At 39.8% G+C, this 103,614-nt stretch overlaps 2 protein-coding genes and 1 long non-coding RNA gene across 7 annotated transcripts; 1 reads left to right on the forward strand and 2 right to left on the reverse strand.

Annotated features, from left to right (window-relative positions):
* Positions 1-29,471: 29,471 nt before the first annotated feature.
* LOC134295549 (uncharacterized) lies at positions 29,472-34,708 on the reverse strand. The gene is made up of 2 exons (XR_010002174.1): positions 34,610-34,708; positions 29,472-30,196 (listed from the first exon to the last, which is right to left on the reverse strand). It is a non-coding gene; the product is annotated as an uncharacterized LOC134295549 (long non-coding RNA).
* Positions 33,906-41,324, forward strand: fam181a (family with sequence similarity 181 member A). 3 transcript variants are annotated; one of them, XM_062968420.1, is made up of 2 exons: positions 33,906-33,929; positions 39,204-41,324. In XM_062968420.1, exon 2 carries the CDS (start codon positions 39,285-39,287, stop codon positions 40,323-40,325), a length of 1,041 nt encoding a protein of 346 aa, XP_062824490.1. In that variant the 5' UTR covers positions 33,906-33,929; positions 39,204-39,284; the 3' UTR covers positions 40,326-41,324. The 3 variants fall into 3 exon arrangements, with proteins under 3 accessions (XP_062824490.1, XP_062824489.1, XP_008108819.1); XM_062968419.1 differs by lacking the exon at positions 33,906-33,929 and adding an exon at positions 35,784-37,008; XM_008110612.3 differs by lacking the exon at positions 33,906-33,929 and adding an exon at positions 35,784-36,972.
* Positions 41,325-44,408: 3,084 nt separating this feature from the next.
* Positions 44,409-94,796, reverse strand: asb2 (ankyrin repeat and SOCS box containing 2). Of its 3 annotated transcripts, none has more exons than XM_008110474.3 (10): positions 94,480-94,796; positions 87,421-87,702; positions 84,163-84,267; positions 80,388-80,554; positions 79,726-79,881; positions 76,165-76,410; positions 72,902-73,073; positions 55,049-55,613; positions 49,103-49,256; positions 44,409-47,693 (listed from the first exon to the last, which is right to left on the reverse strand). In XM_008110474.3, the coding sequence occupies exons 2-10, from the start codon at positions 87,663-87,665 to the stop codon at positions 47,557-47,559; spliced, it is 1,947 nt and encodes a 648-aa protein (XP_008108681.1). In that variant the 5' UTR covers positions 87,666-87,702; positions 94,480-94,796; the 3' UTR covers positions 44,409-47,556. The 3 variants fall into 3 exon arrangements, with proteins under 3 accessions (XP_008108681.1, XP_062824491.1, XP_008108741.1); XM_062968421.1 differs by lacking the exon at positions 94,480-94,796 and adding an exon at positions 90,539-90,662; XM_008110534.3 differs by lacking the exon at positions 84,163-84,267.
* Between the last annotated feature and the right edge of the window lie 8,818 nt (positions 94,797-103,614).

Consider the following 103,614-nt stretch of genomic DNA (forward strand, 5'->3'; position numbering starts at 1 on the left):
AAATGAAAGAACCACCTCAGGTAAGCCCTGCATTGGCAAATAAAAACATTTAGAATCTTCTAGTGACTACTGGAAAGCTTCTTCCCAAATGCATTCAAATAAATATTCAATTTTTTTTTTTGGAATTTCCACATTGATAAACAAAATGGTAGGTTTTTAAAAAAAACATGCTAGGTGGTAGCTAAGGCTTTCTGGAGCAGCTGCTGTTCATCTTATTTGTTCTAGGAACTTTCATACAGCTACATTAGGATAAGCTATAGCAGAACCTTGCAGTTTCTCAGCACAAGATTTATTGCATTGTTTACTATGAAAATATAACTCAGACTCAAAATTCTATTTTTTTTTCAGCTCTTCTTCACCACCTTTCCAAGCGAGTGCTGCTAAAAATATTCAAGCTAAGGAAGAAAAGAAAAGTCTGGGCAGAAATAAAAAGACTTTGTAAAAAGGAGCCTCACTGTCAAAGGCTTTGTTAACTGAGGTATTGGTAAATATCACTGGTTGGCAGGATCCTCCAGTATTGCAGTGAGTTAAACTGTGCCAGCAGGACTGATGACTTGAAGGTTGGGTTGCTGACCTAAAGCTTGCCGGTTCGAATCCAGCTCGGGGAAAATGCGGACAAGCTCCCTCCATCAGCTCCAGCTCCATGCGGGGATATGAGAGAAGCCTCCCACAAGGATGGTAAAAACATCAAAACCTCTGGGCGTCCTCTGGGCAACGTCCTTGCAGATGGCCAATTCTCTCACACCAGAAGTGACTTGCTGTTTCTCACGTTGTTCCTGACACACACAAAAAACCTGGTAAGCAGACAATACCCATGACTGCTACATAGGTAGAAACAAAACAATAACAAGATTCTATTTTCCCATCAAAATCTGCAAAGTTTCAAAACTTTAGAGTATTATTTTGCCTTAACATATTTTTCTTGCATCACTCAGTCTCTTTAGGGCTGTAAAGGCACAGCAGGTTAAGATATAATTGAAAAATGTGCCTGGTGTTAAGAAATGAAATATAACCCCAGGTCTGGAGATTTAATAGAGAAGTTTAACAACATTATATCAGTGTTAATAACAGGACCGCAAAGCCATTAGCAAGAGGCGTTAATTCATTGCTTCTCCTTGATAGCTGCCAGCCTGTCTTCTCCCTTTGGCAAACGAATGCTGTTTGTGCCCATTTTCTGTTCAGCTAATTCCCATTAGTAAGATAAACATATGGATGAAGGCTCTTCTTTTTCTTTCCCTGTAAATGATTGCCGTTAACTGGTTGGCACTGAAAAATAACATTAAGTTTCAGAACTGGAAGCAGTGAAGAAACACATGAAGGGAATCTTGCAGGAATTACCAGGTTGAAACGAGAGGGTTACATAATTGGAGGAATGTGTCACTGTATTAATGATGGGGTGAGGGGGGGGTAGGAGGGGGAGACCAGCTGAAACGTTTAGAACACCAGTTACAAACTGTCATGTAACGTTTGTTCTTACTGAACAAACTGCCAGAATCATGGGATTAAACTGGCTGTCACCCAGGCATGAAAAGCATGAAAATGAGCAGAGGGTGGCTCACTTTCAAGCCTTGGGCTTCCCTATTTTCCCAAGTGGCTAGACCACCCCGCATGCTCCAAAAATGTAATTGATTGGATGCCCGGTTTGTTTCAGGGCACTGGCATAGGTTGGGATGAGCCAACTCTTTTTTCTAGGGCATTTCTGAGAAGGATCATGTGGCAGCAACAGCACTGGTGATTGGTGGCTCCCATGTCAGTGGCATGTGAATCAATTCTAGGTTCTATTCTTGTTCTTAAATGAACTCTCCCTGGTACTGCATCCCAATACCACCTGGGTTCAGCACCATGGATAGTTCTTTTTAATGCCAATCAATTCCTGTTTGTTTCAACCACCAAAGTTAGCTTGCTGCTGCAGGACCAGTGTTGACGACTACTCCAGGGCCGTCAGCTTCTCTAGGTACTGCATAATGGTGGTGACAGTGTTTTCCACAGCCAAAAACATGAGGTTCTTAACTTCCAGTACACCTTTTGCCCATAATCACATCACAACAAGGGGGGGGGGGTGTGAGAGAATCTTTTATTGTATGCAGCAAATAAATAAGGATGACAGGCTCCATAAAAACAGACACAAAGACCAAGGCAAAGCTTCAAACATTTACAGAATGTAGAAATGCATAAGTATCATGTTTTTCCATCACCACTACATTAATATTTCAAAGATAATATATCCTAGACATGCATATTGTGCTAGTTATATTTGCACATAGAATCATAGAATAATAGAGTTGGAAGAGACCACTTGGGCCATTTAGTCCAACCCGCTGCCATGCAGGAAAAGCACAATCAAAATACCCCTGACAGATGGCCATAAAGCTTTTGTTTAAAAGCCTCCAAGGGAGGAGCTTCTACCACACTCTGAGGCAGAGAGTTCCACTGTTGAACAGCTCATATGTTCTGGAAGTTCTTCTTAATGTTCAGGTGGAATCTCCTTTCCTTTTATTAGAACCCATTGTTCCAAGTCCTAGTCATTAGGGCAGAAGAAAACAAACCTGCTCCCTCCTCCTTATGACATCATTTCAAATATTTAAATATGGCGATCATGTCTCCTCTCAACCTTCTCTTCTGCAGGCTAAACATCCCCAGCTCTTTAAGCCACTCCTCATGGGGCATGATCTCCAGACCTTTGATAATTTAAGTCGCCCTCTTGTGGACACATTCCAGCATGTCAACATCCCTCTTGAATTGTGGTGCCCAGAATTGGATACAGTATTCCAGGTGAGGCCTGATCAAAGCAAAATAGAGAGACACCATGACTTCCCTTGATCTTGACCAATGATTCTCAGCCTGGGATCCCCAGATATTTTTGGTCTACAACTCCCAGAAATCCCAGCCAGTTTAGGTGTTAGGATTTCTGGGAGTTGAAGGCCAAAAACATCTGGGGACCCATTTGAGAACCGCTGATCTAGACACTATACTCCTTTTGATGCCACCCAAAATCCCATTGGCTTTTTAGCTGCTGCATCATACTCTTGGCGCATGTTCAACTTGTCCACGAAGAGTCCAAAATCTTTTTCACATACACTGTTGTCAAGCCAAGCGTCATCCATCCTGTATCTGTGCATTTCAGTTTTTTCTGCCTGTGAAGTTTTTTTCTGCCTAAACTTTCCCTTGTTGAAATTCATTTCTGATTTTTTCAGTTTGATCATTGATAATCTTTATCCTAATATTCTCCTGGTCTTGTTTTTGCAAAAAGGATGGAGCTTCTCAATCTTCCATTTCCTATTATTTAGTCTGTTTTCTTTCTTTTTTGGTCATCAGATGAAGCCTATGTATTTAATTTCTATGTTGCTTGAAGAATGCGCTCAGAATGAACACACTGTTGTCCTCACAAAATTCAATCAGTCCTTCTCTTGCTTCATTTATTGGTGCTAGGTCAAATTCTCCAATAATGTTTGGTTCTGCTGTTTTCTACATCTGCAATCCAATCATGTATGATTATCAATTTGTTTTGTTTTCATGTGCAATCCATTTCTTTTTGGACTCCAGTGCAGAATCTTTCAATTTCATTTTTAACTCTATAGTTGGGGCATAAAACTGGATTATTGTCATATTGGTGGGACTCCCCCAAAGTTTAAAAAGTATTACTTGATCAGACTTTGCATAATATCCTCCTGATTTTGCTACATCTTGCTTCACAATGGCCATGTTTCTTCTTAGACTGTTTTTCCCCCAAAGTAAAGTGTTTTGTTATTATCTGATTGACAATATTATATTCCTATCCACTTTAACTCACTAACAAGTATTGCTAAATCTGTTCCATTTCTTGTTTTAAGATTTTTAGCTTTCTATGCTCCTCACATTCCATGTTTTTATTGCATGAGCTCTGTAGCTTTGGGTTTTCCTTTTATATCTGAGCATGTTAGCAGCTGAGCATCCTTTTAGCTTGAATCTAATTGCATCATTACCCACAATGCTACTCATTTTTGTCCTCTGTGCTTTCCCAATATCTGGATGAGTGCCTTCTGATCTGATAGAGTCTCATTAGCATTATCTTGTGCTTCATTTTGGATTGTCTCATCATGATTGGATTTTTGAAATAAAAAGCATTCAGGAATGGTTAGCTATTGCCTTCCTTTGCTCAGTACCAGCTAAAGTGCCACTACTATTGTCTCTAAAAGATCCTCCACCAGTGTCACTCACCACTATTTCTACTGTTTGGCACATTTAGTCTGGCTTTTCAACAAAACCCTGTCTGATAAGGCAGCATTTAGCAGCAACAGTGCTGCCATCAGAACAACCCCTTGCCTCAATTAAGCATGTAATCCCTTACACACAGAAATATCATGCTTAGGTGAGTAATTAGGTTTGTTTCCAATAGATTCAGCTGGTCCTTTGAAACGCTACTGTTCAATAATGAGGTTACCATAGTATTGTAGATTCACCATAATTTCCACCTTCTGAGAGGCTCCAAAGTTGTTTGAATTTCAGTTTAATTAAGTTTCGCCCTCCCTTCTTGCTAGTGTCATGGAACAGCCTAAGTACTTTGGGGATTTCTGCATAGTTTCCTATACCATATACAATATCCTGTATAAATGTATGGGTCCTAGAGCAAATTAGGCCTATAATCAATAGATGCTAACATGACTAATTGAAGCTACAATACTTTGAACCTGCCGGGAGATGACATGTCAACAAAAATGGAAAACAGTAGAAAAAAAAGGAAAGCCACATTGCAAGGGGATTGAGTCAATCCTGGGAACCATAGCTCTGAATTTGCAAGATGTGAGCAGGGCAGTTGATAACAGGGACTGTTGGTGATTCATAGGGTCACCATAAGGTGGAACTTACTTGACAGCAAATAACAACAAACACTAAAGAGAAACAAAAGAGATGTTACTCAGATGGCTGAACACACATCATGCATACATAACGTCTCAGGGTCAATTGTTTAGTTCTCTGGCTAAACGAATCAGGCAGCAGGTGAGAAGAATAAAATGTGTGCTTGACAGCAAGGAGAACTGAATTTGTCAATGTTACTTTTTTGAACACCATCACACCATAAAACTAGTCTGATTTTTCAGGGACACTTCTAATTAATCCTCTGACATCCCACTTTTTCATCTTTTTAAGTTTCCAAGTTTTCTTTTCCTATTCTAGTTTTCTCCTTTGTCTTCATCTTACCCCAGTTGCTGAAAATGAGTTCAGTTCAAAACTAGTTTGCATTCAGTTAACTCAAGCCGCTTCCAGACAACACTTAAAGCAGTAGTCCCAGAACTACAGAGGGGTCTGTCCTCAGAAGGCCCATATTCCATTAGACCCGGATTTTTTTTAGGAATACCCAAGTCTAATGGAGTATCAAATTAATTCAGGACAAAGCAAGGCTTTCCTGCTTCATCTCGAATTAATTCAGTTTTACTGGAGACCTTGTTTGTGTGCGTCCTTTAAATCCGTGAGAGCTCCTGTGTTATGGACCCTGTTTGGATGGACCCCCAGAAGGTTAATTTAATAGGAGAGAAGAAAAGGAACATGAATATTCATTTTCCTATTAGGTTTGGATAAAGGCAAACTGCTGTAACATCTCCTTGTTTGTCTATTCTTCCTCATTGATAACTTTTGCCATCTTGACCACAGTCTGATGCTGCTTGGCCTCAATTGTTCCAGTTTTAATCTGTAAAATGTTGGAGTTTCTTCTACAGCTCCCAGAATACCTCAAGCAGTATATGGACAAATATCAGACAGCTCCCTTTATTCCTATGAAAGGTACAGTGGATAGATTGGAGAATTTGTGAGCTCATCCCTGCTTCACTCTACCAAATGTGCTTAGGATCAAAGAATGACATTTCTTTTTCCATATTCTTTAATTTGAACATTGTAATTCTTAATGAAGCAGACAGTCTTTAGAGGCACGCCAAGCAACATAATCATACTGACTAAAATCATAGGCAGCTACTATATTTGGCTAGTCAGATCCACAACTGGTATAAACAGATTTGACTTAAAAGTCTTCAGTGGAGTTATGTTAATCTAGAGCAATCTTCTCTTCTGCAGGAGACAGACTGTGCCAAAATAAACTGGAAATCAATGAGAGTTTTTAAGAGGATGAAGTTCAGTATATTTGACATGCAAAATACATATGCAATGAGTTGAAGAATTACCAGGTTCTTTTTTCATACTTTCTACATAAACCTAGGAGAGAAAGGGATTGTCTTCACTTGTTCCAATTATAAAACATTTGGAGTTCTGCTCCTCAGTGTTCTGTACAACTTGTGGCCATCCAAATGTCTCTTCTCACAGCCCGTAGCAGCCCTGATAATTAACTTTGCTGGCTGGGGCTGGAGTCCAAACTATGTGGAGACCCCCAATTTGGGGAAGTCTGCTCTGTAAGTCTATTTCTTATCTTTTATAAATAATAACTGGAAGTGTCCCTGGGCTGAAGATATGGATTCTACTCCTGCTATTTAAACTGTTGCATTTTAAGACATATATATTTATCTATGTTTAAAGGCAGGTGAAAATCAGATGCTGAGAAGAAGTAGAATTATTGCCTTCAAATTCAATGTGCATGTTTCATGGAAGACAGACTGGTCATTGATGGGTGTAGAGTTTTAGCAGGACTGGCTCTGGGCCTTTCCTTCTTGAAGCAAAGTATAACAAGTTTTCAGAGTCAGCTCAACAGCCATTTTAGTCAGGAGACATTGAGATATTGCTAAAATACATAATCAAAACACATAATCATTAAAAAAACTGAGTAGAATACACAAATTAAAATGTATTTCCATAAAATACATTTAAAATATACAAAACAAAAGCTAGACATAGGATGGAAGTTTAAAATTTATCATTAAAACTGTCTGGGTAAGCCTGCCAGAAGGAATAGATCTTCACTTGTGTCTTAAATTCCAACATCTGATCTAGCTGTCGGAGCTCTACTGGCAGGTTGTTTCACAGTCATGGAGCTGTCAATGAAAAGGTCCTCTGGGTGATGGTTGCCAGTCAGGTTCTGGCAGGCTGAAGCAGATGCAACTCAGAGGACCTCAGTGGTTGGGGTGGATTATACGGGAGAAGGCAATCCTGTAGGTAACCTGGACCCAAACCATGCAGGGCTTTAAAGGTCAATACCAACAACTTATACTTTGCCCGGAAACTAATTGGAAGCTAGAGGAGTAGTTACATCCTCTATCAAATCTGAGAACTACAAGATAACTTGGGAAATATGATCTCTCTATGAAGCATCCATAATATTATCTTCCCAAAAACCCACAGTTGCTTCTCTACATCTGGGACTTAAAAGTTAGATGCCTAACAATCAAGTTGGCCGTTGATATGTTGAACTAAAGACTTGTGTGTGTTCATCTTTTTTCACTCCAAACTATATATGACTAAAAGCTGCTTGTTCTGCATAACATTTGCATATGTTAATTCATATATAGAGACATAAAATTAGAACTTGTTACTATAACCTAAATATAAGTATGGTACATCTCACCATTATGAGCAAGACTGTGAAAAACTGACTGCCCTTTGCGACTGCTGTATATGCTTTCTACGTGTTAGTTGTTGATGAGTAACTCTTTGGCCTCTTATCTCATGGTTCTTGATTTTTAAACTGGCCTTCAACTTGGCAGTGTTAAAGCTTTTGTCAGTTCCTTAAATAAAAAAGCTAAGAGGAAACAATTAACCAAGAAAGTAATCCCCTGCCACCAATTAATGTAGCTCTCGAGAGCTGCATCATTTCATTGTTCCATTCTGCAGCTGATAATCGAAAACTATCCTATCCATAACAGCAGCATTTGAAATATTGGTTCTTCCACACATTTCTTAATGGTCCAAGAATACATGATGTTTGCAATGTATGTTTTGTTGAGTAAAATCTGTGTGATGCATCTTTTCATGTCGGTAGAAATGTATTTCTTTAAGGCTGTAAACAGAAGTAATAGTGAGAAATTTCACCACAGAACTAGCCTAATATCTATATTGAAAAAATACTGTTGAAATCATGTTTAAATACAACAAAGGTTTAATTTCAATTCCAAAATTAGAGGATCTGCATGTATCTATCTCCAGTATGATCCCCATACCTTCTGAGGCAGTACATGCTGTTTCATCAACAAATTATGTCCTCTCTAGGAATTTTCTAAGTCCTCCAGGATGACTGTATGGTGATTTCTGGTAGATGTAATTTGTTTCAACCGGATTTGTCTGGATTTCCTGTTTCCATGGTAAGTTCAGGAAATCATTCCTTTGGATTCCAGGGTCATACTATAGTATCTGTGTCAATATCTAAATCTATAGATAAGAAATAAACTGGATCACTATCCTGGCACATACTTTGCAGAATCATCCCCACCTTTTAGTAGAGTGAGACATGCACTTCAAGCAGCAAATCTGCAATGTCAGGAAAAATCTGAAAATTGTTAGTTACTTAATTTCATGGCATGTGGGGAGGAGAAGAGGCACTTGTGGGATTTTCTATTCCAGAACAGCCTGGCTGACATCAGCTACTATTTACTTTGGTGTTGATGTGTGTATGCATGCACAGTAACGAGGAATACATTTATATGCCTTAAGTCCGAGACAGAAAAATGGTTTGAGTGGATCCTGACATTTGAACAATATGAGATGCATATCACAAGCTACCATATGATAGGACAGCCAATATCTGGGTTTATAGTGTTGTGTCAACCTTGCCAGAAAATCTAGAAGGCAGAAACAAAACAAAATACAAAGAGTACTCTAGGGATAGTTATATAGGGCATAATGTTCATCAAGCACTGTTTTAACATTTAAACAGCACATCCCTTACAACCAGCAAAGAATTCCAGACTACACTGACCTGGGTCATGGAAACAAATAACTCATCCAGGGGGTTTGCACAGAGAACAAAACAGAATCTCCTCCCTTATGCTTACTTTCAACATTGGAAAGATGGAGGTTTCAAATTTTTCACTAGGTTTGCACAGGACTTTTGTGAATAAGACCACCAAGATGACTCTATCTCAAAAGTCTGAAGGCACTCAGGGGTTGCATTCAATGGTGTTCATCCACCCACAGAAAATTGTATGCTTGCAAAATTTGTAGCTGACTAATATTTTCCGGAATGTTATAGGGTCCTCCAAATCAGTGCAGAGAAGAATACAGAAAGGAAGAAGGCCCACTGTGTAAACCAAGGTCCTTGTGAAGTCAGATGTACTCCAAAGAAAGAGGCTTGATTCAAAACAACCTTTAAAAATATTTGAATTTTATTCTGAAGGAAATAAGCTTACATGGCCAGGAATGATATACAGATGAAACAAAGTTTCTTTGTGTTCCAGCAAGCAATCCCTTCATGTTTCTACAATCCTTTATACAAAGACACTTGTCAGAATATAAATCAAAGCATTTACAGCACACCCCATGCCACAGGGGATTTTTCCCTTTTCTTTTCAAGTTGGAAATAGAGCCTTCCCACTTACTGAGCTTGTATACTTACTAAGTAAACATATGAGTAGGCTTGTGATAGGATGGATTATATGTGATCTCTTTAATGAGTGTGAGAGACAAGCTACATAAATAGGAGATGTCATGGTGTATGGAATCATTTAATTTTGAAGAGAGGGGAGAAAAACAAGAATAGAAAGCAAGTACGATGGGGAGAAGGGATCTTGATTGGTCTCCCTGCTGATTTATATTCCATATTTTAGATGCCATTTCAGAAGTGTTCTTTCTATTCACTTTCTGTCTAACATCAGAATGGCCTCTGAAGGATAGGCCCAGGTAAATGAACCTGACTTCACCAGCTTTTATGAAATTTTATGAAAGTCCCCATAAGCTGAGAGTCTCTAGACCAGTGGTTCTCAATCTGTGGTCCCCAGATATATTGGTCTTCAACTCCCAGAAAGCCTAACAGCTGGTAAACTGGTTGAGTTTTCTGGGAGTTGTAGGTCAAAAACACCTGGGGACTCACAGGTTGAGAACCACTGCTTTAAATAGAATATTTGTGATGACATGCCGAAGCCTTTGGGAAAACTATAGTGTCTGGCTTTACTTGGGGGCTATCTGTATACCTTCTGTTAAGATCAAGACCCTTAACATACTGAGGCACTTTAGGCAAGATGAAAGTTAGTCAAAATGAGTTTACTGAAAACAGGAAGAACAAAGGGCTAACTCCAACCGGGACTATTGTAAAATAGCTTAAAACAATACATTATGAGATGAGATTTTTCTGGTTGTAGTCATCTCTCTGGAATCCTTGAAAGTCTTTTCCCTCTGTAAAGCAATGGATTATAAGCTGATGCTTATAAGATGTCTTGGTCTTCTACTTCATGAAACTTGGGCTGACCACAAGCTTCTGTTGTCTCTGGGACTGATGGTATATAAATACTACTAAATGCAGATTTTAGTGCTAAGGATGCCTGTTTGGATTGCTAGGCCTAGGATTTCCAGACAGTGTCCAGGCCTCTAAACACTGTAGCTCTATTGCAGAAAGAAAAAGGAGTCTAGCAAGAAAGCTCTGAACAGGCAAAAGGACTAAACCAACTAAGGCTGGCCTCTAGGGGTTTTTTTAAGCTCCACCCAAAAACTAATACAAATGGAGGCAGCTAAACTATTGGGAAAACCTAAACAGAAGGAACTGAAACAAAGGAGAGTAAAAAGCAAAGCAAAGACTTCACAATATTTCACAACTTGGGTACCAGCACCAAAAATAATCTTGTCTCAATTCATCATGTGCTTGGCATTGAAGGTGATAGCCAATTCCCATTTTGAAAAACAGGGAGATTTCTTGGGATCAAACACAGCACATTTTCTTTTTGGGCAGAGCCACACCAATTAATAAATATATCACCAGTAAATACACCAATAAATAAATATACTTCCCAATTCTCTACCCCAACGCATGTCAAGATTCACTTGAAAAAGCATGCGGTTTTTGAGTCTGTGTTTAAGGCATTCTGACAGCCTGTGAGTTATTGGTATGCAAGAAACTGACAATCATTTTTAAATATTTCTAGTGCATACAGGCTCAGTTTCATTGCCAAATAAATTTCAGAAAATGTCTTTGGGATACAGAAAAGTTTTTCGTATTGATAGTATTCTACCTTTCTTTGCTGACTTTGCATTATTTATACTGTCCTTCTGTTGCCTGGATGCATTTATTAGGAAACAGTGAAAAGTTGCCTGATACATTAGAGTCAGGTATGACAGCCTTTTGGTTGGAGACAAAAATATCTCTCCTCTGTCACAAATCACCTTTCTCATTTATAGGATGGATGGATGGATGGATGGAGGGCTACAGCTTTGTACATATTCACTGCACCTTTACAACTGCTTCAATAAAGCTGTCCAAGTGGTCAAAATTATCAGAATACAAATTTGACTGCTCTGATTTGGCTCTATGGTTCTCCCACTCAGTGAAGTTTGAACATGGAGCAAGATTGTAGATCACACTCCTTGTTTCCTGGTGAAATAACAAAACAAAAACAAAAAAGCAGCAGCTCTATTCTAGACATACATATATGCAAAGTTCATCCTTCTCTTGAACATTACTCAACAAGATAGAACCCAGAGATATGGTAAAAAATAAATGGTCAGCAAAGTGGCTTACTGTTTTTGTGTGTTTAAAATCAACTTCCTTTTCCAGCTATTTTTCCCCAGAACTTCTTGCAACACCATCAAATTTTAGTGGTCTACACTGCTTTGTTCTTTCATTGTCCTCACAGTACTTTGTAACATCATTTGTTGAGTCATGGTGTTTTAACTAATTAAATCTTTCGGAGTCTTTTGGATAGGTGGGATGAGACTTTTGAGGTTGCTTCTGAATGTAGCTGCAATCTTCTAAATAGTGTGTGTGTTTTCCAGGATCTCAGTTATTTGAAATAATAATAATAATCATCATCATCATCATCATCATCATCATCATCATCTTTATTTATACCCCGCCACCATCTCCCCTAAGGGACTCAGAGTGGCTCACAAAAGCATTCAATAGTGGACATTCATGGGTATTTGGTTAATTACTTAAAATTCATGAGTAAACCAGGTTTTTTTAAACCTGAAAATTTGGAGGGGGGGTTGAACCCCTATCTGCAGGGATTTACAAGATGAAGCAAACTTGTTTTGCTGCAGCTTTAAAGATTACAACACATATCAATAGATTCAAATTACAAGAAAAAAATTCTATCAAAATGTTAGGCAAAGGTTTTTGACTGTAAGAACTATTCAACAGTAGAATAGATTGCCTTGGTGTCAGTGGATTCTTCTTCTTCGGAGGTCTTTTCACAGAGGTTGTACAGGCATATTTCAGGAATACTCTAGTTGCATATTCTTGCATGACAGAAAGTTGTACTAGATGTCCTGTTATAGTCCTTTTGACTGTAATCATACCACTATTGACATTATGTTAAACATATGTGCTACACTTTAATGACCTGTATCATTTTGTTGTTAATATCATGATGCTATGTCTGGTTTGGTTGACTTCATGGTAACCCATCAATGAAGTCATGCCAGTTATTGATGGCTGCTATCAAGGACTGTGAAAGTTACCTCTGGCTGTAGTTTCTGGTTTATTTTTAGAAGGACTTACAGTTATAAAGCAACCATACCATTTCTGGAGGCTTTTGGAAACAGTGGTTGTTTTTATTGTAGCTTTTTCGCAGGAAATTAATCTCCTAAAATGTATTGGGAAAGGGGAAGAACTTTTGGGGAAGATCCCAGGGGCTTTGGAGGCTGCAAAATGTGATTGAGGTTAAATGTGATTCAAAGGCTGTACTTTCTCAATTTGGTACAGTATTTTTCTGATAATTTATTTAGCTGTGCCTAGTGGGTTCTTTTCAAAGAAAATGCTAAACATTGTGCACCCTTAGCAAACACAAAGATCAGAAAACTTATTTTGCTATTGGAGTTCACACAAACTCAGAAGATTGATTGTGAAGTACTTCTGAAAAGCTGTTACAGGAAAAGTGATGCTGTGCAAAAAACCCCTGGTGATTCCCCTCTGAGGTAGTCATCCTTATCAATCTTGCTTTACTAAGATGGAAACAGTCTGGGCTACCCAGGGACAGGCACTAGACCAGAGCTGCATCTTTTCAAATATTCCAAACGGAAGTGCAGGTGGCACTAGAGATACCCATACATGTCTAATAGTGGCTTTAAAATGTTGATGTTTCATTAAAATTATGTCTAGGTTACTATTTCTCTCTACCCCGCAAATCCTGCCTTTAAGTAAAACAGAAGATTTTGTTGGGAAAGCCAGGCTTGCTCACTCATCTGCAGGGATCCGCTTTTGGGGTAAGCACTGTGTGGATTGATTTGTGATGCATGTCCCTTAGCCGAGCTCTGATGCCTAATCCTTCAGGGAACAGAACATTTACATTCAACTGACCTAGTTGAGGTGTGAGAAATATTAATTTTAAATTATGCAAAATGCTTCCAATAGATGAGAGTAGAAAGCAGCGGTGCCTATTTGCATTCCCTGCCTGCTAAAAAGTGAAAACCAACTTTTACATAAGGTATTTGGAAATGGAAACGCACTTAATGGAGAGTTTGTTCATGTAAATCTACTTACAGATGCATCTTATACACATTTTTTAAAAAAGGTTCCATCAGCTTGATTCTTCTGCCTATGGGCACATTTTTACCCTTTTGGATAAGAGGGTATTCCATGACATTTATTGTCAGGCATCATCAAATGATAATGGGCAGGCAAGTGTGAGAGGCATGGAGCTGCATTACCCCACCTTTCCCAAAACCTTACCATGTTTTGGCCCCTTCCCCTGGCCATTGTAGGTTCCTGAAAGACTTAAAAACAAAACAAAAAACAAACAACTGGGATTAAAATGGCCCAATAGTACAAAAACATGGCAAAACACTATCCTGATATCAAAACAACAGTTGGGGTTTTGATCTTTGGGGCCCAGTATTGTCTGCAGACCTCATTTTGGACAGTCTTGGTTTATGAAAGGATTTTGCTTTTCTTAGAATAGATTTTCACTTATGACATTAAACCCCCAGAATCCAACTGGGTATACACACAGCTAAACCTATATCTCATTCTGCCCAGTGAAAGGCTCAATGCTAACCCAATTGCTTCATCTATTCCAGTAATGGTTACTTTGACTAAAGGCCCTTCCACAGAAAGTCAGAAGGTGCATTATAGAGATCCGATTTGCTCTTGGGTGCCCACAAAAGCACCATATTAATTGGCTGCAAGATATAAAAGAGTCCACACAATGTCACTATCATAAGTCTCTATAATGAACATTCTGATAACAGCTCAGACAAATTCAAGGTTTCTCTCTTTTTTTTCTTAACAGGCATAAGGCCTGTTTACATTTGCATTCTGTAGTTGGCATTTGGCTCCTTCCTGTGGTGCAATTATACATAGGACGGATTCAGCAGATTGTACATGTTATGGCTTAAACTGGGATTTCTGGTGAGTTTTTTTTTTTAAATGACTCTGTTTTTGGCTGATTTCGTTTTGGAGCTCACATTGGGGGCTTCAAGCTGGATATTACCCCCTGGGTAGATGGGGCCTATAGTTGGATTTGCATTATATGGGTCAACAGTGACCATATAATACAGATTCAAATTGTGTTATATGGCAATGTATTTCTATGCTAAGGCTGCTTCCACATAACTATTTAGCATGGGCCAGGATGTAGATTTTAGAAATCTGGAAATCAGTTTGCTTCGGAATGCACCCCAAGAAACGGCTGAAAACTCCCATGGAGTTTGTCTGCAGGAGAGCCAGACAAGAGAGAGCAATTTAGCATTCTTATTCTTGCCATGTTTACCTTCTCCCCAAGCTGTTTATCCGGATTCTGTCTGCAACTCCTGAAGTTTTAATCCTGTCCTGACAAGCACTCCGAATGCATCTTCCTAGTGCGGGGCATGGGACAGAGACTGTATTGGTTTCCATCACGGATCATCTCCGATGCCAGCTTGACCAGGGCGGGTCGGTGCTGCTTGTGTTATTGGATCTCACAGCAGCATTTGACACAGTCTATCACAATCTTCTGACACACTGCCTTGCCGTTGCTGGAGTTAGGGGGACAGCTTTAAATTGGCTGGCCTCCTTTCTTCACAACCGTGGACAGCGAGTGGAGAGGGGAGGCCTGGTCTCTGAGAGGTCCCCTCTACATTGTGGGGTTCCTCAGGGGGCCATTCTCTCCCCTCTGTTGTTTAACATCTATATGCGACCACTTGCTCAGCTGGTCCGAGATTTCGGGCTCGAGTGTTATCAATATGCTGACGACACTCAGCTTGTGTTAAAGATGGAAGGCCGACCAGAGTCTGTACCCGACAGTTTTCATCAGTGCCTCGAGGCCATTATTGGATGGTTGCGTTCCAGTAGGTTGAGGGTGAATCCAGCAAAGACGGAGATTCTATGGCTGGGCCGACCGGGCAGTGGGGATATCCAGTTGCCAACCCTGGATGGCAAAGTGCTACGCCCGTCTTTACTGGTAAAGAGTCTGGGAGTCCTCTTGGACCCTTCATTGAAGATGGAGGCCCAGGTCTCCGCCGCTAGCAAAACTGCCCTTTTTCATCTTCGACAGGCTAGACGGCTAGCCCCCTATCTGTCTAGGGACAACCTGGCTATGGTGATCCAGGCTATAGTCATCTCGAGACTGGATTACTGTAACGCCCTTTACATTGGCCTTCCTGTCAGAACCCTGGCAGCTGGGCACCAATAACCTTACACAGAGGCCAGTCTCTATCTAATATCTTTATTAAGGAAATATATAAAAGCAATAAAAACAAGTGAAAAATATAGTTCAGAAGCAGACCTTTCAAATGAGGTCAAATATAGTCCAAAAATGTATTGTCCAATAAATGATATTAGAGTTCAAAGTTTTAATCCACTTGACCGAAACACACACCTTGCCAAGCAATAGTGTGGGGAAATAACAGAGTCTTAGAGTCCAATGAAGCTTGACAACAAGGCTGGAAGTAAACTTGATTCTTGACTAGATCCGTGACTGGAGACAAGGCAAAACATGAAGCATGAAGCAGGGTCCGTGGTAAAAACGCAAGGCAGGGCAAGGCTTGAAGCTTGATCCGGGAAGCAAGGAACTGGGTTTACGAAGTCCACACACGATCTCTCTCCTGAAGGTGATCAATTGACTCCGCAAGGAATCTCTCGCGCCAAACCCCTATATTGGGTCTCGTTTTCCCGCCAACAATCTCTTTCCCTAGAGAACGAGAAGCGAAACCCAACTCTGTCCAGATGCAAGACTCCTTAGAATTTCCCAAGGGAAGCAGACCTAATCAGCCATTTGTTTGTTTGCTCTTGTTGAACCAGCGAAAACCCCATGTTTTCATCTTCATCTGCCACAATAGTACTAGGAACAGGACTACAAGGCCCATGAGGCATCACACTTCCTGTGTCGGTGATCCGGAAGCTCAAATTGGTGCAAAATGCAGCTGCCTGGCTCCTTGCAGGAGTCCCAATAAGATGCCACATAACACCAATCTTACGGCAGCTGCACTGCTTACCAATTGAGCACCGGATCACTTTCAAAATGATGGTGCTTACCTTCAAGGCCTTACATGGTCTAGGGCCGATGTACCTGAGGGACCGCCTCACTCCCTACAAACCCCAGAGATCCCTCTGTTCTGAGGACCAAGACCTGTTGGAAGTCCCCAGTTTTAAGACCTGGCGTCTAACAACAACTAGACGCAGAGCCTTTTCAGTAGTGGCGCCATCTCTGTGGAACACCTTGCCACCTGAAGTTCGTGCCTTGCGGGACTTGTCGGCCTTCCACAGGGCATGTAAGACACATCTGTTTCGACAGGCTTTTGAGTTCTGTTGTTGATGTTTTAAAAGGTGCTTTTAGGATGTTTTTAAGATGTTTTTTTAAAAGATGTTTTAAAGATGTTTTTAAATTGTTGTTTTTAGCCAGTTCTTGTAAGCTGCTCCGAGCCCTAGGGGAGTGGCGGCATATAAGTTTGAAAAATAAATAAATAAATCTTTTGCTTCGTAGCATTGCACTGTTTATACACTGATCAACTACGGTGCATTTTATCATTTGATCTGAAATTCCTAGTGAGATGTGAATTCGAGGTTGCATTGGAGGTGTACTTGTTATGGCTTGAATTGCGATATCTGGTGAGTTTTTTTTAATCATACTGCATCAGGATTCACTTTAGAGCTGGATTCACTTTAGAACTCTCATTGTGGTGTACATTTTCAAGCATTCAAGGGATCTGGCTTCCATCTTGATTATTTTTCCTGTGTAGAGATGGGGACTTAGAATGACTTCCTGAGGCTGCATCTACACTGCCATATGATACTGTGTGGGAGTCACATTAGCCTGGTGCATCCATACAATGCCCACTGGCTTATGCAGTTTAATCCACTGTAAACCGCTTAATGTGGCTGAACTCCAGATTTAAAAAACACTGGGGAATTTCCAATGTTGGGGCAGTGGGGACAGTCATTCTGGATCCCTATGCGGGGGCCAGGGTTGTGTCACTACAACCATTCCACACTCTCCAGGCTCAGCAGCACAGAGAGGTGGGATAGCAGTCCCTTTCTGCCCCCAGCATCCACATTTCCACTCAAAAGCAAGGAAAATTCCTCCTACTGGCACTACTTGCTCTTCCCTTCCTCCTTCTTTGTCATTCAGTGAACCTAACAGCTTCATAGGAGGAAAAGGATCTCACTCCTCCAAAACTTCTTTCCAGATGAGAGCTTGTGTATTCTATCCCTCTTACCTTAAGCCTGTTTAGGTAAAAAACAAACAAACAAACAAACCCCAAGACATACTCTCAAACTGTTTCAGTTTGGCATTGGCAATCCCAATTAAATCTCCATCATCCCACTTTGTCGGCTGCTGTTTCTCTCTTTCTCATATGTTCCCTCTTTCCCCACATCTTACTTCCATTGATGCAAACCGAGCTTTAAAGTACATAAGTTGTTTGTAAATTAACTCATGGGGAAAGGTCACAAAGAGAAGGGGACATATCTTGCCCTTCTCAGGAGGACAAGCAACAGCAAAATGTTGCAGCCCCTCCTAGCTTATGTGTTTTTCTTCCTTAATATCTTTTGTCATCTTGACCAAACCCTGATGTTGCTTGGCAATAACTGTCCTGGTTTTTGTCTGTGAAATGTTGGAGGGGATGCCAAGAATGAACTATGGAGTAGGTGAATCTTCTGAATGAAACATATCTGCCTGACTGCTGTTTATAACTTGTTGGTGCTTTCTTGTTGCTGTTGAACTTGGGTGTGGATACCTGTGTGGCTGCATTATACATAGGAGTTGCCCATCAGTTGGACATATGTAAACTTGTATATTTATTTATTTTTGCATAATCTCTTTTATAAGACATATGGTAAAAGATCCAAACTGAGCAGACCAGACTTGTTATATACATTATAAAGTAAAACATGACAAAATATTCTTAATAACACTCCCGAGAAATTTGTATCACATAGTACCTGCTTTGTTTTTTCCATACCTCTCATATACAGAATCCAAACATAAAGTTGGATTTTCAGGAACACAGTGACTGTCACTTCCTACACCATTTGGGAGAGTGCTGAAAAAGAATGGAGAAAACTCCCCCTACTGGCTCTAGCTATGAAGCATCATTTATTTCATATTACTATTCTGTAGACAAATGCATCCCACCCTTGGTTCAAGATGTTCTCCTGCTTAAGACATGTTTGCTTATTTAAATATATTAATTTTACTTGCTTATTCATAGTAAATGTAAAATAGATGCTGTTTATTTATACAAATGTAAATTATTTATTCATATCCTGTCATTCTGCAGAATACAAAAAAGCATTTAAGGCAACTGACAGTAGTAAAATTAAAGACAAATATAATTAAAACAAAACCAGGTCAATTCCAATTAAAATCACACAGTAAAAAGGAGCATTGTCACCTAACTTCTCAGAACCTTTTGTCTCTTTAGGCCAGGCATGGACAAACTTCAGCCTTCTGGGTATTTTGGATTTCAACTCTCACAATTCCTAACAGCCTACTGGCTGTTAAGAATTGTAGGAGTTTAAGTCCAAAACACCCAGAGGGCCAAAGTTTGCCCATGCCTGCTCTAGGCTTTCAGCTGTAAAGTTCTAAACAACTTGGGGTCTTGATGTCTGAAAATGCATCTCTTTCTACATCTGCCTACCGGACCTTCAGGTCATGGTAAATGTATTCCTTGTAATCTACTGGAAACCTCCCTTCCCATGGATCTACCGGTATCAGTAGATCCAGATCTGCCCATGGTCCCCTCGAAATAGTTGTTCCCAGGGTAAGCAGAATGTGAGCTTTGTGTGCTTAGTTTTACAGATAGTGGAATGGATAGAAATATGAATGGGATTCTCGAGCATATTCCTTCTTCATACTACAGTATTGGAAAAGTTTATGCTTTTAATAAAATTAACGTTACTGATGAATTTGGTTGTTTATGCCTCATCACATTGAGGTCCACATGGCGGGCAATAATGGGAGGATTCACCATGCAACGAAGCAAATCCGGTGGACAGTGAGAAGCAACCATTGTCCCATACCCAGCATTGCCACTTACTCATTCCACAGGGGGAATGCTTGCCTTGTTCTTCTCATTGAGAAAATAGGGAGCCTCAAATAATTGACTTAAATAAAGTATTAAAAAAGGAAAAAAGAAGGGAAAGATGGGAAACATACCAGAATATAGTATGTAAGGTATGGAGCCATGTTAGTTAAGTAGTTCTACACATGAGTCTATTGTATCATCAAAGATATAGGGGGTGAGGGAGTATACATATTCTTTAGTACAGGGAGGAACTGAAGTAAGTGAAATAAGTTCCAACTATGGCATCTTCTCCAACAAGAGTAACAGATTATCAAATTTTGTCTTTAAACTATTACTTTCCTCACTTGATTCTTGGAGGCCCAAATATCTCCACAACTAAGTGATCTACAATTTGTTGCAGTTTGCAAAGTCTCATGAATAAGCATTTAACTTTAATCTTCCTGCCCTGTAGCATGTCTGCAGTGTGTCCATATAAAATATGCTCTTTCATGCAGTTAAGACCAAAATAGACCTCAGTATCTTTGAATTAATCTTAGACCTGGCCCAAAAAAGAACTACAGATTCAACATCTGCTGCACCACTGACAAGACCTGGATACAAACCTAAGGGTAGAATAATAAAACCCAAAAGACAATGCCAGAAGGGAAGGGGAAGGGAGTAGGGGTCTATAGTACAAATTAAAACTTTAAGTGTCACTTCACAGAAACTTCATTTCATTGATTTGACAGTTTTTATATTTGCTCCTAAGTCTTAAAAATCCTGGGGGCAATTGACTGTCCTAGGGAAAGAGACTATATAAAGACTCAGTTGTGAAACATTTATCATTGTGATGTACAATGTGTAGATGAATAGAGAGAAGCCTTGGTGTTTGAATTATCATTACATTTCTCAAATATATATATTTAGAATCTTTATAGTCTGCATTTCCAGCAGCAAGTAGCTTTTGGAAATAAATACAATACACCAAAAGGAATTAAAAGCAACATCTTGGAGGCAACAATGAAAGAAAACCACATTGCCATGTACCACAGGAAACCTTAAAACTGCCCCATGACATTTTGCTACTGGAGGCAAAAGACAGATGCTATCTGCTCCCATTCTAGACAACGAGGTTGATCAAATTGTTATCCGAATCTTACATCAGCACTGTGTCAGCAATGCGGGTTATGGAAAACAAGGATTATCTAGTATAGTGCGGTTTAGCCCATGGCCCATGAGCCGCATGCAGCCCACCAATTCATTCTTGTTGGCCTTTGCCCTCCTTACTGGAAAAATATTTCAATTATGTTATTAAATATTAATTTTTTAAATATGGAATTCAGTATTAATTATGTAATTCAATTTCTTTCTGGAAGGTCTCTGGCCCTCACATTCCTATACTAAAGTTTGATTGGCCCTCGGGTAACTAAAAGTTGGACCACACTGATCTAGTAGATGTACCCTAGTGATTCAACTTCCTTCCACAATGCTTCCCTCACGCCACAGAATCTGCTGTCTATCTAATGGTACAGCTGGCTCAGGGATCCCTACAATGAACAGCGTTAGGACTACCAATGATTTAAATTGAAAGATAGCGTCCGATAAGACGTTTGTCCTACCTTTTAGGGTCTCCATAACTACAGTCCCAGCAATGGCACTATGGTGGTGGGGTTGTGTACTTTTGTGAGGCAATAGGCTATGCTGACAGCTACAGGGCTTCTGGTAGGGTTTTGCATGTCAGGCAGGCTTTTACCGGGGAGACAAAATAAATGTGCCGAAATAGCTACTGGGCACATTTATTTTATAACAGTATTTTCCATTCCTAAGTATGGTTGTAAAAGCTGGCAAATGAAGAAAGCTGATATGAAGACGGTCAACTCACTTGAAATGTGGTGCTGCAGAAGAGTTCTACAGATAGTGTGGGCTGCTAAAAAGATAAATAAATGGGCCCTGGAGCAAATGAAGCCTGGAATCTCCCTAGAATCTCCCAAGATGATTAAATTACACCCACTTTCCCAAGCATAAACACTACTGAATATAGTTGGACCTATTTATGATAAGACATGAATAGGATAGTGTTGTCAAAGTTGCAATTCTGTACATACCTTTGGAGGGGGAATAACATCAGTGATGTCAAAAACAACAAGGAGCAATATTACTTGTATGAGCATAGGTGAGCATTTGTGAATATGTGCATATACTGCTGGGTGGAGAAACATAAATTGCAATACAAGTCATGTACAAGGCCGGCCATAGGTAATTTTCAAGTGTAAGCAAGCAGTATTTTTGGTCCCCCCCCCCCCTCAAACCAATCACTGAAAAATAAAAGGTAGAAGGTAGAGGTGAATAGAATATATATGTGTGTGTGTGTAACACACACACACACACACATGGCACATATGGTTCCTGGTGTGTGTGTGTGTGTGTGTATATCTATATCTTATATATACATACACATACACGCAATGTGGAGAATATGTGGCAAGATAGATAGATAGATAGATAGGTAGGTAGGGATAGATAGATAGATATATAGATAGATAGGGAGCCATGGCGGAGGAACCTTCTCGGGAGCAAGGCCTAATAATAATAATAGTAATAAGGATTCCTCCAGGCAGGAAGCAGCCAAGCTTTGAAGCTGAAAGGTTATTCAATGCTAATCAAGGTGGGCAATTGAAACATTTACACTTGCCTCCAACAGACAAGAGTTCTTTCTTTCTCCCACTCTGGACCTTCCACAGATATATAAACCCCATTTGACTAATTTCCAACCTCTGAGGATGCCTGCTATAGATGCAGGTGAAACGTCAGGAGAGAATGCTTCTGGAGCATAGCCATACAGCCCAGAAAGCTCACAGTAACCCACTTCTCTTTATCATATTACACAAATGTAATGTGCACCTCAATTTGGCACCTGTTTCGGCAGGCTTTTGATTTCTGTTATTGATGTTTTTAAAAGATGTTTTGAAGATGTTTTTAAGTTGTTTTAAGATGTTTTTAAATTGTTAGATTTTAGCCTGTTCTTGTAAGCCACCCCGAGCCCTAGGGGAGTAGCGGCATGTAAGTTTGAATAATAAATAAATAAATAAATAAATAAATAAATTTTGTGATAGTCATTTAGGCAAAAAAAGGTGTGGCTGAGATTAATGTAAATATGGTAGTTTTAGCCTTCTTACTCAGATAGAAGCTTGAATAGGGCTACAGTAACTAGGCTTTGGCATTTTGGAGAATATGCTCAGCATGATAACTATGGTCCCTGCCCTCTGTTGAGCATGAGAATGATGAGAAGACCTTCTTCTCAACCTCTGACAACTCTGATGGCAAGGCTGGGGTGGCTTATTTGAAGTGGGGACAAAGTTAGTAGATGTGGGCGAAACGTCAGTATTTTAAAAACTCTAAAATCTAAAATAAAGAACACCACTCAGAAAACAGAAGAATTCCAGACAGGAAATAATCAGGGCCTCCCAACAAAGGATTAACCCAAGCAGAAAGCAGCCAGGCTTTGAAGATGCAAGGCTATTTAATGCTAAATCAAGGTGGCGAATTGCAACATTCACACCTGCCTCAGACAAGAGTTCTTTTTCCCATCCTGAACATTCCAAATATATATAAACCCCACTTGCCTAGTTTCCAAGAGACCTCACAGCCTCTGAGGATGCCTGCCATAGATTCAAGCGAAACGCCAGGAGGGAATGCTTCTGAAACATAGTCATACAGCCCAGAAAACTGATTCTGGCCATGAAAGCCTTCGGCAACACAATAAATTTATCATCCTCCTCCTCCTAGTTATGAAGAGATGGGTAATAAATGTATTAATATTATAATTAATATTAATATTGATGTCCATCTCCAAAAAGGGATGCACTTGGGCACAATCCCTTCAACTGCCCTGGTTCTATTATTATTATTATTATTATTATTATTATTATTATTATTATTATTATTATTATTAGTATTATTATTATTGATGTCAATCTCCAAAAAAGGATGCACTTGGGCACAATCCCTTCAACTGCCCTGGTTCTATTATTATTATTATTATTATTATTATTATTATTATTGATGTCAATCTCCAAAAAAGGATGCACTTTGAAATAATTTGAAACAACCAATAAATCACCACACTTAAGCTAACTTTGTTCCATGATGGGAGGGTCTTATGTGTCAGACCCCTGGCTGCTGGGCACCAATAACCGTACACGGAGGCCAATATCTATCTAATATCTTTATTAAGGAAATATATAAAAGCAATAAAAACAAGTGAAGAATATGGTTCAGAAGCAGACCTTTCAAATGAGGTCAAATATAGTCCAAAAATGTATTGTCCAATAAATGATATTAGAGTTCAAAGTTTTAATCCACTTGACCGAAACACACACTTTTGCCAAGCAATAGTGTGGGGAAATGTCAGAGTCTTAGAGTCCAATGAAGCTTGACAACAAGGCTGGAAATAAACTTGGTTCTTGGCTAGGTCCGTGACTAGAAACAAGGCAAAACGTGAAGCGTGGAGCAGGGTCCGTGGTTAAACAGCAAGGCAAGGCAAAGGCTTGAAAACTTGATCCGGGAAGCAAGGAACTGGGGTTACGAAGTCCACACACGATCTCTCTCCTGAAGCTGATCAATTGACTCCGCAAAGAATCTCCCGCGCCAAACACCTATATTGGGTCTCGTTTTCCCGCCAACAATCTCTTTCCCTAGAGAACGAGAAGCGAAACCCAACTCTGTCCAGATGCATGACTCCTTAGAATTTCCCAAGGGAAGCAGGCCTAATCAGCCTGTTGTTTGGCAGCGATCCGTAAACTTCTCCGATTTGCTTCTCTAACTCCTCTGTCTCTAGAGTAAGATTCCTTCCTGGGAAACGGAGGGGAGTACTGTCCAAGGCCTGTTTTACTGAATTCTTGAGGGCAAACATCAACATCCGGCAGGTGAAGGGACTCCGGCTCTTGTTGAACCGGCGAAAATCCCATGTTTTCATCTTCATCTGCCACGATAGTACTAGGAACAGGACTACAAGGCCCATGAGGCATCACATTATGTGACTTGTCTTCTCAATTCCAAATTGGATTAATAGTGGTGGATGTGACTCCAAGATAGAATAAAAATAATCTATGCTGGGGGTGTGACAGAAATATGTTACAGAAATATAGTATGGATTCACCCTGGGGACATTTATCCCGTTAATGGTGACAAGTACTGTATTTCTTAGAAGCTGCGGTAATGCAGTGGGTTAAACCGTCAAGCTGTAGAACTTGCTGATCAGAAGGTCAGCGGCTCAAATCTGTGGATGGGGTGAGTTCCCATTGTTAGCTCCAGCTTCTGCCAACCTAGCAGTTTGAAACCTTGCAATTGTGAGTAGATCAATAGGTAACGCTTCGGTGGAAAGGTAATGGCGCTCCATGCAGTCATGCCGGCCACATGACCTAGGAGGTGTCTATGGACAATGTTGGCTCTTTGGCTTAGAAATGGAGTTAAGCACCAACCCCAAGTTGGACATGACTAGACTTAATGTCAAGAGGAAACCTTTACTGTATTTCTTTCAAGATTATGCAAATGATTTCAAAAGTACAGCCATATGGATTTGGATAGGCAATTTTCATATTTTGATCTATTTTTGAGTATGCCTTCTCTCTTTGTTTGCATAATCAATTGCCTAATTAATTGTGGGTGGAACTGCACAGAACTATTGGGAGCTTTTTTTTTTTTTTTGCAGAATCCATCAGGTAAGTGATCCAGTTGCTGAAGACTGCAAAAACACAAAGTAAGAATTGTCTCCAGCCACAAACTAGAATCTTCCCCTCCACTACTTATGCTTTCAAGAAGAAAAAGAGTTGGTTACAGCCATGATGATGGGATTTGGTTGGCTCTCATTATATAATGTAGTGTTGGGCTGCTGTGCATTTCCTGAAATGATTTAACCATAAATTTTCTGTCTATTAGTAAAACCAGTTTCTTGCTCAAAGAAACAGCTGTGTCCTGCCTGCAGCCTGCAAAAGAATGGCATTAGTCACATGCCGTCCAACACGGAGCACAATTGAAAAGTTCGCTGTATGAGACTGACAGCAGCTATTCATATCAAATCATTCCACCATCTGCCTGAATGGCAGGGTTCTGGCAACAGTTCCCCTCCCCCTACATGTTGTCTATATGGGTCTCAAAATTTCACCCATAAATTAAATCCCTGCACAGGGTAGAAAAAAATTGAAAGGCAAAAGGAGACAGAAGACTAAACTCCCTTCCCTACTCCAAAAAATTCACAATGGAGCTGATGACATATGCATTATATTTCTGTTCGTTGGTCAATGTCCACCTATTTATTTAGACACAGGCATATCTGGATGAATTTGATTTACCTATTTGTACTTATTCTCTCTAGCCATTCATCCTTTTGATTTTTCCCTTAATCTTATAATTTTTATAATGTTAAAAATGTTTTCCAATTCCAATAGATATTAAACATGGGTGAAAAAACTTTCGAATTGCCTTGAAATCACACTACATTCAATTATCAGCTTAACAATGTGCAACAAACACCCTTAAAAACTAGCTTCTCTTTTATAGAAAAAAATATTTTAGAAAAGGGAAGGGCTTCAGTATAATTTTCTCCTTTTTTCACATGAAAACAAATAACCTCATATAATTTCTCACTTGTCCTTAAGCAATTTTTCATATAAACACTAACTCTTCTCCTCATGTTAACTGGAAGCAATTACTTTGTTAAATTGTTTTCTCCTGCCATGATGAAAAAATTAACTTAGCTTCTCCCACTCACTCTTCGTTCAGGGCCATAAAAGGACAAAGGATGCGGGAGGTTGCCTGTGACATGAGTACGGATATGAATAACATTTTTGAAAGTATTTGTGAACAATTTGAATGATGCGCAAGGTAGAAATCTAACAAATCTTAAATAGCATCTATAAGGAATTTGTGTAAGCAGTTCATGGTAAAATATCAGTGTTTAAAAACATGTGTTCATATGAGTATCATCGTTACCGTCATCATCACAGGTGATGATCACTCATGGCTGAGGGTAGAGTCTTTTCCAAAGGTAGAGTCTGGGAAATGGGTCTATAAGTGACTGTAAAGACCGTAGAGGAACTATCATTGCATAAGATTCCCAGGGACTGAGCAGGGACTGTGGATGTCACTGATTTGAATGACTGCACCAGCAGAATCAACTCAGCAAATACAGAGGGTATCATAAATGCATACACATTTTAAGAAAGGAAAAAAACTATAAAAATTGTAATACTCAATATATATATACATATATAACAAAAGATGAATACAAGTCAAGTTTGACTTCTGCAATTACAAGAGGTGCTTAAAGTGGTTATTGTCAGTGTCCAGACACTTCTGATTATGGCAAACTATTGATTAAGCAACATTGACCAAAATATCTACTTGTGTCGCTATACATGCCATTTTAATTTCTTCCTGAAGTTATACCAGTGTAGCTAGTTTTTTTTATGGTACACATCATTTAAGAGTCCCCAGGGGAAGAAGTCAAGGGGTTTTAAATCAGGAGAATGTGGGGAAACTCAACCACACCTCTTCATCCTATCCATTATCCTGGCAAATTCCCATCAAGGTAAGCTCTCATCTCTTGGTGGGAGCCCCCAGATGGTGTAGTAGACTAAGTGAATTGAAGGTTGGTTTGCTGACCTGAAAGCTGCCAGGTTCGAATCCCACCCGGGGAGAGTGAGGATCAGCTCCCTCTATCAGCTCCAGCTCCATGCGGGGACATGAGAGAAGCCTCCCACAAGGATGGTAAAAACATCAAAAAAACATCCGGGCGTCCCCTGGGCAACGTCCTTGCAGACGGCCAATTCTCTCACTCCAGAAGCGACTCAAGTTGCTCCTGACACGAAAAAAAAATCTCTTGGTGGAAGTACAATGAGGCACTGTCAATGTCACAACCACCAAATACAGGCAGGATGCGTACAAACAGTCTCAGATCTAACCAAATAATCCAAAAAATATCAATCAGAGGACTGCGTAAGAGGGAAATCCAAATGTCAGTTTCAAGGTCAAGAGCCAAATATCAGGTATATCCAAGATGTACGGTTGAGTCCACAATTCCAAAGCTGATGTTCTAAAGTAGTCCAGGTCCTAGGGAGCACAAGAGATCAGGAGTCCAGGGCTTGGCTCAAGCTCAAGATGTTACAGCCAGCAATCAGATCACAAACTCCAGTCTATTCAGTTCAAATTTCACATGTGTTACCTGTTGCTGGTTCTCTTCTCAGCTAACCTCAATGATCTTTGCAGCTGAGACCTTTCTTTCTTTAACTCCACCAGATCAGGAACAGTTAACTCCTCCTCAGCCTGTTCAGCAGAAGTCTCTTGTATTTGATCAACAGGCTGAGTAGTTGTTCCTTCAGGAAATGGGTGGGGGAGTTGCTGTGCATTACTAGGCTCCAGTTCTACTGCTGAGCCTTCTATCAGCAATCTTTCATCCACGCTCTCTACGCCATCTTGTTGGAAGTAAAATTGATCATTCCCCCAATGTGTACAAATGTCAGGTAAAATAAAAACGTTTCATTTTGTTGTTTTAAGAATGCATAGTATGCTTGTTCTGCTAACTTCTGTCTCACATGCACATTGTTTGATAGACTACTGTTCTGAGTGTGTAAACCATTCCAACACCATAGCAGAAGAAGTAGGACTTGTTGCTGAGCAAGGCTTCCTATATCTTCCCTTGGGCACATCACACACAGTACCATGCATGTACCTCAAACTTACCATGAATGTATGTAATTGTTAGACGTGTTGAAGGTTTTGTTACATATTCACACCTTCACAACACTCTCAAATTTCAAATACCTTCAAAATGGTCTTGCACTCCTTGAATGACAACTGTGGGCTTTTCTACACTGCCATATAATCAAGAATATCAAGGCAGATAATCCACATGGTATGCTTTGAACTGGATTATCTGAGGCCCCTTCTACACTGCCATATAAAATCAAGATTATCTGCTTTGAACTGGATTATATGGGAGTGTAGATTCATATTACCCACTTCAAAGCAGATAATGTGGATTATGTGTTTTGATAATCTGTATTCTACAGCAGTGTGGAAGGGCCCCGAGTCTACACTGCCATATAATCCAGTTCAAAGCAGATAATCTCAATTTTATACAACTGAACTATGTAGAACGGGCCTGTGCTTCCACCATTTTCTTTGCCTGTTCTGCCTGTCACATGGTGATGCTAGCATTCTTTGGATTAATGTCGTCTCTTGAGTGAATGTCATACTACACATTGCTACCATATTTCAATTCAATTTTGAAAAATAATGCATAGATAACATCTCTTAAAATATGTATACATTTTGACACCAGTTGTATTAAGCAATACAACCAAGCAATGTATGCATATTTTGATAACTTTTGCAAATTAATTCATTTTGTTTTTTCATGGTTTCCCCCATATACACCATATAACTTGATAGCCCAATATACCTAATAGAGTCCTCTCAATTGTTAGTCTCTTCCCCATGTCTACATTTCAGATGAGCAGAACCAACAACAATCAAGTAAGGGTGTTGCCAGGTAATCCAGGTTATCAAAGTAGAAAAGCCACATTATCTTATTTGAACTGGATTATCTTAGTCTACACTACCATATAATTCAGTTGAAAGCAGATAATGTGAATTTTATTCAGTTGTGTAGAAGGGGCCTAAATGTCATGTCTTGCAGGTTCATGGGTGAACGAATCTCCAGAGAATGAAAGATATACATTTAATCAAGTGCCACTTTTTCACTCATGGATTAGTATGAGAAAAGCAGTGGGGAGAAAAACTAGGAAGTTCAAGCTGGGTCTTTGACTACCTAAGCATTTGTGGAATGTTTCCTATAGTGCTAGACTTTTAACATCCAGTTTTGATTAGTACCAACCAGATTCAATAGGTTGGTTTGATGCACAAAACTGTTAAAGACTTTTAAAACATATGCATTGTTGAAGGGAAAAAAAAAGATATAAACACTTTTTACATATTCTTCAAACAGAGTTTACCAGAGCCTGACTCTCCTTAGTTACAACAGCAAAATTGCTTTTCACATGCCTACAATAATTAACAGAGACATTTTCTCTTAGCATTTAGTGTTTCTTCTCTTATTAATATTAACTACAAAGTGGGCAGCAGAGCTTAATGTGAGGCTAATAATAAACATGAGATGTATCTCACGGAACATGCTGGGGACACGCGCCACATGAAAAGGGTTGGGAAAGAGCCCAACAATGAGCTAGTTGGAAAGGTAGCACCTGCATGTTGATTTAACAGGAAGGCAGAAGAAACAGATGATATATAAAGCCAAACATTAGGCGCTAGAGAGGTGGGTGACTCAAGCAAATGATTCTGAACGTCATGAAATGAAGCAATTTGTTATTTATTATTCTGGTATTTGCTTTAAGACAGGCCAGTCTTGTATTACCTGAGCTACAAATTATACTTCACCATTAGCTCCCGGTGACATAGTGGGTTAAAGCCTTGTGACTTGAAGGTTGGGTTGCTGACCTGAAGGCTGCCAGGTGCGAATCCAACCCGGGGAGAGCGCAGATGAGCTCCCTCTATCAGGTCCAGCTCCATGCGGGGACATGAGAGAAGCCTCCCACAAGGATGGTAAAACATCAAAACATCCGGGCGTCTCCTGGGCAACATCCTTGCAGACAGCCAATTCTCTCACACCAGAAGTGATTTGGGGTTTCTCAAGTCGCTCCTGACATGAAAAAAAAAATAGCAAATAATATGAAACAATGGGTGCATCTTCAATGTAGAATGAATGCATTTAGCTGCCACGGCTAAATGATATAGAATCATTGAAGTAGTTTTTAGCCTTCACTGTCAAAGAGTGCTAGTTCCTCACCAAACTGCAAATCCCAGGATCCCATAGCATTAAACCATGGCACTTAAAGTGGCTTTAATTCTGCAGTGTAGATGCATCCAATGACTTCTTCTGAAGCCATATCAGATGTTTTCTCTGCATGTTTTAAGTGGGGATGACCAAACTGAAGATGTCACTTAAAATAATTATTGAAAATATTTAAAATGATTTCAATAAAATTTTATTTATATGTGGAACTGGATTTTTTTCCTCTCTTGGGGAAAATTTTTTCCCCCAGAAATGAACCTAACTATGCTGCATTTTTAAATCACTAAATGCATGTCTTCTTGTGAAATATTTCTCTTTTCAGACCTTTGCATACCAAAATGCCCAGGAAGCCGGCTGTCAGAGGAGTGACATGTCAGATATGAAGGGGCTTTACAGCTGGTCCCTGTCTGCATGCTGGGATGGCATGCGGAGACATTTTTCCCCAATTGCTCTACAGCTTTGACAGTCTCACAGTTAAAATGATGTATCATTCTTATGCCTTTCCTTGGTGGACACTTCAAAGTGCATTAGAAACTCCAAGAGGAGTGCCCTATTGTTAATTGTTTCTTTCAGATGTACATTGGGATGAACATGGCTAAAGCAGAGAGGAACAAAAGGGTTCCGGTGGCCTCTATGGAAAACCCCTGTGCAGCTCAACCTGAGTCTGACCTTGAAAGGGTTTCCTTTATTCAGAAAATTGTGCTCTTCACTCCATTGCCCTATTGTCATCCAACTGCAGGGGAACTGGGACTTGAAAGGAGGAGATGTCGGCACAACATCAAGAGCAACTTTCTGCAACAGCATGGAACATTTTGGTTTTTTGCCTGCGTGCAACACATTTAATGCTTTATCTAAGAACCTAACTAAAAATGCTAATAATATTGTGTGATTAAGGATTGGAGTTTAAGTTTAGGACAATTTGAATTTTTTCACATAATTGCCCAACACTCCCTCAAAAAGCTGTTGCATAAAAGTGTGACACTATGATCTATTCTGGACTTATTTTTCTCCTGTTTAGCTACTTTATAAGGAGGGCAGCTCAAACACATAGACCTTCTTACATTTTCTGTGCATTAGAATTCAACCAAACATCCTCTGCTCTTGTTATTTTTTCTAGTACTACAGCAATGGGCTCCAGATTTTGGTAGTTCTTCAGTAATTGTTTCAAAAGCATTTACAGTAGAGTCTCACTTATCCAACACTCACTTATCCAACATTCTGGATTATTCAAAGCTTTTTTGTAGTCAGTGTTTTCAATAAATTGTGATATTTTGGTGCTAAATTCGTAAATACAGTAATTACTGCGTATTGAACTACTTTTTCTGTCAAATTTGTTGTCTAACATGATGTTTTGGTGTATAATTTGTAAAACCATAACCTAATTTGATATGTAATAGGCTTTTCCTTAACCCCTCCTTATTATCCAACATATTCGCTTATCCAACGTTCTGCCGGCCCGTTTATGTTGGATAAGTGAGACTCTACTGTATCTCTAAAGGAAGTATTGCCCATATTCTGAACTGATTTTCTGTTTATGATGCAGGCTGAGACTGATTACTATGTAAAACTATGGCATCATCATGTTTACTGATCATCAATTGATAGTAATCATTCGTTTTACTAATGCCAAAATAAAATATCACAGAAAGAAAATGACTCTCTAGCAGCATCAGGAACAATGAACAGCACTTAAAAAAAAGTGAATATTGTGATTTATCAAGATATCATTCTTCCTCAATCAAATATTATTTTCAACCTGAAAATCACAGTGAGAGAAGGTTGGAATGACTGCACACCTTTCAATGTTTTGCTTACATAAACAAATCATTTTAAATTAATTACCAGATCATTGATATCATATGGCTTCACCAGTTTGCTAGGTACTGTGTCTGTTTTCTGTATGGCTTGTTGGTTCATACTGAATGCTTACCTATTACTGTAGTTTACCTGCATATATAATATTATAATTCTAAGTATAATGATATACTTGAAACTAATAAAAAGATAAATGAGTATTGGAGCAAATCAAGTCTGAACTCTGACTGAATTATAGATTAATAGATTAAATCAAAAAAGCCATAAGCCTGAGACTTGAGCAGGGCTGTTGATGATAGTGTGACTTGAAGGTCTCTCATTCATAGGGTTGCCACTTTCTCTAAGTACACACATAGTTTAGTTTACCTATAAAATAATAATCATATACTGTAGATTGTTATACTTACACATAAACTAAATTTACCTATAATTGTAATCATCTACAGTAGAGAGCCAGTATGGTGCAGTAGTTTGAATGGTGGGGTACGAATTTGGAGTTGAATCCCTGCTCATCTGTGGAAACCCAGTCTGACCTTGGACTATCTCTGCCTCAGAGGAAGGCAAAGCCAAATAATAAACCTGTGATAAGATCACCATAAGTTAGAAATAACTTGAAGGCACACAACAACACATGGAATTAGGACAAAGCAAATTTTAAATCGGAAACATTAGAGATGGAGAGAAAACGAAATTGACAGTTTTGCCCAGAGAGGGTTAGGGAATCTCCTTTAGGAGCAAAACTCTAGAATGTTAAAAGTTTTAGAATATGGAGATGGAAGCAAAAAATAATATGTAAGTATTCAGCTTTTCGATGCAAAAAACATGTTTGTTTAGATTTTAGGATATTAGAAGTCAAAATCTATTTTGATAGAACCATAGGATCTTATGCAAATGCTGTACTTGTCCACTACCATTCTACCAACTCATCTGGCAAAATCTCATGGCAATTGTGTTTCACCATGTGAGTTAGCATTTACGAGATTTCACTAAATTTAGCCTAATGATACTAGAAATACCTGGACTTTCTAGACAATTAGACATCTCAGCAAACTAACCAAACCAGTAGGATCTCAATGGAAAGCAGATACATTGATGTTGGATGTAAAGGCTTAGACTTGTAAAGCACTGGGAACACAACTTATGCAAAATATTAGGAACCACTTCGGCCACAATGAAGCCAGACGGTTGGTGCTTAGCATCATAAAAGTTGCAGAGTAGCCTTTAAAATTTAAATCAGTCTCTGAAGGAAAGCTAGAAGGAGTTGGGGATAGGCAGCTGGGATCCTAGGCTCAAATACAGGCCTAAAAAAGTTTTCCAATATGTCCTGATGATCCCAAAGATTTAGACCCATTCTACATTGCCATGTAATCCAGGTTATCAAAGCAGATAATCCACATTATTTGCTTTGAACTGGATTATATAAGTCAACACTGCCATATAGTCCAGCTCATGTGGCAGTGTTGAAGGAGCCTTAAACACACACACAAACACACTCCTCAGCCACTTTGTCTATAGTCAAGATAGAAGCAAAGGGCTCATTTTTCTCTTAGGTGATGTATGACCATAAAAGAGTCTTAATCAGAATCCTCTTCTTGTATATTTCAGCTGCATGGCACGTTGCAGAAGCCAAGACAGAAGCAAATGGTAATGACAATGAACTGTACGGTTTATTCATATGGGAGAGACAGTGTTAACAAATCTAATGCTTATTTCTCTTCAGTTGTGTAGAATAATTTCCAGACCCTGTTGAGAAGCACGACTAAAGGTAAACCTACAAAAATAGTAATCTATTGTCTGTTCCACATCTTCCAGCTAAGTGTCATTGCTGTTGAAAGAAATGCTAAAAAGATCATGGACAATCTACTTTGGAAAGTGCAGCCATTCCTTATTTAAAATGTCTTTTAAAGCAGGCTGGTCCTCTTCCACCCCATTCAGGTGGAAAAGCCAAATTGCAGGATGGAGAAAAATCACTGTAAGCACAATATTTACAACAGTGCACCCCTGCAGGCAAACTTGTTGATAGTCCAGTTTGATGCTATCTTTAATTTCACTCAAAATTACTGTGAATGTCAATATAATCTACCACACTGGCAGTTGTCATGGTTGCTGAAATGTTATTGTCATTCACATTTGATATAGCTTTTATCTACTATGTCAGGAGCTTTTTTTCGTGTCAGGAGCAACTTGAGAAACTGCAAGTTGCTTCTGGTGTGAGAGAATTGGCTGTCTGCAAGGACATTGCCCAGGGGACGCCTGGATGTTTTACCATCCTGTGGGAGGCTTCTCTCATGTGCCCACATAGGAAGCTGGAGCTGACAGATGGGAGCTCATCCTGCTCCCCGGATTCGAACTGCCAACTTTTTGGTCAGCAATCCTGCTGGCACAAGGGTTAAACCCATTGCGTCCCTTATCAGGAGCTAAAAGAGGAGTATTTGAACAAGTTACCTGTTTCTATCTCATGTGCTCCCAGGACATTCACACAGTTTAGATGGAAAACGCTATCGCCAGATAGATTCTGTGCCTTAGAACTCGTCTTCAGTGTTTGTGGATCCCTATAATAAACAGGAACATGAATGATAAAGTGCAAACTATTAATGAGAATCATTTGCATTTCTATTCAAAGCTTAAATCCAGTGCTAAAGAATTCAGCCTTGTGATGATCCATACTCTAAAACAGGCATGGGCAAACTTCGTCCCTCCAGGTGTTTTGAACTGCAACTCCCACAATTACTAGCAGGCTTCTGGCTTTTAGGAATTATGGGAGTTGCAGTCCAAAACATCTGGAGGGATGAGGTTTGCCCATGCCTACTCTAAAATCATCACATGAAAAAAGTCTCTATTTTTGGAATATTTTCTTCCTGATACATTAAGCTCAGTACATTTAATGGTCAGATATAAATGGTTAGTTGGCCTGAAATCAATGAGAACTAAGTCATTTTTCACTGGGATTTTAACTAGAGCACTACTAACTTAATTCAAAGCCACTGTGTACAAATTTTGTTCAATTATCCTAAATGAAACGCCAGAAAAGAATCAATGATCCAACTATATTTAGACATTTGGATTTTACAAGATCTCCCTCTTACTGGTTCTTTCTTTGGTTTTATTGTAAGCTGCTTTCTTTCATCTGTTTTGCTTTATTCTTGTATTATTGCTCTTTTGTGAAATGAGGATTTTATTTAGTATACCACCCAATAACATATATTATCTTTAATGAATAAAAATAATGAACAAATCAATGAACGGCTTAATACGATGGCTCATAATTCATTCTATCTGTGTAAGTATTATTCACAAAATACAGCACTGTAACACTATACATACATCTTTAGAATTACATCTCACATGGCCATTCCTCTGAATACCTCTATAGTGAGAGTTATTTCTAGATCATTAAGAATATGTCCAGTCTATAAGTTTATGTTAGTTGTTATTTCCAGTACTTTCTTGTGGTGTTTTAAGAATGCAGTGATTTTAAAATATTCCATCGCTTGGGATAAAACACTTGCTGAATTCATCAGCCAGCATTTGACAGAATAAAGGATCCTATATCTTGCATTGTTTGTCCTAAGTTTGGAAACAGTTGGACTCATGTCTGCGCTAGTCTTGGTTGTGAGCGGGCCTACACATTGCTAGTTGGCTTTATTCCTGAATGTCTAGCATTTCTGAAATTCGCTGAGGGCAGCCCCTCCCCCCCCCCATTACTTTCCTATTTTTAAAGATCTCCGTGGGGATAACACACAGTGTGGGACTCCTGGCTTTCGCATGCTATTAAGTTATTGCCACCCCCAAGGACAACCCCGCAAGGAGGATGAGGACTCACATAACTCTGAATCAATAAAGGAAGCAGCTCAATTAGCATTTCACATGCTTTTCTTCCCTCTCTTCTTACCTTCCCTGCAGTGGGCATGCTTTCCCCTTAAAGGATTGTCCTGTTTCTGCTCCTTGCCAGCGTTGGCAGGGTGACAGTAGTCGAGTGTGCAAACGTGTGCTATTGTCCTGGGGCCAAGGGGAGTCATGGAGACCCACTAATATGACACAGGAAAATGTTTGCTGATGGCAATTCTATGGGCTTTGTCTAACTCTTTCTCCATCATGACGACTCGATTTAAGTCTCTAACTGTTTGACTACAGATGCAAGAGTACTATCCAACTCCATCCTTTTGTCCAAGTGGTTTGAATGGGTAATTCAGCTTTTGTGTGGCTCAATTGAGGGGGCAAACATAAAGACAAGATTCTTGAGCGCTCAAGCTCTTTTTCCATGGATATCTGCACATCTCTTTAGAGATTTGTTCCTTTCCTACCTTTTTCTGACATCACCCTCCCTTTAAAGAGGGGCGAAAGCCCCGATCAAGAACAGTTTAAAAAGTAGGCTAGCCAGGTTTTCCAAACTAGCATTGTCCAATGTTACTCAAGCATGCTTACTGCCAGCCTTCAGACAGCTTTGGAGTAGTTTAGAGGAAAAGGGCCTCTGCAAACTTTCTTTACTCATCCTCAGCATATCATGTTTGATTGTGTTTAAGGGGGGGAAAGTGGGGAGGGGAGGGTCTGGAAACAGGCAGAATGGTAGGAATCACAGGGAAATGATCGTATTTATTAGCTGTCTTTCTGTGGCTGTCCCCATGGTGACAATTTGTGATGGCAAAGAATGTGAGAACGGGGAGCCCAATGCCTGATTGGGATGCTTTGTATTTGGCAAAGTGGCTTCTGATTGGCCTGAGAAAGCCTCCTAACTAGAAGGACTTGATATTCATTCAGCTTACTCAAGTGCTGCAAAACACTCACAGGGTCCGGCTGCTTCTCTAAAGGTTGGTAGTGTCTAACCTATGTAACAAGATTAGCTGGTGAGCGTCTTCTTCTCTACCAGGGAATTACAGTAACACTCGATATTTAAGAGACAATCTCGCCGGGAGGGGTGTATGTGTTTAACTTGGGACTGCCATGAAAGTGATGCATAGTTTTTGACTCAAAGGTTAAATGGTACCTGACTAACAAGATTAACTAGTGGGGGTCATAACTAGTAAATGATGTTTGTTAGACAGAGAAGGGGGAGTAATGTATTGAAAGGTGGATTGGGTTATGAATATATGTATGGTGTGATGCACACATTGCCTATCCGTTTGCTGAATCGCTTAAGGGTGTGTGTTGTACAGCAGAATCGCCACAGTGGTTCTGAACTCCATAGGAAAGAAACAAGAGCACGAGAAACAAGTCCTATATCAGGACCATGCTGTTTTGCCTAAAGTTATTGTCATATTTATGCTAGCTTTCCTTTGTGCAGAGTATAGTGTGTGTTCGCGTATGTGTGTGTATAAGAGAGAGAATGATGCAGTTATGAGATAATTATTCAGGTGTCTAAAATTAGAATGTGATACACTGGATTCAATGTATAGAATTTACATTGAAATTGCATTGTGGGTCTTACTTCTAAGTAGATATGTACAAGATTATGCTGTATAAAAGAACTTAATGGGAATTGCATGAAACGTACCAATGGTCTTAAGGAGCTGTGTACATACAAAAATGCACACAGAGAGTAGCACATCATATGGACAAAACAGATTTGTTCATATGATGTGCAACTCTATGTCTATATGTCATGTTTTTGGATAACTGCTCCTATAACATATATTGTCCAATTAGTGTGCACATGTAAGTGATAGTAATATTTGTGTACATTGAATTTTCAGTCTTGGTATAGAATTCTGTGGGAAACAAAGACACATACAATTTTTAAAAGTGCTGTTTCATGCAGCGTGTTATTAGCAGGTTTGCACCTGCAGCATACACCCGAGATGTTGAACTGTAATACTCAAGATGGCTAGACACAGTCTCACATTGTGTACAGTTATTAAATAAATAAATACCACATGGCCCCACACATCACACATTAAGGTAGATAAATGCATATATCCAAACACTCGCATATACCTATATTTCTATCCCTCATAGCAGGTGCTTCCACAGTATGCAATTGTCCTACATCAAACTGAAACTTTTATGGGGATTTCAGATGTTGTCTTCATCCATTTGTAGACCACTTCCACATTTTCCTAATTCTGACTTTTTTGTATCACTACGGTCATGTAGATGATTATTGCACATTAGGTTGCAAAATCTAAACCACTGCAAAAATATTTTTGCTGCTATGGTTTGAGTATTGCTTATCCAAAATGCTTGGGACCAGAAGTGTTTTGGATTCTTTGAATTTTGGAATACCTGTATTTCATATAAGTACATCATGAGATATCTTGGAGATGGGATCCAAGCATAAACTTGAAATTCATTTATGTTTCATAAATACTTTATACACATAGTCTGAAGGTAATTTAATACAATATTTTAAAATAATTTTATGCACAGAACAAAGTTTTCTACACTGAACCATCAGAAAGCAAAGGTGTCACTATCTAGGCCATCCATGTGGACAATTTTGGATGTTGGAGTATTTTGAATTTCTGTGTAAGGGATGCGCTACAGAGTAAAATAAGATCTAAACAATTCCAACACATCTTGCATCTAAGACAGAATTGTAGTAGTTTGAGATCACGTTTACTATCATGCATTTATAGAATTTGTAGTTCTGTGAAATATTAACCCTTGTCTGCCAGGAAACTCAGGTGTCACAATAAACTTCAAATTCCAGGATTCCATTTCATTGGATTGACCACATCAGCTCTAGTTTCTTATACATGGTTATCATGATTGTCTACGGGCGAGCAAGTGAAGGCTGACATGTGGCATATGTTCTGTAGCTCAAAAACTAGAGATGATAAGGGAAACTTACCAGGTCAAATATACCCAGAAACAGAGCTAATATTTAAAATACTAAAATTACAATTTTTCAGTGAGGATGGTCTCTGAGCTCTTTTTGACTAAAATGAATATGCCTCAGTTTAGGAAAACATTACCTGCCATTGATTTTGCATCAAGGGGGAAAGGACCTGCAATTTATGTCAAGGTTCACAATTTGCCATGGTCCTGTTTTAGCCTGCTTTAAACCTCCTCCAATGTTGTGTGCCTGTGTTTGTATCCCCAGGGCTACTACTAAAGATAGAAAAAGGGAAAGAGACCTTCATGGATGAGCCCTTCTTCTTCCTTCTCCCCTGAGCTGTGAGATATGGCCTCCTCATCGGCCGACAGTGAGGTGAAGACCCTCCTCAACTTTGTCAACTTGGCCTCCAGCGACATCAAAGCTGCCTTGGACAAGTCAGCTCCTTGCCGCCGCTCCGTTGATCACAGGAAATACTTGCAAAAGCAGCTCAAGCGCTTCTCCCAGAAATATGCCCGCCTGCCAAGGTGCCATCATCACCATCATCCCCACCATATGCAGCAGCCGTCATCTCTGAGGGAGCGAAAGGCAGAGCTTGAGGGGAAAAGCAGGGGCCTCAACACCTCTGAGTCACCTGAGGCCTCTGAGGGGCGAGTTGCTGTAGTTGCCACCACCTCGGCCTCCATCTTGGCCCAAAGCGACAAAGCTTGCAAGGCTGACCACGAGCGACAGCAGCAACAGGGCACCTCAGAGGCGCTTGCTAGGCCAGACCAAGTGCCCATGAGGAAAAGACAGTTGCCCGCTTCTTTTTGGGAAGAGCCCAGGCCTACTCAGGGCCCGCTCAGCCTCTTCGCTTCATCGCCATTATCTTCCTCAAAGGACTTGTTGCCTCTTTATGAAGGAAAGAAAAGCCTCAAAGGCCCTGATGGATTTGCTTCCTTGAAGAACTTGGTGCCTCTTTATGAGGGAAAGAAAAGCCACAAAGGTCCTGACAGGTTCATTTCGTCGAAGGACTTGCCACCTCTTTATGAGGGAAAGAAACGCCAGAAAGGCTCTGACGGAGGAACCTCCGAGAGGCCGGACGCAGAGGCCCTTCAGGTGCTGAGCACCTGGGGATGCTGGCCATTTCAGTGCCATGGACCACAAACCTCCCCAGGCCTCTACGTGCCACCACTGCCTCTAGCTGCCGCTCTCCCTTCTCCGGCGGCTCCTTTCCCAGCCTTGGGTCTGTGGAGGAAAAATGGGGGTTCCTCGATGGAAGGAGAGGCCTTCGGCAAACTGGGAGGAATGGGGCAAAAAGTGTACCACCGGCCGGTGGTGTGGAAGCCCATCCCCACCAAACCCGCAGCACCTCCAGCCACCCTCTTCAGTGTCTTTGGGTATATTTAGGGCAAGACTGCTTTCCCACCATTTTCCAGGGCTTTGCCTCATTCTGGGAAGGAGGGAGCTAAACAGAGATATATAGTTCAGAGGTACAGCTACTGTGGAATTAATGCAATTTTATGCCACTTTAACTGTCAAGACTCAGTGTATCTGGAGAAGGGCCACCAAATGACCAAATTTACCCCAGTCTAGAATGTGGGAAGTCATAGTCCCAATCTATTCTGCTTTGGTCAGTTTTCACCTGGAATAATACTGTGTTCAGTTCTAGGCACTGCAATTCAAGAAGGATATTGACAAGGTGGAAGGTGTCCAGAGAAGGATGAACCAAATGATCAAAGACTTGGAAGCAAAACTCTATGAGGAACTGCTGAGGGAGCTGGGTATGTTTAGCTTGGAAAAAAGAAGGCTGATAACCATGTTCAAATGTTTGAAAGGATGTCACATTGAGGAGGGGTCAAGCCTGTTTTCTGCTGCTCTGGAGTCTAGGACATGGAACAATAGATTCAAATTGCAGGAAAAGTTATTCTACCTAAACATTAGGAAGAACTTCTGATGGTTTGAGCTATTAGGCAGTATAACATGCTGCTTCAAAGTGTGGTTAGGTCCCCTTCTCTTGAGGGGTTTAAGCAGAATTTGGATGGCCATCTGTCAAGGAGGCTTTGATTGCGTGTTCCTGCATGACAGAGAGTGGGACTGGATGGCCCTTGGGGTCTCTTCCAGCTCTATGATTCTGTGATTCAATGCTATTGGTGTCAAGTGCTATTGGTAATGTTAGTTGTAGTTTGGAGAGGCACCAGAGAAAAGATTAAAGACCTCATTAAACTACAACACCTATGATTTCATAGTATTGAGCAGTTAAAGTGGTGTAATACTGCATTCATTCTACTGTGTAGATGTCCCCCTTTGTTTCTTTTTCCTTCCCTGCAGTGAGTCCAGGAAAAAAAAGGAGGGAAGCTACATTCTAGGGAAGATCTTCCATTTCAACTACAAAGCCACGCAGCTCACTTTGGGTCAATCATCTTCCCCCGGGGAATTATACAATTTGACTCCACTTTAATTGCCATGATTCAATCCTTTGTGTTAATGGAGTTTGTAGTTTGGTGAGGCACCAGTACTCTTTGGCAGAGAAGGCCTAAGACCTGGCAAAACTACAACTCCCAGGATTCCATAATATTGAGCCAGGGCAGTTAAAGTGGACCAAACTGCATTCATTCTACAGTAGATGCATCTCATCAATTTCATATTGCTGTTGTGAGGAGAAATATGCGGAGGAGCGTAATTTGAAGCAAGGTCAGCACAGTTTTGTTCTTCAGTGTATTAATACAGGTTAGGTATCCCTTATCTGTAATGCTTTGGATCAAAAGTGTTTTCGATTTTTATTTCGGGTTTTGGAATGTCTATATTTCCATATGCAGCCAGCCCCACACATTTACTGGGGTTACGAAACAAGATCCTTGTGAAAGTGAAAAAACAAAAAATAAAAATACATTTTTTAAACCTAAGAGAACATCTCTCTGGGAATCTCTAGGTTTTCTAGCATTACTTTTGCATAGCGTCGCAGTGAAGGTATTTATGGATTTAAACCAAATCTGTAAATAACTAAGTCTGTGAACAATTAAAAGTCAAAACTGCAAATGTGTAGGGAGAACAGTATATACCTAGTGAAATATCTTGGAAATGGGACCGAAGTCCAAACACAAAATTCATGTATGGTTCATGTGCACTTTATGTGCACATAGCCTAAAGGTACTTTTATACAATGTTTTAAAATAACAATGTGCACGAAACAAAATTTGTGTACATTGAACCATCAGAAAGCAAAGGTGTCACTTTCTCAGCCTCCTAGGATGACAATTTTGGATCTTGGAGTGTTTTGAATTTTAGAATTCTGGATAAGGGATGCTCAGCCTGTAATAAAAATAAGCAGTCTGCACTGAGAGTGGAACACATCTGCCTGTGTTGGCAAAGGATTCATTCATAACATATCATGATGACCATGAAGTTCTGCCATAAGACGTTTTTCTTCGCTTGCACAATTGTTGAAAGCCTGCAAGACGTACTTCTGTAAACAAGAACTTGGTTCTTTCTGGCATGTAAATAATGTTGAAACAAACAAACAAAAATAAAGTTGTTTTCTTTGAGTCTTTGTTGCATGAATGCTTTCAAGTGGAAAAGTACATTCCTGTCATCAAAGAAAGAGATGGGAACTGTTTGACTACATCTACGAGAGCGGAGTAATTGTTCTTCAATCTGTGAGTAGATTGCCCTATCTCAATGAGTCCTATAACAAGATTGTACTTGGTAATTTTGTATTTTGTGAATTACTTGTCATTTTGAAGCAAAAATATGAAATTTAATGCAGTGCTACTTAGAGAGATGGTCAGTCCCTGCATCTGTATTTATCAATGAAATATTGATTTCTAGGGGAAAAGATTTCTAGTTGTCAACAGGCACAAATATGGTACTGTGCTCATTGGAGGAAATTCATTGCCAGTCCCTCATATCAGAGATCCGAGACGCATTACAATGCATAAGGTGATCATTATAGGAACACAAAACATATCTATTTGTTATACTAGGTGTTTCAAAATGATGGACCCAAAGCAGTATATTTCATGATGGCAATATGTTAGAATCACACAAAAGGTTACAAATGAGTTATCAAGTTATCCAGTTTTACTAACTAATTTGTGTCAGAAAAAAATCTAACCCCGCATTAGGTCTTAGGTTGCAGGGTCATCATTTTAACTAAGCTTAGGGGCTGTTTGTGTGCTGGGAGAGGCATCTAGCAATAATCATGTGAAACTCTATGCCCCACACTTTCAAGGGATAGGAGTTTTTATTCATTGGTGTTTCATGCCTGCAGGTATATAGTAATTTTGAATCAAGTCCATCTTTTTGAAACACCGTGTATATGTGTGGGTGGCAAGCTGAATTATTACACTCTCTCCCCAGACTAGTACATGTTTTTGGAAATTCATGTTTGTCACTGTGAAAAAGGCATATACTAAAGTTATATCACATTCACATTATAGAGATATGACATGTTTTATATAAATAAAATGTTTTGATACCAGTGTGAGAAATATCCCTGCTTGTTGAGACTACTAGGTGCTGCCAAGCAGGGCTGAGAATATTGTGGGAGGTAACCAATAAATCTGCTTTATCAATTATCTTTTTGGAAAAACAAGGATGTAAAAAGAACAATTTGTGTAATGTTCCACAGATAAAGAAACACATGCTGTTATGAAGTGCTGTACGCAGTAGATGAAGAGGACAAAAGTTGGCACTTAATCAAGGAGTGATTTCCAAACTCTAGTTCTCCAGGTGTTTTGGACTTCAACTCTGAGAAGTGTCAGCAGCTTTGGCCAATGATCAGAAATTCTGGGAGCTGAAATCCAAAACATCTGGAATACTAGAGTTTAGGAAACTTATTAAAGTAAGTGTTTGAAAACATTATTAAGGTATTGAAAAATAAATTAGAGATATTCAATAACATTGATAGGTTAAATAATAAGAACCCAGATTTTATCAAAAGTAGACTGTCCTGAAAAGATGAAAAGACACTAGACAGATCGAATCACTGAATCATACAGTTGGAAGAGACCACCTTCTAAACTATGGATATCTTAATTGATATTTTAAAGGTTGCTGTGGAGCCTCCTTGTTCAGGGGCAATATGCATTGAATGTCAGTTACTGAGACAAAACATCCACAGAACTGTTGCCTTCTTGTCTTGTTTGATGGCTTTCCGAGACATTTGTTTCCAGAAACATTTGGCTGGCCACTGTGCGAAACAGGATATTGACCAAATAGTCTGATCTAGCTTTTCTTATATTTTCAATGCTGAAAAAGCACTAGAAGACTCGAAAAGCATTTTGTTCTTCTGCGCCATGCAATCCACTTCTGGGTTGTTTTAAGGTAGAATGAGATAAAGAGAAATGCAATTCTTTCTGCAGTGCTTATTGTGATTTACAATGGCTTAAATATTTCCAGTCTAAACATATTTGAGTTCCTATTGTAGTAAACATTCAGAAGGCTTATTCTAGTTATATTATTGCAATATTTCTTTTTAAAAATACTCATGTGACAATTTTACTCAAATTTAATGCAAACAATAAACCCTAAAATATAATACTTTTATCAATATTGCACACACACACACACATCCTTTCCTGTGATCAAGTACAATCATTAGAAAAAGCTGTAACAAAACCAAAGCTTCAAAAGTGCCTCATTACATTAAATGGATTGTACACACACATATGAAATTAAAAAATCAACCAGAATGCTAAAATAATATGGAAAAAATAGAATATTCCTTGAATAACTGATACAGGATAATAAGAAATTTTCTAGCATCATCATCTGTTAATCTATGCCTGCACGCCATATAATGGGGCTGCTGGACTTGTAATAAACAGTTCCTAACAGTTCCATATTTCAAATTTACAACCAGTTTTATACAGATGCATTGACTATTTATAAAACAACAGTTTATACAGATTTGGTATAACTGGTGAAATAATTTTGTAAAAACTCAAGTTTCCTAGAAAATCACTGGAGCAATAGAAGGCCATATACTCATTACAGTGCTTGTTTTCCCCCAGAGCAGACTGCTTTGTGGAGATATGAGTTTTACATATACAATTGTACATATATAATGCATTGCTCAAGCAGTCTTGTTTTTCCTAATCCAGTAACTTTTTGCAAAGGAGATCCAAATGATCTATGCATGAAAATATTTCTTTACGTATAATTAAATTACTAGGATGAAGAAATGTGTGAGAGGTAGCATGCGCTATGTGCAAATAAATGTAAACCAACTGTATAGGAAGGATGGCAGCTTCAAGTTAAAGCTCTATTGCCCAGGGAACTTTTCAGCGGACCATTTCTTCTTCTCTTTATGTACATAATCTCTTGAGGGTTGTGTTATGTTTTTTCTGCAGAGCAGATTGAGCACCTAATTGATGTTGTTCATAGTTTATGGACATATGAATATGCTGCATGGAAAATGGAAAAAAAAGTTACAAAATCCTTTTCCATGCTGTTTTTCCTTCAAAGTTTTCAAGAAAAGAAAAGTAATTCTGTCCGTTTAGAAAATCCTGTTCCAAGTTCTATATAATGTGAGCCATGAATAGTATAATTCCATTCACAATCAGAACATTTTCCCCACAAAATAAGTTTAGTGTAAACTTGCAACCTTGAAAATTTTCTGTAATATTTTATTTCACCAAACAGCAAAAACTGCTCTGTTACTTATTATATTCCAGCTCTACGTTGCAATGTTTAAAGTGTTGTCAAAGGCTTTCATGGCCGGAATAACAGGGTTGTTGTGAGTTTTCCAGGCTGTATGGCCATGTTCCAGAAGCATTCTCTCCTGATGTTTCACCCACATCTATGGCAGGCATCCTTTGAGGACAGAATGCTTCTGGAACATGACCATATAGCCTGGAAAACTCACAAAACCCCCACAATGTTGAAAGTTTAGAGACCTTTATACAAAAGATATCTTACTATGTGTGCATCTCCACCGGACATTGCTGAGATGTATATGATGAACTGTATTGGTTTGCTTGGTTCTATTTGGGAAGTTGATTTTAGAGTCAGGGTAATTGCTATTGTCACTTTTCTAAAACAAACAAAACCTTGCCAACGCTCAATCTACATAAGGCAACTTTTATGTACATCAAAGATCTATTAGCCAATATATATTATAATGAGAGTAGGAAAGACATAAAACATCAAATGGAAATGTTCAACATGAACAGTATATCAATCAGTTTTAACCACAGGCCTCGCTAAAAATAAATTTGGCATCAGTGACTTTGTGTGGAGTCACTATTAGCTCATTTAAATGCATCCCAATGAAACTATGGTTTCATTTTTGAGTAATTTTACTATTATTTAGCCACTATTTAGCACATATAAACTGTACATTGGTTGAATTATTTAGGCATCATTTCAATTACTTCTAAGGATTTCAAACTCAAAATCAAATTAAGATAAACTACTTGATCAGAAGCTAGACTACTGTTTGCTGACAGTTGTGCAAAAGCACACTACCCAATTTCCAGCAACAACAGCTCTATACATTTTGTGTGACGTCTTCCTGAAGCAATGGAGAACCGGAATCTACTCTTTCCTCCACTACTGATAGAATAGGATTAAACACCATTGGCTTCAGCATTATCAGGATCGCATGGAAATCCGTGCTAGTACAGTTGCATTGAATTACATCTTTGGTAAGCAGTTGTGCAAATGTTTGTGCAACCATTTTACACAAGTTCCTGGACAATTAAAAACCGTACTGGAATTAATCCTTGTGCTAATCTGAAAATGCACCACCTCTAGCTCAATGGACTTTGTTAACATGACAAAATGGGCCAATAATTCTTTACAGCACCAACTCTTTAACATATGAGTTATGTGGGAGCAAGAACAAAAGTTGTTAAAGGCCCAGGATGTTGTTCATTGAGAATATCAACATCATGAGAAAGATCAGCTAAAGTAGAAGAAAAAAAGTAAATGAGACAAAAATAGCTAGAAAGTTGTATCACACTACTGTGAAAACTGTGTTAAATTCATCTTCACCCATTCAACTATTGTGGGCTTTATTGTATTTTAGATCTTTGCTTGAGATCAAGATGATTTTGGATATGCAACCATTCATAAAATATATCTCTCAACTATGTGAGTATTTCTGCTTACCCCAGATGGCAGCCAGTCAAACAGACCAACATAACGTGTGAACTATCAGACTGCAAACAGGACTGGCAGCCAATCTTGTGAATGCTGCAAGTGGAGAGGAAGAGAAATGTCACTGTGAAAATGAAACAGTATAATCATTGGGCTCACATGCTAAATTTATCTGTGTGAGTGCATATTTGGAGATAATTGTGATTGCCTTTGTGAACTTTTCCCATGTGCTCTTTCACTTTCTCCTCCTTGCACAATATAATACTGATGTGGCCACCAACTCCAAGTGAATTTCTCTGAAAAACAGCATACAAACTCTTTGGCCATTTGCTCCTGGAATCCTTTAACCTGACTTTTCTCACCAGTTATCCATACATTTAACACTGTTGGATCAGATCATTCTGTGCAAACATCCTTTCCCCCCCTTACAAGGCAAAGCAAAATCTTGCTTTCAATACATCAATCTGACTCCATCATGTGACTGTGTTTTGCCATACATATACTTCTTCTTGCAACTGATTGTCAGGTGTATCTGAGGTCACTGACGATTATCATATTGTAAATAACGAATTAATCTTCCTGGGAGAGGCAAGGAGTCAATAAGAGAAATACGGTTTTTCCCAATCAAACTTCTAATTTTGATGCGGCAGAGGTGAACAAGTGGCCTCGGTGGTTCTGGAAAACAAAAAAATAGGCTCAGATAAGTAAAATAATTGTTATACATTTGTTTTAAAATCAGTTTTGGCCTGAAGTTTCCAACATTGTTTCTTTAAACATTTCTATACAATCATTAAAATATTATGTTGCTACAAACTGAGTTCATTTTAAAGTTTTTACACCATCAAACAATAAAAAAATCAAGGTAGGTCACAGAGACAACACTAACAATATAACACTAAAACAATAATAATTACCAAGGAATTAAAAAAGTGGTATTAACATCATCATCCAGTTTGGCTCATCAGATTCTTGTTTGAATTATTAACAGGATAAAATATGAATGAGATCCAAATATCTGTTCATAACTATTTCACTTCTCCCTTTGTATAGTAATAATATAATAATAATAATAATAATAATAATAATAATAATAATAATAATAATAATATTTTTCGTGTCAGGAGCAACTTGAGTCGCTTCTGGAGTGAGAGAATTGGCCGTCTGCAAGGACGTTGCCCAGGGAATGCCCAGATGTTTTGATGTTTTTACCATCCTTGTGGGAGGCTTCTCTCATGTCCCCGCATGGAGCTGGAGCTGATAGAGGGAGCTCATCCGCGCTCTCACCAGGTGGGATTCGAACCTGGCAGCTTTCAGGTCAGCAACCCAACCTTCAAGTCATGAGGCTTTAGTCTACTACACCATCGGGGACTCCAATAATAATAATAATAACAATAATTTTATTCTTGTACCCTGCCTCCATCTCCCGAAGGGACTCGGGGAGGCTTACATAAGAAAAACAATCCATACATTTAAAACACAATATAATAACATAGTTATAAAACAACATAACATGACAATTATTAAAACCAAGACAAATTGCTATGTACAGAGGGTGATTAGTGCAAAACTCTGAGTAAAGTCCATAGTGAGCAAGAATCCTAACCAATTGTTAAGCATTGTGTCCCATTACAACTGAGCTATGGTTAATGGCTTCCAAATAAGCTAGGCTATGGAAGCCAACCTTAAACCACAAATACTATAACCCTAATTCCCTACTTGGTTTACTATGGAATGTTAATTTTAAAAATGTGTTAGATACAGGGATTAGGACTAAACACAAAGTGTCTCTTGTCATCATAAATCCCCTTTGGTCAGAAGAGTCCTTATATCAGGTTAGCTTAAAGAACTGTTGATGGAGCAACTAGTCATCAGATCTATTCTGATTACTAGAGTTTGTCAGCATAAGACCTATGAAAGGAGTGGAGTGAGGGTGGAACAATACTACATCAGATCTAAACTTCCTCCATCTCAGCAACAGCCACAATGTGAATAATATAGAGGACTCTACTTGGAGCCAGTGGGACAAGTTTCCAATGAATAGTAATGGTAATGTCAGTTATAATATGATGTAGAACCACACCAACCTGCTTTGATTTTAATGTTAGACCATCCTTCATAACTGTCGATATGCTCCTTCAGCCTGGAACAAAGTTGCACGTTGCCCACGTAATCTAAAAGAACATCAATAATTGGTCCTGCCCAACGACTTATCTCTGGAGCTGAAACCATTTCACAAAACTGGGGAGAAAAAATATATATGATTGAATGAATTAAAATACATAAACTACTCTCATATCAGTGATCTTTGAGAAGTTGAAACAAAATATGGAAATAATAAAAAACAAATACATTAATAAAGCCTGCAGGCCATAAAACTTCAGCAGGCACATAAGAGAAGAAACTGCTTACTTAAATGAAAAGTGCATATAGACGAATTCATAGTGCAAGTGATCATATGATAACTTGCGCATATATGGGGAAGACATAGTAAAAAGAGTACAAATTACAAATTACTACCTTACTATACATACTAGATGCTATTTGCCAATTTCTAAACTTTCAGACACACTCCCGGCCCGGTATTCTGAAAAACATCTGAGAGAATATCACATTTACAATTGTGTAATGAATTATAAAAATTATTAAAATTGCAACATTAGAGATCTCATAGTTTTGTATTTCAGGCTCTCTCTCTCTCTCTCTCTCTCTCTCTCTCTCTCTCTCTCTCTCTCTCTATATATATATATATATATATATATATATATATATATATATAGGCGGGATATCTAAAAGTAAGCATGATTGCTTGATTTTACACTAGTTTGTGCCAGGTTTCAGTTTAAACTTTAATGAGCTACCCAAGTGCTGAAATTAGCCCACAAATAGGTGCAATACTTTGAATAGTTCTTTGGTATTTCAGACTGAAACCAAGAGCCACCAGCTGTCCTTGTTTTTGGGATGGGAAATTATATTTCAAAGTTGAGTTCCAAAGGTTGAAGCACCAATGCTGTTTTCTTGCAATTCCACTTGAGGGAGCTGTACACATTTTTATTTGGGAAGTATTGATTTATGGGGATACATTTGTGACCAGATGGGGAACAGTTTTCTGGGGAAATGAATGGGAATCTCTTTATATTACATATTATTACATATTACACATTACATAATATTACTGTTATGGCAGTGGAAACTACTGTTATTTACTCATGTTCATAGTAAACTAGGAAATGTTGAATAAACTCAGGTAAGGAAATTAAAAAAGGTCATGACTGCAGGGAAGTTTTCTTTCTTCAGAAGGTATATGAACCTGGTATATAAGTCAGACATAGAAGCAATGCCCCAAACACTTCTATATATTTTGCAGAAAAAAGTGACATACAACAGAATTTTTCACAATACCATTTAAGGTTCTGATTATAACCCCATGTAAAACTTGTTAGTGAAGGTAGTTAGAAAGCATATCAGGAACAAAGTTTTGACCCAGATCACTTCCTAATGTTCTGATTTATTACATATATGGAAGAGAGTTTATAAATAAATGATGTCCCTCCTGTCTGAAAGTTGTATAATCTAGAATACTATTTCATTGTGTGCTGAAATCTCAGGCTTTGGCTTTTGGCCTGCACCTTCTGTTTTTCATATAGTCTAGCTGTGCCCGGCCACACGTTGAAGTGGCTTATGGGAATCATTTGTTGGCCAGGTGGAATAGCAGTGAATAGCCTTGCAGCCTCAAAGCCTGGCCATTTTCTTCTTATGGGAATCCTTGTTTGGTGAGCTGGAATACAATGGAATAGGCTTGCTGCTTGGCAGGCTGGGTACTTGCATTCTAGGGGAATGGTTTTTTGGGCTGCTAGAATTGCAATGAATAGTGTCGCTGCTTCAAAGCCTGACTGCTTGCTATCTAGCGGAATCTTTGGTTGGTCAGCTTCAATATGTTTGAAAGACATAGACTGGATGACTATGGCTTTTGTGGCCAAATTTGGTGTGATTTGGTTCAGTGTTTTTGCTGTTTACTCCATAGTAAAACAGCACATTACATTTTATATATATACTAGCTGTGCCCAGCCACGCGTTGCTGTGGCGAAGTCTGGTGGTATGGGAAATAAAGTATTGAGGAATTGGTGGTAGTTAAGGTCAAGGGTAAAGGTTTTCCCCAGACATTAAGTCCAGTCATGTCTGACTCTGGAGGTTGGTGCTCATCTCCATTTCTAAGCCGAAGAGCCAGCGTTGTCCGTAGACTCCTCCAAGGTCATGTGGGATGACTACATGGAGCGGCGTTACCTTCCCGCCGGAGCAGTACCTATTGATGCACTCACATTTGCATGTTTTCGAACTTCTGGGTTGGCAGAAGCTGGAGCTAACAGTGGGGGCTCTCTCCGCTCCCCCAATTCAAACCTGTGGCCTTTCAGTCCAGAAGTTCAGCAGCTCAGCGCTTTAACAGGCTGCGCCATCAGGGGATATTATTTCCTAAAGGTTGTGAATATACAATATTTCTGATTGGTTTTTTTTGTTTGTTGGAGGCAGGTATGAATGCTGCAATTAGGAAAAATGATTAGGATGTAATGGCCTTGCAGCTTTAAAGCCTGGCTGTTTCCTCCCTGAGTGAATTTTTTGTTGGGAGGTATTAGCTGGCCCTGATTGTTTCCTGTCTGGAATTCCCTTGTTTTCAGAGTGGTGTTGTTTGCGATATTTATGTGCTTCTACTGTCTGTGGCCCTGAGAAAACAGAGGATTTTCCAGACTTTGATGATGGGAATACTTTGTTGGGAGGTGTTAGCTGGCCCTGATTGTTTCCTGTCTGGAATACCCTTGTTTTCAGAGTGATGTTGTTTGCGATATTTTATGTGCTTCTACTGTCTGTGGCCCTGAGAAAACAGGATTTGCCAGACTTTGATGATGGGAATACTTTGTTGGGAGGTGTTAGCTGGCCCTGATTGTTTCCTGTGTGGAATTCCCCTGTTTATTTACTGTCCTGGTTTTAGAGATTATATTGTTCTGCATTATTCTATCCCAGTAATTATTTCATATTAAAGAAGAATCTCACTTATCCAACATTCGCTTATACAATGTTCTGGATTATCCAACGCAGTCTGCCTTTTCATAATCAATGCTTTTGTAGTCAGTGTTTTAAATTCATTGTGATATTTTAGTGGTAAATTTGTAAATACAGTACAGTAGAGTCTCACTTATCCAACATAAACGGGCCGGCAGAACGTTGGATAAGCGAATATGTTGGATAATGAGGAATTAAGGATAACCCTATTAAACATCAAATTAAGTTATGATTTTACAAATTAAGCACCAAAACATCATGTTAGACAACAAATTTGTCAGAAAAAGTAGTTCAGTACACAGTAATGCTATATAGTAATTACTGTATTTATGAATTTAGCACCAAAATATCACGATATATTGAAAGCATTGACTACAAAAATGCGTTGGATAATCCAGAACGTTGGATAAGCGAGTGTTGGATAAGTGAGACTCTACTGTAAATACTACATAGCATTACTGCGCATGGAACTACTTTTTCTGTCAAATTTGTTGTATAATATGATGTTTTGGTGCTTAATTTGTATAACGATTACCTAATTTGATGTTTAATTGGCTTTTCCTGAATCCCTTCTTATTATCCAACATATTCACTTATCCTGCCGGCCTGTTTACGTTGGATAAGTGAGACTCTACTGTATATTTCTAATCTTATATTATCTGCTCAGAACTGGATTATCTGAGGCCCCTTCTTCACAGCTGTATAAAATGCACACTAAAGTGGATTATATGGTAGTGTGGAGTCAAGATAATCCAGTGCAAAGCAGATAATATAAGATTATAAATGGGTTATATAGCTGTGTGGAAGGGCCTTGGGTCTACACTGCCATATAATCCAGTGCAAATTAGATAATCTGTGGAAGAAGTCTAAGTGAGGCCTAAGTGTGCCTGTCCCCTAACTGAAACCTGGCTGTCCCTTGGTTGCTAGGCAACCAAGTGGGCAGAGATTAGCCCTCTAAACCGGCAGCAATTGGATAAAAAAAATTATTGCTCTCCCTCTAATTAGGACTTTATTTTTCTTTTCTTTTTGTTGTATCAACCTTGAGGCGTGGATGATGGGTTGTGTTGTCAAATTTTGAGGTTGGGGGGCCTGTACTTTTGTTGTTTTGTGAATTGCCGTGATGCCATCACTCTTTTATATATATAGATAGATGGTCATCTCACAAAAACCTCCAAAAGGCATTGTGTAGATGTTTGTAATTTATTCTTTATTTAGCTGCATATAGACTTCTGCATTGAGCTAACACAAAAACCCGATTTTCCCACATATATGTAAAACAATACAAATGCAAGATTACAGAGAATAAACTTTCACACGGGATCCCTATTACATTTTTCTTTAGCATAGCATATTTGTTGCTGGTTTTTTTGGTGTTGTTGCTGCGTGCCTATAGCAACCCTAAAGTACCCTTTTACAGGGTTTTCTTGAGGAAAATTGTTCAGAAGAGGTTTTACATTGCTTTCCTCTGAGACCAAGAGATTGTGACTTGGCCAAGAACATCCATGACCAAATGGGGATTTAAACTCTGGCCTCCAACATCTCAGTCCAACACACAAATCACTACACATAGTGGCTCCTAACATAGCTCATTTCTTAAATCATTAGCAACACCAAGGAAGCATATTTTTGTAGAATGAAGATTTCTATTTTTATTTTTTAATAAAAACTTCTCCCAAATATACTGCCCTGAAAATAGAACAGGATGATCCTGAAGCCATATGAAGTAAGATGTTAGTAAAGAATAAGAATGGAGAAATAAGCTGCAAATAAAAGTTTCTCTCCTGGTGAAATAGTTCAAGTGCCCTCTAGTGGCATTCAGTTAAAATATCTCTCTAATTATTAGCCTGTTTCACCGTTGCCTTCCTTTTTGAAAGTTATGTGTTGTTGCTTTGACTTTTGTTCTCATATTTCTGTAATGGATCTCTTTTAATCTGGATTTTGGATATTACCACAAGCCTGCTGCTATCTCATGCTGTTCCAGTGACTTGGGATAGCAACAATTTGCTAACATAGGATTTGACAAAATAATAATAATAATTTATTTCTTACCTGCCTCTCGTCATGGCTTGAGGCAGGTCAAAGCACAGTCAAAACACAAAAACATTGCAAAAATTCTATAAACACACATATTAAGATGTAGTTCTTGATGGTCCTAGGTAAGTCCTAGGAGCGTAAAGCAATCAGGAGCTATTGATTTTCACATCAAGAGCCCCTGAGAGGTTCATTGTGAAGAGGTGGCAATGGGACCATCATCTTAGTGATGGTCCAGATGCTGTGCTTGTTTATCAACTCTGTGCAATAAAGTCCTTTGACCTTTGGAGCTTTCAGAGACAACATGTATAAAAATACCACATATGATCTCTTTTAGGCCAGGGCATAGAGAAGCAGATTATTATTCATTAGTCTCTCAGCCATGTTCAATGTACAAAGGTCCCTCTGGTGCTTAGGCCTCATTTATGCTCAAGATACAGTGCCTTAAAGTTATTTGAAGATACTGACTCAGCTAAAAGTACCCAAAAGTTCCAAGGCTAAGCAGAATTTTTTTATCCAATTTAAAATACTGGGTGTTGATTCAAATCATAAATGTAAACACTGCCTTATAACTAGACAAGATGTTACCATGTCCTTTTGAAAAATTACTTCTTAGGAGTGTTGCTCCTAAAACTTCTAGCCACCACAGGAAGTCTCCATGTTTTCTGATGGCTCCTGGGGTGATATATATATATATATATATATATATATATATATATATACACACACACACACACACACACACACACACACACACACACACACACAATATGGTACAGCCAACATTTTAGAATTTCTGACCGAGGAGTTTCCAATTGCTGTTACTTACCCTATTTTAAACCAGAAAACCAAGATACTTCCAAAGAAAAACTGTATTGTTACCTGTAAGTGGCAGTTTTGCCCTATATGTTCATAAAATACCACAGAGATAGTAAAATGCAGCTTACCTGTACATTTCTTTGCTCTTTATTTACTTGGGGTTCATCATTAAACCTGTCCCTCCTAGTTTCAATGGGAGGATGTGGACCGCACCCATACTGACACTTAAAACAGGAGTAGGCATCACATCCCAAATCCATCAGATATTTCAACAGTGCAAGATACTTCATTGAAAACATGATGGTAGCGGGAAACGTAGTAGGGTGGGAGGCGATGTAGGCATCAATGTTGGCTCCATAATCAAGAAGCAGCTTCATTGTCTTTAAGCAGCCATGGCGAATGGATATGAGCAGTGGGTTGATGAGGTCAACATTGGGGTTGGCCCCAGCCTCCAGAAGCAGTTCAGCAGCATAGACATTGTTGTTAATAACTGAAAAGTAGAGGACACTGGTGCGCCGGTCTTCATAAAGTCGAGAACGTTCCTCTGAGAGAATGGCATTCACATCAAAACCAGCCTCAATCAGTTCTTCCAAGACATCATCACGGTTGCTTTCAGCTGCCAAATGCAAAGGACTGATGCCACTACGCTTGATTCGAGTACGGCTAGTTACGGGGAGAAGCATTTTCAGAATGCTGGCAAAAAAAAAAGAATCAATGGTCAAATATGAGTCTTTCATGTTTGCTTTCATAGCCTACTATATAGGAATCTCTGTTTGATAGGTGCTCTGCTAACATATCACAGAAACAAATGATTTCTGCTGTCAATGTGCTTTTTTTTTCATGTCAGGAGCAACTTGAGTCGCTTCTGGAGTGAGAGAATTGGCCGTCTGCAAGGACATTGCCCAGGAGATGCCCAGATTTTTTAAAAATGTTTTTACCATCCTTATGGGAGGCTCTCTCATGTCCCCGCATGGAGCTGGAGCTGATAGAGGGAGCTCATCCGCACTCTCCCCAGGTGGAATTCGAACTTGGCAGCTTTCAGATCAGTAACCCAACCTTCAAGTCACAGTCCACTTCGCCATCTGGGGCCTCCAGATGTGCTTATGATACATAATCACAACCAGCTTTGGTAAATCAACAACAATCTACACCTAGGCTCAGGCGTAGTTTATATTTCTACATAACTTTGAAGGCAGTTTGAGAATGGATGGGAATCTTTCCTCCATATTTCTTTTGGCTTGTAAATACAATGTCACCAATTAGTGAAAAGAAAGGCAAAGGACCAGCAAAGGCTATCATGTTTGTATCAGCATGTGCATTGCAAAATAATAATAATAAAACTGCTCACTGAAAATACTCAAGAAAGGAATAGACAGAGAGGTAGAGTGAATGACAATATCTAAAATTTTCTTGAACAATTCTGGCTTAAGACAGGCTTGTTGTACATATTACCGAGTTAAAGCTGAGAAAAAGTCTAAGCTAAGGAGGGGAAATCATTGCACTCTGGGTTGTTTTGGCCTGTATAATCTTTTACTGTTGCCCATCTGCATGGGGCTGACTGGAATCTATGTCAAAACATCTGGAGGGCCAAAGGTTCCTCATCCCTGGTCTTAACAGACAAAGCATTTTTTCCTAATGAAAAAGGAAGAAAAACTCCCAGCGTGTCTACTTGCCTTTACCCTTGCTCTCAAGACATTATGCCCTCATCGGAAAGAAATAACAAAGCTCCCTGAGGAAATTCATGTACAGATCATATCTCAAAACAGAGAGCCTGACCTCACCCCAGCAGTGATGCTCCCTGGAAGGCAGGGTGCTCTTTAGCTGGCAGGTGTCCAGTGCTAATAAATGTTTTGTAATAGCTATAATAGCTGAAATGTCACACACAGTGCTGAAAGGGGAATAATTCCAGTACAGCATTAGTCATCCTCTTACAATTTATTGGGATGTATTAAAATGTATGGTTTGAGATGGCTTTCTCGCTCATGCAGGCTGAATTAAAAAGACACTACAGTTTTGAATGGCTTCTTGTCATTGTGTGCATCTGCATGATAGAATTAACACAGTTTTACACAACTTTTAACTGCCATAGCCAGATGCTATGGAACTCTGGGAGTTGTAGTTTGGTAATTTAGTTTGGTTTGGTACCATTTAAGAGAAGGTTAAATAACAACTACCACAATGCAGCTATTGTTTCGATGAAGGTACTGGCTAATGCATATGAGCAGTATCCTTTTTTTTATTACCATGCATACGATAGAAACTAATCTGAATCTCTGTCATCCTTATATTGCATCTATCAGAAAGTGGTCTCTAATCTTTCAAACATGAGTTTAACCATTAAATGTATACTTCTAATGAAGCGGTCTTCAGAAAAATTATTCCATACATGGCTGCTGATATAAGCACAGAGTGATGTGAATTGATTGGAAGATGTTTCTGCCTATCACTACTTTCTTCCTTCTTTTTGAGTCTTTATGTGAGTGATGTGATGTACATACTTAATAATAATAATAATAATAATAATAATAATAATAATAATAATAATAATAATTTTATTTTTGTACCCTGCCTCCATCTCCGCGAAGGAACTTGGGGAGGCTTACATGGAGATGAGCCCAATCAATGTAGTTAAAATATAACATGCTAAGTATATAGATAATAGCATAAAATAGAATAAAACAGGAACATTATAACAAAATATAAAACAACCATCAAACCAACCAATAAACCTGAAATAATTGTCAGTTCTTGGGCATGGATGGATGGATTGGTACAAATCAGTTTTGAGGATAGGGCTGATGGATAAAGTGCATAATACTTACTATATTCCAAGCAAAAAAAAAGAGCATCAATGTATACATAGTTTGAATATATATATATATATATATATATATATATATATATATATATATGAATGATAAATATATGTTCATGCTTATAAAATAAACTCAAAGGATTTTATTAAACTGATTTATAAAACATGAACTGCCTTAACTTGAAATGACTATTTTGATCACAGCTTTGGATAAGAATGCACTGAAATATATTTCTAAAAACTGAACTAATCATACCATCAGTTCATACATGAAGTTTAAAAGATTTTATATAAACATTTAAAAGAAGTTATACTCATGTAAATATTATCCTGAAGTCTGTTTGTGTGGAGGTAGGTAGGTATATTGTGGTATAAGACCTTTTATATGATTGTAGAAATCTTTCAAACTCCGTATACAAATTGATGGTCATCTTCTTTTTATCTGAACATCTTTTTTGTCTCTTTGTTAGCCTTTTCCCCTCCCTTCCATAATAATAGGCTCATCCACAAGCCCTGCTTTACTGATTTATTCAGTTTATATACTGCTTTTATTTCCCAACATGGAACCCATTATTTCTTGGTAAAACAGATGGAAATCCCATTGTCAGTATATGTATATCCAGATACCAATACACAAGAAATTAATCACCAACAATTTCTTGATCATAGATGCTAATAACTGTAAGTAATATTTCACTAAATTCAAGAAGTTGAAAACAAAAGGAGACAATTGTGTATAATAAACAAATGATCAGCAAGAACATATATATCTCCCTGGCCTATTTAATGTTATGGGGCTTTTATTTCCTGGCAGTGACTCTGAACACAGGATTCCTACAGAATGACATATTCAATCCACATGATTAAATAGAGAGATTGCCGTGAACAGTGTTGTTATTCAAAATACCAAAGGGATTAATAATAACTGGCCAAAAAGGAGGGAGGCAAGGTTTGTACTTTAGATACTTGGCCTGAGTCACTACTGATGGAAAGCTCTTTCATTTCACAGCTTTTAAACTACTGTTTGATTTTAAAATTTTTTGTATCTTTAAACCAACTTTTGCACAATGTAATGCTGCTTGGGGTCTTGCTTGTTTGCTTGGTTGCTTGGAGTTGGAGTAGAGAGGGGTCCAATAGCATAATCACAACTTTGCTTCAGTAATATTATTTTACCCTGAAAAAAAAATATATATAACGAATTTTGGCTCCTGTTCTATTACTGGAAGCACTCCACTAACATTTTACCCACAAAGATTTCAATTCCTTTGCTGGAGATACTGAAATACAAATATAAGAGTCTTTAACTAAGTATACTCTAACTGCAAGATTCCTGCATCAAGCAAGGCTCTGAACTGGATCAGTGCTATTCAAAGTTTTAGCCTGTGGACTGGACTGGTGCTGGTCCATGAGACGTTGCCTGCTAGTCCACAGCAAATTTTCAGGAAAGAAAGAAACAGATGCACTCCCTGTGTAGAGATATGGTGCCAGTCCCTAACACATTGGGAAGTGAGGGATAGCTTAGGTTGTTCGGGACTAAATAAATAAGGTCAAGGACAGTTCCAACTCGAATCAGTGGCTAATATTTAATAATGTACTTTTGTGGTAGTTGTTGTGTACCCTCAAATTGTTTCCAACTTATTACTTTAAAACAAACCCGTCACAGTGGTTTCTTAGCAAGATTTGTTCAGAAGGGAGTTGCCTTTGCCTTACTCTGAGACGGAGAGAGTGTGACGTGCTGTCAGGACCCAGGCTACAGAGCACCAATAACCATACGCAGAGGCCAGATTCAATCTAATATCTTTATTAAGGAAATATATAAGATTAATAAAAATAAATGTAAAAGTTAGTTCAGAAGCAGACCTTTCAGGAAAGGTCAATATTAGTCCCAAAAAGCAATGTCCAATATGAAATATTATGATCCAAAGTTGTAATCCAATAACCGAAACACTCACTTTGCCAGGCAAAGTGAGGGGAGATGACAAGGTCCTTTAGTCCATAAACTTGAGCAAGGCTAGGAAATAACTTGATACTTGAAGCAAGGCTTAAAACGTGGAACAAGGTAACAAGGAACAAGAACAAGGTCCGTGGAATAACTTGGTAAAATCCGTGATACAAGGCAAGGTATAGTCCCGGGAAACAAGCAAGGTCCGTAGGTAAACAAAGGCTGGAAACTGGGGCGAAGGCTGGAAGGCAGGCAAAGGCTTGAGCAGGAACGAGGCTTGAAACGGAGCGCGCTGTCCAAACACAACTCGCTCCGGAGGCTGACGAATTGACTCCGCGAAGTTACTACGCGGGTAAAACACCTATATAGAGTCTAACTTTCCCGCCGAAGCAGTTCTCTGGGAACCAGAAACGAAAGCTAAACTCTGAGACCAGATGTCTGACTCCTTAAAGGTTCTCACGAAAAGCAGACTTAATTGGGTACATTCTTAGCTGCTATCCTCGCACTCCTGCGCGAAGCTGCTTCCAAACCCCTCTGTTGTTTACAAAACTCATGGCGAGAGAACACGGGAGATGTAGGCTCAGGGTTTGTTTGACATACTTCTGGGACACAACTTTCTTGCAGGTGCAAGGTTCCCAGATCTGCCTGGGAAAGATCTGGCTGAGAAGATTCCAGTTCTGACTGGGAAGGTAAAAAACCCAAGTTTTCTTCTTCATCAGGCATTACAATGTCATGAGCAGGACTACAAGGCCCATGAGTCATCACACTATCCCCCTCCTCAAGGCCCCTCCCAAACTGGGACTCTCTCCCCGAGGCGCGAGGTCGTGGTTTGGCGGGATAGGTCTGATGAAAGCGACGGGTTAGATCAGGAGCATGGACAGTGGAGGCGTCTTCCCAAGAGCGTTCCTCAGGGCCAAAACCCACCCAGTCAATGAGATATTGCAGGCGGCGGCGGTGAAAGCGAGAATCCAAAATGTCTTGAACCTCGAACTCGTCCTCCCCATCCACCAAAATAGGGACAGGGGCCGGCCGGTCTACATCTGGCCGCACACCATCCGCCGGAAGGAGCAGGGAGCGGTGAAACACTGGGTGAATGCGCATTGAACGCGGAAGTTGAAGTTTGAAAGTCACGGGGTTTAATTGCGCCACCACTGGATAGGGGCCAATGAAACGGGCATCTAACTTCCGGCAAGGGCGGTGGGAGGGCAGAAAGCGAGTGGACAGAAAAACCCGATCTCCTACCTTGATTTCGGGGCCCGGCTGGCGATGTTTGTCAGCGTGGCGTTTATAGTCCTCCTTGGCTTGGTCTAGTTGCTGGAGCAAAAGTTGTTGTACCGCTGTGAGTTCCTGCAGCCAATCCTCTGCTGCGGGAACTTCTGAAGTTTCAATGACAGGGGGAAAGAAACGTGGATGGAAGCCGTAGTTTGCAAAGAACGGCGTTTCTTTTGTAGAAGCTTGAACTCCATTGTTATAGGCAAACTCTGACAGTGGTAACAGAGAAGCCCAATTGTCCTGTTGGTAGTTTACATAACAGCGAAGATACTGCTCCAAAGTGGCGTTGGTGCGCTCCGTTTGTCCATCTGTTTGGGGATGATGAGCTGAAGATAAGCGAGAGTCTATGCCCAATAGTTTTTGTAGTGCCTTCCAAAAACGAGAGGTGAATTGAGATCCACGGTCTGTGACTAAACTCTTGGGCAATCCATGTAGTCTGAAAACATGTAGAAGGAATAGATCTGCAGTCTCTTTGGCCGTGGGAAGACCTTCACAGGGAATGAAATGGGCTAACTTGGTGAAAAGGTCCACCACCACTAGGATCGTGGTGAATCCACAGGAAGGTGGTAGGTCAGTGATGAAATCCGCAGAAATTATTTCCCATGGCCGAGATGGGGTAGGAAGGGGATGCAGAAGCCCTGAGGGCTTCTCCCTTCTTATCTTGGAGCGCTGGCATACTGGGCAGGTGTTGACATATTTTTCCACATCTTTGCGGATCTTGGGCCACCAAAAATCCCTTAGGATCAGATGCATGGTTTTAAATAGTCCGAAATGCCCTGCTGGTTTGCAGTCATGACACAGACGAAGCGCTTTTTCCCTGCCCGGTCCGGGTGGGATATAAACATGATTTCTATAGCATAGCAGTCCATCTTTAAGCGAAAAGGGAAAATGCAGACCTTGACGAAGTTGGTCCTGCGCCCAGGCATCTGCTTGCTGACTAGCCCTGATTTCTTGAGCACAGATGGGTCCTGGAGTAGAGGAAGTTGAACCAATGGGAGTGGATTTGGTGTTCCCCACTGTGAGCGTGGCAAAGTTCTCGGGTTGTAGTAATTGGGATTCAAAGGTCTCCTTGCGTCCTGCAGCGTATTCCGGTTTACGTGACAGGGCGTCTGCTTGCTTGGTTTGGGCTGGGGTCACATAATGAATCTGGAAGTTGAAACGTTCAAAGAACAAAGCCCAACGTTGCTGCCTCTGATTTAGTTTGCGGGCAGTTCTTAGATGTTCTAGATTTCGATGATCAGTGTGGACTTCAATGGGAAATTTGGCCCCTTCTAGCCAATGTCTCCAAGTTTCAAAGGCTGCCTTTATGGCCAGTAGTTCCTTTTCCCAAATGGTGTAATTTCTCTCTGGTGTGGTTAGTTGACGGGAGTAAAAGGCACAGGGACGAAGGTGGTCTCCCACCGGTTGTAAGAGTACAGCCCCAATCGCCACATCAGAGGCGTCCGCTTGCACAACAAAAGGGGTTCCAGGATCTGGGTGCTGTAGAATTGGCTGGGACGTGAATAATTTCTTTAGTTGCTGGAACCCTTTCTCTGCTTGATCAGTCCAGCGGAAGGGCTGTTTTCCACGGATGCAGCTAGTGATTGGGTCAGACCAGCGGGCAAAATCTGGAATGAACTTGCGGTAATAGTTCGCGAACCCCAAGAAACGCTGCACCTCTTTCTTGTTAGTTGGCGCCCGCCATTCCAATACTGCTGAAACCTTGGCTGGATCCATGGAGAGCCCTAGAGGCGAGATACGGTATCCAAGGAAATCTACCTCTTGTAGATCAAAAGCGCATTTTTCCAGCTTGGCATAAAGTCCATGATCCCGCAATCGTTGTAACACCATTTTGACGTGGTTCTCATGTTCTGATTGTGATCTAGAAAACACCAAAAAATCGTCCAGGTAGATTATCAAGAACCTATCTAGATAGTCCTGAAAAATGTCATTGACAAAATGCTGGAACGTTGCGGGAGCTCCGCATAATCCATAATTCATAACTCGGGACTCGAATAATCCGAATTTGGTCTGGAAGGCGGTCTTCCACTCGTCCCCTTCTCTGATGCGAACTAAGTTGTAAGCCCCCCGAAGATCCAGCTTGGTGTAAACCTTGGCTCCTCGAAGCCGATCCAGTAGATCCGAGATTAAGGGCAGGGGATAGCTGTTCCGCTTGGTGATATTGTTCAATGCTCTGTAGTCCACCACCAAGCGTAGTTCCCCTGACTTCTTCTTCACAAACATCACTGGGGAGGCGGCTGGGGATTGAGAGGGTCTAATGAATCCCTTACGAAGGTTTGTCTCTATGAATTCCCTGAGAGCTTCTTGCTCTGGTTCAGTCAGGGAGTATAGGTGCCCTCGCGGGATCGGGGCCCCCTCCACCAGGTCAATGGCACAGTCATAAGGTCTATGTGGGGGTAATTTCTCGGCTTCTTTTTCATTGAATACATCCCAATACTCGGAGTACTTCTTGGGCAGGGTGATGATGGGCTCGGTGTCTGTGGCATGGCAGACCTTGGCTACAAGGCAATGGTTTTGGCAGTACTGTGAAGCAAACTGCAGTTCTCTGTTGGACCAGGAGATGCTTGGGTCGTGGAGAGTCAGCCATGGAATTCCCAAAATCACAGGGAAATGGGGAACCTCGGTAACAAAGAAAGAAATCTCTTCCATATGTTCCCTTATCCACATCCTGGTGGGTTCCGACCACTGACTTACGGGGCCCGTCTTGAGGGGGCGGCCGTCTATGGCTTGTACCACACGAGCATTCTTGAAATCATGATATTGTAATCCCAGAGAGTCGGCATACTCTCTATCAATGAAATTGTTGGTGGCTCCGGAGTCTATCATGGCGTGGATCATGACGGGTCCCCTTTTTGCTGACCATAAGGTGACCACGAGAAGGAACAGGACCCCGGTTGGCGGCTCTTGAACGGGTTTTTTGACCGGGTTGGCGAGCCTCTCTACGCCCGGTCGTTGGCTTCCCCCGCCGGCTGTGTGCCAGCCGTCTCAGACGCCTTCGTCTCCGTGGAGGACGCCGCCGCAAGACGGGCGGCGGGCTTCCCTTTGGCTGGGCACTCTCTGGCGAAGTGGCCCCCGTTCCCGCAGTACCAACAGAGGTTTAAGCGTTGACGACGGGCCTTCTCGGCGGCATCTAATCTGGGACGCACGTTGCCCAACTGCATCGGCACCTCCTCGCTTCCTCTGGGGTATGGGGTTGGTGGTGGGGGTCTCCACACTGGACGTGGCTGAACGCTGGCGGGAGCGGGGGGTTTTGCCCCAGCTCTACCGCTCTGGCCTCGAACCCACTGTTTCCTGTTGGCAATCATGACTTCAGCCCGTAAACATTGATCAATGAGTGCTTCGAGGGTCTGGGGAGGATCCACCTTGGAGATTTCCTCCAGCATTTCGATGTTGAGACCCTCCCGGAATTGTCCCCTGAGGGCTACATCATTCCAGCCGGTGTTATGGGCCAGCACTCGGAACTCGGCTATGTACTGAGACATAGGTCTGTCTCCTTGGAAGAGGCGACGGAGTTTGTGACCGGCTGCCTCCAAATTGTCCTCGATTCCCCAAGTCTCCTTAAGGTGGTCCAAGAAGCGTTGCGCGGACCTTAGGTGTGGAGAGGCTTGGTCGAACAGTGCCGTCGCCCAGTTGGCCGCTGGCCCGTCTAGAAGACTGTAAACCCATGCCACCTTGATGTCTTCTTGGGGAAATTCGGCAGCACGGGCCTCTAGATAAGCTTGGCATTGGCGACGGAAAACATGAACCTTAGAAGCTTCTCCAGTAAACTTGGTTGGCAACGCCATGGCCGGTAGACGGATTCCGCGTTCCTTCAACCCTTTTATTTCTCCATCCTGGGCATTAAGCTTATCACGGATTCGATCCACCTCATCTTTGTCGATGGTGTAGGTAATCGGCTGGCCGCTCGGCCCAGGTACGGTTCCGGTAGACATTCTGGCCGAGGTTAATTGGTGCTTAGGGTGGCGGAGTCAAACTGTCAGGACCCAGGCTACAGAGCACCAATAACCATACGCAGAGGCCAGATTCAATCTAATATCTTTATTAAGGAAATATATAAGATTAATAAAAATAAATGTAAAAGTTAGTTCAGAAGCAGACCTTTCAGGAAAGGTCAATATTAGTCCCAAAAAGCAATGTCCAATATGAAATATTATGATCCAAAGTTGTAATCCAATAACCGAAACACTCACTTTGCCAGGCAAAGTGAGGGGAGATGACAAGGTCCTTTAGTCCATAAACTTGAGCAAGGCTAGGAAATAACTTGATACTTGAAGCAAGGCTTAAAACGTGGAACAAGGTAACAAGGAACAAGAACAAGGTCCGTGGAATAACTTGGTAAAATCCGTGATACAAGGCAAGGTATAGTCCCGGGAAACAAGCAAGGTCCGTAGGTAAACAAAGGCTGGAAACTGGGGCGAAGGCTGGAAGGCAGGCAAAGGCTTGAGCAGGAACGAGGCTTGAAACGGAGCGCGCTGTCCAAACACAACTCGCTCCGGAGGCTGACGAATTGACTCCGCGAAGTTACTACGCGGGTAAAACACCTATATAGAGTCTAACTTTCCCGCCGAAGCAGTTCTCTGGGAACCAGAAACGAAAGCTAAACTCTGAGACCAGATGTCTGACTCCTTAAAGGTTCTCACGAAAAGCAGACTTAATTGGGTACATTCTTAGCTGCTATCCTCGCACTCCTGCGCGAAGCTGCTTCCAAACCCCTCTGTTGTTTACAAAACTCATGGCGAGAGAACACGGGAGATGTAGGCTCAGGGTTTGTTTGACATACTTCTGGGACACAACTTTCTTGCAGGTGCAAGGTTCCCAGATCTGCCTGGGAAAGATCTGGCTGAGAAGATTCCAGTTCTGACTGGGAAGGTAAAAAACCCAAGTTTTCTTCTTCATCAGGCATTACAATGTCATGAGCAGGACTACAAGGCCCATGAGTCATCACACTATCCCCCTCCTCAAGGCCCCTCCCAAACTGGGACTCTCTCCCCGAGGCGCGAGGTCGTGGTTTGGCGGGATAGGTCTGATGAAAGCGACGGGTTAGATCAGGAGCATGGACAGTGGAGGCGTCTTCCCAAGAGCGTTCCTCAGGGCCAAAACCCACCCAGTCAATGAGATATTGCAGGCGGCGGCGGTGAAAGCGAGAATCCAAAATGTCTTGAACCTCGAACTCGTCCTCCCCATCCACCAAAATAGGGACAGGGGCCGGCCGGTCTACATCTGGCCGCACACCATCCGCCGGAAGGAGCAGGGAGCGGTGAAACACTGGGTGAATGCGCATTGAACGCGGAAGTTGAAGTTTGAAAGTCACGGGGTTTAATTGCGCCACCACTGGATAGGGGCCAATGAAACGGGCATCTAACTTCCGGCAAGGGCGGTGGGAGGGCAGAAAGCGAGTGGACAGAAAAACCCGATCTCCTACCTTGATTTCGGGGCCCGGCTGGCGATGTTTGTCAGCGTGGCGTTTATAGTCCTCCTTGGCTTGGTCTAGTTGCTGGAGCAAAAGTTGTTGTACCGCTGTGAGTTCCTGCAGCCAATCCTCTGCTGCGGGAACTTCTGAAGTTTCAATGACAGGGGGAAAGAAACGTGGATGGAAGCCGTAGTTTGCAAAGAACGGCGTTTCTTTTGTAGAAGCTTGAACTCCATTGTTATAGGCAAACTCTGACAGTGGTAACAGAGAAGCCCAATTGTCCTGTTGGTAGTTTACATAACAGCGAAGATACTGCTCCAAAGTGGCGTTGGTGCGCTCCGTTTGTCCATCTGTTTGGGGATGATGAGCTGAAGATAAGCGAGAGTCTATGCCCAATAGTTTTTGTAGTGCCTTCCAAAAACGAGAGGTGAATTGAGATCCACGGTCTGTGACTAAACTCTTGGGCAATCCATGTAGTCTGAAAACATGTAGAAGGAATAGATCTGCAGTCTCTTTGGCCGTGGGAAGACCTTCACAGGGAATGAAATGGGCTAACTTGGTGAAAAGGTCCACCACCACTAGGATCGTGGTGAATCCACAGGAAGGTGGTAGGTCAGTGATGAAATCCGCAGAAATTATTTCCCATGGCCGAGATGGGGTAGGAAGGGGATGCAGAAGCCCTGAGGGCTTCTCCCTTCTTATCTTGGAGCGCTGGCATACTGGGCAGGTGTTGACATATTTTTCCACATCTTTGCGGATCTTGGGCCACCAAAAATCCCTTAGGATCAGATGCATGGTTTTAAATAGTCCGAAATGCCCTGCTGGTTTGCAGTCATGACACAGACGAAGCGCTTTTTCCCTGCCCGGTCCGGGTGGGATATAAACATGATTTCTATAGCATAGCAGTCCATCTTTAAGCGAAAAGGGAAAATGCAGACCTTGACGAAGTTGGTCCTGCGCCCAGGCATCTGCTTGCTGACTAGCCCTGATTTCTTGAGCACAGATGGGTCCTGGAGTAGAGGAAGTTGAACCAATGGGAGTGGATTTGGTGTTCCCCACTGTGAGCGTGGCAAAGTTCTCGGGTTGTAGTAATTGGGATTCAAAGGTCTCCTTGCGTCCTGCAGCGTATTCCGGTTTACGTGACAGGGCGTCTGCTTGCTTGGTTTGGGCTGGGGTCACATAATGAATCTGGAAGTTGAAACGTTCAAAGAACAAAGCCCAACGTTGCTGCCTCTGATTTAGTTTGCGGGCAGTTCTTAGATGTTCTAGATTTCGATGATCAGTGTGGACTTCAATGGGAAATTTGGCCCCTTCTAGCCAATGTCTCCAAGTTTCAAAGGCTGCCTTTATGGCCAGTAGTTCCTTTTCCCAAATGGTGTAATTTCTCTCTGGTGTGGTTAGTTGACGGGAGTAAAAGGCACAGGGACGAAGGTGGTCTCCCACCGGTTGTAAGAGTACAGCCCCAATCGCCACATCAGAGGCGTCCGCTTGCACAACAAAAGGGGTTCCAGGATCTGGGTGCTGTAGAATTGGCTGGGACGTGAATAATTTCTTTAGTTGCTGGAACCCTTTCTCTGCTTGATCAGTCCAGCGGAAGGGCTGTTTTCCACGGATGCAGCTAGTGATTGGGTCAGACCAGCGGGCAAAATCTGGAATGAACTTGCGGTAATAGTTCGCGAACCCCAAGAAACGCTGCACCTCTTTCTTGTTAGTTGGCGCCCGCCATTCCAATACTGCTGAAACCTTGGCTGGATCCATGGAGAGCCCTAGAGGCGAGATACGGTATCCAAGGAAATCTACCTCTTGTAGATCAAAAGCGCATTTTTCCAGCTTGGCATAAAGTCCATGATCCCGCAATCGTTGTAACACCATTTTGACGTGGTTCTCATGTTCTGATTGTGATCTAGAAAACACCAAAAAATCGTCCAGGTAGATTATCAAGAACCTATCTAGATAGTCCTGAAAAATGTCATTGACAAAATGCTGGAACGTTGCGGGAGCTCCGCATAATCCATAATTCATAACTCGGGACTCGAATAATCCGAATTTGGTCTGGAAGGCGGTCTTCCACTCGTCCCCTTCTCTGATGCGAACTAAGTTGTAAGCCCCCCGAAGATCCAGCTTGGTGTAAACCTTGGCTCCTCGAAGCCGATCCAGTAGATCCGAGATTAAGGGCAGGGGATAGCTGTTCCGCTTGGTGATATTGTTCAATGCTCTGTAGTCCACCACCAAGCGTAGTTCCCCTGACTTCTTCTTCACAAACATCACTGGGGAGGCGGCTGGGGATTGAGAGGGTCTAATGAATCCCTTACGAAGGTTTGTCTCTATGAATTCCCTGAGAGCTTCTTGCTCTGGTTCAGTCAGGGAGTATAGGTGCCCTCGCGGGATCGGGGCCCCCTCCACCAGGTCAATGGCACAGTCATAAGGTCTATGTGGGGGTAATTTCTCGGCTTCTTTTTCATTGAATACATCCCAATACTCGGAGTACTTCTTGGGCAGGGTGATGATGGGCTCGGTGTCTGTGGCATGGCAGACCTTGGCTACAAGGCAATGGTTTTGGCAGTACTGTGAAGCAAACTGCAGTTCTCTGTTGGACCAGGAGATGCTTGGGTCGTGGAGAGTCAGCCATGGAATTCCCAAAATCACAGGGAAATGGGGAACCTCGGTAACAAAGAAAGAAATCTCTTCCATATGTTCCCTTATCCACATCCTGGTGGGTTCCGACCACTGACTTACGGGGCCCGTCTTGAGGGGGCGGCCGTCTATGGCTTGTACCACACGAGCATTCTTGAAATCATGATATTGTAATCCCAGAGAGTCGGCATACTCTCTATCAATGAAATTGTTGGTGGCTCCGGAGTCTATCATGGCGTGGATCATGACGGGTCCCCTTTTTGCTGACCATAAGGTGACCACGAGAAGGAACAGGACCCCGGTTGGCGGCTCTTGAACGGGTTTTTTGACCGGGTTGGCGAGCCTCTCTACGCCCGGTCGTTGGCTTCCCCCGCCGGCTGTGTGCCAGCCGTCTCAGACGCCTTCGTCTCCGTGGAGGACGCCGCCGCAAGACGGGCGGCGGGCTTCCCTTTGGCTGGGCACTCTCTGGCGAAGTGGCCCCCGTTCCCGCAGTACCAACAGAGGTTTAAGCGTTGACGACGGGCCTTCTCGGCGGCATCTAATCTGGGACGCACGTTGCCCAACTGCATCGGCACCTCCTCGCTTCCTCTGGGGTATGGGGTTGGTGGTGGGGGTCTCCACACTGGACGTGGCTGAACGCTGGCGGGAGCGGGGGGTTTTGCCCCAGCTCTACCGCTCTGGCCTCGAACCCACTGTTTCCTGTTGGCAATCATGACTTCAGCCCGTAAACATTGATCAATGAGTGCTTCGAGGGTCTGGGGAGGATCCACCTTGGAGATTTCCTCCAGCATTTCGATGTTGAGACCCTCCCGGAATTGTCCCCTGAGGGCTACATCATTCCAGCCAGTGTTATGGGCCAGCACTCGGAACTCGGCTATGTACTGAGACATAGGTCTGTCTCCTTGGAAGAGGCGACGGAGTTTGTGACCGGCTGCCTCCAAATTGTCCTCGATTCCCCAAGTCTCCTTAAGGTGGTCCAAGAAGCGTTGCGCGGACCTTAGGTGTGGAGAGGCTTGGTCGAACAGTGCCGTCGCCCAGTTGGCCGCTGGCCCGTCTAGAAGACTGTAAACCCATGCCACCTTGATGTCTTCTTGGGGAAATTCGGCAGCACGGGCCTCTAGATAAGCTTGGCATTGGCGACGGAAAACATGAACCTTAGAAGCTTCTCCAGTAAACTTGGTTGGCAACGCCATGGCCGGTAGACGGATTCCGCGTTCCTTCAACCCTTTTATTTCTCCATCCTGGGCATTAAGCTTATCACGGATTCGATCCACCTCATCTTTGTCGATGGTGTAGGTAATCGGCTGGCCGCTCGGCCCAGGTACGGTTCCGGTAGACATTCTGGCCGAGGTTAATTGGTGCTTAGGGTGGCGGAGTCAAACTGTCAGGACCCAGGCTACAGAGCACCAATAACCATACGCAGAGGCCAGATTCAATCTAATATCTTTATTAAGGAAATATATAAGATTAATAAAAATAAATGTAAAAGTTAGTTCAGAAGCAGACCTTTCAGGAAAGGTCAATATTAGTCCCAAAAAGCAATGTCCAATATGAAATATTATGATCCAAAGTTGTAATCCAATAACCGAAACACTCACTTTGCCAGGCAAAGTGAGGGGAGATGACAAGGTCCTTTAGTCCATAAACTTGAGCAAGGCTAGGAAATAACTTGATACTTGAAGCAAGGCTTAAAACGTGGAACAAGGTAACAAGGAACAAGAACAAGGTCCGTGGAATAACTTGGTAAAATCCGTGATACAAGGCAAGGTATAGTCCCGGGAAACAAGCAAGGTCCGTAGGTAAACAAAGGCTGGAAACTGGGGCGAAGGCTGGAAGGCAGGCAAAGGCTTGAGCAGGAACGAGGCTTGAAACGGAGCGCGCTGTCCAAACACAACTCGCTCCGGAGGCTGACGAATTGACTCCGCGAAGTTACTACGCGGGTAAAACACCTATATAGAGTCTAACTTTCCCGCCGAAGCAGTTCTCTGGGAACCAGAAACGAAAGCTAAACTCTGAGACCAGATGTCTGACTCCTTAAAGGTTCTCACGAAAAGCAGACTTAATTGGGTACATTCTTAGCTGCTATCCTCGCACTCCTGCGCGAAGCTGCTTCCAAACCCCTCTGTTGTTTACAAAACTCATGGCGAGAGAACACGGGAGATGTAGGCTCAGGGTTTGTTTGACATACTTCTGGGACACAACTTTCTTGCAGGTGCAAGGTTCCCAGATCTGCCTGGGAAAGATCTGGCTGAGAAGATTCCAGTTCTGACTGGGAAGGTAAAAAACCCAAGTTTTCTTCTTCATCAGGCATTACAATGTCATGAGCAGGACTACAAGGCCCATGAGTCATCACACGTGCCAAAGGTCATCCAGTGGAGTTTCCATGGCTGATCAAAGCCTTGGAACCTTATCACATTCAAACCAAGAAATGCTTTTTCTGTCAGCAACCCATGGCTTTTGAGGACTGGATACATACTGGATACATACAAACTAAATCACACTTGCAATACATCCAATGTTTTCCTATGTCACAGCTTCTGGGTTGGGACTCTGAAAGGGGTAGCCATAACTGTTTCTTGCATCTCTCCTGTGTGAGCAACTGTCTCCTTGCTTTTCCTCCACTCCCCCATGCCTTGACTCCTGGACATGTACCTGTCTCTGTGCCTTCCTTTAAACATCTGATATAAAAAAATAGGTTGCTAGTCAAATCACCTCAAAAAAACCCTGCACAACATCACTGTCTAACTTAAAAACATTTTGGGCCAGATCTTGCACAACTGTGCAAGTTTGTAACCTCCGCCCCAATGGGGAAACAGATAAGCATATTTTTCTGTTCATATGGAGTTGCGCAGTTCAAACAATTAAATAAAAAAGGAAACAATAATGTGAAAGTAGAAAATATGAATGGCTTTACTCAGTGTTTTTTTCTGACTGCCCGCAGAAGTGTACTGCTGGCTAATTCAACAAAGGAAAATCAATTGGTAGGAACCCTCTCCCCACCAAAAAAACAAAACAAAACACCCTGAGGGACACATCAATGGCACAGCTGATGAGATGTATATACGAGTACAATCACAACAGGAAAGCCATACCTCTGCCGTACTGAGAAAAAGGCTATGGGTGGAGATGATTTGGATTCCATTTTACAAAAGCTACTGACTGCATAGGGAGCCTCCGGTGGCTCAGTGTGTTAAAGCGCTGAGCTGCTGAACTTGCAGACCGAAAGGTCCCAGGTTCAAACTCGGGGAGCGGAGTGAGCGCCCGTTGTTAGCTCCAGATTCTGCCAACCTAGCAGTTCGAAAACATGCAAATGTGAGTAGATCAATAGGTACCGCTCAGGCAGGAAGGTAACGGCGTTCCATGCAGTCATGCTGGCCACATGACCTTGGAGGTGTCTACGGACAATGCTGGCTCTTCGGCGTGGAAATGGAGATGAGCACCAACCCCGAGAGTTGGACACAACTGGACTTAACGTCAGGGGAAACCTTTACCTTTACCTTTTTACTGACTGTATGCACTTTGCATACAAGTTCCTATGGGTTGCAGACAAAATGGGAAATGTGCCATGTGATCATACTCATAGGGACTCATATGCAAAGAATGTTAGAGGAGTTATTTCTCTTTGTGACCAGGTTCTTGAACTCTGGTCTCTAGAGTTGTACTCTCACACTCAAACCATTATACCACTCTGACTGGTGTGTACCGAGATACGGTCTTTATTTTCCTCCTTTCTTGCTATAGGTCTCCACAGTGCCAAAAATCCTGCTCCAAAGGATTTTGTAACCCTCCAGGGCAGGTTTTGGGGAAGAAGAGTCTAAATTTAGCAAAAGCATTGAGATCTAACAAAATATATATTTAAACAGAGGCCAAGAATTCTGACAATCCTGAAAATAAATGAAGTAACTTACTTATAATAGCCTTTTTTAGAGGCCATGTGAATAGGTAATAACCCATTCTTATTGGCTTTGTTAGCATCAGCACCCTGGGACAAGAGAAACTCCACAATGTTCTCATGACCATTTTTAGCAGCTTCGTAGAGTGCAGAGGCTTTGTCACTGGCTTGGGTATTAATATCAGCACCTAAGAATGAAAGGGATATAAGATACCAGTTAGTTTCAGCAGATTAAAGTCAATTAATGAACCATGATGACTTTTCTGTTACAAAGAGGAAATCTAGACTTCGCCTGGCATTATGTTAAAGTAGTAGCAAAAACCATACACAAACTGATTGGAACCACAACAGAGAATACCTACAAACAGATAATACCTTGCTCACTAAATAAGAGGGAGCACATTTTTGGGGGGTATTTTTTCTTCTTCCTCAGGTTGTTATAGCAATATACAGAGCATGGAAATAATTAATTAAGCCAAATAAGAAATTAAGCCCTATTTTGTAAAAGCATTTGTAAGGCAGTTGCCATCCAACTCCAGGCGATCTTGGATGACATACACTTCCTTGACCCATTTCAAACTGGTTTCAGAGTAGGATACGAAGTTGAGACTGTGTTGTCGAAGGCTTTCATGGCGGGATCACAGGGTTGTTGTATGTTTTCCGGGCTGTATGGAACATTCTGGAACATGGCCATACAGCCCGGAAAACATACAACAACCCAATGAAGTTGAGACTGCTATGGTCACCTTAGTGGATGATCTCTGTCTCAACACTGACAGAAGAAGTGTGTCCCTGTTGATGCTTCTAGACCTCTCAGTGGCCTTTGATACCATCGACCATGGTGTCCTTCTGGGAATCGGAGGCACTGTGCTGCAGTGGTTCCGGTTGTACCACTCAGGCAAGTTCAAGATGGTGGTGCTTGGGAATAGCTGCTCCTCAAAAAAGGAGCTGTTATGTGGCATCCCACAAGGTGCCTTTCTATCTCCAATGCTTTTTAATATTTACATGAAGCTGCTGGGAGAGATCATCCATAGGTAGGCATGGGGGTGGGATGTTATCAGTATGCTGATGACACCCAAATATATTTCTCCATGCCTTCAAAATCAACTTCAGCTAAGGATAGTGTGTCTACACTGAAGGAATGCCTGGAGGAGGTAATAAGCTGAATGAGGAAAAACAAATTGAAACTGAATCCAGACAAAACAGAGGTGCTTGCCATCAAGGGTCTTAATCTGGGGATGGAGGTGTGTCAGCCAGTTTTGGATGGGGCTACACTCCCCTTGAAAGGCTGTGTTTGAAGCTTGGTAGTGTTCCTAGATCTGTCTGTCCAAATGTCAGCCCAGGTAGATGCGACGGTCAGGAGTACTTACTATCAACTTTGGCTGATCGGTTAGCTGCGCCTCTTCCTAGATTTGGAGGACCTTAAGATGGTAGTGCATGCACTGGTAACCTCAAGGTTGGACTTCTGCAATGTGTGTTACATTGGGCTACCTTTGTACCAAGTTTGGAAACTATAGGTGGTTCAAAATACAATAGCCAGATTGGTTACAGGAACATCTAAGAGTGAGCATATTACACCTATCCTAAAATCACTCCACTGGTTACCAATTAGTTTCCGGAAAAAGTATAAAGTGTTGGTATTGATATTTAAAGCCCTACATGGTTTGGGTCCAGGTTACCTACAGGATCACCTTCTCCTGTACAATCCACCCCACAAACTTAAGTCCTCTGGGGGGCAACTTCTGAACCTGATTGGCAACAACCACCCAGAGGACCTTTTCATCAAGACTGTGCCCCAAGACTGTGGAATGACCTGCTGGTAGAGCTCCGATAGCTAGATCAGCTGTCACAATTTAAGACACAGATTAAGATCTATCACTTCTGGCAGGCCTACCCAGACAGTTTTACTGACAAGTTTTAAACTTCCACTTTATGCTTAATTTTTGTTTGTATATTTTAATGTGTATTCTGTGGAAATATGTTTTAATATTAATATGTGTATCATACAAAGTATTTTAAATGATTGTGTGTTTTAGTAATGTTTTAAACTTGGGTCGGAGCTGACTTCTCCACTGTGTGGAACTACTTTCTGTGATCTGCTTCTGATGGCCTAGCTGGCCATCTGGACACCGAAATGTCCCTGGGGACATTCCAGTGTTGCATCAAAGCAGCTCCAGAACAGTTTACTCCAGATTATTTGGATAAGTGTAGATGTAGTATTTGTTTTCTCAAAGTGATTACTTGCAGAGAGCTTTTGAAAATAAGCTGAGGGAGTTATGGAATCAGACTGAGGACTGCAAAGACCCAAAATCTACAGGTACTTGCTCCATCATAATATAATGTGAAATTCTAATATGCCAGTCAGTCAGTTATCTCTTGCTTGGTCACATATGTACACTAAATTTGAGAAAAAGCCTCCTTGCACAGTGTGGGACTTAACTTTAAAATAAACATGTGTAAGCTTCAGCTGCAGAAGTCTCTGCCAAAGAGAATCTGCTTTTCTTGCAACAACAGAAAGTCCTCTGTTATGTTTGGCAGTTTTAAGATAACTTTAGCTAGGAACACAATTATAAAGTCCTAAACCGGGCTACTTCTTAATGAGAAAGAAATGCAATCTTTATTTCATGGCAAACACTCTGCATTGTATAAGTAATAAAGTTATTATTGGAGGAACTTTTACAGTTTGGAATAGTTGTACAGTTTTATTAGATTTTTCTCTTGTGAATCTTATACTAATGCTATTCGCAGAATTGTAAAGATAGAAAGATCTCAAAATTCATCTAGTCTAACTCCCTTCTAATGCAGAAAATCCACAGCTAAACCATCCCTGGCAGATGGCCACCCAACCTTTTTTAAAAAAGCTTTCCACAAAGGGGTCGTGCTACATTTTATAGTCGTTTATTGCACCATTGAGCCATTCTTACCTTTTGGAACTGAAACTAGGACTAGGAACTAGAAGTGAGACTTCTCTCTCTTTAGGATCCCAACCTTAACTGATGAACTAAGGGCATGTGAATTATCCAGTAAATACTGCTGTACTAATGTGTCTAATGGCTCTAATGGTTCAAGTAAGACAAACATATTATGAGGTTTCCAATGTAGTCACAACAAATGCTCTTAAAAAATCAGACTTTTGTACAATTCAATGGCCTTCATGTTGGGCCAGGCCTGCTCCAAATCCTATATTACCTTTTGAAAATCTCAATATTCAGAAATGGCGAATCACTTTCCAAATGTAAGTACACAGTACACAAAATGTAGATTTTCTGTTCCACTTACCACACTTGGCAAGGTATCTCAAAGCTTCTAAGTGACCGCTCTCAGCTGCCACAAATAAAGAGGTGATTCCATAACAATTTGCAGCATCAATCTTGACGCCAGCTTTGACCAAATGTTCTATTATGTCCAAATCATTTCTAGCAACAGCTTCATGGAGAGCAGTCCATCCCCGATTGCAACGGTGATTTGCATCAGCATTATACTGCAATAGCACCTGGACGGCTTCAGCATTTTTGCGTTCACAAGCTGTCAATAAAAAAAGAAGATTGGTTCTGTACATCTGTAATTTTAACATATTTAATTTGGGATGATTAAATAGCTATGATACAAGCGGTTACATTTGTCCTCCTAGCCAAATAATTCAAGTACTACGGAACTGGATAGTCATCCTTTCAATTTTGCACAAGACCACCATCCTAGTGTCGTTCTATGACTGTGGCTGTGTTCACACTGCAAATATGTAGCAGTTTTATGCCACATTAACTACCTCAATTCTATGGAATTCTGGAATTTGTAGTTTTGTGAGATATGTGCTCTTCTCTGTAAAAAAAGTTCTGGTGCCACAACAAATTACAAATCTGAGGATTCCATAGGATAAAGCCATGTCATTTAAAGTGATGTCAAACATTCTGGAAATACTTAAAAATACTTTAAATACTTTAAAAAGAACTGAAATAAAATCTCCCATTGCCATTAATTTACAATTTTAAAATTCTGAATGATATGCACATTTCTGCATTCAATCTCTCCATTTGTTTTTCCATTTTTAAGTTATTTTCAATCTCACAGCCATCAAAATACTGTTTAAGTCCTTGTTTGTTTTCTCATTATCTCCACAGTTAGACAATATTGAGTTCTGGGCATACAAAAAAATACATTGCTAGTTCACCATAATTTTCTAAATAGCTGACTAAAAAACTAACCATCTTGGAACACTCCAAGCTGGCGTGATTACAACATTATTTTCTGTTTATCTTTGATGGATACTAGTGCCATCTACATGTGGTTTTGAATGCACTTTCCTTGAATCAGGAAGAAGCTGACTTAAGTGGGAAGCATGACTACATCTATCATAGGCCCCATCTACACTGCCATATCTGCTTTGAACTGTAGTGTACATTCATATAATCCAGTTCAAAGAAGATGATGTGGATTATCTGCTTTGATAATTTGGATTATATGGCAGTGCAGAAGGGACCCTAGTTGAGATAGTTTAGAATTGTTTGAAGATCAGACTTCTGAACTAGCATCAAGTGTATTGTTTGATTATACTTATGAGAGATTTGTATTTTACAGCTCTTAGAAACAAGACTCTTATTGTTATTTGTTGGCACAATGCAAAGATTTTCAGAAGTAATTAGGTTTCTAGATGGACCTTATGTTTGTATGATATACTTAATAAAAGGTATTATTAGAAATATCTGAAACTCTAAAATTTTCAGATAACAAGATGCCACTTTTCAAAGAAAAAATTCTAATGAAAATTTTTAATGTAGTTCTAATACATAATATAAACCAAAGTGCTTTCATTTTTCATTTGGGTTTTGTTGAAAAGACATCTGGGGGGTGGGGAATTGGACATAGTGGGAAAGGGGATGGCACAAGCTTTTCTTTCCACTTATTCCAGATTTTAAATATGACTGCTAAAAACAAACCTGAAACTTTTGTGAAGTGAATTTAAGATAATATCTACACTAACCAGGCCCGGGCTGTGGCGCAAGCTGGTGAGCAGCCAGCTGCAGCCAGCTGTGACCAATCACTCTGACCAAGAGGTCATGAGTTCGAGGCCAGCTCGGAGCCTGCATTTCTCTTCTGTCTTTGTTCTATGTCAAGGCATTGAATGTTTGCCTTATATGTGTAATGTGATCCGCCCTGAGTCCCCTTCAGGGTGAGAAGGGCGGAATATAAATACTGTAAATAAATAAATAAATAAATAAATAAAATCTAAAGCCTGTTTAGAGCAGAAACTGGAACCCTCAGCAACTGCTGTTTGGACTTCATCTAGTCCATCCAGGCCATGTCTGCCCCACTGGACTGTCACCTCACCTTCCATGTTGCTGTCACTGCTTCCAACTAGCTGTGGAGCTCCATGTGAGCTCCTGGCCATTGCAGGCACCCCATGCTGCCATCAGAAGGTGTGTACACACAACTAGGAAGAAGAAGTGCTAACAGTGGAAACAAAGCCCAATCCATCCCATTTCCCCTGCACTGATGAGTGTAGGGGCGAAAGGTGATGGCAGTAACGTCCCGTGTGGACCTGATCCAGCTGTTCAACAAAGTCGCAAGATACTCTGGAGTTTGAAGCATCCCTTGACTTTTCCTGAAGCATGGCAGAGCCTGATTAACCTACCATAATCCATTGCACTCATCATATGTGGAGGGATATCATGGGAATAAACCATGTTGTTCAGTTGGAGATAAATTAAAATACATCCAATCAAATTTACTTTAGTAAATTTTGAACCTGTTCAATTTGTGAAAGGATAATAGCATTTTTTAAGGGTTGACAATAACTGAAATTTGGTCAGTTACATTATTTACTACCAGCAAAAGAGACCGATGTTTTATCTTTTTATAGAATCTAGGGCAGACTAGTTCAGCCAGAGGTATAATTGTGAACACACACAGCAAGGGCAAGAAAGGGCATCCTTGTGTTTTTCCCCATCCATCCTGACCATGACTCACTCCTTGCCATTTACTCTAATCGCTATCCACAGATCAATCTATATCCATTGTATGAGTGACACAAACAAGTGAAGAAAATCACGTTTTTCCAACAGACTGAATACTAGAATCCTTTTGATTCTATCAAACAGCTTGATGGAATGAAGCGATAGTAAAGCCATTTCTATTTTTAGAGTTTGAAAGAATGTAAAACGTTCATAGTTCTGTATCACTCACAAATTTTAAACTTGTGCTTTATGTTTGATCTTTGTTCTGTGTATTATAATATGTATTTTGTAGAATGTGTGTGTTTTATAGAATATTTTTAGATGATTATGTGTTTTTAGCAATGTTGTAACCTGCCTTGAACCATGAGGAAAGGCAGATAAGAAATTCATCATCATCATCATCATCATCATCATCATCATCATCATCATCATCATCACACAGTCTGCTAATCACCCCTAGGTCTATATTTATGTGATTTGGTACAAACTGATTCATTTTTTTAAGCTACTGTTAAATAACAGCGGGTAAGAACATCCCCAAAGATGGGGAGAAAAGGAGAGTTTATCGGTTTTAGTTGATAATAAAGACAGGTTGATTTTATTTTTGGATTGGAGAACTGCACTAGGGCATTTTGGCAGAATGTGAATGATCGATGGCTGTATTTGTGAAGTGTACAAAGTGTGAAAAGAAGAAACTGTAAAAAAATGCCTTCACCTCTTATTAGAGATATTTAAAATTGAAAACATTTTCAAATATAAAGACAGCTCCTAAGGCCGGCTCTGTACACCTTTTGTGTAAACACATGCATGATAGTTTTTCACCCCGATTTCATGTCAACATGCTGTTTATTTGGGGGGATTCAAGACCAATGAGAAGAAGGTCACTCACCTTTATAAAGTGGTGTCTCCCTAGATTTGTTTGCAATATCAGGTTCTGCTCCTGCCTGCAACAATACACGCATGCAATCAATATATCCTCTGTTTGTTGCTATGTAGAGTGCTGTTTCCTCCTGGAGTGTCCGCTGATCAATTGTCCCAGGGTAAGCTATTGAGAAGACAGAGGGCTATATGAAGCAACACACATAGCACACATTGTCTACCATCACTAACTATTATGATGATTTCTATACAAAGCCTACATTTTATATGTTCCCTTATGACAGCATGGTACAAAATTTCATGTGTACTTCTGTCAAAGTATTTATTTATTTATTTATTTATGTCATACAAATACATCCAACCAAAATACAAAATCAGTTAAAACATCATATCCCAATATAAAAACCCAATTAACATTGGTGAATTAATCAGTAAAATTCAGTAGCACAGTGGTGAATAAGGTCTTATTTTTATTTTATATCACCATTTTCACTTGAACTAGGGCTGTAGTCTCTGCACACTATACTGAACTTCCAAACAAGCCTCGTGGGAAATTTTAATGTATTCATAGTGTTTTAATTAGCATTGCTTTATATTTATAGTTGGCCTCCTTGAGTCCCTATATCAGGAGAAGGTGGAAAAGAAAGTAAATAAATGAGATACCGTACTTACATTTATGTAGCAATTTCAAGCAACATGCTTGCCCATAGTAAGCAGCTTCATGGAGTGGCAACCATCCATCTTTGTTAGGCTGTGCCAGATTTCTTCCTGATTGTATCATATCACACAAGGCTTTTTCATCTCCTGCCTTGATTGCTGTCACTAGAGGATCTACCACTCTTCAAAACAAAATGGAAACCTAGTCACTTTTTGCAAAATTTTATTGATATTGCAATGGCTTATCATCCTGAAAGCTGGCATATGGTTATTTGTGTGTGTTGCACATAGAGTAGACCCTCATTATCCACTGGGGGTTGTTTCCAGGACCTCAGGAGATACAATGGCATAGTAAAATGGTATCCATTATTTTAAAAAGGTAAATAAGTTTTACTTCTTTCAGATTTTTCTCAATATTTTTAAGCTGTGGTTGGCTAAATTCATGGATGCAGAACCTGTGGATATGAAGGGCTGATTATATCCAGAACTATGCCGAGTGAAATGTACAGTGTATGCTACAGAAAGAATACTTCCTATTGTAGAGAAATTGATTCACCTGATAAGAAACAAGACAGCAACTGAAACAAAAAGTTAAATTGTCCTGAAACAGAATGTACTAACTTCATAAAAATTGTCAAACAATTTATTCTAAAGGTGTCCTAATTATATTGGGTTACTGGACTTCCCAGAAATGTCTAGAAATACAACAATTATTGCAGCCTTAGGGGCACAATCAGAAAGTAGACATATTGCATAATAAAGTAAGCAAAGAAAATAACAACACAGGACAGAAGCAAAAGCACCTAGCAACAAGATAGAAAGAAAGCCAAAACATAAAACATCAAAAAAATGAAGACCAACACTATGAATTAACTAATTTTTCAAATAATTTGCTCTTGTAATTGGTTATCTGTTGCAGTAATGAACATTAGCAGTTACGTTTTTATGTGAGTCATTATTTTTCAGCTGAACAGGAATGGTTGTCTATTGTTATTCATTATCTGGACTGTGCTGACCAATGGAGGGGAGGAAGAAGAATCCCATAGTTGTCTGCAATTAGGAGGGATTGCTTTGAAATGACTTTTGCATTTTTTCTCCCAGAATTTCAGAGTCTGTCCACTTGTGGGAATGAGACAGCACAACGTTAAGGATAACAGTTGTGAATTAGCTTTTGGATGACAGTAACAGAAACATGACCTCTAGACTGATGAGATTACTTAGCAAAGTAACTGGCCTCTTAAAAAGTGACATTCTAAACTCTGATGAAAACAGGTGTACAGAACTGGAGGAACAGTTGTGGCAGTGTGTCTATGTACATTGAAATGAAATCGTATCTTATATCTACTTATTTGGGAACAAAGACATATGGGGCTGAGTTTTGAAGAAGCATTCAGAGAATTTTAAAAAAACATTTTTCTATCTGGCATCATTGTTTTCATTACCAGTTCTGAATTTTTTCAGACAGAGGTAATCATTCAGTTAGGAACATATACACATAAGTTTATCTTACATATATGGATGTCCTTTTCAGGGGGACTAGTATTCCCTTCCTTCCTCCAAAGCACCCAAAGCCACCTCTATAACTTACTGAAAAGGCCCTGAAGCTCCCCTTCTGCAGCAATTCTGTGCTTTGAGGTAAGCAGACAAGATCAAAGAAGCATCTGGTTATGTCCCCATAATCAGACATGAAATGCTGACATCACCACTAAGATCAACCAAGATCATCCAGGAATCTAAACATTACTATAAATCAGGGGTCCTCAATTTTTTTAAGCAGAAGGCCAGTCTAAAATCCTTCAGACTGTTGAGGGGCCGAATTATCATTTGCAAAAAAATACGAACAAATTCCTATGCACACTGCACATGTCTTATTTGTAGTGCAAAAAACCCCTCCAACAATGAAAGAATGATACAATATTTAAAAATGGGAACAAATTTAACCAACATAAACCTACCAGGATTTCAATGGGAAATATGGGCCTGCTTCTGGCCAATGAGATAGTCAAGTTAATTAGGATTGTTGTTATGTGCCTTCAAGTCATTTCAGATTTTGGGTGAGCCTAAGTTTAAAACTGAGGGCGGGGACCAGGTAAATGACTTTAGAGGGCCACATCCGGCTCATGGGCCTTAGTTTGGGGACCCCTGCTGTAAATTATGTTTAATCTAGCTATGGAAACATATACTGATGCTTCTTCAATCCTGCTTTCTACCTGTGAAGCAGAAGGTAACTGTGTAGGATAGCTTCAGGAGTAAGTCAGGGTATATGGCTCAGGATAGCATAAATGCAGATATTTACACTATACTCACTTACACTATTTACACTATTATCACTTTTTTCAAAAATTCTATTTTGTTCTTCTAGTCTGCTTTCATTTATTTATGAATGCATTTTGCTTTAAACAAATACCTTTCATGCAACTCATTCCCAATCCCCCAAACTAAGGCTGGTCATTGGCAAGAACTTGGATTACTTGGAGTCCTCCAGGAACCCTGTGGGTTCCTGGAGGACTCTACATTTCCATTGCCATGTCCTGTGCTCTCCATTTTATGGGTAGTGATGATTTTTTAAAAATCTTAGCCTTTCCTCAAGCCTGGGGGTATTACTGCCTATTTAGCAACATTATTTTGCTATATTATTGCTCCAGTCACTGTTTTGCATTGTTTAATTTTGGATCAGGAATGCATCCAATTCCTTATTAAGAAAATGTAGTCATTTTAAAATGGTTTCGTCATGTGTTTCGAAGATGAGGGGATGTAGGACAAGGATGCAGGCTGATAAATATAATTGTGTTCTGCAATTTATACCAAGAAAAATAAGTATGATTTGCAGTTGTATGAAGTTTGATCTGCGACCTGTTTTTAATGACAAGACTCAGCTTTTTAATAATAATAATAATAATAATAATAATAATAATAATAATAATAATAATATGAAATCAGCATATCTATCTTGTTTGCTGTGTCATACAATAAATAATAATAATAATAATTTCTATGAGGATTTGATGAGAGTTTTTTTTCTTATTACTCAGTAAGTTTATTCAGCTCATGCAATTTAGGGAGAATGAATTAAAATTGTTGTAGGCAAGAAAGGTCTGGAAGTCAGTTTAAAGAAACTAAACATTTCAGAAATTACTGTAAAATATTTCAGCTTCATTAAATTTTATTTTATCTATCAAATGAAACAGATAAACACAAGAGTGAAATAATAGCACATCTCTCAGGCTTCACATATTACATTGTTGGGTGAAAATGCAGCCAGCCACCTTTTCTAAAAGCACTCTAAGGCACTGTGAATAAACACAACAATTTTCTGTATACTAATGATCACTAAGATTAGTTTCTTCTCATTGTCATGATGATCTTAAACACATAGTCTTCCTATTTTCTTTTATTAAAACAGAGACCCAATGGCAGCACAGCTAAAAATAACCTCAGTGAATTTTGCCTACACTTTTCACAAGGGAACAGGTCAGACTAAACCAACTGCAAGACAACCATCCTGTTTCTGACTTCAATCACTTTAGTATAATGAAAAGTTCTAAAAGGTATAAAGCTGATGGCATGACGTTAAGGTGATGGTTTAGGACTAGTGGGGGTATGTTAGTTGTGGAGAATGAGAAGGGCAAACTGTGGGAGAGAATGTAGAAAGTTAGTAAAGTTCCTCTCAACTAGTTATGTGAAATCCCCATTCTCAGGAAAACATCCAGTAGTTTAGTCAAGCCAAGCATACAATGAAGGAAGTGATTTTAATAGGAGAAAGGGGGGAATATTTGGGAGGGAAACTTACTCCTGCTGGGGTGAAGAGAACAAGGTGCCGTTATACCTCCGTCTTACCCCTTGAGATGACCCGGAGCTGGAAGCTTGAGGCTGGCTTCCGGACTGCGCAGCCTGCCTGAAGTGATGATGGCATGAATGAAACAATGAGAAATATTCTGAATATGAAAAACAAGTCATATCTGGATTTCCTGAAGGAAGGCTTGGAGATGGAGAAAGAAGCCAAAGGACGGCTGCGGGAAGGACCTGCAGCAACCCCCCTGGGGTTTAGAACAAAAGAGCCTTGGCTTGCTCAAGCTCTGATCTCAGCTGCTCTCTCAATTCTGGATTATTTTTGGCCTTCAGAGGAAGTGTCAGGGGATTCAAATGACCATATAAGACAGCAGAGATATTAAGCCCACTGCCTCCATGCAGAAAGCTGGGAAGGGGGTTGAAGACATTCCCCAGCTCAAGGAGCAGTATCAGTGCTGAACAACGGAGGGAAGAAAACTTAGAAACAATGAGATAAGGGGAAGAAGATCACTGGGAAGTTGGTATTTTTATGTTAAAAATTAGCATTACCAAAAAGTTAAAAGGAAAAATATCTCTAAGGCTGGATCTATGCTGCCATACTGTATAATGCAGTTTGAACTGCTCTGAACTGCATTATATGAGTCTACAGTGATCATATAATGCTCTTCTAAACTGCATTATATGCCCATGTTAATCCAACCTATAAAGACTTCCATATATTTCATTCATTTGTATCCAACTCTAGGACCAAAATATGGCACGTAAGGACACTAAAAACTGTAACACTCAAATACAAAACCAGGATTGAAATATAAAAATATTAAAACAAAATTAAAAATACATCAATTAAGAAACTATCCCTTCAACTATAACCCAGATTAGCTGCAAAAGGCTTATCTGAATTAAAAAGCTTTTGCCTGCCTATGAAAGTACACAAGAATGTGATCCAGGTTTGCTTCTCTTGGCAGTAAATTGCAGAATCTGGGGGTGCTTCCTGACAAACCCAAAATCCGTGCCAAAGTGGGTTTTAAAAAACCCGCTTTGGTGTGAATTCCCATCTCCATTCCCCCCAAAAAACCTGAGTTTTCCTTGGGGGGGGGGGGGCTCCATGCCATCCCAATTACAATTGGGATGGTATGCAGCCACCCCAACCCTCCCCCCCCCCCAATGTACCCCTAAAATTAAATAAAACTTGCCTGGCTGCTGTAATGTTCCTCCTCGCACCCTCCTGGCATGGAAAAATAATGTGCCAGGAGACTGCGGGGGGGGGGGGGAATGAAAAAGTGTAAAATTCCTCCTCTCCCCCTGTCTCCTGGTGCATCATTTTATGAATTTTATGATTTTATGAGAAATGTTATGATGGCCGGGTACATTTTATTTGATTTTTAGGGGTAAATTTGGGGTTTGGGGGGGTGTCCTCTGTTTTTTGGACTCCCGGAGCCTGAAAAACCAAGATGGCTATGTAGATTAGGCCCAGGAATCCTGTGATGCAGTCCCCAGGTTCAATCCACACAGGGCCCACGCCTGGTAAGAGCCAGATCTTACCATAAGATCCAGATCTTACCAGGTATTTAATTAATTTGGAACAAACCAGGGATTTAATTCAATTTTACCTCACTGAACTACAACTCCCATGATTATGATATAATGCACCCTAAGACTTGAAACCATTCTCCACACAACTGCAGAAGAACATATTAGATGACTTTGCCACAGTTTAAGTCACCTGTTACTCTCAATTTTGGAAAGCAGAGTCAGCAGAACTAATTTTATTCTCATCAAGTTTACTAAGGTCAGATTTCCCCTAGAGGACCTTTATATATCTATCTAATTGCTGTCATTATCGGGAGCTAGCTAGCTGACCTTGTTTGTAATTTAAGGAGAGTATGCATGATAACTACCCTCAAGGTTTCACACAAGAAAATTTCAAGGGTTTACAGGAAGGACTTCATGATTTGTTATAAAGGTTCATGTCGTGATTACTAAACATTGTGCTGAATAGTAAAATGCATATGTCAAAGAAATACAGCGGGGTATTGGTAGCTACAGATATTTTATTCTGGGACCTCTGGGGATACCAACATTCACGAATGCTCAATTCCAATTTTATACAATAGCGTAGTAAAATAATGTCCCTTATATAAAATGGTAAAATCAATGTTTACTTTTTGGATTTTTTTTCCTTTTGGAATATTTTAAAATTGAATCTGTTGATAAAGAATCAGTGGATACATCAATCTCTGTTTCCACAACAAGCCAATTCTTTTCAAAATCCAGTTATCACAGGGACGGAAAGTGCAGTGAAATCTTCTGAACAGTGGCACAGATAGTAAAACAAATGCCACAGGGATTTTCAGACTTCCCTATGCTATTCAAAGTGTGTGTGTGTCACAAGTTACACTTAAAAAACTACCCATTCCAACTTACATACAAATTCAGCTTAAGAACAAACCTATAGAATCTTTCCTGTTCATAACTTGGAGACTGCCTGTACTTCTATTATAAATGGATGCATTCATTTATTAACCAATGCAGAATTGGAATGGGGAAAGACAAAAGTATTGGGAAAGTTGTATGTGCTTAAATTTATATTAGAATCCATTGGTTCCCAGAAAATCCTATTATTGGCTGAATCAAATGAGTTTTGCTTCAGAAATGGACAACACTCTGACACCATAGATGACCAGATTTTATATACAACAAATTATATCAACGGTATTATATTATTTACAGACTTGTTTACACAATCAAGATTCCGGTGTTATTATCTCTGTCAAGATCACTAGATGTCTGATTCCTCTTTCAACTACACACCCCTTTCCATATTTTATTTTGCTATTATTTGCAATATCACATTGTTTCAGGGTGCAAGAAAAACTAGAAGTCCATACTCTTGTCAGGATTGTCATCTCTTTTACCTTCTTTAAACCTCTGAATGAATGTTTGATCTTATAAATATGTTGTTTTTCAGAGATTATGAACCAGGGTAATTGTGTAAAAATAGTCTATTTTGCTATTCAAAATAGCAGAATTCTTTTACAGAATAGAAATGAAAGTATATCAAAATCTGGAAACAAAACAAAGTAACAGGCTGTGTGACATAATTACAAGGTAACTGCAAGAACACTTCAAACAAATTATGTCAGCACATAATTTGGATGCAGACATTGGATAGATTGGACATTTCTGAAGAAGGTATTGGCTCTGCCTTTATCAAACAACTTCAGATCTGCATAATATTACTTAATATTAGAATTACCTTTGCCAAGGATAAATTGGAAATGGTGGATTATGATTACAAGATGGATTTGCAATAACTTGGTTTCTTGGGGCTGCTACAATGTTCTTCTGTGCAGCTACCTGCTCTGTGTGATCTTCATTCAGACTTTGTTCTATGGCCATCTGAATGAGCTCATCTTCACTCATGCTACTGTACAGACTATAGTCATCATGTCCTATCGTTCCTGCTTGAGGATTTCTTGGCACAGTAATCTGTGTCGTCATCTTCTGCTTTCCCGCGAAATCAGGTAAAATAGAAAACCTAGAAGGCAAACAAATTGATAGATTACAAATGTTGGAATCATGGGTATTACAGAAGAAACTGAACAGTACAGAGTCTATTCTCTACCTTTATCTTGGACATTCTTAAAATTTTATATAATGTGAATTTATTTTGTAATTGTATCTGTTTTATATGAACTGTTGTTTTGTAGATTGTTTTATATGAATTGTTGTTTTTACATTGTTTTTAGGCATTGAATTTTTGCCATTTACTGTAAGCCGCTTTGAGTCTCCTCGGAGAGAAAGGCGGGGTAAAAGTGATGTAAATAAATAAATAAATAAATGTCTGTTCAGTCATACATTTTGAAACATGAAAATTGAATGCTGCAATTTCTGTGATATTTTAATTTCATTCTTGTAGAAAGCTGTGGTCAGCAGAAACAAAATCCAAAATATTGGCTGAGGCTGTGACACCTTTGCTTACTGATGTTTCCATGAATACAAATTTTGTTTCAAGTATTATTAAAAATATTGTGTATACAAGGTGCATATGAAACAAAAATAAATTTCAGGTTTAGACGAAGATCCCTGCTCTGAGATATAGGCAGGTATTTCAAAATAAAATAAACAAACCAAAATAAACAGAACGCTTCTGATTCCAAGCAATTTGCAATTCTCCCTGCTCTTTATTCTAAAAACTATGGTCATCCTTGTTAAGGCATGTAAAAATCAGTTGGTGTGTGTGTTACCTTTAAAATGCAATGCATAAAGCTGACTGGTTGGGCCACGCTCAGGGAGCTAGCTGAGCCTGGGAATATTGGCAACATCTAAGGAGCAAATGGAGGTTTGCTCCTGGGCTGCTGCTGGAAAGAAGACATTTTGCATGGGACTGAATCTCTCTCAAAGGACATTGTGTGAGTCGATGCAACTGTTCACATGATTGTATATATGTTGCTCTGCATTTCAAAGAATAAAAGTTCCTGTTCTTTAATGATCATCTGAGTGGCATATCTTTTCTCTGGCAAAACAGTGTGTGGACTGGCAAACATGAACTATGCATGATTTTCATTTCGTCACAATGCTAACTCCTTCCAATATATCCAACAAGTTACTGCTAGCATTTGCAATGGGAGAGAATAGCAGTATTAAAGCAGTGCTTTTTATGGTGATGTTTAAAAAACTTGAGTTGGGTCTTTTTTTTGTTTTTGGAAAGCGGCTTATTCCCAGTGGTTGTGATTGAGTTTCACAGCATCATGCTTTCCCTAGAATCAAAAGGGGCCTCCTGTTAGAACTGTCATATATCAGCCCTCCCTCCTCCTCCACCACCTTTTCCCTTGAGTTGTGTCATTCGTTAAAAATACTCTGCTTGGGTCAAGTTGCAACTGACATTTGCCAAATGTTTCATGTGACACATAAAGCAAAATAAACAGCATTCAGGAGGTCACCATGTGAGGAGAATGTTCTCTTCAATAGGGTACAGCATGACTCACAATGAGTGTTTGTGACAATATTGAAATGATTGTATGGATATACTGAAAAACAATATTTGATTGTTTAAAGACTAGTAGATTCATATATACACATGTGTGTATATATCCTATTCCATCCTTTATGGTAGCCATCACAAATTCAAAACTTCTGATAACCATTTTTCAACTGTATAGGTGATGGTCACAGGGAGGTAAATCGGAAATTATGAATTCAACTAACACAGAGGTTAATGAAGCAATGTAAAACATTTTTGCTTCTCCTTTCACAAAAAACAAACCAGCTGTCCATTTGACATTAATTGGTCAATGAAATGATGCAGGAGAAAAAGTAACTGCTAGAAGCAAGTTAGTCATGTGTGAAAGAGATTGGTGTAAGTGCGAACAATGGTGATTAAAATGTTTATACCTCACTTTATATCATGAGTGTTTTGCATCAGTTCAATTTAGTTAAGTTTAACACAATAAAATAATAATTTTATAATTTTATAGAAAAATGTAAAAGTTATAAACATCTACATTTATTTATGTACTATTTATGTATGCATGGAAACCATGAGTGATCTTGGGAAAGGTGCTCTCTCTCAGTCCTTTCTGGCAAACCTCTTCTGAACAAATCTTGCCAAGAAAACCCTGCGATAGGATCATCTTAGGGTTAGAAATGACTTGAAGGCACACAACAACAACAACAACAACAACAACAAATGTATACAGATTTGGATGAAATCACCAGGCCCCGAAAGCGCTAATAAAAAGGCTAGTTTTAACTTGGCAGTGGAATAAAACCAATGGGGGATGTGTTTCCCTCTGAACGTTAAAACCCCCATCTTTATTCAATCCTGACTTGGTTGTATAGACTTGATGAAAGTTGCATTTTAACTATATCTAGAGGACCATATCATCTGCATCTGCCCTAGAAAGAGATGTGTTCCATATGACTTCCCTGATGCATGAACCTGAGTGACACATAGGTTTTTCAAATTTATGATTACATTTTTCCAAGTATACATATGTCATGATTCGCCTACATATCTAAAAATGCGATGTAAGAAGTAACCCTCAGGAACATATTACTGTATTAACTGTACCAAAGTTTATCAAATGTGTACTTCAGACCAACATTTATATGGCTTTGGAAAGTTTCTAGATCAGGGATGGAGACTGTATGGTTCTCCAGATGCTGATGAACTGCAGCTCTTGTAAACATTCACTGTTGGCTATCCAACCTATTGCTGATGGAAATGAGGTCCAATAACATTCTTCATACTCAGACTAGAACAGCTGTGAACAAAGTTTGGTCCTCCAAATGCTGTTGCATTTCAATTCCCATGAGCCTTAACCAGTATAGCAAGTAGTAAGGAATGCTGGGTGGTCCAAATCCAAAAATACCTGGAAGGCTGTACTTTGCTCACTACTGTCCAAGACTTGGCCAAATCATCACTTCACTTTATGATTAAAAGCTTATCTCCTAGTTACGCATAACCCCATGGTGGTGGTACTATCTGCTGATAAGAGCATCATACGGTGCTTGAAAAAAAAAAAAACAATGCCAGAACTACTACTGAGTCATTCTGCAAGAAAGACAGAATCTAGTGGAGTCTGAAATGGAGAAGTGAAATCCTTCATGAAAGATACTTCCATAGTTGAACTAAGAGAGCACTGAGAACCAGTGTCAGGACTAAATTCCTGTTATTTTCTGACTTCCAGTTGGCTCTGGGCTCGTCTACACTGTAGATTTAAACACAATTTGACACCACTTTAACTGCCATGCACAATGCTATGGAATCATGGGAGTTGTTGTTTTACCAAGTCTTTAGTGTTTTCTGCCAAAGAATGCTGATGTTCACCAAACTACAAATTCCAAGATTCCATAGCATTGAGCCTGTACAATTAAAATTATATCATAATATATTCTACCATACATTGTCAGTTAAGTCTAACTTCAAATGTGTATGAAATTAGCTTAGAATGCCACATTTTATGATCCATACATAGGGGAAAGCTCTATATGGCTTCAGGTATTAATAGTTCTCCATTCATATTCTATTCCAAACGGCTATCCAATATGTGAAGTGAATCATTGCATATGGCTTCTAAGACTGATCCCTGACCTGGATTTGTCAACTTGAATGTGAGAATGGATTCTATACATGTACAACCTCACACATGTAGGTTTCATGTATTCTGAGGTTCAGTCCTCCAGATTGAAATCTAATATGGCCCTCTGAAGTTACCCAGTTAGTCAAGGTCCCTCTTGTATGATGCCATTATTGGTTTCCCAAGGTCTGCTTCCTCCTTCTTTCTAAAGCTTTAATCTAAAATAAGTTGGTGATTTTATCCTACCCTTTTCCCTTTGGCTGCACACACTACTATAGCGTTACAAAGAAATTCTCTTAAATTGACTATATCTCTCAGATGTAAAATGTTTCCCCATCATTCAAGTGGAATTACTCGAAACATGTAAAACAATGTGATCGCAAGCTATTGGGTGGTCATTTTAAATTTCCAGCCCCTTCCGACTGCTGGGACTAGACAGAAATACTTCTCATTATGAAAATTTGCTTTATGGTTGCTGACTGAATTTGGCACCTTTGGTAACCTAGTCCCCCTTCATCACCTGCAAGCAGTTATGGTAAGTTATTCCGAGGACACAAGTTACCTAATTTAGTTACCCAATTTTGTTTCATTGATATGAAAATATTGACTATTTTCTGCGAACTCTCTGTGCTGGTGCTTAAATAAATATGTTCAACTGCATTCAGTTCTTTAGTAGAGTCTGGATTCACAAGCATTGTGAGTTGTTGGTACAAGTTACCCTAGTATCATAACCTCTATTTCTATGCAAGTAAAAAACATATGCCACCCCACATATCCAGGGTAACATGACTGTATACTTAACCCCCTCAACGGCTGTTATGGCTGTTGCAACAGAGGGTAGGATCAGCTTGTGGTTACAGGGGAGTAGATTTCTAGTAAACATTACAAGGTACATCTTGACAGTAAGAGCTGTTTGGCAATGGAACCAATTGCCTAGGGAAATGATCTTCCAAAAGAAGCTGGACAAGCTACCTTCTGGGGATGCTACTGGTTATCAATCATACAGGTGATGGTAACTTCACCTTCAACATAGGCAACATGGGGACATTTCAAGGGCAAAGGTATAACCTCCAGTTTGTCATAAGTAACAAGTGGCAACTATGTTGATGGCTAGACAATGTCAGGTCTGAAGAATTCCACTGACCTCAATATGATCAACTTAATGACCTTACTGAGTCTGATTTCTATAAACAGGTATGTTGGAATTCTTCAGTTAGGCCCAAATGAATAAGCAGAGAAAACCTTGAACTTCAGCCTCAAAATCCTATCCTGAATTTGCCATTGCTTCCAGTTTTCAGTCCTCAGATACTGTAGTTTGTAAAGTTTGGCTAGTTATTAAAACAATTGTGCTATGAATTACAGTGTTGAAAAATAATTGGTTCCTTGTTCCGGTTTTTGAAAAGGAACTCATTTTATTTCTTATTACTTTTCCATTGCAGGGGGTAAGATTCGAGGTTTTTGATTATGTCAAAAGACTCCTAAAATGTCCTAGAAAAGCCGCTCTATGCACCAAGATTACTTTATTTCCCCATATTATGTTATACTGTATTTAAATATAATTTCATTATGCCTTCATTAGCAAAAAAGCAGCTTTCCAGTAATTACAGGTTTTTTACAATACATAATTACAGGAATTTGACATCATTGTAATTGGCATCATTGTAATTGGCGGGACTCTGGATTTTCAATTTTGTGAGCCTGTAATGTCTAATCAAACCGCAAATCCCAGGATTTTGTAGATTGCAGCTATAGGAGTTGGTATGTATATTTATTATTATTATTATTATTATTATTATTATTATTATTATTATTATTATATTTAAGAGATTGTATATAGCTACACAAGAAGGGAAAATATATCTATATTTCTATGTGAGTGCAAATTGCTTAAGAAAAAGATTGGATGCTATGTATACACTTAAGATTTCTGCATATATTCAGACTATTACTTTTTAAATGATGGATACCAACCCAAAATGGGGCCCCCTTAGCTTAATGCTGGGGTCATGAAAAATGTGTCAACAGTAAAAACCTTTGAAACTCCAACAATTTACACAAATGATGTAATGTTTCCACCATGCCATGTTTGCAGTGTACTCTGCAGAAAATGCTTCAGTTATACTCCACTGGGGGAAAAAATCAGCCTGCTTATCAAGCTTGGCAAATGCTGATATATATTTTTAATCAGTAAATGTTTAGCTTTTATTCCTATTTTATATACCTATATACTTGGGGTCATATAAACATTTCTCAGGCTGAAAGGGCTTGCAGTATATAGTAATCTAGACCACATAGATCTCCAAATTCAGATAGAGGTTCTCACAAACAGTTACTGTAGAAAGTCAACTTTTCAGTTTCGTTTCATAGCCCTGCTTTTTATATTCTTTATGACTCAGCTAATAACAGATTATATGTAATGTGACAGAATATATAACTGATTGTCCAGAATTTCCCATCACAATATTGTATGTTTCCACAAACACATTTCCCAAACACCAGGATGAATGTGTTGACCTTCATAAGCTAATATTTTAGACGGATCAAATATAATGTAGGTCAGCAGCAGGCAAATATATTTTTATCACAACGTTTCTTATGAGCTGGGAAAACACAGGGGACAAGGTTTTCAGATGATGAAACTTTTCTGAGTAAATAAATCTCCGTCTACAGCTGTCGAGATCCATCCAACTGTTTATGAAGTCTGTTTGGCATGTCTCGGACACCACCATCAACACGAGCCAGTTTCAGTCCCTATTCTGTTTTATGTTGTACCATTTTGTATCTACCTATGCTACTTTATTATCTTGGTAAGTCACTGAAAAAACTTGAATATTTGAATTAAAAAAATGTAGTTTATGATGGCTTTTCTTCTTCCCTTTAGGATGTGCAATGAGCAGGATTCACTTATATTCAGATCCTCGTCTTAATAATGTTCACCTCTGCATAAGTTTCACAAGCAAAGGACATAAAATATTCACATAAAAATAAATATATGGAGATACAGAGGCAAAACTGCATATTTAGAGGTTACAAATCCATTTAGCAATAAAATATATTTTATTCTAAAGCCCACAAAATAACTTCAGCAGTCCTTTGTTTTCACACATAAGATCTTTTTTTCATAGTTATTTTGGCACATTTCAGGTTCTGGAGAGAGGAAGCATTATGGATATTCTACCAAAATGACAAGTTCCCAACCAAGCAAAATACATTTAAAGCATGCATTGTGTTACCTTGTGTTTTCCGTAGCAAGTTTGCTCACAGTTATGTTCCTCGGAGAATTCCTAATTCATAAAACTGCATTCCTCTTTGGATGCATCTCTCTCCCGTCTCTGTGTGTTGATAATCTGCAGAGCAGCTCTAACTCTCTCTGTCTTTGAAGTCTGGAGTTTATTTCTGGATCACCCCATGATCGAGGATTACAGCCAAAATTTAAGTTGCTCTGAATCTCAGATTTCCTATGTGAAGTTTGGGCCACAGTGACTTCTACAGCATCATCTCCAGATCTCTCTCCAACATTATAATGTGTAGACCTTCATTTTGCTCAACATCCTTTTGCTAAATGTCACGAGGCAAGGATTTTTGCTATATCATTATTTATTTATTGCCTTGTACTAGTAAGCCATATATGGCCATGTTGCTGGGAATTAAAGGAAGAGAGGAAAACAAGGTGGGTTTGTAATGAATATGTTTGGCCTGAAAGGTTTTAGGGGCTGTTTTCAAAAGATTGGTTGAATCTTTATTGCATGCTTCTTTTAATTCAGGGATAGGAAACCTGTGGCCTTTCAGCTGGTGTTGCACTCCAACTCCCATTGTCCAAGGCAAAATTAGAGAGGATGGGAATAGTCTCACAACATCTGAGGAAAAGGATTCCTGCTCATACACTAAAGCAGTTCTAGTGGCGCACACACCATTTTCTTACAATTTTATTATCAGAACAACCCTGTAAAGTAGGTCAGTAGGAGAACAGTAACAGGTTAAAAAGTAGTAAACTAATTCGTCTTCAGGCAAGGACATTCTGGACTTGGTTTCACTAGATTTAAATGCAATAGTATCTTTATCACATTTTAATGTAGTGCTGGTTTTTAATGAAAATTACAAACAGGAAAATCCAAACTGCACAATATATTTGAAGCTAAATAGAGGTGTGGAATGTCAGACCTTCCAGATGCTATTGGACTGCAGGTGTAGCTTGACACCACTTTAACTGCCATGGCCCATGGATTTGTAGTTTGGTGAGGCATCAGCATTCTTGTGCAGATAAGGGGAAAGACCTTACACAACTACAACTCCCAGTATTCAGTAACATTAAGCCATAGTTGTAAAATAATGTCAAACTGCATTAATTCCATGTTTGCTATGTTTGACCCCATCTGCACTGCCATATAATGCAGTTTGAAACTGAATGGTAGTGTGGATTCATGCAATGCAGTTAAATGCAGTTTAAACTGCATTATATGAATCTACACTGACCACATTTATGCTGGAAATTGGGTTCCAATAACAACGGAAGGGTCACACTTTGCCCAACTCATGGTTACAACAGCCTTTCCTAACTTGATGCATTCAAATTATGACCATGTGAACTTCACTGATTTGTGGAACTAGTTATTTAGGGAACATTCTGTCTGGCTACTGTGTTTAGGCAAAATCTCAAAAAAAAAAGTAGAAAGAGATGGCCAATTATGGCTATAATCCTATTGATGCACTATGGTAACAGCTGCACATAACTCTAGAAAGAGTAATGGGAGTGAGGTAAAGCAGACATAATCCTAAATTCTGTTTTAGTCCTGGCTAAGACCTGAGGCTGCTATAATGAATGAACTAGACATTATATTCTAATGCAGTTTATTGATTATCAAGGTTGGGACTTTCTATGCTATAATATTTCTGATTTCTGTGTATGGTTGTGAAAGCTGTGGAAAAAAGGCTGATAGGAAGAGAACCGGTTCTTCCCAAGTGTGCAGGAGAAGAGTTCTGCAGTCACTTTGGACTGCCAAAAGGATCTTAGATCAAATCAAATGTGAATTCTCCCTAGATGCCAAAATAGCTCTACTAAGATTGTCACATGAACACAGGAATCAATAGAAAGATTATAATACTTGGTAAATTGGGAGGCTGTAGGAGCAGAGGAAGGCTACATTACCGGCAGATAGTCTTAATGGAAGAAACCATGCAAGATCTGAGCAAGACCACTGCAAACAGATGACTTGGAGTCCTCTTATTCATAGAGTCAGCAAAAGTCAAAGTTGTTTTGACAGCAGTTAACGAGTAGTCCCATTGACTCCATTAGGATGCCAGCTCCAATTTCTCCAATGTCAGAGCAAGCCTTGTCTTTCTCTTGGTATCATTGCCTATATTGGCATAATGTGCCAACAGGATTTCAGCATAAGGTTGCAACTGAAAGGTCCAGTAAGATTTACACAATGAAATTATATATACTGTTCATTGAATTGTTGTTTATGCAGATTTCAAATTGCACCTATGCCTGCTAGGATAAAGGGAAGAGATTTTGTCTCACCAGTTCTAGGTCTCTTCCCATTTTGTTAAAATTCATCCCAACAATAATAACAATAACAAAAACAATATTCCCTTGTTACCCATCTCTCCTCATGGATTGAGGTGGGACACAACATAATTAAAAAACACAGATAAAACATCATACCATTAAAATACATACAGTAGAGTCTTGCTTATCTAACATAAATGTGCCAGCAGAATGTTGGATAAACAAAAATGTTGGATAATAAGGAGGGATTAAGGAAAAGTCTATTAAACGTCAAATTAGGTTATGATTTTACAAATTAAGCACCAAAACATATTTTACAAGAAGTCTGCCACTTGTTTGGGTAGTGTGGCTGCACTTGTGCTGCTGTTGGGCATGTTGGCCCACTGCTTGTTCTTGCCTAGAGAAACAGCTGTGGATCCAGGCAGGAAGAAGACTGTATTGGATAATACAGAACATTGGATAAGTGAGACTCTACTGTAGATTTAAAAAGTTCTGGATAATTGAAAAGATCACTCCCCATTTTGTTTGGTCATCATGAAGGTATTGGCTTACAATTGAATGTTACACCCTTTCTATTGCTTCATATATTTTTTGTCCAAATTGCCAAAAATAATAATGTAGTAACATTTGGAAAAAAACATGGTACATAAAACAAAAATATACATATTATTATTTGTGTTAGCATACTTTGATTGCATCAAGTCTTCTGCAAATCTTGAACAGGCTAACCACAATGCAGTGTATTAGACATGACATTTCCTAACATTCCTAGAACAAAATATAGGTCATCATTTTTGCATTCAAGGCATGCATCTATCAAGAATAGCATCTGTTTGTGCTATTCTTTGAACTCTGCAGGCTGTGAAGACATCTGTGTTGGTTGCATCAAGGAACACGAAGGCATTGCTTTCCTTGGAAATATCAAATACAGCTGACCATCAGTGATGAGACTTTAGACTATGGAAGTTATTTGTTCATGCCAATACATGACCTTTAAGATAAAAGGCATTCTTATGACTGATATGCACCATGCTTCAGAAAAATCTGGCCTCTTGTTCCTGGTCATCAGAGCTAAGCTGTAGATGACAGTCCGAACCAAGAGTTGGAAAGCAAGAGTTTTGGGATGAACCATCAATTAGGAGCAAAGAATAACAACTGGTTGCCAAAACCATGTTTAAAGAGCAAGACTGAAGTCTGTCACAGAGCAAGGCAGGCATCTCAGGTGACAGATTTGGGGATATCATGAACGTGAAGGGGCAACAAATTATTAGTTATTTAATTTTATATTGTCATAACTTTACTGCTGAAGATGGGGGGAATTTTTCACCCCCTTTGCCAAACAATACAGCAAATAATACAGCAAACACTCTTGACTGTCGCATCTATTTGGGCTGACATTTGGCAAGATGGATCTAGACACACTATCCTTACAAGTGAAGACCTATCTCTTCTGTCAGGCCTACCAAGACAGTTTTAATGATGAATTTTAAACTTCCACTCTATGTCTAACTTTTGTTTTGTGCATTTTAATATATATATTGTGGAATTATATTTTAATATGTGCATTCTACAGAGTGTTTTTAAATGATTATGTGTGTCAGTAATGTTGTAACCCGCCTCAAGCTGTGAGGAGAGGCGGGTAAGAAATATAATAATAATAATAATAATAATAATAATAATAATAATAATAATAATAATCTGTTGATTCCTGTTTTTCTATCCTTTTCATTTCTATCCTTATCTGCTACTAATACGTATCCAATTTTCCCTCTTCCCTCTTCCTCCCTCCCTCATTTCATATGTGAAATACTGGAGAGTATGTACACAACTGTTTGGATGAAGAGTGCCGTTTGCCTTAAATATCCCAGTTCCTCCTGAGATTTGGTCCTATTTGGAAGAGCCCTCAGAGATCGACTAGAGTGAGCAAAATCAGCCCAGGGCTTTAACTGAGAATCTGCCACAAATAATTTAGAGGGTTGCCATGCTGTGAAACTTTACACAGATCCTGTGCAGTTCCTGATATAGCATATCACTATGCCAATACTGGCTGAGTATCCCTTATCAAGAATTCCAAAATCCGAATTACTACGAAGTCTGAAATGGTTCATATAGGTGATTGAGAGAGTGACATCTTTACTTTCTAGTGACTTTATTTCTTGCACAAAATTATTTAAAATGCTATATAAAATTACCTTCAGATTCTGCATATAAGATGCATGTGAAACATAAAATGAGTTTTTTTGTTTAAACTTGGATCCCATCTTCAAGATATTTTTCTATACATATATGCCAATACAGGTATTTCAAAATCTAAACAAAATCCAAAATCCAAATCACTTCCGATCCAAAGCATTTTTGATAAATGATACTCAGCCTACACTGCAGTAGATATTAAGGACCTCATCACATGGAGGTCAAGAAACCGGGGGACAATGGGGGAAACTGTAGGCCAGCATAACACTGTGTTCCCTTACTATTGAGAGATCTCTTTCCACAACATTTCCCCACTGTCCCCGGTTTCCTCCTGCTTCCTTCCTTGCTTCTTCTCTGGGATCCACCTCTCTGCGCTGTCGGCACGCTACCAGCATGGAGCCAAATGGAGCACCATTGGAAGTAGCCCTGCGTCACCTTACAGGCTCCGAGGAACTCGGAGCCGGCAGAGTGCCAGTAGCATGGAGAAGTGCTGAGAAGACATTTATCAACCTCAATGTGATGCGTCCATAAAACAGTGTTTCTGGTGGACTCATACAACCAATGCCCTTTTTTCAGATTTCTGACTTCAACTATTTTGTCACATTTTATCTCATAACTGTTAGCATGGGGCAATCAGTTCTTTGAGCTCAAAGTCTCCATTCCTTTAACAGGTTGATGAGGCTAAAACCAAGAAGGTAGGAAACCAAAACAAAACTATTAAATATTAAGGAAATACGTTCATTTCAGTAAGAAACATTACATTATTTAAAGAATGAATGATTGTTATTGTGAAATTTTTCCTCAAAAAAGCTGCCTATAAGCAGGCCATGCAATTGTAAATCTTGAGCGATTAATCAATCATTTGCAAGAACTTTGGCTAATGAATCCAAAAATTCAAATCTGATAAAAGTAAAAATAATTAGACTGATAAGCTTGGTTTAATATTTCAGAATATATAGTATTAATTGTTTATTTTTCTTAAGTTATTCATGCATGTGTGTAAAATATCATTCAAACTGACATCTGATGCATAAATCGCATTGACTTTTTCATGTTTGAATTCAATGAATTCTAAAAAAGAAGTATGAAGTCTTAGTCAAATAAGAATTTGTGTTTATTAGTAGTATAGAAACCATAACACGGTAACACCTTTGACTGGAATCATGTCTACTTGCGGTTCTTTATTTAGCTTTTAATCTCAAAGCTTTTGTAAATGATTATAAAATAGCATCTGCTGAAACAAATCTCCTCACTTTAGGGTTGCCTTTAGAGAACCAGGTGCTGCATTTGGTGTCATTTTGTCTGTCGTAAGAGAAGCATGAAGTTATTCATAAATAAATGAATAAGAAAGCTGCTAGCAGAAAGGTTTACATCCTTTTTCCAAAGATGAATGTGCTGAATGAAAGCTGTGCTGGCAAAAGCTGAGGATGAGAGAAAATGAAGCTAGCAGTGTTGCATGACAAATACAAGTTTTGGAAAGTTATTTCTATTTTCTTGCATGGAAGAGCCAATGGTGGCTTCCAAAATTGACACTTGCACCTGTCTCATTAACATATGTATAATATAACGACAGTTAAAAGTTACTTTATGAAACCTTTTGATGATCTTGCCTTGCCTCCAGTATAATACAAGTGGTATTTCTGCAATAGTTGGATAATTAATTTATCCAACTACAGTACAACCCCTTTATCCATGGATTCAATACCCATGGTTTAACATGCTCACATTCCAGCAACAGCTGAAGACCTTCCTATTCAAACAAACCTTCAGCAAAGAAATTTAGGCTGAAGTGATAAAAAGGTTAATCTTCACCAGATGGTATAAAGTATAATAAGATTTGACAAGACATCACAATGATATGTCATTTTTATTGATTGCTTATTTTGTTTTTATATTTGTGTTTTTGATTGTTGGTGATTTTTTTTGTATGTTATTGTATTTTAACATGTTGGAAGCCACACTGGGTTCCTTTGTGGGAGAAAAGCAGGATATAAATAAAGATTTATTATTATTATTATTATTATTATTATTATTATTATTATTATTATTATCATCATCATCATCAAAGTAGATGCATTCCTGGCCTTAGATCAGCTGTCAGAATTTAAAACACATTTGAAGACCTATCTCTTCTGGTAGGCCTACCCAGCAAGTTTTAATGACAAATTTTAAATTTGCGTCTTATGTTTAATCTTTGTTTATGTTTAATCTTTGTTTGGTGTATCTTAATATGTATTTTGTAGAAATATGTTTTAATATATGTATTTTATTTTTATTTTACAGAATATTTTTAGATGATTGTGTGTTTTAACAATGTTGTAACCCGCCTCAAAAATTTGGTACTAGGGCAGAAATAACATGGAAATAATTGTGATATATTCATACACCACAAAAAAGAAGTTCGGTATGGTTCAGCAAACCTTTTATTTGAAACAAACAATATGCCTCTATCAAAGGAAACTACCAAGTTAGATAAGTCTCATACAAGAGAAAAAAAATATTTTGAATTTTCTAGCAACCACTTGTAGGTTTCTTACCAAATCTTTCAAGGAATGACTTTGGCTGCTTCTACACTGTTTGAACTGCATTATATGGTCAGTGTAAAACCAGCCTTTGTTTATTACCACCCTCCACTTTCCTTAGATTTTTAGTTTTGGTGGGATAATTATTGGAGGAGCTTATCTGCTCTCCCCTTTTCTCTCTATTTTGTTGTTCACTTTTGTTCAGTAAATTATTTTGAGGACTGTTGCTGTTTACCTTGTCTGATGTAGGTAGGTGCATTCAGGCTAGAGTAGACTCTCGTTCTTTCCCAACTTAGGCAGGATTTATTTCATTGTTTACTGCAGGGAAGCAAAATATACATGATTGTGATATAATAAAAACACACATTGCAATTGTTCTTTTGGCCCTAGTTCCTCTGCTACTCTTTACAACACTGCTTCTTGAAAACTGGAGATGGCGTGTGTAGAAGAAAGAATTTATGTAGATGTTGCTTGCAAGGCCACCACATAACAAGCAATACCTTCTGAAATATTCCTTTAAATTGTAATCCACCTTGTGTCCCAGTTTTGGGGGAAAGGCAATTACAAATAAATATAAATAGGATCATCTTCAAAGATACATGACCTGTCTCCAGTTTTCAAGCCGGCAACCCTAGTTTCTGTTGACAGAGATTCAACCCTTGGAAAGCAATATGGTTACTTGAACTCCTCAACTCCATTTTAACTGCCTGCTGACTCAGACTGATAGTCAAACCTTAGGGGAACTCACTGTTATTACAGTCTCAGTCTCAGTGTAAATATCACGAGAAGGTAATGTACACTGCTTCAGAATGAAAGCAGAGTCAATGCAGTAGGAGTAAAGCATGGAGCAACCAATGCAAGGGGATCTGAAGCACAATGAAGCTGAGGATAAACAAATGCTCCCTTGCTTGGTGAACAAACATTGCTGTTCTTTGAGGGGCAAAGACAACTAATATTTCACCATGAAGTTTAATGGGAATTTTAATCTTATCTAAAACTGCATTCTTCAGTTTTAATAAAGATCCTGAAATCAGTTTGAATTAACTGCAGCTAGGAGTAATGATAGGAAAGAGGTGCACATGATAATATCATATGAGGCTACTGAAGAATTGAGAAGCAAAGCTACCTGAGACCCACTGAATTTTTTTTCTCCTTACCTTTCTCCTCTTCGTTTTCTCTCTCTTTTACAATGTGCCCATGGACAGAGCCTGTCTACTCTCCTCTAGGAGTTTGTGACTGTGTGCCAGCCACCCCATAAGACTTCTTGAAGTGAGACAAAAATGCTAATAAACAACTAGGTAAAGGTTAAGGTTTTTAGATAAAGAATTTGAACCAGCAACCTTCAGGTTAGCAACCCAACCTTCAGGTCAGCAGTTCACAAGGGTTTAACCCATTGCGCCACTGTGGCTCCACAAGAAATAGCTAAAAGCAAACCTCAAAGATAATGAAATGAGTGGATATGGTGATGACTGACAACAGCTGTCAAAACCCAGAAAAACTCCAAGGAGTTATATTGTGAAAAGTCACAACTTAGCACATCTATTTGGAAGAGTTGGTGTTTTGACCTTTCTTCACAGTCAGTTGTCCATAATCTTTGCTGACCAGCTCAGGACATCAGAAGACTGGACACTGTGCTTTTAATCCATTAAACAGGGTCATCTTTATTAACTGTATAACACTTTAAACATGAACTGGAATAGTAGGGAGATACTAAGTGGAGGTTTCTACTGAGGCAGGTGTGGAAACTTACACTGACCTCCTCTTCAGCCACCTTTGCACAAGATATGTTGTGACTGCGCCTTCGGGGATTATGGTTGATGGTGATGGAATTCGAAGAGGAAGAAAAAACCCTCATGATGAGGGTTCACTGGAGGAGTTGCGCAGGAAGCGACTTAGAGAGCTATATGGGGGATCTTCTGAGGAAGATTCAGATGGGGAGATGGATGCTGAGGAACAGGTGGTGGCTGGGGAAGCGGGCACTGAATGGGCACAGCCACCGGAGATGTCTGGGGATTTGGGGCTTATGGATACTTCTGAACCTGGGGTTTCTGCAGGAGCTGATCCCAATTGGGATGCTTGGAGAAGGGAGGATGGTTCTTTAAGTGTTCATGGGGCTAAGTGTGGGCAGGATGATTGGGACTCCG

The sequence above is a fragment of the Anolis carolinensis genome, chromosome 1 (assembly GCF_035594765.1).
Source record: "Anolis carolinensis isolate JA03-04 chromosome 1, rAnoCar3.1.pri, whole genome shotgun sequence".
Classification (NCBI taxonomy): Eukaryota; Metazoa; Chordata; class Lepidosauria; order Squamata; family Dactyloidae; genus Anolis; species Anolis carolinensis.

What these genes read in the sequence shown, in the direction of transcription:
- fam181a (XM_062968420.1), top strand. Translation starts at nt 39,285, where the DNA reads ATGGCCTCCTCATCGGCCGACAGTGAGGTGAAGACCCTCCTCAACTTT.
- asb2 (XM_008110474.3), bottom strand. Translation starts at nt 87,665, where the DNA reads ATGACGACACAGATTACTGTGCCAAGAAATCCTCAAGCAGGAACGATA. An exon ending in CTTGAAATTGCTACATAAAT is followed by an intron (nt 79,882 to 80,387) that starts GTAAGTACGGTA and finishes TCTTCTCAATAG; the next exon opens with CTTACCCTGGGACAATTGAT. An exon ending in AAGAGCAAAGAAATGTACAG is followed by an intron (nt 49,257 to 55,048) that starts GTAAGCTGCATT and finishes TTTTCTCCCCAG; the next exon opens with TTTTGTGAAATGGTTTCAGC.